A 144,179-nucleotide genomic window follows, 5' to 3' on the forward strand; every position below is an offset into this window, starting at 1 on the left:
ACACTTCACTCTTCACTTCACGTCACTCTTCACTTCACTGTCACTCTGTCACTTCACTGCACCCTTCACTTCACTTCACTCGTCACTTCACTGCACTCTTCACTTCACTTCACTTCACTCTTCACCACACTTCACTCTTCACTGTCACTGCACGTCGTCACTTCACTTCACTCTTCACTTCACTTCACTCTTCACTTCACTTCACTCTTCACTTCACTTCACTCTTCATTTCACTTCACTCTTCACCACACTGTCACTCTTCACTTCACTTCACTCTTCACTCACTTCACTCTTCACTTCACACTTCAATTCACTGTCACTCTGTACTTCACTTCACTTTCAATTCACTTCACTCTCCACTTCACACTTCAATTCACTTCACTCTTCACTCCACTTGCACTCTGTCACTTCACTTCACTCTTCACTTCACATCACCCTTCACTTCACTTCACTCTTCACTGCACTTCACTCTTCACCTCACACGTCAAACCACTTCACTCTTCACTTCACCTCACTCTTCACTTCACTTCACTCTTCACTTCACTTAACTCTTCACTTCACTTCACTCTTCACGTCACTGTCACTCTCCCCGTCACTTCACTCTTCACTGCACGTCACTCTTCACTTCACTGTCACTCGTCACTTCACCGTCACTCTTCACTTCACTTCACTCGTCACCTCACACTTCAAACCACTCCACTCATCACGTCACCTCACTCTGTCACTTCACTTCACTCTTCACTTCACTTCACTCTTCACTTCACTTCACTCTTCACTTCACTTCACTCTTCACTTCACTTCACTCTTCACTTCACTTCACTCTTCACTTCACTTCACTCTTCACTTCACGTCACTCTTCACTTCACTTCACTCTTCACTTCACTTCACTCTTCACTTCACTTCACTCGTCACTTCACTTCACTCTTCACTTCACTTCACTCTTCACTTCACTTCACTCTTCATTGTCACTGTCACTCTTCACCACACGTCACTCTTCACTTCACTTCTCTCTTCACTTCACCTCACTCGTCACTTCACTTCACTCGTTCACTCACCTCACTCTTCACTGCACTTCACTCGTCACCTCACACTGTCAAACCACTTCACTCTACACTTGCACCTCACTCTTCACTTCACATCACTCTTCACTCCACTTCACTCTTCACTTCACTGCAATCTTCACGTCACTTCACTCTGCACTTCACTTCACTCTTCACTGCACTTCACTCGTCACTTCACTTCAGTCTCCACTTCACTTCACTCTTCACGTCACTTCACTCTTCACGTTCACTTCACTCTTCACTTCACCTCACTCGTCACTTCACGTTCACTCTTCACTTCACTTCACGCTCCACTTCACTTCACTCTTCACTTCACTTCACTCTTCACTGCACATCACTCTTCACCTCACACTTCAAACCACTTCACTCTTCACTTCACTTCACCCTTCACTTCACTTCACTCTTCACCTCACTTCACTCTTCACTTCACAGTCACTCTTCACTTCACTTCACTCTTCACGTCACTTCAAGTCTTCACTGCACGTCACTCTTCACTTCACTTCACTCTTCACTTCACTTCACTCTGTCATTTCACTGTCACTCTTCACTACACTTCACTCTTCACTTCACTGTCAGTCTTCACTTCACCTCACTCTTCACTTCACTTCACTCTCACTTCACTTCACTCTTCACGTCACTGTCACTCTTCACTTCACTTCACTCTCCACTTCACGTCACTCTTCACTGTCACTTCACTCTTCACTTCACTTCACTCTTCACTTCACTTCACTCTTCACTTCACTTCACTCTTCACTTCACTTCACTCTGTCACTTCACTTCACTCTTCAGTTCACGTCACTCGTCACTGCCCCTCACTCTTCACCTGCCCTTCACTCTTCACTGTCACTTCACTCGTCACTTCACTTCACGCTTCACTTCACTTCACTCTTCATTTCACTTCACTCTTCACCACACTTCACTCTTCACTTCACTTCACTCTTCATTTGCACTTCACTCTCCACCAGTACTTCACTCTGCACTTCACTTCACTCTTCACTTCACTTCACTCTTCACTTCACTGTCACTCTTCACTTCACCTCACTCTTCACTTCACTTCACTCTTCACCTCACACTTCAAACCACTTCACTCTTCACTTCACTTCACTCGTCACTCTGCACTTCACTCTTCACTTCACTTCACGCTTCACGGCACTTCACTCTTCACTTCACTTCACTCTTCACTTCACTTCACTCTTCACGTCACTTCACTCGTCACTTCACGTCACTCTCCACTTCACACTCAATGTCACTGCACTCTTCACTTCACGTCACTCTTCAATGTCACGGCACTTGTCACGTCACGGTCACTCTTCACTTCACTGTCACTCTCCACTTCACACTTGCAATTCACTCTCACTTTCACTTCACGTTCACTCTCCACTGCATTGTCACTCTTCACTTCACTTCACTCTTCACTTCACTTCACTCGTCACTTCACTTCACTCTTCATGTCACTTCACTCTTCACTTCACGTCACTCTTCACTTCACTTCACTCGTCACTTCACTTCACTCTCCACGTCACTTCACTCTTCCCTACACTTCACGTCTTCACTTCACTTCACTCTTCACTTCACTTCACTCTTCATTTCACTTCACTCGTCACCACACTTCACTCTTCACTTCACTTCACTCTTCACTTCACTTCACTCTTCACTTCACTTCACCCTTCACTTCACTTCACTCTTCATTGCACTTCACTCTTCACTGGCACTTCACTCTTCACCACACTGCACTCTTCACTTCACTGTCACTCTTCACTTCACTCTTCACCTCACACTTCAAACCACTTCACTCTGTCACTTCACCTCACCCTTCACTGCACTTCACGCTGTCACGTCACTTCACTCTCCACTTCACACTTCAATGTCACTTCACTCTCCACTTCACTTCACTCTGTCACTTCACTGCACTCTCCACTTCACTTCACTCTTCCCTACACTTCACTCTTCACTTCACTTCACTCTTCACTTCACTTCACTCTTCACTTCACTTCACTCTGCATTGTCACTTCACTCTTCACCACACTGCACTCTTCACAACACTTCACTCGTCACTTCACTTCACTCTTCACTTCACTTCACTCTTCACTTCACATCACTATTCACTGTCACTTCACTCTTCACTTCACTTCACTTCTCCACTTCAGTGTCACTTCACTCTCACTTCACTGTCACTCGTCACTTCACTTCACGTCTTTCACTTCACTTCACTCTTCACTTCACTTCACTCTTCACTTCACTTCACTCTTCACGTTCACTTCACTCTTCACTTCACGTGCACTCTTCACGTCACTTCACTCTTCACTTCACTTCACTCTTCACTCACTTCACTCTTCACGTCTTCACTTCACGCACTGTCACTCTTCACTTCACTTCACTCTCTTCACTTCACTCTCCCTACACTTCACTCTGCACTTCACGTTCACTCGTCACTTCACTTCACTCTTCATGTCACTTCACTCTTCACCACACTTCACTCTTCACTTCACTTCACTTCTTCACGTTCACATCACTCTTCACTTCACTTCACTCTTCACTTCACTTCACCCTTCACTTCACTTCACTCTTCAGTTCACTTCACTCTTCACTTCACTTCACTCTTCACCACACTTCACTCGTCACTTCACTTCACTCTTCACTTCACTCTTCACCTCACACTTGCAAACCACTTCACTCTTCACGTCACCTCACCCGTCACTTCACTTCACTCTTCACTTCACTGTCACTCTCCACTTCACACTTCAATTCACGTCACTCTCCACTTCACTTCACTCTTCACTTCACTTCACTCTCCACTTCACTTCACTCTGCCCTACACTTCACTCTTCACTTCACTTCACGTCTGCACTTCACGCTGCACTTCACTTGCACCCTTCACGTCACGTCACTCGTCACTTCACATCACTCTGCACGTCACTTGCACTTCACTCTTCACCACACTTCACTCTTCACGTCACTTCACTCTTCACTGCACTTCACTCTGCACTTCACTTCACTCTTCACTTCACGTCACTCTTCACTTCACTTCACTCTTCATTTCACTTCACTCGTCACCACACTTCACTCTGCACTTCACTTCACTCTTCACTTCACTTCACTCTTCACTGCACACTTCAAGGCACGTCACTCTTCACTTCACTTCACTTTCAAGTGCACTTCACTCGCCACTTCACACTTCAATTCACTTCACTCGTCACTCCACTTCACTCTTCACTTCACTTCACGCTTCAAGTCACATCACCCTTCACTTCACTTCACTCTTCACTTCACTTCACTCTTCATGTCACTGCACTCTTCACCACACTTCACTCTTCACGTCACTTCACTCGTCACTTCACTTCACTCTTCACTTCACTTCACTCTTCACTTCACTTCACTCTTCACGTCACCTCACTCTTCACGTCACTTCACTCTTCACCGCACACTTCAAACCACTTCACTCTGCACTTCACCTCACGCTCGTCACTGCACTCTTCACTTCTGTCACTTCACTTCACGTCTCTTCACGCTCACTTCACTTCACTCGTCCCCTGTCACGTCACTCTTCACTTCACTGTCACTCTTCACTGCACTTCACTCTTCACTTCACCTCACTCTTCACTGCACTTCACTCGTTCACCTCACACTGTCAAACCACTCCACTCATCACGTTCACCCTCACTCTTCACTTCACTTCACTCTTCACTTCACTTCACTCTTCACTGCACTTGCACGCTTCACTGTCACGTCACTCTTCACGTCACTGCACTCTTCACTGCACTTCACTCTTCACTTCACTTCACTCGTCACTGCACTTCACTCTGTCACGTCACTGTCACTCTTCACTTCACTGCACTGCTTCACTTCACTTCTCTTCACTCTCACTCACTTCACTCTCACTCACTTCACTCTTCACTTCACTTCACTCTTCATTTCACTTCACTCTTCACCACACTGTCACTCTGTCACTTCACTTCATTCTTCACTTCACCTCACTCTTCACTTCACTTCACTCTTGCACATCACCTCACTCTGTCACTGCACTTCACTCTTCACCGCACACTTCAAACCACTGCACTCTACACTGTCACCTCACTCTTCACTTCACATCACTCGTCACTCCACTTCACTCTTCACTTCACTGTCAATCTTCACTTCACTTGCACTCGTCACTGCACTTCACTCTGTCACGTCACTTCACTCTTCACTTCACTTCATCTCCACTTCACTTCACTCTTCACTGTCACTTCACTCTGTCACGTCACTTCACTCGTCACTGCACCTCACTCTTCACTTCACTTCACTCTTCACCTCACACTGTCAAACCACTTCACTCTTCACTGTCACCTCACTCTTCACTGCACGTCACTCGTGCACTGCACTTCACGCGTCACTTCACTTCACTCGTCACTGCACTGTCACTCTTGCACTTCACTTCACTCTGTCACTTCACTTCACTCTTCACTTCACGTCACTCTTCTTCACGTCACTGCTTCACTGCACTGCACTCTGTCACTTCACTGTCACTCTGCACTTCACGTCACTCTCACTGCACTTCACTCTTCACGTCACTTCACTCTTCACTGCACTGTCACGTCTGCATTTCACTTCACTCTTCACCACACGTCACTCTTCACTTCACTTCATTCTGTCACTGTCACCTCACTCTGTCACTTCACGTTCACTCGTGCACATCACCTGCACTCTGTCACTGTCACTTCACGCTGCACCTCACACGTCAAACCACTTCACTCTACACGTCACCTCACGCTGTCACTGTCACAGTCACTCTGTCTCGCCACTTCACTCTTCACTGTCACGTCAAGTCTGTCACTTCACGTCACTCTGCACTGCACTGTCACCCTTCACTTCACCTCACTCTACACTTCACTTCACTCTGTCACCTGCACGTCACCCTTGCACTTCACTGCACTCTGCACGTCACTGCACTCTTCACTTCACTTGCACGCTTCACGTCACTTCACTCCTCACGTCATGTTCACTCTTCACAACACACCACTCCTCACTTCACTTCACTCGTCACTTGCAATCTGTCACTACACTCGTCACACTACTTCACTCTGTCACGTCACGTTAACTTCGTCACTGTCACCTCACTCTGTCAGTTCACTGCACTCTTCACCTCACGTTCACTCTGTCACCTCACTTCACTCTTCACTGTCACTGTTACTCTTCACTGTCAACTCACTCTTCCATTGCACTTCACTCTTCACTGTCACCTTACTCTTCAGTGTCACCTCACTCATCACCTCACGTCACTCTTCACTTCACCCTTCACTTCACTCCTCAATTCACGTCACTCTGCACAACACGTCACTGCACACACACCCCCCCCCCCCCCGTCTGTCGTGCGTCCCCTGCGCTCTCACTACCACACCACACCTCACCACACCCCACAACACACCACACCTAACACCACACCACACACCTCACGTCACCACACTACACCCATCCACTCCCGTACACCACACCACACACCACACCCAACCACACACTCCACTCACACCACACCCCACTCCACTCCACACACCACTCTGTCACCTCACTCACCACACGTACACTCACTCACCTCTCCACTCCACTCTCGTACTCCACTCCACTCCCTCTCCACACCACTATCCTCCGCACTCCACTACCACTCTCACACCACCTCCTCCTCACTCCTAACCACACTCTCATCACTCAACTCCTCACTCCCCACCTCACTCACACCATCCTCACCTCACACCACTCCTCTCCTCAATCCTATCCATCCTCTATCCACTCCTAACCTATCCATCGTACTCCTCTATCCTATCCATCTCTATCGTACCTAACCTCTATCCTAATCCTATCCTCTATCCTATCCTATCCTCAATCCTATCCTATCCTCTATCCTATTCTATCCACTATCATATCCTATCCTCTATCGTATCCTATACTCTATCCTATAAATCCGATATCGTATCCTCTATCCTATCCTATCCTCTATCGTATCATATCCTCTATCCTATCCTATCCTCTATCGTATCCTATCCTCCATCCTATCCTATCCTCTATCCTATATTATCCTCTATCCTATCCCATCCTCTATCCTATCCTATCCTCTATCCTATCCTATCCTCTATCCTATCCTATCCTCTATCCTATCCTATCCTCTATCCTATCCTATCCTCTATCCTATCCTATCCTCTATCCTATCCTATCCTCTATCCTATCCTATCCTCTATCCTATCCTATCCTCTATCCTATCCTATCCTCTATCCTATCCTATCCTCTATCCTATCCTATCCTCTATCCTATCCTATCCTCTATCCTATCCTATCCTCTATCGTATCCTATCCTCTATCCTATTAAATCCTATATCGTATCCTCTATCCTATCCTATCCTCTATCGTATCCTATCCTCTATCCTATCCTATCCTCTATCCTATCCTATCCTCTATCCTATCCTATTCTCCATCCTATCCTATCCTCTATCCTATCCTATCCTCTATCCTATCCTATCCTCTATCCTATCCTATCCTCAATCCTATCCTATCCTCTATCCTATTCTATCCTCTATCATATCCTATGCCTCTATCGTATCCTATACTCTATCCTATTAAATCCGATATCGTATCCTCTATCCTATCCTATCCTCTATCGTATCATATCCTCTATCCTATCCTATCCTCTATCGTATCCTATCCTCCATCCTATCCTATCCTCTATCCTATATTATCCTCTATCCTATCCCATCCTCTATCCTATCCTATCCTCTATCCTATCCTATCCTCTATCCTATCCTATCCTCTATCCTATCCTATCCTCTATCCTATCCTATCCTCTATCCTATCCTATCCTCTATCCTATCCTATCCTCTATCCTATCCTATCCTCTATCCTATCCTATCCTCTATCCTATCCTATCCTCTATCCTATCCTATCCTCTATCCTATCCTATCCTCTATCCTATCCTATCCTCTATCCTATCCTATCCTCTATCGTATCCTATCATCTATTCTATTAAATCCTATATCGTATCCTCTATCCTATCCTATCCTCTATCGTATCCTATCCTCTATCCTATCCTATCCTCTATCCTATCCTATCCTCTATCCTATCCTTTTCTCTATCCTATCCTATCCTCTATCCTATCCTATCCTCTAACCTATCCTATCCTCTATCCTATCCTATCCTCTATCGTATCCTATCCTCTATCCTATTAAATCCTATATCGTATCCTCTATCCTATCCTATCCTCTATCGTATCCTATCCTCTATCCTATCCTATCCTCTATCCTATCCTATCCTCTATCCTATCCTATCCTCTATCCTATCCTATCCTCTATCCTATATTATCCTCTATCCTATCCCATCCTCTATCCTATCCTATCCTCTATCCTATCCTATCCTGTATCATATCCAATCCTCTATCCTATCCTATCCTCTATCCTATTCTATCCTCTATCCTATCCAATCCTATATCCTATTCTCTATCCTATCCAATCCCCTATCCTATCCTATCCGCTATCCTATCCAATCCTATATCCTATCCTCTATCCTATCCTATCCTCTATCCTATCCTATCCTCTATCCTATATTATCCTCTATCCTATCCCATCCTCTATCCTATCCTATCCTCTATCCTATCCTATCCTCTATCCTATCCTATCCTCTATCCTATCCTATCCTCTATCCTATCCTATCCTCTATCCTATATTATCCTCTATCCTATCCTATCCTATCCTCTATCATATCCTATCCTCTATCCTATCCTATCCTGTATCCTATCCTATCCTCTATCCTATCCTATCCTCTATCCTATCCTATCCTCTATCCTATACTTTCCTCTATCCTATCCTATTCTCTATCCTATCCTATCCTCTATCCTATCCTATTCTCTATCCTATCCAATCCTATATCCTATTCTCTATCCTATCCTATCCTCTATCCTATCCTATCCTTTATCGTATCCTATCCTCTATCCTATTAAATCCTATATCGGATCCTCTATCCTATCCTCTATCCTATCCTATCCTCTATCCTATATTATCCTCTATCCTATCCTATCCTCTATCCTATCCCATCCTCTATCCTATCCTATCCTTTATCCTATCCTATCCTCTATCCTATCCTATCCTCTATCATATCCTATCCTCTATCCTATCCTATCCTCTATCCTATATTATCCTCTATCCTATCCCATCCTCTATCCTATCCTATCCTCTATCCTATCCTATCCTCTATCCTATACTTTCCTCTATCCTATCCTATTCTCTATCCTATCCTATCCTCTATCCTATCCTATCCTCTATCCTATCCTATCCTCTATCCTATTCTATCCTCTATCCTATCCTATCCTCTATCCTATCCTATCCTCTATATCCTCATCTCCTATCCTATCCTCTATCCTATCCCATTCATCTATCCTATCCTATCCTCTATCCAATCCAATCCCTATCCTCTCCTAACCTCTATTCTCCAATCCTCTTCTCATCCTATCCAATCCTCTATCCTATCCTATCCCCAACTCTCACTCTATCCTCACTCTCTCCTAACCAATCCTCTATCCTATCCTCATCCTCTATCCTATCCACTCCCTCTATCCTACTCTCATACTCTCTATCCTATCTATACTCTATCCTATCCAAATCCTCTATCCTATCCTACTCATCCTATACTTTCCTCTATCCTATCCTATTCTCTATCCTTCCTATCCTCTATCCTATCCAATACACTATCCTATCCACCCTATATCCTATTCACTATCCTATCCTATCCTCTATCCTATCCTATCCTTTATCGTATCCTATCCTCTATCCTATTAAATCCTATATCGGATCCTCTATCCTATCCTCTATCCTATCCTATCCTCTATCCTATATTATCCCTCTATCCTATCCTATCCTCTATCCTATCCCATCCTCTATCCTATCCTATCCTTTATCCTATCCTATCCTCTATCCTATCCTATCCTCTATCCTATCCTATCCTCTATCCTATATTATCCTCTATCCTATCCCATCCTCTATCCTATCCTATCCTCTATCCTATCCTATCCTCTATCCTATACTTTCCTCTATCCTATCCTATTCTCTATCCTATCCTATCCTCTATCCTATCCTATCCTCTATCCTATCCTATCCTCTATCCTATCCATCCTCTATCCTATCCTATCCTCTATCCTATCCTATCTCTATCCTATCCTATCCTCTATCCCATCCTATTCTCTATCCTATCCTATCCTCTATCCTATCCTATCCAATCCTATATCCTATTCTCTATCCTATCCTATCCTCTATCCTATCCTATCCCCTATCCTATCCAATCCTCTATCCTATCCTATCCGCTATCCTATCCAATCCTATATCCTATTCTCTATCCTATCCTATCCTCTATCCTATCCTATCCTCTATCCTATCCTATCCTCTATCCTATCCTATCCTCTATCCTATCCTATCCTCTATCCTATCCTATCCTCTATCCTATCCTCTATCCTCTATCCTATCCTATCCTCTATCCTATTAAATCCTATATCGTATCCTCTATCCTATCCTATCCTCTATCGTATCCTATCCTCTATCCTATCCTATCCTCTATCCTATCCTATCCTCTATCCTATCCTATCCTCTATCCTACATTATGCTCTATCCTATCCCATCCTCTATCCTATCCTATCCTCTATCCTATATTATCCTCTATCCTATCCCATCCTCTATCCTATCCTATCCTCTATCCTATCCTATCCTCTATCCTATCCTATCCTCTATCCTGTCCTTATCCTCTATCGTGTCCTATCCTCTATCCTATCCCATCCTCTATCCTATCCTATCCTCTATCCTATCCTATCCTCTATCCTATCCTATCCTCTATCCTATCCTATCCTCTATCCTATCCTATCCTCTATCCTATCCTATCCTCTATCCTATCCTATTCTCTATCCTATCCTATCCTCTATCCTATCCTATCCTCTATCCTATCCTATCCTCTATCCTATCCTATCCTCTATCGTATCCTATCCTCCATCCTATCCTATCCTCTATCCTATACTATCCTCTATCCTATCCCATCCTCTATCCTATCCTATCCTCTATCCTATCCTATCCTCTATCCTATCCTATCCTCAATCCTATCCTATCCTCTATCCTATCCTATCCTCTATCATATCCTATCCTCTATCCTATCGTATCCTCTATCCTATCCTATCCTTTATCCTATCCTATCCTCTATCCTATTAAATCCTATATCGTATCCTCTATCATATCCTATCCTCTATCCTATCCTATCCTCTATCCTATCCTATTCTCTATCCTATCCTATCCTCTATCCTATCCTATCCTCTATCGTATCCTATCCTCTATCCTATCCTATCCTCTATCCTATCCTATCCTCTATCCTATCCTATTCTCCATCCTATCCTATCCTCTATCCTATCCTATCCTCTATCCTATCCTATCCTCTATCCTATCCTATCCTCAATCCTATCCTATCCTCTATCCTATTCTATCCTCTATCATATCCTATCCTCTATCGTATCCTATACTCTATCCTATTAAATCCGATATCGTATCCTCTATCCTATCCTATCCTCTATCGTATCATATCCTCTATCCTATCCTATCCTCTATCGTATCCTATCATCTATCCTATCCTATCCTCTATCCTATATTATCCTCTATCCTATCCCATCCTCTATCCTATCCTATCCTCTATCCTATCCTATCCTCTATCCTATCCTATCCTCTATCCTATCCTATCCTCTATCCTATCCTATCCTCTATCCTATCCTATCCTCTATCCTATCCTATCCTCTATCCTATCCTATCCTCTATCCTATCCTATCCTCTATCCTATCCTATCCTCTATCCTATCCTATCCTCTATCCTATCCTATCCTCTATCCTATCCTATCCTCTATCCTATCCTATCCTCTATCGTATCCTATCATCTATTCTATTAAATCCTATATCGTATCCTCTATCCTATCCTATCCTCTATCGTATCCTATCCTCTATCCTATCCTATCCTCTATCCTATCCTATCCTCTATCCTATCCTTTTCTCTATCCTATCCTATCCTCTATCCTATCCTATCCTCTAACCTATCCTATCCTCTATCCTATCCTATCCTCTATCGTATCCTATCCTCTATCCTATTAAATCCTATATCGTATCCTCTATCCTATCCTATCCTCTATCCTATCCTATCCTGTATCATATCCTATCCTCTATCCTATCCTATCCTCTATCCTATTCTATCCTCTATCCTATCCAATCCTATATCCTATTCTCTATCCTATCCAATCCCCTATCCTATCCTACCCGCTATCCTATCCAATCCTATATCCTATCCTCTATCCTATCCTATCCTCTATCCTATCCTATCCTCTATCCTATATTATCCTCTATCCTATCCCATCCTCTATCCTATCCTATCCTCTATCCTATCCTATCCTCTATCCTATCCTATCCTCTATCCTATCCTATCCTCTATCCTATCCTATCCTCTATCCTATATTATCCTCTATCCTATCCTATCCTATCCTCTATCATATCCTATCCTCTATCCTATCCTATCCTGTATCCTATCCTATCCTCTATCCTATCCTATCCTCTATCCTATCCTATCCTCTATCCTATACTTTCCTCTATCCTATCCTATTCTCTATCCTATCCTATCCTCTATCCTATCCTATTCTCTATCCTATCCAATCCTATATCCTATTCTCTATCCTATCCTATCCTCTATCCTATCCTATCCTTTATCGTATCCTATCCTCTATCCTATTAAATCCTATATCGGATCCTCTATCCTATCCTCTATCCTATCCTATCCTCTATCCTATATTATCCTCTATCCTATCCTATCCTCTATCCTATCCCATCCTCTATCCTATCCTATCCTTTATCCTATCCTATCCTCTATCCTATCCTATCCTCTATCATATCCTATCCTCTATCCTATCCTATCCTCTATCCTATATTATCCTCTATCCTATCCCATCCTCTATCCTATCCTATCCTCTATCCTATCCTATCCTCTATCCTATACTTTCCTCTATCCTATCCTATTCTCTATCCTATCCTATCCTCTATCCTATCCTATCCTCTATCCTATCCTATCCTCTATCCTATTCTATCCTCTATCCTATCCTATCCTCTATCCTATCCTATCCTCTATCCTATCCTATCCTCTATCCTATCCCATCCTCTATCCTATCCTATCCTCTATCCTATCCTATCCTCTATCCTATCCTATCCTCTATCCCATCCTATTCTCTATCCTATCCTATCCTCTATCCTATCCTATCCACTATCATATCCTATCCTCTATCCTATCCTATCCTCTATCCTATCCTATCCTCTATCCTATAATATCCTCTATCCTATATTATCCTCTATCCTATCCCATCCTCTATCCTATCCTATCCTCTATCCTATCCTATCCTCTATCCTATCCTATCCTCTATCCTATACTTTCCTCTATCCTATCCTATTCTCTATCCTATCCTATCCTCTATCCTATCCTATTCTCTATCCTATCCAATCCTATATCCTATTCTCTATCCTATCCTATCCTCTATCCTATCCTATCCTTTATCGTATCCTATCCTCTATCCTATTAAATCCTATATCGGATCCTCTATCCTATCCTCTATCCTATCCTATCCTCTATCCTATATTATCCTCTATCCTATCCTATCCTCTATCCTATCCCATCCTCTATCCTATCCTATCCTTTATCCTATCCTATCCTCTATCCTATCCTATCCTCTATCCTATCCTATCCTCTATCCTATATTATCCTCTATCCTATCCCATCCTCTATCCTATCCTATCCTCTATCCTATCCTATCCTCTATCCTATACTTTCCTCTATCCTATCCTATTCTCTATCCTATCCTATCCTCTATCCTATCCTATCCTCTATCCTATCCTATCCTCTATCCTATCCCATCCTCTATCCTATCCTATCCTCTATCCTATCCTATCCTCTATCCTATCCTATCCTCTATCCCATCCTATTCTCTATCCTATCCTATCCTCTATCCTATCCTATCCAATCCTATATCCTATTCTCTATCCTATCCTATCCTCTATCCTATCCTATCCCCTATCCTATCCAATCCTCTATCCTATCCTATCCGCTATCCTATCCAATCCTATATCCTATTCTCTATCCTATCCTATCCTCTATCCTATCCTATCCTCTATCCTATCCTATCCTCTATCCTATCCTATCCTCTATCCTATCCTATCCTCTATCCTATCCTCTATCCTCTATCCTATCCTATCCTCTATCGTATCCTATCCTCTATCCTATTAAATCCTATATCGTATCCTCTATCCTATCCTATCCTCTATCGTATCCTATCCTCTATCCTATCCTATCCTCTATCCTATCCTATCCTCTATCCTATCCTATCCTCTATCCTACATTATGCTCTATCCTATCCCATCCTCTATCCTATCCTATCCTCTATCCTATATTATCCTCTATCCTATCCCATCCTCTATCCTATCCTATCCTCTATCCTATCCTATCCTCTATCCTATCCTATCCTCTATCCTATCCTATCCTCTATCCTATCCTATCCTCTATCCTATCCTATCCTCTATCCTATCCTATCCTCTATCCTATCCCATCCTCTATCCTATCCTATCCTCTATCCTATCCTATCCTCTATCCTATCCTATCCTCTATCCCATCCTATCCTCTATCCTATCCTTATCCTCTATCGTATCCTATCCTCTATCGTATCCTATCCTCTATCCTATCCTATCCTCTATCCTATCATATCCTCTATCCTATCCTATCCTCTATCCTATCCTATCCTCTATCCTATCCTATCCTCTATCCTATCCTATCCTCTATCCTATCCTCTATCCTCTATCCTATCCTATCCTCTATCGTATCCTATCCTCTATCCTATTAAATCCTATATCGTATCCTCTATCCTATCCTATCCTCTATCGTATCCTATCCTCTATCCTATCCTATCCTCTATCGTATCCTATCCTCTATCCTATCCTATCCTCTATCCTATCCTATCCTATATCCTATCCTATCCTCTATCCTATATTATCCTCTATCCTATCCCATCCTCTATCCTATCCTATCCTCTATCCTATATTATCCTCTATCCTATCCCATCCTCTATCCTATCCTATCCTCTATCCTATCCTATCCTCTATCCTATCCTTTCCTCTATCCTATCCTATTCTCTATCCTATCCTATCCTCTATCCTATCGTATCCTCTATCGTATCCTATCCTCTATCCTATTAAATCCTATATCGTATCCTCTATTATATCCTATCCTCTATCCTATCCTATCCTCTATCCTATTAAATCCTATATCGTATCCTCTATCCTATCCTATCCTCTATCCTATCCTATCCTCTATCCTATCCTATCCACTATCCTATCCTATCCTCTATCCTATCATATCCTCTATCCTATCCTATCCTCTATCCTATCCTATCCTCTATCCTATCCCATCCTCTATCCTATCCTATCCTCTATCCTATCCTATCCTCTATCCTATCCTATCCTCTATCCCATCCTATTCTCTATCCTATCCTATGCTCTATCCTATCCTATCCTCTATCATATCCTATCCTCTATCCTATCCTATCCTGTATCCTATCCTATCCTCTATCCTATCCTATCCTCTATCCTATCCTATCCTGTATCATATCCTATCCTCTATCCTATCCTATCCTCTATCCTATTCTATCCTCTATCCTATCCAATCCTATATCCTATTCTCTATCCTATCCTATCCTCTATCGTATCCTATCCCCTATCCTATCCAATCCTCTATCCTATCCTATCCGCTATCCTATCCAATCCTATATCCTATTCTCTATCCTATCCTATCCTCTATCCTATCCTATCCTCTATCCTATCCTATCCTCTATCCTATCCTATCCTCTATCCTATATTATCCTCTATCCTATCCTATCCTCTATCCTATCCTATCCTCTATCCTATCCTATCCTCTATCCTATCCTATCCTTTATCCTATCCTATCCTCTATCCTATTAAATCCTATATCGTATCCTCTATCATATCCTATCCTCTATCCTATCCTATCCTCTATCCTATCCTATTCTCTATCCTATCCTATCCTCTATCCTATCCTATCCTCTATCGTATCCTATCCTCTATCCTATCCTATCCTCTATCCTATCCTATCCTCTATCCTATCCTATTCTCCATCCTATCCTATCCTCTATCCTATCCTATCCTCTATCCTATCCTATCCTCTATCCTATCCTATCCTCAATCCTATCCTATCCTCTATCCTATTCTATCCTCTATCATATCCTATCCTCTATCGTATCCTATACTCTATCCTATTAAATCCGATATCGTATCCTCTATCCTATCCTATCCTCTATCGTATCATATCCTCTATCCTATCCTATCCTCTATCGTATCCTATCATCCATCCTATCCTATCCTCTATCCTATATTATCCTCTATCCTATCCCATCCTCTATCCTATCCTATCCTCTATCCTATCCTATCCTCTATCCTATCCTATCCTCTATCCTATCCTATCCTCTATCCTATCCTATCCTCTATCCTATCCTATCCTCTATCCTATCCTATCCTCTATCCTATCCTATCCTCTATCCTATCCTATCCTCTATCCTATCCTATCCTCTATCCTATCCTATCCTCTATCCTATCCTATCCTCTATCCTATCCTATCCTCTATCCTATCCTATCCTCTATCCTATCCTATCCTCTATCGTATCCTATCATCTATTCTATTAAATCCTATATCGTATCCTCTATCCTATCCTATCCTCTATCGTATCCTATCCTCTATCCTATCCTATCCTCTATCCTATCCTATCCTCTATCCTATCCTTTTCTCTATCCTATCCTATCCTCTATCCTATCCTATCCTCTAACCTATCCTATCCTCTATCCTATCCTATCCTCTATCGTATCCTATCCTCTATCCTATTAAATCCTATATCGTATCCTCTATCCTATCCTATCCTCTATCCTATCCTATCCTGTATCATATCCTATCCTCTATCCTATCCTATCCTCTATCCTATTCTATCCTCTATCCTATCCAATCCTATATCCTATTCTCTATCCTATCCAATCCCCTATCCTATCCTACCCGCTATCCTATCCAATCCTATATCCTATCCTCTATCCTATCCTATCCTCTATCCTATCCTATCCTCTATCCTATATTATCCTCTATCCTATCCCATCCTCTATCCTATCCTATCCTCTATCCTATCCTATCCTCTATCCTATCCTATCCTCTATCCTATCCTATCCTCTATCCTATCCTATCCTCTATCCTATATTATCCTCTATCCTATCCTATCCTATCCTCTATCATATCCTATCCTCTATCCTATTCTATCCTCTATCCTATCCTATCCTCTATCCTATCCTATCCTCTATCCTATCCTATCCTCTATCCTATCCCATCCTCTATCCTATCCTATCCTCTATCCTATCCTATCCTCTATCCTATCCTATCCTCTATCCCATCCTATTCTCTATCCTATCCTATCCTCTATCCTATCCTATCCACTATCATATCCTATCCTCTATCCTATCCTATCCTCTATCCTATCCTATCCTCTATCCTATAATATCCTCTATCCTATATTATCCTCTATCCTATCCCATCCTCTATCCTATCCTATCCTCTATCCTATCCTATCCTCTATCCTATCCTATCCTCTATCCTATACTTTCCTCTATCCTATCCTATTCTCTATCCTATCCTATCCTCTATCCTATCCTATTCTCTATCCTATCCAATCCTATATCCTATTCTCTATCCTATCCTATCCTCTATCCTATCCTATCCTTTATCGTATCCTATCCTCTATCCTATTAAATCCTATATCGGATCCTCTATCCTATCCTCTATCCTATCCTATCCTCTATCCTATATTATCCTCTATCCTATCCTATCCTCTATCCTATCCCATCCTCTATCCTATCCTATCCTTTATCCTATCCTATCCTCTATCCTATCCTATCCTCTATCCTATCCTATCCTCTATCCTATATTATCCTCTATCCTATCCCATCCTCTATCCTATCCTATCCTCTATCCTATCCTATCCTCTATCCTATACTTTCCTCTATCCTATCCTATTCTCTATCCTATCCTATCCTCTATCCTATCCTATCCTCTATCCTATCCTATCCTCTATCCTATCCCATCCTCTATCCTATCCTATCCTCTATCCTATCCTATCCTCTATCCTATCCTATCCTCTATCCCATCCTATTCTCTATCCTATCCTATCCTCTATCCTATCCTATCCAATCCTATATCCTATTCTCTATCCTATCCTATCCTCTATCCTATCCTATCCCCTATCCTATCCAATCCTCTATCCTATCCTATCCGCTATCCTATCCAATCCTATATCCTATTCTCTATCCTATCCTATCCTCTATCCTATCCTATCCTCTATCCTATCCTATCCTCTATCCTATCCTATCCTCTATCCTATCCTATCCTCTATCCTATCCTCTATCCTCTATCCTATCCTATCCTCTATCGTATCCTATCCTCTATCCTATTAAATCCTATATCGTATCCTCTATCCTATCCTATCCTCTATCGTATCCTATCCTCTATCCTATCCTATCCTCTATCCTATCCTATCCTCTATCCTATCCTATCCTCTATCCTATCCTATCCTCTATCCTACATTATGCTCTATCCTATCCCATCCTCTATCCTATCCTATCCTCTATCCTATATTATCCTCTATCCTATCCCATCCTCTATCCTATCCTATCCTCTATCCTATCCTATCCTCTATCCTATCCTATCCTCTATCCTATCCTATCCTCTATCCTATCATATCCTCTATCCTATCCTATCCTCTATCCTATCCTATCCTCTATCCTATCCCATCCTCTATCCTATCCTATCCTCTATCCTATCCTATCCTCTATCCTATCCTATCCTCTATCCCATCCTATCCTCTATCCTATCCTTATCCTCTATCGTATCCTATCCTCTATCGTATCCTATCCTCTATCCTATCCTATCCTCTATCCTATCATATCCTCTATCCTATCCTATCCTCTATCCTATCCTATCCTCTATCCTATCCTATCCTCTATCCTATCCTATCCTCTATCCTATCCTCTATCCTCTATCCTATCCTATCCTCTATCGTATCCTATCCTCTATCCTATTAAATCCTATATCGTATCCTCTATCCTATCCTATCCTCTATCGTATCCTATCCTCTATCCTATCCTATCCTCTATCGTATCCTATCCTCTATCCTATCCTATCCTCTATCCTATCCTATCCTATATCCTATCCTATCCTCTATCCTATATTATCCTCTATCCTATCCCATCCTCTATCCTATCCTATCCTCTATCCTATATTATCCTCTATCCTATCCCATCCTCTATCCTATCCTATCCTCTATCCTATCCTATCCTCTATCCTATCCTTTCCTCTATCCTATCCTATTCTCTATCCTATCCTATCCTCTATCCTATCGTATCCTCTATCGTATCCTATCCTCTATCCTATTAAATCCTATATCGTATCCTCTATCCTATCCTATCCTCTATCCTATCCTATCCTCTATCCTATTAAATCCTATATCGTATCCTCTATCCTATCCTATCCTCTATCCTATCCTATCCTCTATCCTATCCTATCCACTATCCTATCCTATCCTCTATCCTATCATATCCTCTATCCTATCCTATCCTCTATCCTATCCTATCCTCTATCCTATCCCATCCTCTATCCTATCCTATCCTCTATCCTATCCTATCCTCTATCCTATCCTATCCTCTATCCCATCCTATTCTCTATCCTATCCTATGCTCTATCCTATCCTATCCTCTATCATATCCTATCCTCTATCCTATCCTATCCTGTATTCTACCCAAGCCGCTATCCTATTCTCTATCCTATCCTATCCTCAATCCTATCCTATCCTCTACCCTATCCTATACTCTATCCTATCGTATCCTCTATCCTATCGTATCCTCTATCCTATCCCATCCTCTATCCTATCCTATCCTCTAGCCTGTCCTATCCTCTATCCTACGATATCCTCTATCCTATCCTCTATCCTATCCTCTATCCTATCCTATCTTCTATTATATAATATCCTCTATCCCATCCTATCCTCTATCCTATCCTATCCTCTATCCTATCCTATCCTCTATCCTATCCTATCCTCTGTCCTATCCTACCCTCTGTCCTATCCTATCCTATATCCTATCCTATCCTCTATCCTATAGTATCCTCTATCCCATTGTATCCTCTATCCTATACCATCCTCTATCCTATCCTATCGTCTATCCTATAAGATCCTCTATCCTATCCAATCTTCTATCCTATCCTTTATCCTATCCTCTATCCTATCGTATCATCTATCGTATCCCATCCTCTACCGTATCCTATCCTCTATCCTATCCCATTCCTCTATCTAATCCTATCCTCTACCCTATCCTATCCTCTATCCTATCGTATCCTCTATCCTATCGTATCCTCTATCCTATCCCATCCTCTATCGTATCCTATCCTCTAGCCTATCCTATCCTCTATCCTACGATATCCTCTATACTATCCTCAATCCTATCCTATCTTCTATTATATAATATCCTCTATCCCATCCTATCTTCTATCCTATCCTATCCTCTATCCTATCCTATCCTCTATCCTATCCTATCCTGTATCCTATCGTATCCTCTATCCTATCACATCCTCTATCCTATCCTATCGTCTATCCTATCCTATCCTCTATCCTATCCTATCGTCTATCCTATAGTAACCTCTATCAAATCCCATCCTCTATCCTATCCTATCGTCTATCCTATAATATCCTCTATCCTATCCTATCCTATATCCTATAAAATCCTCTATCCTATCCTGTAGTCTATCCTATCCTATCCTCTGTCCTATCCTATCCTCTACCCTATCCTATCCACTATCCCCTCCTATCCTCTATCCTATCCTATCCTCTATCCTATCCTATCCTCTATCCAATAATATACTCTATCCTATCCTATTCCTCTATCCTATCCTATACTCTATCGTATCCTATCCTTTATCCTATCCTATCCTCTATCCTATTCTATCCTCTATCGTATCCTATCCTCTATCGTATCCTACCATCTATCCTATCCTATCCTCTATCCCATTCTATCCTCTATCCTATCCTATCCTCTATCCTATCCTATCCTCTATCCTATCCTATCTTCTATCCAATACTATACTCTATCCTATCCTATTCCTCTATCCTATGCTATCCTCTATCCTATCCTATCCTCTATCTTATCCTATCCTCTATCCCATCCTATCCTCCATCCTATCCTTTCCTCTATCGTATCCTCCATCTTATCATATCCTATCCTCTATCCCATCCTATCCTCTATCCTATATTATCCTCTATCCTATCCTATCCTCTACCGTATCCTACCATCTATCCTATCCTATCTTCTATCATATCCTATCCTCTCTCCTATCCTATCCTGTATCATATCCTATCCTCTATCCTATCCTATCCTCTATCTTATCATATCCTCTATCCCATCCTATCCTCCATCCTACCCTATCCTCTATCCTATACTATCCTCTATCCGATCCTGTCCTCTACCGTATCCTACCATCTATCCTATACTATCCTCTATCATATCGTATCATCTACCGTATGCTACCATCTCTCCTATGCTATCTAATATCATATCCTATCCTCTGTCCTATCGTATCCTCTATCTTATCCTATCGTCTATCCGATCCTATCCTCCACCCTATCCTATTCCTCTATCCTATGCTATCCTCTATCTATCCTATCCTCTATCCTATCCTATCCTCTTTCCTATCCTATCTTCTATCTTATCATATCCTCCATCCCATCCTATCCTCCATTCTATCCTATCCTCTATCCTATACTATCCTCTATCCTATCCTATCCTCTACCGTATCCTACCATCTATCCTATCCTATCTTCTATCATATCCTATCCTCTGTCCTATCCTATCCTCTATCTTATCATATCCTCTATCCGATCCTATCCTCCATCCTATCCTATCCTCTATCCTAAACTATCCTCTATCCTATCCTATTCAATATCCTATCCTATTATCTATCCTATCCTATCCTGTATCCTATCCAATAATCTATCCTATCCTATCCTCTATCCTATTCTAGTCTCTATCCTATCGTATCGTCTATCCTTTCCTATCCTCTATACTCTCCTCTATCGTACCCTATCCTCTATCGTATCCTACCATCTATCCTATCCTATCCTCTATCCTATCCTATCCTCTATCTCATCCTATCCTCTATTCCATCCTATCCTCTATTCCATCCTATCCTCCATCCTATCCTATCCTCTATCCTATACCACCCTCTATCCAATCCTATCCTCTATCCTATCCTATCCTCTATCCTATCCTATCCACTATCCCATCCTATCCTCTATCCTATTCTATCCTCTATCCAAACCTATCCTCTATCCTATCCTATCGTCTATCCAATCCTATCCTCTATCGTATCCTATCCTCTATCCTATTCTATCCTCAATCGTACCCTATCCTCTATCGTATCCTACCATCTATCCTATCCTATCCTCTATCCCATCCTATCCTCTATCCTATCCTATACTCTGTCCTATCCCATCCTCTATCGTAACCTATCCTCTATTATATCCTATTCCTCTATCCTATGCTATCCTCTATCCTTTCCAATCCTCTGTCTCATGCTATCCTCTATGCAATCCTATCCTGTATCCTATACTACCCTCTATCCAATCCTATCCCCTATCCTTTCCTATCCTCTATCATATCCTATCCTCTATCCTATCCTATCCTCTATCTTATCCTATCCTCTATCCCATCCTATCGACCATCCTATCTTATCCTCTATCCTATCCTATCTTCTATCTTATCATATCCTCTATCCCATCCTATCCTCCAACCTATCCTATCCTCTATCCTATCCTATCCTATATCCAATTCTATCCTCTATCCTATCCTGACCTCTATCCTATCCTATACTATATCCTATACTATCCTCTATCCTATCCTCTATCCTATCCTATCCTCTATCCTATATTATCCTCTATCCTATCCTATCCTCTATCCTATCCTATCCTCTATCCTATCCTATCCTCTATCCTATCCTATCCTCTATCCTATCCTATCCTCTATCCTATCCTATCCTCTATCCTATATTATCCTCTATCCTATCCCATCCTCTATCCTATCCTATCCTCTATCCTATCCTATCCTCTATCCTATACTTTCCTCTATCCTATCCTATTCTCTATCCTATCCTATCCTCTATCCTATCCTATCCTCTATCCTATCCTATCCTCTATCCTATCCTATCCTCTATCCTATCCTATCCTCTATCCTATCCTATCCTCTATCCTATCCTATCCTCTATCCTATCCCATCCTCTATCCTAACCTATCCAGTATCCTATCCTATCCTCTATCCTATCCTATCCTCTATCCCATCCTATTCTCTATCCTATCCTATCCTCTATCCTATCCTATCCACTATCATATCCTATCCTCTATCCTATCCTATCCTGTATCCTATCCTATCCTCTATCCTATCCTATCCTCTATCCTATCCTATCCTGTATCATATCCTATCCTCTATCCTATCCTATCCTCTATCCTATTCTATCCTCTATCCTATCCAATCCTATATCCTATTCTCTATCCTATCCAATCCCCTATCCTATCCTATCCGCTATCCTATCCAATCCTATATCCTATCCTCTATCCTATCCTATCCTATATCGTATCCTCTATCCTATCCTATCCTCTATCGTATCATATCCTCTATCCTATCCTATCCTCTATCCTATCCTATCCTCTATCCTATCCTATGCTCTATCCTATCCTATCCTCTATCCTATCCTATCCTCTATCCTATCCTATCCTCTATCCTATATTATCCTCTATCCTATCCCATCCTCTATCCTATTCTATCCTCTATCCTATCCTATCCTCTATCCTATCCTTTCCTCTATCCTATCCTATTCTCTATCCTATCCTATCCTCTATCCTATCGTATCCTCTATCGTATCCTATCCTCTATCCTATTAAATCCTATATCGTATCCTCTATCCTATCCTATCCTCTATCCTATCCTATCCTCTATCCTATCCTATCCTCTATCCTATCCTATCCTCTATCCTATCCTATCCTCTATCCTATCCTATCCTCTATCCTATCCTATCCTCTATCCTATCCTCTATCCTATCCTCTATCCTATCCTATCCTCTATCCTATCCTATCCTCTATCCTATCCCATCCTCTATCCTATCCTATCCTCTATCCTATCCTATCCTCTATCCTATCCTTTCCTCTATCCTATCCTATTCTCTATCCTATCCTATCCTCTATCCTATCGTATCCTCTATCGTTTCCTATCCTCTATCCTATTAAATCCTATATCGTATCCTCTATCCTATCCTATCCTCTATCCTATCCTATCCTCTATCCTATCCTATCCTCTATCCTATCCTATCCTCTATCATATCCTATCCTCTATCCTATCCTATCCTGTATCCTATCCTATCCTCTATCCTATCCTATCCTCTATCCTATCCTATCCTGTATCATATCCTATCCTCTATCCTATCCTATCCTCTATCCTATTCTATCCTCTATCCTATCCAATCCTATATCCTATTCTCTATCCTATCCTATCCTCTATCGTATCCTATCCCCTATCCTATCCAATCCTCTATCCTATCCTATCCGCTATCCTATCCAATCCTATATCCTATTCTCTTTTCTATCCTATCCTCTATCCTATCCTATCCTTTATCGTATCCTATCCTCTATCCTATTAAATCCTATATCGGATCCTCTATCCTATCCTATCCTCTATCGTATCCTATCCTCTATCCTATCCTATCCTCTATCCTATCCTATCCTCTATCCTATCCTATCCTCTATCCTATATTATCCTCTATCCTATCCTATCCTCTATCCTATCCTATCCTCTATCCTATCCTATCCTCTATCCTATCCTATCCTCTATCCTATCCTGTCCTCTACCCTATCCTATCCTCTGTCCTATCCTATCCTCTATCCTACCCTATCCTCTACCCTATACTATCCTCTATCCTATCCTATCCTCTATCCTATCGTATCCTCTATCCTTTCCCATCCTCTATCCTATCCTATCGTCTATCCTATAATATCCTCTATCCTATACTATCCTCTATCCTATCCTATCATCTATTATATAATATCCTCTATCCAATGCAATCCCCTATCCTATCCTCTATCCTATCCTATCCTGTATCCTATCCAATCCCCTATCCTATACTCTATCCTATCCTATCCTCTATCCTATCGTATACTCTATTCTATCGTATCCTGTATCCTATCCCATCCTCTATCCTATCCTCTATCCTACGATATCCTCTATCCTATCCTATCCTCTATCCTATCCAATCCTCTATCCTATCCTATATCCTATTCTCTATCCAATCCCCTCCTCTATCCTATCCTATCCCCTGTCCTATCCTACCCTCTGTCCTATCCTATCCTCTATCTTATCATATCCTCTATCCCATCCTATCCTCCATCCTATCCTATCCTCTATCGTATCCTACCATCTATCATATCCTCTATCATATCCTATCCTCTATCCTATCCCATCCTCTTTCCTATCCTATCCTCAATCCTATCCCATACTGTATCCTATCCTATCCTCAATCCTATCCCATACTCTATCCTATCCTACCCTCTGTCCTATCCTATCCTCTATCCTATCCTATCCTCTATTCTATCCTGTCCTCTACCGTATCCTGTACTCTATCCTATACTATCCGGTATCCTATCCTATCCTCTATTATATAATATCCTCTATCCTATCCAATCCTCTATCCTATCCTCTATCCTATCCTATCAACAATCCTATCCTATTCCCTATCCTATCCTATCCTCTATCCTATCCTATCCTGTATCCTATCCAATAATCTACTATATCCTATCCTCTATCCTATCCTATCCTCTACCCTATCCTATCCTATCCTCTATCCTATCGTATCCTCTATCCTATCCCATCCTCTATCCTATCCTATCGTCTATCCTATAATATCCTCTATCCTATTCTATCCTCTATCCTATCCTATCCTCTAGCCTATCCTATCATTTATCCTATCCTATCCTCTATCTCATCCTATCCTCTATTCCATCCTATCCTCTATTCCATCCTATCCTCCATCCTATCCTATCCTCTATCCTATACCACCCTCTATCCAATCCTACCCTCTATATAATCCTATCCTCTATCCTATCCGGACCTCTATCCTATCCTATACTATATCCTATACTATCCTCTCTCCTATCCTTTATCCTATCCAATCCCCTATCCTATCCTCTATCCTATCCGGACCTCTATCCTATCCTATACTATATCCTATACTATCATCTCTCCTATCCTTTATCCTATCCAATCCCCTATTCTATCCTCTATCCTATCCTATCCTGTATTCTACCCAAGCCGCTATCCTATTCTCTATCCTATCCTATCCTCAATCCTATCCTATCCTCTACCCTATCCTATACTCTATCCTATCGTATCCTCTATCCTATCGTATCCTCTATCCTATCCCATCCTCTATCCTATCCTATCCTCTAGCCTGTCCTATCCTCTATCCTACGATATCCTCTATCCTATCCTCTATCCTATCCTCTATCCTATCCTATCTTCTATTATATAATATCCTCTATCCCATCCTATCCTCTATCCTATCCTATCCTCTATCCTATCCTATCCTCTATCCTATCCTATCCTCTGTCCTATCCTACCCTCTGTCCTATCCTATCCTATATCCTATCCTATCCTCTATCCTATCCCATCCTCTATCGTATCCTATCCTCTATCCTATCCTATTCCTCTATCCTATTCTTTCCTCTATCCTATCCAATCCTCTGTCTCATGCTATCCTCTATGCAATCCGATCCTGTATCCTATACTACCCTCTATCCAATCCTATCCTCTATCCTTTCCTATCCTCTATCATATCCTATCATCTATCGTATCCTATCATCTATCTTATCCTATCCTCTATCCCACCCTATCCTCCATCCTATCCTATCCTCTACCCTATCCTATCCTCTATCCTATCCTATCCTCTATCCTATAGTATCCTCTATCCCATTGTATCCTCTATCCTATACCATCCTCTATCCTATCCTATCGTCTATCCTATAATATCCTCTATCCTATCCAATCTTCTATCCTATCCTTTATCCTATCCTCTATCCTATCGTATCATCTATCGTATCCCATCCTCTACCGTATCCTATCCTCTATCCTATCCCATTCCTCTATCTAATCCTATCCTCTACCCTATCCTATCCTCTATCCTATCGTATCCTCTATCCTATCGTATCCTCTATCCTATCCCATCCTCTATCGTATCCTATCCTCTAGCCTATCCTATCCTCTATCCTACGATATCCTCTATACTATCCTCAATCCTATCCTATCTTCTATTATATAATATCCTCTATCCCATCCTATCTTCTATCCTATCCTATCCTCTATCCTATCCTATCCTCTATCCTATCCTATCCTGTATCCTATCGTATCCTCTATCCTATCACATCCTCTATCCTATCCTATCGTCTATCCTATCCTATCCTCTATCCTATCCTATCGTCTATCCTATAGTAACCTCTATCAAATCCCATCCTCTATCCTATCCTATCGTCTATCCTATAATATCCTCTATCCTATCCTATCCTATATCCTATAAAATCCTCTATCCTATCCTGTAGTCTATCCTATCCTATCCTCTGTCCTATCCTATCCTCTACCCTATCCTATCCACTATCCCCTCCTATCCTCTATCCTATCCTATCCTCTATCCTATCCTATCCTCTATCCAATAATATACTCTATCCTATCCTATTCCTCTATCCTATCCTATACTCTATCGTATCCTATCCTTTATCCTATCCTATCCTCTATCCTATTCTATCCTCTATCGTATCCTATCCTCTATCGTATCCTACCATCTATCCTATCCTATCCTCTATCCCATTCTATCCTCTATCCTATCCTATCCTCTATCCTATCCTATCCTCTATCCTATCCTATCTTCTATCCAATACTATACTCTATCCTATCCTATTCCTCTATCCTATGCTATCCTCTATCCTATCCTATCCTCTATCTTATCCTATCCTCTATCCCATCCTATCCTCCATCCTATCCTTTCCTCTATCGTATCCTCCATCTTATCATATCCTATCCTCTATCCCATCCTATCCTCTATCCTATATTATCCTCTATCCTATCCTATCCTCTACCGTATCCTACCATCTATCCTATCCTATCTTCTATCATATCCTATCCTCTCTCCTATCCTATCCTGTATCATATCCTATCCTCTATCCTATCCTATCCTCTATCTTATCATATCCTCTATCCCATCCTATCCTCCATCCTACCCTATCCTCTATCCTATACTATCCTCTATCCGATCCTGTCCTCTACCGTATCCTACCATCTATCCTATACTATCCTCTATCATATCGTATCATCTACCGTATGCTACCATCTCTCCTATGCTATCTAATATCATATCCTATCCTCTGTCCTATCGTATCCTCTATCTTATCCTATCGTCTATCCGATCCTATCCTCCACCCTATCCTATTCCTCTATCCTATGCTATCCTCTATCTATCCTATCCTCTATCCTATCCTATCCTCTTTCCTATCCTATCTTCTATCTTATCATATCCTCCATCCCATCCTATCCTCCATTCTATCCTATCCTCTATCCTATACTATCCTCTATCCTATCCTATCCTCTACCGTATCCTACCATCTATCCTATCCTATCTTCTATCATATCCTATCCTCTGTCCTATCCTATCCTCTATCTTATCATATCCTCTATCCGATCCTATCCTCCATCCTATCCTATCCTCTATCCTAAACTATCCTCTATCCTATCCTATTCAATATCCTATCCTATTATCTATCCTATCCTATCCTGTATCCTATCCAATAATCTATCCTATCCTATCCTCTATCCTATTCTAGTCTCTATCCTATCGTATCGTCTATCCTTTCCTATCCTCTATACTCTCCTCTATCGTATCCTATCCTCTATCGTATCCTACCATCTATCCTATCCTATCCTCTATCCTATCCTATCCTCTATCTCATCCTATCCTCTATTCCATCCTATCCTCTATTCCATCCTATCCTCCATCCTATCCTATCCTCTATCCTATACCACCCTCTATCCAATCCTATCCTCTATCCTATCCTATCCTCTATCCTATCCTATCCACTATCCCATCCTATCCTCTATCCTATTCTATCCTCTATCCAAACCTATCCTCTATCCTATCCTATCGTCTATCCAATCCTATCCTCTATCGTATCCTATCCTCTATCCTAGTCTATCCTCAATCGTACCCTATCCTCTATCGTATCCTACCATCTATCCTATCCTATCCTCTATCCCATCCTATCCTCTATCCTATCCTATACTCTGTCCTATCCCATCCTCTATCGTAACCTATCCTCTATTATATCCTATTCCTCTATCCTATGCTATCCTCTATCCTTTCCAATCCTCTGTCTCATGCTATCCTCTATGCAATCCTATCCTGTATCCTATACTACCCTCTATCCAATCCTATCCCCTATCCTTTCCTATCCTCTATCATATCCTATCCTCTATCCTATCCTATCCTCTATCTTATCCTATCCTCTATCCCATCCTATCGACCATCCTATCTTATCCTCTATCCTATCCTATCTTCTATCTTATCATATCCTCTATCCCATCCTATCCTCCAACCTATCCTATCCTCTATCCTATCCTATCCTATATCCAATTCTATCCTCTATCCTATCCTGACCTCTATCCTATCCTATACTATATCCTATACTATCCTCTATCCTATCCTCTATCCTATCCTATCCTCTATCCTATATTATCCTCTATCCTATCCTATCCTCTATCCTATCCTATCCTCTATCCTATATTATCCTCTATCCTATCCTATCCTCTATCCTATCCTATCCTCTATCCTATATTATCCTCTATCCTATCCCATCCTCTATCCTATCCTATTCTCTATCCTATCCTATCCTCTATCCTATCCTATCCTCTATCCTATCCTATTCTCTATCCTATCCTATCCTCTATCCTATCCTATCCTCTATCCTATCCTATCCTCTATCCTATCCTATCCTCTATCCTATCCCATCCTCTATCCTAACCTATCCAGTATCCTATCCTATCCTCTATCCTATCCTATCCTCTATCCCATCCTATCCTCTATCCTATCCTATCCTCTATCCTATCCTATCCTCTATCCTATCCCATCCTCTATCCTAACCTATCCAGTATCCTATCCTATCCTCTATCCTATCCTATCCTCTATCCCATCCTATTCTCTATCCTATCCTATCCTCTATCCTATCCTATCCACTATCATATCCTATCCTCTATCCTATCCTATCCTGTATCCTATCCTATCCTCTATCCTATCCTATCCTCTATCCTATCCTATCCTGTATCATATCCTATCCTCTATCCTATCCTATCCTCTATCCTATTCTATCCTCTATCCTATCCAATCCTATATCCTATTCTCTATCCTATCCAATCCCCTATCCTATCCTATCCGCTATCCTATCCAATCCTATATCCTATCCTCTATCCTATCCTATCCTATATCGTATCCTCTATCCTATCCTATCCTCTATCGTATCATATCCTCTATCCTATCCTATCCTCTATCGTATCCTATCCTCCATCCTATCCTATCCTCTATCCTATATTATCCTCTATCCTATCCCATCCTCTATCCTATCCTATCCTCTATCCTATCCTATCCTCTATCCTATCCTATCCTCTATCCTATCCTATCCTCTATCGTATCCTATCCTCTATCCTATCCTATCCTCTATCCTATCCTATCCTCTATCCTATCCTATCCTCTATCCTATATTATCCTCTATCCTATCCTATCCTCTATCCTATCCTATCCTCTATCCTATCCTATCCTCTATCCTATCCTATCCTCTATCCTATCCTATCCTCTATCCTATCCTATTCTCTATCCTATCCTATCCTCTATCGTATCCTATCCTCTATCCTATTAAATCCTATATCGTATCCTCTATCCTATCCTATCCTCTATCGTATCATATCCTCTATCCTATCCTATCCTCTATCCTATCCTATCCTCTATCCTATCCTATCCTCTATCCTATCATATCCTCTATCCTATCCTATCCTCTATCCTATCCTATCCTCTATCCTATCCTATCCTCTATCCTATCCTATCCTCTATCCTATCCTATCCTCTATCCTATCCTATCCTGTATCCTATCCTATCCTCTATCCTATCCTATCCTCTATCCTATCCTATTCTCTATCCTATCCTATCCTCTATCGTATCCTGTCCTCTATCCTATTAAATCCTATATCGTATCCTCTATCCTATCCTATCCTCTGTCGTATCATATCCTCTATCCTATCCTATCCTCTATCCTATCCTATCCTCTATCCTATCCTATCCTCTATCCTATCCTATCCTCTATCCTATCCTATCCTCTATCCTATCCTATCCTCTATCCTATCCTATCCTCTATCCTATCCTATGCTCTATCCTATCCTATCCTCTATCCTATATTATCATCTATCCTATCCCATCCTCTATCCTATCCTATCCTTTATCCTATCCTATCCTCTATCCTATCCTATCCTCTATCATATCCTATCCTCTATCCTATCCTATCCTGTATCCTATCCTATCCTCTATCCTATCCTCTATCCTATCCTATCCTGTATCATATCCTATCCTCTATCCTATCCTATCCTCTATCCTATCCTATCCTCTATCCTATCCTATCCTCTATCCTATAATATCCTCTATCCTATCCTATCCTCTATCCTATAATATCCTCTATCCTATATTATCCTCTATCCTATCCCATCCTCTATCCTATCCTATCCTCTATCCTATCCTATCCTCTATCCTATACTTTCCTCTATCCTATCCTATTCTCTATCCTATCCTATCCTCTATCCTATCCTATTCTCTATCCTATCCAATCCTATATCCTATTCTCTATCCTATCCTATCCTCTATCCTATCCTATCCTTTATCGTATCCTATCCTCTATCCTATTAAATCCTATATCGGATCCTCTATCCTATCCTCTATCCTATCCTATCCTCTATCCTATATTATCCTCTATCCTATCCTATCCTCTATCCTATCCTATCCTCTATCCTATCCTATCCTCTATCCTATCCTATCCTCTATCTTATCCTATCCTCTATCCTATATTATCCTCTATCCTATCCCATCCTCTATCCTATCCTATCCTCTATCCTATCCTATCCTCTATCCTATACTTTCCTCTATCCTATCCTATTCTCTACCCTATCCTATCCTCTATCCTATCCTATCCTCTATCCTATCCTATCCTCTATCCTATCCTATCCTCTATCCTATCCTATCCTCTATCCTATCCTATCCTCTATCCTATCCTATCCTCTATCCTATCCCATCCTCTATCCTATCCTATCCTCTATCCTATCCTATCCTCTATCCTATATTATCCTCTATTCTATCCCATCCTCTATCCTATCCTATCCTCTATCGTATCCTATCCTCTATCCTATCCTATCCTCTATCCTATCCTATCCGCTATCCTATCCTTATCCTCTATCGTATCCTATCCTCTATCGTATCCTATCCTCTATCCTATCCTATCCTCTATCCTATCCTATCCTCTATCCTATCCTATCCTCTATCCTATCCTATCCTCTATCCTATCCTATCCTCTATCCTATCCTATCCTCTATCCTATCCTATCCTCTATCCTATCCTATCCTCTATCCTATCCTCTATCCTCTATCCTATCCTATCCTCTATCGTATCCTATCCTCTATCCTATTAAATCCTATATCGTATCCTCTATCCTATCCTATCCTCTATCGTATCCTATTCTCTATCCTATCCTATCCTCTATCCTATCCTATCCTCTATCCTATCCTATCCTCTATCCTATATTATCCTCTATCCTATCCCATCCTCTATCCTATCCTATCCTCTATCCTATATTATCCTCTATCCTATCCCATCCTCTATCCTATCCTATCCTCTATCCTATCCTATCCTCTATCCTATCCTATCCTCTATCCTATCCTATCCTCTATCCTATCCTATCCTCTATCCTATCCTATCCTCTATCCTATCCTATCCTCTATCCTATCCCATCCTCTATCCTATCCTATCCTCTATCCTATCCTATCCTCTATCCTATCCTATCCTCTATCCCATCCTATCCTCTATCCTATCCTTATCCTCTATCGTATCCTATCCTCTATCGTATCCTATCCTCTATCCTATTAAATCCTATATCGTATCCTCTATCCTCTATCCTATCCTATCCTCTATCCTATCCTATCCTCTATCCTATCCTATTCTCCATCCTATCCTATCCTCTATCCTATCCTATCCTCTATCCTTTCCTATCCTCTATCCTATCCTATCCTATCCTCTATCCTATTCTATCCTCTATCATATCCTATCCTCTATCGTATCCTATACTCTATCCTATTAAATCCGATATCGTATCCTCTATCCTATCCTATCCTCTATCGTATCATATCCTCTATCCTATCCTATCCTCTATCGTATCCTATCCTCCATCCTATCCTATCCTCTATCCTATATTATCCTCTATCCTATCCCATCCTCTATCCTATCCTATCCTCTATCCTATCCTATCCTCTATCCTATCCTATCCTCTATCCTATCCTGTATCCTATCCTATCCTCTATCCTATCCTATCCTCTATCCTATCCTATCCTGTATCATATCCTATCCTCTATCCTATCCTATCCTCTATCCTATTCTATCCTCTATCCTATCCAATCCTATATCCTATTCTCTATCCTATCCAATCCCCTATCCTATCCTATCCAATCCTATATCCTATCCTCTATCCTAACCTATCCTATATCGTATCCTCTATCCTATCCTATCCTCTATCGTATCATATCCTCTATCCTGTCCTATCCTCTATCGTATCCTATCCTCCATCCTATCCTATCCTCTATCCTATATTATCCTCTATCCTATCCCATCCTCTATCCTATCCTATCCTCTATCCTATCCTATCCTCTATCCTATCCTATCCTCTATCGTATCCTATCCTCTATCCTATCCTATCCTCTATCCTATCCTATCCTCTATCATATCCTATCCTCTATCCTATCCTATCCTGTATCCTATCCTATCCTCTATCCTATCCTCTATCCTATCCTATCCTGTATCATATCCTATCCTCTATCCTATCCTATCCTCTATCCTATCCTATCCTCTATCCTATCCTATCCTCTATCCTATAATATCCTCTATCCTATCCTATCCTCTATCCTATAATATCCTCTATCCTATATTATCCTCTATCCTATCCCATCCTCTATCCTATCCTATCCTCTATCCTATCCTATCCTCTATCCTATACTTTCCTCTATCCTATCCTATTCTCTATCCTATCCTATCCTCTATCCTATCCTATTCTCTATCCTATCCAATCCTATATCCTATTCTCTATCCTATCCTATCCTCTATCCTATCCTATCCTTTATCGTATCCTATCCTCTATCCTATTAAATCCTATATCGGATCCTCTATCCTATCCTCTATCCTATCCTATCCTCTATCCTATATTATCCTCTATCCTATCCTATCCGCTATCCTATCCTTATCCTCTATCGTATCCTATCCTCTATCCTATCCTATCCTCTATCCTATCCTATCCGCTATCCTATCCTTATCCTCTATCGTATCCTATCCTCTATCGTATCCTATCCTCTATCCTATCCTATCCTCTATCCTATCCTATCCTCTATCCTATCCTATCCTCTATCCTATCCTATCCTCTATCCTATCCTATCCTCTATCCTATCCTATCCTCTATCCTATCCTATCCTCTATCCTATCCTATCCTCTATCCTATCCTCTATCCTCTATCCTATCCTATCCTCTATCGTATCCTATCCTCTATCCTATTAAATCCTATATCGTATCCTCTATCCTATCCTATCCTCTATCGTATCCTATTCTCTATCCTATCCTATCCTCTATCCTATCCTATCCTCTATCCTATCCTATCCTCTATCCTATATTATCCTCTATCCTATCCCATCCTCTATCCTATCCTATCCTCTATCCTATATTATCCTCTATCCTATCCCATCCTCTATCCTATCCTATCCTCTATCCTATCCTATCCTCTATCCTATCCTATCCTCTATCCTATCCTATCCTCTATCCTATCCTATCCTCTATCCTATCCTATCCTCTATCCTATCCTATCCTCTATCCTATCCCATCCTCTATCCTATCCTATCCTCTATCCTATCCTATCCTCTATCCTATCCTATCCTCTATCCCATCCTATCCTCTATCCTATCCTTATCCTCTATCGTATCCTATCCTCTATCGTATCCTATCCTCTATCCTATTAAATCCTATATCGTATCCTCTATCCTCTATCCTATCCTATCCTCTATCCTATCCTATCCTCTATCCTATCCTATTCTCCATCCTATCCTATCCTCTATCCTATCCTATCCTCTATCCTTTCCTATCCTCTATCCTATCCTATCCTATCCTCTATCCTATTCTATCCTCTATCATATCCTATCCTCTATCGTATCCTATACTCTATCCTATTAAATCCGATATCGTATCCTCTATCCTATCCTATCCTCTATCGTATCATATCCTCTATCCTATCCTATCCTCTATCGTATCCTATCCTCCATCCTATCCTATCCTCTATCCTATATTATCCTCTATCCTATCCCATCCTCTATCCTATCCTATCCTCTATCCTATCCTATCCTCTATCCTATCCTATCCTCTATCCTATCCTGTATCCTATCCTATCCTCTATCCTATCCTATCCTCTATCCTATCCTATCCTGTATCATATCCTATCCTCTATCCTATCCTATCCTCTATCCTATTCTATCCTCTATCCTATCCAATCCTATATCCTATTCTCTATCCTATCCAATCCCCTATCCTATCCTATCCAATCCTATATCCTATCCTCTATCCTAACCTATCCTATATCGTATCCTCTATCCTATCCTATCCTCTATCGTATCATATCCTCTATCCTGTCCTATCCTCTATCGTATCCTATCCTCCATCCTATCCTATCCTCTATCCTATATTATCCTCTATCCTATCCCATCCTCTATCCTATCCTATCCTCTATCCTATCCTATCCTCTATCCTATCCTATCCTCTATCGTATCCTATCCTCTATCCTATCCTATCCTCTATCCTATCCTATCCTCTATCCTATATTATCCTCTATCCTATCATATCCTCTATCCTATCCTATCCTCTATCCTATCCTATCCTCTATCCTATCCTATCCTCTATCCTATCCTATTCTCTATCCTATCCTATCCTCTATCGTATCCTATCCTCTATCCTATTAAATCCTATATCGTATCCTCTATCCTATCCTATCCTCTATCGTATCATATCCTCTATCCTATCCTATCCTCTATCCTATCCTATCCTCTATCCTATCCTATCCTCTATCCTATCCTATCCTCTATCCTATCCTATCCTCTATCCTATCCTATCCTCTATCCTATCCTATCCTCTATCCTATCCTATCCTGTATCCTATCCTATCCTCTATCCTATCCTATCCTCTATCCTATCCTATTCTCTATCCTATCCTATCCTCTATCGTATCCTGTCCTCTATCCTATTAAATCCTATATCGTATCCTCTATCCTATCCTATCCTCTATCGTATCATATCCTCTATCCTATCCTATCCTCTATCCTATCCTATCCTCTATCCTATCCTATCCTCTAACCTATCCTATCCTCTATCCTATCCTATCCTCTATCCTATCCTATCCTCTATCCTATCCTATCCTCTATCCTATCCTATGCTCTATCCTATCCTATCCTCTATCCTATATTATCCTCTATCCTATCCCATCCTCTATCCTATCCTATCCTTTATCCTATCCTATCCTCTATCCTATCCTATCCTCTATCATATCCTATCCTCTATCCTATCCTATCCTGTATCCTATCCTATCCTCTATCCTATCCTATCCTCTATCCTATCCTATCCTGTATCCTATCCTATCCTCTATCCTATCCTATCCTCTATCCTATCCTATCCTCTATCCTATCCTATCCTCTATCCTATAATATCCTCTATCCTATCCTATCCTCTATCCTATAATATCCTCTATCCTATATTATCCTCTATCCTATCCCATCCTCTATCCTATCCTATCCTCTATCCTATCCTATCCTCTATCCTATACTTTCCTCTATCCTATCCTATTCTCTATCCTATCCTATCCTCTATCCTATCCTATTCTCTATCCTATCCAATCCTATATCCTATTCTCTATCCTATCCTATCCTCTATCCTATCCTATCCTTTATCGTATCCTATCCTCTATCCTATTAAATCCTATATCGGATCCTCTATCCTATCCTCTATCCTATCCTATCCTCTATCCTATATTATCCTCTATCCTATCCTATCCTCTATCCTATCCTATCCTCTATCCTATCCTATCCTCTATCCTATCCTATCCTCTATCCTATCCTATCCTCTATCCTATATTATCCTCTATCCTATCCCATCCTCTATCCTATCCTATCCTCTATCCTATCCTATCCTCTATCCTATACTTTCCTCTATCCTATCCTATTCTCTACCCTATCCTATCCTCTATCCTATCCTATCCTCTATCCTATCCTATCCTCTATCCTATCCTATCCTCTATCCTATCCTATCCTCTATCCTATCCCATCCTCTATCCTATCCTATCCTGTATCCTATCCTATCCTCTATCCTATCCTATCCTCTATCCCATCCTATTCTCTATCCTATCCTATCCTCTATCCTATCCTATCCACTATCATATCCTATCCTCTATCCTATCCTATCCTGTATCCTATCCTATCCTCTATCCTATCCTATCCTCTATCCTATCCTATCCTGTATCATATCCTATCCTCTATCCTATCCTATCCTCTATCCTATTCTATCCTCTATCCTATCCAATCCTATATCCTATTCTCTATCCTATCCTATCCTCTATCCTATCCTATCCCCTATCCTATCCAATCCTCTATCCTATCCTATCCGCTATCCTATCCAATCCTATATCCTATTCTCTATCCTATCCTATCCTCTATCCTATTCTATCCTCTATCCTATCCAATCCTATATCCTATTCTCTATCGTATCCAATCCCCTATCCTATCCTATCCGCTATCCTATCCAATCCTATATCCTATCCTCTATCCTATCCTATCCTTTATCGTATCCTATCCTCTATCCTATTAAATCCTATATCGTATCCTCTATCCTATCCTATCCTCTATCGTATCCTATCCTCTATCCTATCCTATCCTCTATCCTATCATATCCTCTATCCTATCCTATCCTCTATCCTATATTATCCTCTATCCTATCCCATCCTCTATCCTATCCTATCCTATCCTCTATCCTATATTATCCTCTATTCTATCCCATCCTCTATCCTATCCTATCCTCTATCGTATCCTATCCTCTATCCTATCCTATCCTCTATCCTATCCTATCCTATCCTCTATCCTATCCTATCCTCTATCCTATCCAATCCTCTATCCTATCCTATCCTCTATCCTTTCCTATCCTCTATCCTATCCTATCCTCTATCCTATCCTATCCTCAATCCTATCCTATCCTCTATCCTATTCTATCCTCTATCATATCCTATCCTCTATCGTATCCTATACTCTATCCTATTAAATCCGATATCGTATCCTCTATCCTATCCTATCCTCTATCGTATCATATCCTCTATCCTATCCTATCCTCTATCGTATCCTATCCTCCATCCTATCCTATCCTCTATCCTATATTATCCTCTATCCTATCCCATCCTCTATCCTATCCTATCCTCTATCCTATCCTATCCTCTATCCTATCCTATCCTCTATCCTATCCTATCCTCTATCCTATCCTATCCTCTATCATATCCTATCCTCTATCCTATCCTATCCTCTATCCTATCCTATCCTCTATCCTATCCTATCCTCTATCCTATCCTATCCTCTATCCTATCCTATCCTCTATCCTATCCTATCCTCTATCCTATCCTATAATCTATCCTATCCTATCCTCTATCCTATCCTATCCTCTATCCTATCCTATCCTCTATCCTATCCTATCCTCTATCCTATCCTATCCTCTATCCTATCCTATCCTCTATCCTATCCTATCCTCTATCCTATCCTATCCTCTATCGTATCCTATCATCTATTCTATTAAATCCTATATCGTATCCTCTATCCTAACCTATCCTCTATCCTATCCTATCCTCTATCCTATCCTATCCTCTATCCTATCCTATCTTCTATCCTATCCTATCCTCTATCCTATCCTATCCTCTATCCTATCCTATCCTCTATCCTATCCTATCCTCTATCCTATCCTATCCTCTATCCTATCCTATCCTCTATCCTATCCTATCCTCTATCCTATCCTATCCTCTATCCTATCCTATCCTCTATCCTATCCTATCCTCTATCCTATCCTATCCTCTATCCTATCCTATCCTCTATCCTATCCTATCCTCTATCCTATCCTATCCTCTATCGTATCCTATCATCTATTCTATTAAATCCTATATCGTATCCTCTATCCTATCCTATCCTCTATCGTATCCTATCCTCTATCCTATCCTATCCTCTATCCTATCCTATCCTCTATCCTATCCTATCCTCTATCCTATCCTTTTCTCTATCCTATCCTATCCTCTATCCTATCCTATCCTCTATCCTATCCTATCCTCTATCGTATCCTATCCTCTATCCTATTAAATCCTATATCGTATCCTCTATCCTATCCTATCCTCTATCGTATCCTATCCTCTATCCTATCCTATCCTCTATCCTATCCTATCCTCTATCCTATCCTATCCTCTATCCTATCCTATCCTCTATCCTATATTATCCTCTATCATATCCCATCCTCTATCCTATCCTATCCTCTATCCTATCCCATCCTCTATCCTATCCTATCCTCTATCCTATCCTATCCTCTATCCTATCCTATCCTCTATCCTATCCTATCCTCTATCCTATCCTATCCCCTATCCTATCCTATCCGCTATCCTATCCAATCCTATATCCTATCCTCTATCCTATCCTATCCTCTATCCTATCATATCCTCTATCCTATATTATCCTCTATCCTATCCCATCCTCTATCCTATCCTATCCTCTATCCTATCCTATCCTCTATCCTATCCTATCCTCTATCCTATCCTATCCTCTATCCTATCCTATCCTCTATCCTATCCTATCCTCTATCCTATATTATCCTCTATCCTATCCTATCCTCTATCATATCCTATCCTCTATCCTATCCTATCCTGTATCCTATCCTATCCTCTATCCTATCCTATCCTCTATCCTATCCTATCCTGTATCATATCCTATCCTCTATCCTATCCTATCCTCTATCCTATTCTATCCTCTATCCTATCCAATCCTATATCCTATTCTCTATCCTATCCAATCCCCTATCCTATCCTATCCGCTATCCTATCCAATCCTATATCCTATCCTCTATCCTATCCTATCCTATATCGTATCCTCTATCCTATCCTATCCTCTATCGTATCATATCCTCTATCCTATCCTATCCTCTATCGTATCCTATCCTCCATCCTATCCTATCCTCTATCCTATATTATCCTCTATCCTATCCCATCCTCTATCCTATCCTATCCTCTATCCTATCCTATCCTCTATCCTATCCTATCCTCTATCCTATCCTATCCTCTATCGTATCCTATCCTCTATCCTATCCTATCCTCTATCCTATCCTATTCTCTATCCTATCCTATCCTCTATCGTATCCTGTCCTCTATCCTATTAAATCCTATATCGTATCCTCTATCCTATCCTATCCTCTATCGTAGCATATCCTCTATCCTATCCTATCCTCTATCCTATCCTATCCTCTATCCTATACTATCCTCTAACCTATCCTATCCTCTATCCTATCCTATCCTCTATCCTATCCTATCCTCTATCCTATCCTATCCTCTATCCTATCCTATGCTCTATCCTATCCTATCCTCTATCCTATATTATCCTCTATCCTATCCCATCCTCTATCCTATCCTATCCTTTATCCTATCCTATCCTCTATCCTATCCTATCCTCTATCATATCCTATCCTCTATCCTATCCTATCCTGTATCCTATCCTATCCTCTATCCTATCCTATCCTCTATCCTATCCTATCCTGTATCATATCCTATCCTCTATCCTATCCTATCCTCTATCCTATCCTATCCTCTATCCTATCCTATCCTCTATCCTATAATATCCTCTATCCTATCCTATCCTCTATCCTATAATATCCTCTATCCTATATTATCCTCTATCCTATCCCATCCTCTATCCTATCCTATCCTCTATCCTATCCTATCCTCTATCCTATACTTTCCTCTATCCTATCCTATTCTCTATCCTATCCTATCCTCTATCCTATCCTATTCTCTATCCTATCCAATCCTATATCCTATTCTCTATCCTATCCTATCCTCTATCCTATCCTATCCTTTATCGTATCCTATCCTCTATCCTATTAAATCCTATATCGGATCCTCTATCCTATCCTCTATCCTATCCTATCCTCTATCCTATATTATCCTCTATCCTATCCTATCCTCTATCCTATCCTATCCTCTATCCTATCCTATCCTCTATCCTATCCTATCCTCTATCCTATCCTATCCTCTATCCTATATTATCCTCTATCCTATCCCATCCTCTATCCTATCCTATCCTCTATCCTATCCTATCCTCTATCAAATACTTTCCTCTATCCTATCCTATTCTCTATCCTATCCTATCCTCTATCCTATCCTATCCTCTATCCTATCCTATCCTCTATCCTATCCTATCCTGTATCCTATCCTATCCTCTATCCTATCCTATCCTCTATCCTATCCTATCCTGTATCATATCCTATCCTCTATCCTATCCTATCCTCTATCCTATTCTATCCTCTATCCTATCCAATCCTATATCCTATTCTCTATCCTATCCTATCCTCTATCCTATCCTATCCCCTATCCTATCCAATCCTCTATCCTATCCTATCCGCTATCCTATCCAATCCTATATCCTATTCTCTATCCTATCCTATCCTCTATCCTATTCTATCCTCTATCCTATCCAATCCTATATCCTATTCTCTATCGTATCCAATCCCCTATCCTATCCTATCCGCTATCCTATCCAATCCTATATCCTATCCTCTATCCTATCCTATCCTTTATCGTATCCTATCCTCTATCCTATTAAATCCTATATCGTATCCTCTATCCTATCCTATCCTCTATCGTATCCTATCCTCTATCCTATCCTATCCTCTATCCTATCATATCCTCTATCCTATCCTATCCTCTATCCTATATTATCCTCTATCCTATCCCATCCTCTATCCTATCCTATCCTATCCTCTATCCTATATTATCCTCTATTCTATCCCATCCTCTATCCTATCCTATCCTCTATCGTATCCTATCCTCTATCCTATCCTATCCTCTATCCTATCCTATCCGCTATCCTATCCTATCCTCTATCCTATCCTTATCCTCTATCGTATCCTATCCTCTATCGTATCCTATCCTCTATCCTATCCTATCCTCTATCCTATCCTATCCTCTATCCTATCCTATCCTCTATCCTATCCTAACCTCTATCCTATCCTATCCTCTATCCTATCCTATCCTCTATCCTATCCTCTATCCTCTATCCTATCCTATCCTCTATCGTATCCTATCCTCTATCCTATTAAATCCTATATCGTATCCTATCCTCTATCCTATTAAATCCTATATCGTATCCTCTATCCTATCCTATCCTCTATCGTATCCTATTCTCTATCCTATCCTATCCTCTATCCTATCCTATCCTCTATCCTATCCTATCCTCTATCCTATATTATCCTCTATCCTATCCCATCCTCTATCCTATCCTATCCTCTATCCTATATTATCCTCTATCCTATCCCATCCTCTATCCTATCCTATCCTCTATCCTATCCTATCCTCTATCCTATCCTATCCTCTATCCTATCCTATCCTCTATCCTATCCTATCCTCTATCCTATCCTATCCTCTATCCTATCCTATCCTCTATCCTATCCCATCCTCTATCCTATCCTATCCTCTATCCTATCCTATCCTCTATCCTATCCTATCCTCTATCCCATCCTATCCTCTATCCTATCCTTATCCTCTATCGTATCCTATCCTCTATCCTATTAAATCCTATATCGTATCCTCTATCCTATCCTATCCTCTATCGTATCCTATCCTCTATCCTATCCTATCCTCTATCCTATCCTATCATCTATCCTATCCTATCCTCAATCCTATCCTATCCTCTATCCTATTCTATCCTCTATCATATCCTATCCTCTATCGTATCCTATACTCTATCCTATTAAATCCGATATCGTATCCTCTATCCTATCCTATCCTCTATCGTATCATATCCTCTATCCTATCCTATCCTCTATCGTATCCTATCCTCCATCCTATCCTATCCTCTATCCTATATTATCCTCTATCCTATCCCATCCTCTATCCTATCCTATCTTCTATCCTATCCTATCCTCTATCCTATCCTATCCTCTATCCTATCCTATCCTCTATCCTATCCTATCCTCTATCCTATCCTATCCTCTATCCTATCCTATCCTCTATCCTATCCTATCCTCTATCCTATCCTATCCTCTATCCTATCCTATCCTCTATCGTATCCTATCATCTATTCTATTAAATCCTATATCGTATCCTCTATCCTATCCTATCCTCTATCGTATCCTATCCTCTATCCTATCCTATCCTCTATCCTATCCTATCCTCTTTCCTATCCTTTTCTCTATCCTATCCTATCCTCTATCCTATCCTATCCTCTATCCTATCCTATCCTCTATCCTATCCTATCCTCTATCGTATCCTATCCTCTATCCTATTAAATCCTATATCGTATCCTCTATCCTATCCTATCCTCTATCCTATCCTATCCTCTTTCCTATCCTTTTCTCTATCCTATCCTATCCTCTATCCTATCCTATCCTCTATCCCATCCTATCCTCTATCCTATCCTTATCCTCTATCGTATCCTATCCTCTATCGTATCCTATCCTCTATCCTATTAAATCCTATATCGTATCCTCTATCCTATCCTATCCTCTATCGTATCCTATCCTCTATCCTATCCTATCCTCTATCCTATCCTATCATCTATCCTATCCTATCCTCAATCCTATCCTATCCTCTATCCTATTCTATCCTCTATCATATCCTATCCTCTATCGTATCCTATACTCTATCCTATTAAATCCGATATCGTATCCTCTATCCTATCCTATCCTCTATCGTATCATATCCTCTATCCTATCCTATCCTCTATCGTATCCTATCCTCCATCCTATCCTATCCTCTATCCTATATTATCCTCTATCCTATCCCATCCTCTATCCAATCCTATCCTCTATCCTATCCTATCCTCTATCCTATCCTATCCTCTATCCTATCCTATCCTCTATCCTATCCTATCCTCTATCCTATCCTATCCTCTATCCTATCCTATCCTCTATCCTATCCTATCCTCTATCCTATCCTATCCTCTATCCTATCCTATCCTCTATCCTATCCTATCCTCTATCGTATCCTATCATCTATTCTATTAAATCCTATATCGTATCCTCTATCCTATCCTATCCTCTATCGTATCCTATCCTCTATCCTATCCTATCCTCTATCCTATCCTATCCTCTTTCCTATCCTTTTCTCTATCCTATCCTATCCTCTATCCTATCCTATCCTCTATCCTATCCTATCCTCTATCCTATCCTATCCTCTATCGTATCCTATCCTCTATCCTATTAAATCCTATATCGTATCCTCTATCCTATCCTATCCTCTATCGTATCCTATCCTCTATCCTATCCTATCCTCTATCCTATCCTATCCTCTCTCCTATCCTATCCTCTATCCTATCCTATCCTCTATCCTATATTGTCCTCTATCCTATCCCATCCTCTATCCTATCCTATCCTCTATCCTATCCTATCCTGTATCATATCCTATCCTCTATTCTATCCTATCCTCTATCCTATTCTATCCTCTATCCTATCCAATCCTATATCCTATTCTCTATCCTATCCAATCCCCTATCCTATCCTATCCGCTATCCTATCCAATGCTATATCCTATCCTCTATCCTATCCTATCCTCTATCCTATCCTATCCTCTATCCTATATTATCCTCTATCCTATCCCATCCTCTATCCTATCCTATCCTCTATCCTATCCTATCCTCTATCCTATCCTATCCTCTATCCTATCCTATCCTCTATCCTATATTATCCTCTATCCTATCCTATCCTCTATCATATCCTATCCTCTATCCTATCCTATCCTGTATCCTATCCTAACCTCTATCCTATCCTATCCTCTATCCTATCCTATCCTGTATCATATCCTATCCTCTATCCTATCCTATCCTCTATCCTATTCTATCCTCTATCCTATCCAATCCTATATCCTATTCTCTATCCTATCCAATCCCCTATCCTATCCTATCCGCTATCCTATCCAATCCTATATCCTATCCTCTATCCTATCCTATCCTATATCGTATCCTCTATCCTATCCTATCCTCTATCGTATCATATCCTCTATCCTATCCTATCCTCTATCGTATCCTATCCTCCATCCTATCCTATCCTCTATCCTATATTATCCTCTATCCTATCCCATCCTCTATCCTATCCTATCCTCTATCCTATCCTATCCTCTATCCTATCCTATCCTCTATCCTATCCTATCCTCTATCGTATCCTATCCTCTATCCTATCCTATCCTCTATCCTATCCTATCCTCTATCCTATCCTATCCTCTATCCTATATTATCCTCTATCCTATCCTATCCTCTATCCTATCCTATCCTCTATCCTATCCTATCCTCTATCCTATCCTATCCTCTATCCTATCCTATCCTCTATCCTATCCTATTCTCTATCCTATCCTATCCTCTATCGTATCCTATCCTCTATCCTATTAAATCCTATATCGTATCCTCTATCCTATCCTATCCTCTATCGTATCATATCCTCTATCCTATCCTATCCTCTATCCTATCCTATCCTCTATCCTATCCTATCCTCTATCGTATCATATCCTCTATCCTATCCTCTCCTCTATCCTATCCTATCCTCTATCCTATCCTATGCTCTATCCTATCCTATCCTCTATCCTATATTATCCTCTATCCTATCCCATCCTCTATCCTATCCTATCCTTTATCCTATCCTATCCTCTATCCTATCCTATCCTCTATCATATCCTATCCTCTATCCTATCCTATCCTGTATCCTATCCTATCCTCTATCCTATCCTATCCTCTATCCTATCCTATCCTCTATCCTATCCTATCCTCTATCCTATAATATCCTCTATCCTATCCTATCCTCTATCCTATAATATCCTCTATCCCATATTATCCTCTATCCTATCCCATCCTCTATCCTATCCTATCCTCTATCCTATCCTATCCTCTATCCTATACTTTCCTCTATCCTATCCTATTCTCTATCCTATCCTATCCTCTATCCTATCCTATTCTCTATCCTATCCAATCCTATATCCTATTCTCTATCCTATCCTATCCTCTATCCTATCCTATCCTTTATCGTATCCTATCCTCTATCCTATTAAATCCTATATCGGATCCTCTATCCTATCCTATCCTTTATCGTATCCTATCCTCTATCCTATTAAATCCTATATCGTATCCTCTATCCTATCCTATCCTCTATCGTATCCTATCCTCTATCCTATCCTATCCTCTATCCTATCATATCCTCTATCCTATCCTATCCTCTATCCTATATTATCCTCTATCCTATCCCATCCTCTATCCTATCCTATCCTATCCTCTATCCTATATTATCCTCTATTCTATCCCATCCTCTATCCTATCCTATCCTCTATCGTATCCTATCCTCTATCCTATCCTATCCTCTATCCTATCCTATCCGCTATCCTATCCTATCCTCTATCCTATCCTTATCCTCTATCGTATCCTATCCTCTATCGTATCCTATCCTCTATCCTATCCTATCCTCTAACCTATCCTATCCTCTATCCTATCCTATCCTCTATCCTATCCTATCCTCTATCCTATCCTATCCTCTATCCTATCCTCTATCCTCTATCCTATCCTATCCTCTATCGTATCCTATCCTCTATCCTATTAAATCCTATATCGTATCCTCTATCCTATCCTATCCTCTATCGTATCCTATCCTCTATCCTATCCTATCCTCTATCCTATCCTATCCTCTATCCTATATTATCCTCTATCCTATCCCATCCTCTATCCTATCCTATCCTCTATCCTATATTATCCTCTATCCTATCCCATCCTCTATCCTATCCTATCCTCTATCCTATCCTATCCTCTATCCTATCCTATCCTCTATCCTATCCTATCCTCTATCCTATCCTATCCTCTATCCTATCCTATCCTCTATCCTATCCTATCCTCTATCCTATCCCATCCTCTATCCTATCCTATCCTCTATCCTATCCTATCCTCTATCCTATCCTATCCTCTATCCCATCCTATCCTCTATCCTATCCTTATCCTCTATCGTATCCTATCCTCTATCGTATCCTATCCTCTATCCTATCCTATCCTCTATCCTATCCTATCCTCTATCCTATCCTATCCTCTATCCTATCCTATCCTCTATCCTATCCTATCCTCTATCCTATCCTATCCTCTATCCTATCCTATCCTCTATCCTATCCTCTATCCTATCCTCTATCCTCTATCCTATCCTATCCTCTATCGTATCCTATCCTCTATCCTATTAAATCCTATATCGTATCCTCTATCCTATCCTATCCTCTATCGTATCCTATCCTCTATCCTATCCTATCCTCTATCGTATCCTATCCTCTATCCTATCCTATCCTCTATCCTATCCTATCCTATATACTATCCTATCCTCTATCCTATATTATCCTCTATCCTATCCCATCCTCTATCCTATCCTATCCTCTATCCTATATTATCCTCTATCCTATCCCATCCTCTATCCTATCCTATCCTCTATCCTATCCTATCCTCTATCCTATCCTTTCCTCTATCCTATCCTATTCTCTATCCTATCCTATCCTCTATCCTATCGTATCCTCTATCGTATCCTATCCTCTATCCTATTAAATCCTATATCGTATCCTCTATCCTATCCTATCCTCTATCCTATCCTATCCTCTATCCTATTAAATCCTATATCGTATCCTCTATCCTATCCTATCCTCTATCCTATCCTATCCTCTATCCTATCCTATCCTCTATCCTATCCTATCCTCTATCCTATCCTATCCTCTATCCTATCCTATCCTCTATCCTATCCCATCCTCTATCCTATCCTATCCTCTATCCTATCCTATCCTCTATCCTATCCTATCCTCTATCCCATCCTATTCTCTATCCTATCCTATCCTCTATCCTATCCTATCCTCTATCATATCCTATCCTCTATCCTATCCTATCCTGTATCCTATCCTACCCTCTATCCTATCCTATCCTCTATCCTATCCTATCCTGTATCATATCCTATCCTCTATCCTATCCTATCCTCTATCCTATTCTATCCTCTATCCTATCCAATCCTATATCCTATTCTCTATCCTATCCTATCCTCTATCGTATCCTATCCCCTATCCTATCCAATCCTCTATCCTATCCTATCCGCTATCCTATCCAATCCTATATCCTATTCTCTATCCTATCCTATCCTCTATCCTATCCTATCCTCTATCCTATCCTATCCTCTATCCTATCCTATCCTCTATCCTATATTATCCTCTATCCTATCCTATCCTATCCTCTATCCTATCCTATCCTCTACCCTATCCTATCCTCTATCCTATCCTATCCTCTATCCTATCCTATCCTCTATCCTATATTATCCCCTATCCTATCCTATCCTCTATCCTATCCTATCCTCTATCCTATCCTATCCTCTATCCTATCCTATCCTCTATCCTATCCTATCCTGTATCATATCCTATCCTCTATCCTATCCTATCCTCTATCCTATTCTATCCTCTATCCTATCCAATCCTATATCCTATTCTCTATCCTATCCTATCCTCTATCCTATCCTATCCCCTATCCTATCCAATCCTCTATCCTATCCTATCCGCTATCCTATCCAATCCTATATCCTATTCTCTATCCTATCCTATCCTCTATCCTATTCTATCCTCTATCCTATCCAATCCTATATCCTATTCTCTATCGTATCCAATCCCCTATCCTATCCTATCCGCTATCCTATCCAATCCTATATCCTATCCTCTATCCTATCCTATCCTTTATCGTATCCTATCCTCTATCCTATTAAATCCTATATCGTATCCTCTATCCTATCCTATCCTCTATCGTATCCTATCCTCTATCCTATCCTATCCTCTATCCTATCATATCCTCTATCCTATCCTATCCTCTATCCTATATTATCCTCTATCCTATCCCATCCTCTATCCTATCCTATCCTATCCTCTATCCTATATTATCCTCTATTCTATCCCATCCTCTATCCTATCCTATCCTCTATCCTATCCTATCCTCTATCCTATCCTATCCTCTATCCTATCCTATCCTCTATCCTATCCTATCCTCTATCCTATCCTATCCTCTATCCTATCCTATCCTCTATCCTATCCTATCCTCTATCCTATCCTATCCTCTATCCTATCCTATCCTCTATCCTATCCTATCCTCTATCCTATCCTATCCTCTATCCTATCCTATCCTCTATCCTATCCTATCCTCTATCCTATCCTATCCTCTATCCTATCCTATCCTCTATCCTATCCTATCCTCTATCCTATCCTATCCTCTATCGTATCCTATCATCTATTCTATTAAATCCTATATCGTATCCTCTATCCTATCCTATCCTCTATCGTATCCTATCCTCTATCCTATCCTATCCTCTATCCTATCCTATCCTCTATCCTATCCTTTTCTCTATCCTATCCTATCCTCTATCCTATCCTATCCTCTATCCTATCCTATCCTCTATCCTATCCTATCCTCTATCCTATCCTATCCTCTATCCTATCCTATCCTCTATCCTATCCTATCCTGTATCATATCCTATCCTCTATCCTATCCTATCCTCTATCCTATTCTATCCTCTATCCTATCCAATCCTATATCCTATTCTCTATCCTATCCAATCCCCTATCCTATCCTATCCGCTATCCTATCCAATCCTATATCCTATCCTCTATCCTATCCTATCCTCTATCCTATCCTATCCTCTATCCTATATTATCCTCTATCCTATCCCATCCTCTATCCTATCCTATCCTCTATCCTATCCTATCCTCTATCCTATCCTATCCTCTATCCTATCCTATCCTCTATCCTATCCTATCCTCTATCCTATATTATCCTCTATCCTATCCTATCCTCTATCATATCCTATCCTCTATCCTATCCTATCCTGTATCCTATCCTAACCTCTATCCTATCCTATCCTCTATCCTATCCTATCCTGTATCATATCCTATCCTCTATCCTATCCTATCCTCTATCCTATTCTATCCTCTATCCTATCCAATCCTATATCCTATTCTCTATCCTATCCAATCCCCTATCCTATCCTATCCGCTATCCTATCCAATCCTATATCCTATCCTCTATCCTATCCTATCCTATATCGTATCCTCTATCCTATCCTATCCTCTATCCTATCATATCCTCTATCCTATCCTATCCTCTATCGTATCCTATCCTCCATCCTATCCTATCCTCTATCCTATATTATCCTCTATCCTATCCCATCCTCTATCCTATCCTATCCTCTATCCTATCCTATCCTCTATCCTATCCTATCCTCTATCCTATCCTATCCTCTATCGTATCCTATCCTCTATCCTATCCTATCCCCTATCCTATCCTATCCTCTATCCTATCCTATCCTCTATCCTATATTATCCTCTATCCTATCCTATCCTCTATCCTATCCTATCCTCTATCCTATCCTATCCTCTATCCTATCCTATTCTCTATCCTATCCTATCCTCTATCGTATCCTATCCTCTATCCTATTAAATCCTATATCGTATCCTCTATCCTATCCTATCCTCTATCGTATCATATCCTCTATCCTATCCTATCCTCTATCCTATCCTATCCTCTATCCTATCCTATCCTCTATCCTATCCTATCCTCTATCCTATCCTATCCTCTATCCTATCCTATCCTCTATCCTATCCTATCCTCTATCCTATCCTATCCTCTATCCTATCCTATCCTCTATCCTATCCTATCCTCTATCCTATCCTATCCTCTATCCTATCCTATCCTCTATCCTATCCTATCCTCTATCCTATCCTATCCTCTATCCTATCCTATCCTCTATCCTATCCTATTCTCTATCCTATCCTATCCTCTATCGTATCCTGTCCTCTATCCTATTAAATCCTATATCGTATCCTCTATCCTATCCTATCCTCTATCGTATCATATCCTCTATCCTATCCTATCCTCTATCCTATCCTATCCTCTATCCTATCCTATCCTCTATCCTATCCTATCCTCTATCGTATCATATCCTCTATCCTATCCTATCCTCTATCCTATCCTATCCTCTATCCTATCCTATCCTCTATCCTATCCTATCCTCTAACCTATCCTATCCTCTATCCTATCCTATCCTCTATCCTATCCTATCCTCTATCCTATCCTATCCTCTATCCTATCCTATCCTCTATCCTATCCTATCCTCTAACCTATCCTATCCTCTATCCTATCCTATCCTCTATCCTATCCTATCCTCTATCCTATCCTATCCTCTATCCTATCCTATCCTCTATCCTATCCTATCCTCTATCCTATCCTATCCTCTATCGTATCCTATCATCTATTCTATTAAATCCTATATCGTATCCTCTATCCTATCCTATCCTCTATCGTATCCTATCCTCTATCCTATCCTATCCTCTATCCTATCCTATCCTCTATCCTATCCTATCCTCTATCCTATCCTATCCTCTATCCTATCCTATCCTCTATCCTATCCTATCCTCTATCCTATCCTATCCTCTATCCTATCCTCTATCCTATCCTCTATCCTCTATCCTATCCTATCCTCTATCGTATCCTATCCTCTATCCTATTAAATCCTATATCGTATCCTCTATCCTATCCTATCCTCTATCGTATCCTATCCTCTATCCTATCCTATCCTCTATCGTATCCTATCCTCTATCCTATCCTATCCTCTATCCTATCCTATCCTATATCCTATCCTATCCTCTATCCTATATTATCCTCTATCCTATCCCATCCTCTATCCTATCCTATCCTCTATCCTATATTATCCTCTATCCTATCCCATCCTCTATCCTATCCTATCCTCTATCCTATCCTATCCTCTATCCTATCCTTTCCTCTATCCTATCCTATTCTCTATCCTATCCTATCCTCTATCCTATCCTATCCTCTATCCTATCCTATCCTCTATCCTATCCTATCCTCTATCCTATCCTATCCTCTATCCTATCCTATCCTCTATCCTATCCTATCCTCTATCCTATCCTATCCTCTATCCTATCCTATCCTCTATCCTATCCTATCCTCTATCCTATCCTATCCTCTATCCTATCCTATCCTCTATCCTATCCTATCCTCTATCCTATCCTATCCTCTATCCTATCCTATCCTCTATCCTATCCTATCCTCTATCCTATCCTATCCTCTATCCTATCCTATCCTCTATCCTATCCTATCCTCTATCCTATCCTATCCTCTATCCTATCCTATCCTCTATCCTATCCTATCCTCTATCCTATCCTATCCTCTATCCTATCCTATCCTCTATCCTATCCTATCCTCTATCCTATCCTATCCTCTATCGTATCCTATCATCTATTCTATTAAATCCTATATCGTATCCTCTATCCTATCCTATCCTCTATCGTATCCTATCCTCTATCCTATCCTATCCTCTATCCTATCCTATCCTCTATCCTATCCTTTTCTCTATCCTATCCTATCCTCTATCCTATCCAATCCTATATCCTATTCTCTATCCTATCCTATCCTCTATCGTATCCTATCCCCTATCCTATCCAATCCTCTATCCTATCCTATCCGCTATCCTATCCAATCCTATATCCTATTCTCTATCCTATCCTATCCTCTATCCTATCCTATCCTCTATCCTATCCTATCCTCTATCCTATCCTATCCTCTATCCTATATTATCCTCTATCCTATCCTATCCTATCCTCTATCCTATCCTATCCTCTACCCTATCCTATCCTCTATCCTATCCTATCCTCTATCCTATCCTATCCTCTATCCTATATTATCCCCTATCCTATCCTATCCTCTATCCTATCCTATCCTCTATCCTATCCTATCCTCTATCCTATCCTATCCTCTATCCTATCATATCCTGTATCATATCCTATCCTCTATCCTATCCTATCCTCTATCCTATTCTATCCTCTATCCTATCCAATCTTATATCCTATTCTCTATCGTATCCTATCCTCTATCGAGATCCTATCCTATCCTCTATCCTATCCTATCCTCTATCCTATCCTATCCTCTATCCTATCCTATCCTCTATCCTATCCCATCCTCTATCCTATCCTATCCTCTATCCTATCCTATCCTCTATCCTATCCTATCCTCTATCCCATCCTATCCTCTATCCTATCCTTATCCTCTATCGTATCCTATCCTCTATCGTATCCTATCCTCTATCCTATTAAATCCTATATCGTATCCTCTATCCTATCCTATCCTCTATCGTATCCTATCCTCTATCCTATCCTATCCTCTATCCTATCCTATCCTCTATCCTATCCTATCCTCAATCCTATCCTATCCTCTATCCTATTCTATCCTCTATCATATCCTATCCTCTATCGTATCCTATACTCTATCCTATTAAATCCGATATCGTATCCTCTATCCTATCCTATCCTCTATCGTATCATATCCTCTATCCTATCCTATCCTCTATCGTATCCTATCCTCCATCCTATCCTATCCTCTATCCTATATTATCCTCTATCCTATCCCATCCTCTATCCTATCCTATCCTCTATCCTATCCTATCCTCTATCCTATCCTATCCTCTATCCTATCCTATCCTCTATCCTATCCTATCCTCTATCCTATCCTATCCTCTATCCTATCCTATCCTCTATCCTATCCTATCCTCTATCCTATCCTATCCTCTATCCTATCCTATCCTCTATCCTATCCTATCCTCTATCCTATCCTATCCTCTATCCTATCCTATCCTCTATCCTATCCTATCCTCTATCCTATCCCATCCTCTATCCTATCCTATCCTCTATCCTATCCTATCCTCTATCCTATCCTATCCTCTATCCCATCCTATCCTCTATCCTACCCTTATCCTCTATCGTATCCTATCCTCTATCGTATGCTATCCTCTATCCTATTAAATCCTATATCGTATCCTCTATCCTATCCTATCCTCTATCGTATCCTATCCTCTATCCTATCCTATCCTCTATCCTATCCTATCCTCTATCCTATCCTATTCTCCATCCTATCCTATCCTCTATCCTATCCTATCCTCTATCCTTTCCTATCCTCTATCCTATCCTATCCTCTATCCTATCCTATCCTCAATCCTATCCTATCCTCTATCCTATTCTATCCTCTATCATATCCTATCCTCTATCGTATCCTATACTCTATCCTATTAAATCCGATATCGTATCCTCTATCCTATCCTATCCTCTATCGTATCATATCCTCTATCCTATCCTATCCTCTATCGTATCCTATCCTCCATCCTATCCTATCCTCTATCCTATATTATCCTCTATCCTATCCCATCCTCTATCCTATCCTATCCTCTATCCTATCCTATCCTCTATCCTATCCTATCCTCTATCCTATCCTATCCTCTATCGTATCCTATCCTCTATCCTATCCTATCCTCTATCCTATCCTATCCTCTATCCTATCCTATTCTCCATCCTATCCTATCCTCTATCCTATCCTATCCTCTATCCTTTCCTATCCTCTATCCTATCCTATCCTCTATCCTATCCTATCCTCAATCCTATCCTATCCTCTATCCTATATTATCCTCTATCCTATCCCATCCTCTATCCTATCCTATCCTCTATCCTATCCTATCCTCTATCCTATCCTATCCTCTATCCTATCCTATCCTCTATCCTATCCTATCCTCTATCATATCCTATCCTCTATCCTATCCTATCCTCTATCCTATCCTATCCTCTATCCTATCCTATCCTCTATCCTATCCTATCTTCTATCCTATCCTATCCTCTATCCTATCCTATCCTCTATCCTATCCTATCCTCTATCCTATCCTATCCTCTATCCTATCCTATCCTCTATCCTATCCTATCCTCTATCCTATCCTATCCTCTATCCTATCCTATCCTCTATCCTATCCTATCCTCTATCCTATCCTATCCTCTATCCTATCCTATCCTCTATCCTATCCTATCCTCTATCCTATCCTATCCTCTATCCTATCCTATCCTCTATCGTATCCTATCATCTATTCTATTAAATCCTATATCGTATCCTCTATCCTATCCTATCCTCTATCGTATCCTATCCTCTATCCTATCCTATCCTCTATCCTATCCTATCCTCTATCCTATCCTATCCTCTATCCTATCCTTTTCTCTATCCTATCCTATCCTCTATCCTATCCTATCCTCTATCCTATCCTATCCTCTATCGTATCCTATCCTCTATCCTATTAAATCCTATATCGTATCCTCTATCCTATCCTATCCTCTATCGTATCCTATCCTCTATCCTATCCTATCCTCTATCCTATCCTATCCTCTATCCTATCCTATCCTCTATCCTATCCTATCCTCTATCCTATATTATCCTCTATCATATCCCATCCTCTATCCTATCCTATCCTCTATCCTATCCCATCCTCTATCCTATCCTATCCTCTATCCTATCCTATCCTCTATCCTATCCTATCCTCTATCCTATCCTATCCTCTATCCTATCCTATCCCCTATCCTATCCTATCCGCTATCCTATCCAATCCTATATCCTATCCTCTATCCTATCCTATCCTCTATCCTATCATATCCTCTATCCTATATTATCCTCTATCCTATCCCATCCTCTATCCTATCCTATCCTCTATCCTATCCTATCCTCTATCCTATCCTATCCTCTATCCTATCCTATCCTCTATCCTATCCTATCCTCTATCCTATCCTATTCTCTATCCTATATTATCCTCTATCCTATCCTATCCTCTATCATATCCTATCCTCTATCCTATCCTATCCTGTATCCTATCCTATCCTCTATCCTATCCTATCCTCTATCCTATCCTATCCTGTATCATATCCTATCCTCTATCCTATCCTATCCTCTATCCTATTCTATCCTCTATCCTATCCAATCCTATATCCTATTCTCTATCCTATCCAATCCCCTATCCTATCCTATCCGCTATCCTATCCAATCCTATATCCTATCCTCTATCCTATCCTATCCTATATCGTATCCTCTATCCTATCCTATCCTCTATCGTATCATATCCTCTATCCTATCCTATCCTCTATCGTATCCTATCCTCCATCCTATCCTATCCTCTATCCTATATTATCCTCTATCCTATCCCATCCTCTATCCTATCCTATCCTCTATCCTATCCTATCCTCTATCCTATCCTATCCTCTATCCTATCCTATCCTCTATCCTATCCTATCCTCTATCGTATCCTATCCTCTATCCTATCCTATCCTCTATCCTATCCTATCCTCTATCCTATCCTATTCTCTATCCTATCCTATCCTCTATCGTATCCTGTCCTCTATCCTATTAAATCCTATATCGTATCCTCTATCCTATCCTATCCTCTATCGTAGCATATCCTCTATCCTATCCTATCCTCTATCCTATCCTATCCTCTATCCTATCCTATCCTCTAACCTATCCTATCCTCTATCCTATCCTATCCTCTATCCTATCCTATCCTCTATCCTATCCTATCCTCTATCCTATCCTATGCTCTATCCTATCCTATCCTCTATCCTATATTATCCTCTATCCTATCCCATCCTCTATCCTATCCTATCCTTTATCCTATCCTATCCTCTATCCTATCCTATCCTCTATCATATCCTATCCTCTATCCTATCCTATCCTGTATCCTATCCTATCCTCTATCCTATCCTATCCTCTATCCTATCCTATCCTGTATCATATCCTATCCTCTATCCTATCCTATCCTCTATCCTATCCTATCCTCTATCCTATCCTATCCTCTATCCTATAATATCCTCTATCCTATCCTATCCTCTATCCTATAATATCCTCTATCCTATATTATCCTCTATCCTATCCCATCCTCTATCCTATCCTATCCTCTATCCTATCCTATCCTCTATCCTATACTTTCCTCTATCCTATCCTATTCTCTATCCTATCCTATCCTCTATCCTATCCTATTCTCTATCCTATCCAATCCTATATCCTATTCTCTATCCTATCCTATCCTCTATCCTATCCTATCCTTTATCGTATCCTATCCTCTATCCTATTAAATCCTATATCGGATCCTCTATCCTATCCTCTATCCTATCCTATCCTCTATCCTATATTATCCTCTATCCTATCCTATCCTCTATCCTATCCTATCCTCTATCCTATCCTATCCTCTATCCTATCCTATCCTCTATCCTATCCTATCCTCTATCCTATCCTATCCTCTATCCTATATTATCCTCTATCCTATCCCATCCTCTATCCTATCCTATCCTCTATCCTATCCTATCCTCTATCAAATACTTTCCTCTATCCTATCCTATTCTCTATCCTATCCTATCCTCTATCCTATCCTATCCTCTATCCTATCCTATCCTCTATCCTATCCTATCCTCTATCCTATCCTATCCTCTATCCTATCCTATCCTCTATCCTATCCTATCCTCTATCCTATCCCATCCTCTATCCTATCCTATCCTGTATCCTATCCTATCCTCTATCCTATCCTATCCTCTATCCCATCCTATTCTCTATCCTATCCTATCCTCTATCCTATCCTATCCACTATCATATCCTATCCTCTATCCTATCCTATCCTCTATCCTATATTATCCTCTATCCTATCCCATCCTCTATCCTATTCTATCCTCTATCATATCCTATCCTCTATCGTATCCTATACTCTATCCTATTAAATCCGATATCGTATCCTCTATCCTATCCTATCCTCTATCGTATCATATCCTCTATCCTATCCTATCCTCTATCGTATCCTATCCTCCATCCTATCCTATCCTCTATCCTATATTATCCTCTATCCTATCCCATCCTCTATCCTATCCTATCCTCTATCCTATCCTATCCTCTATCCTATCCTATCCTCTATCCTATCCTATCCTCTATCCTATCCTATCCTCTATCCTATCCTATCCTCTATCCTATCCTATCCTCTATCCTATCCTATCCTCTATCCTATCCTATCCTCTATCGTATCCTATCATCTATTCTATTAAATCCTATATCGTATCCTCTATCCTATCCTATCCTCTATCGTATCCTATCCTCTATCCTATCCTATCCTCTATCCTATCCTATCCTCTTTCCTATCCTTTTCTCTATCCTATCCTATCCTCTATCCTATCCTATCCTCTATCCTATCCTATCCTCTATCCTATCCTATCCTCTATCGTATCCTATCCTCTATCCTATTAAATCCTATATCGTATCCTCTATCCTATCCTATCCTCTATCGTATCCTATCCTCTATCCTATCCTATCCTCTATCCTATCCTATCATCTATCCTATCCTATCCTCAATCCTATCCTATCCTCTATCCTATTCTATCCTCTATCATATCCTATCCTCTATCGTATCCTATACTCTATCCTATTAAATCCGATATCGTATCCTCTATCCTATCCTATCCTCTATCGTATCATATCCTCTATCCTATCCTATCCTCTATCGTATCCTATCCTCCATCCTATCCTATCCTCTATCCTATATTATCCTCTATCCTATCCCATCCTCTATCCTATCCTATCCTCTATCCTATCCTATCCTCTATCCTATCCTATCCTCTATCCTATCCTATCCTCTATCCTATCCTATCCTCTATCCTATCCTATCCTCTATCCTATCCTATCCTCTATCCTATCCTATCCTCTATCCTATCCTATCCTCTATCCTATCCTATCCTCTATCCTATCCTATCCTCTATCGTATCCTATCATCTATTCTATTAAATCCTATATCGTATCCTCTATCCTATCCTATCCTCTATCGTATCCTATCCTCTATCCTATCCTATCCTCTATCCTATCCTATCCTCTTTCCTATCCTTTTCTCTATCCTATCCTATCCTCTATCCTATCCTATCCTCTATCCTATCCTATCCTCTATCCTATCCTATCCTCTATCGTATCCTATCCTCTATCCTATTAAATCCTATATCGTATCCTCTATCCTATCCTATCCTCTATCGTATCCTATCCTCTATCCTATCCTATCCTCTATCCTATCCTATCCTCTCTCCTATCCTATCCTCTATCCTATCCTATCCTCTATCCTATATTGTCCTCTATCCTATCCCATCCTCTATCCTATCCTATCCTCTATCCTATCCTATCCTGTATCATATCCTATCCTCTATCCTATCCTATCCTCTATCCTATTCTATCCTCTATCCTATCCAATCCTATATCCTATTCTCTATCCTATCCAATCCCCTATCCTATCCTATCCGCTATCCTATCCAATCCTATATCCTATCCTCTATCCTATCCTATCCTCTATCCTATCCTATCCTCTATCCTATATTATCCTCTATCCTATCCCATCCTCTATCCTATCCTATCCTCTATCCTATCCTATCCTCTATCCTATCCTATCCTCTATCCTATCCTATCCTCTATCCTATATTATCCTCTATCCTATCCTATCCTCTATCATATCCTATCCTCTATCCTATCCTATCCTGTATCCTATCCTAACCTCTATCCTATCCTATCCTCTATCCTATCCTATCCTGTATCATATCCTATCCTCTATCCTATCCTATCCTCTATCCTATTCTATCCTCTATCCTATCCAATCCTATATCCTATTCTCTATCCTATCCAATCCCCTATCCTATCCTATCCGCTATCCTATCCAATCCTATATCCTATCCTCTATCCTATCCTATCCTATATCGTATCCTCTATCCTATCCTATCCTCTATCGTATCATATCCTCTATCCTATCCTATCCTCTATCGTATCCTATCCTCTATCCTATCCTATCCTCTATCCTACCCTATCCTCTATCCTATCCTATCCTCTATCCTATATTATCCTCTATCCTATCCTATCCTCTATCCTATCCTATCCTCTATCCTATCCTATTCTCTATCCTATCCTATCCTCTATCGTATCCTATCCTCTATCCTATTAAATCCTATATCGTATCCTCTATCCTATCCTATCCTCTATCGTATCATATCCTCTATCCTATCCTATCCTCTATCCTATCCCATCCTCTATCCTATCCTATCCTCTATCCTATCCTATCCTCTATCCTATCCTATCCTCTATCCTATCCTATCCTCTATCGTATCCTATCCTCTATCCTATCCTATCCGCTATCCTATCCTATCCTCTATCCTATCCTATCCTCTATCCTATATTATCCTCTATCCTATCCTATCCTCTATCCTATCCTATCCTCTATCCTATCCTATCCTCTATCCTATCCTATCCTCTATCCTATCCTATTCTCTATCCTATCCTATCCTCTATCGTATCCTATCCTCTATCCTATTAAATCCTATATCGTATCCTCTATCCTATCCTATCCTCTATCGTATCATATCCTCTATCCTATCCTATCCACTATCATATCCTATCCTCTATCCTATCCTATCCTGTATCCTATCCTATCCTCTATCCTATCCTATCCTCTATCCTATCCTATCCTGTATCATATCCTATCCTCTATCCTATCCTATCCTCTATCCTATTCTATCCTCTATCCTATCCAATCCTATATCCTATTCTCTATCCTATCCTATCCTCTATCCTATCCTATCCCCTATCCTATCCAATCCTCTATCCTATCCTATCCGCTATCCTATCCAATCCTATATCCTATTCTCTATCCTATCCTATCCTCTATCCTATTCTATCCTCTATCCTATCCAATCCTATATCCTATTCTCTATCGTATCCAATCCCCTATCCTATCCTATCCGCTATCCTATCCAATCCTATATCCTATCCTCTATCCTATCCTATCCTTTATCGTATCCTATCCTCTATCCTATTAAATCCTATATCGTATCCTCTATCCTATCCTATCCTCTATCGTATCCTATCCTCTATCCTATCCTATCCTCTATCCTATCATATCCTCTATCCTATCCTATCCTCTATCCTATATTATCCTCTATCCTATCCCATCCTCTATCCTATCCTATCCTATCCTCTATCCTATATTATCCTCTATTCTATCCCATCCTCTATCCTATCCTATCCTCTATCGTATCCTATCCTCTATCCTATCCTATCCTCTATCCTATATTATCCTCTATCCTATCCCATCCTCTATCCTATCCTATCCTCTATCCTATCCTATCCTCTATCCTATCCTATCCTCTATCCTATCCTATCCTCTATCCTATCCTATCCTCTATCCTATCCTATCCTCTATCCTATCCTATCCTCTATCCTATCCCATCCTCTATCCTATCCTATCCTCTATCCTATCCTATCCTCTATCCTATCCTATCCTCTATCCCATCCTATCCTCTATCCTATCCTTATCCTCTATCGTATCCTATCCTCTATCCTATTAAATCCTATATCGTATCCTCTATCCTATCCTATCCTCTATCGTATCCTATCCTCTATCCTATCCTATCCTCTATCCTATCCTATCATCTATCCTATCCTATCCTCAATCCTATCCTATCCTCTATCCTATTCTATCCTCTATCATATCCTATCCTCTATCGTATCCTATACTCTATCCTATTAAATCCGATATCGTATCCTCTATCCTATCCTATCCTCTATCGTATCATATCCTCTATCCTATCCTATCCTCTATCCTATCCTATCCTCTTTCCTATCCTTTTCTCTATCCTATCCTATCCTCTATCCTATCCTATCCTCTATCCTATCCTATCCTCTATCCTATCCTATCCTCTATCGTATCCTATCCTCTATCCTATTAAATCCTATATCGTATCCTCTATCCTATCCTATCCTCTATCCTATCCTGTCCTCTTTCCTATCCTTTTCTCTATCCTATCCTATCCTCTATCCTATCCTATCCTCTATCCCATCCTATCCTCTATCCTATCCTTATCCTCTATCGTATGCTATCCTCTATCGTATCCTATCCTCTATCCTATTAAATCCTATATCGTATCCTCTATCCTATCCTATCCTCTATCGTATCCTATCCTCTATCCTATCCTATCCTCTATCCTATCCTATCATCTATCCTATCCTATCCTCAATCCTATCCTATCCTCTATCCTATTCTATCCTCTATCATATCCTATCCTCTATCGTATCCTATACTCTATCCTATTAAATCCGATATCGTATCCTCTATCCTATCCTATCCTCTATCGTATCATATCCTCTATCCTATCCTATCCTCTATCGTATCCTATCCTCCATCCTATCCTATCCTCTATCCTATATTATCCTCTATCCTATCCCATCCTCTATCCTATCCTATCCTCTATCCTATCCTATCCTCTATCCTATCCTATCCTCTATCCTATCCTATCCTCTATCCTATCCTATCCTCTATCCTATCCTATCCTCTATCCTATCCTATCCTCTATCCTATCCTATCCTCTATCGTATCCTATCATCTATTCTATTAAATCCTATATCGTATCCTCTATCCTATCCTATCCTCTATCGTATCCTATCCTCTATCCTATCCTATCCTCTATCCTATCCTATCCTCTTTCCTATCCTTTTCTCTATCCTATCCTATCCTCTATCCTATCCTATCCTCTATCCTATCCTATCCTCTATCCTATCCTATCCTCTATCGTATCCTATCCTCTATCCTATTAAATCCTATATCGTATCCTCTATCCTATCCTATCCTCTATCGTATCCTATCCTCTATCCTATCCTATCCTCTATCCTATCCTATCATCTATCCTATCCTATCCTCAATCCTATCCTATCCTCTATCCTATTCTATCCTCTATCATATCCTATCCTCTATCGTATCCTATACTCTATCCTATTAAATCCGATATCGTATCCTCTATCCTATCCTATCCTCTATCGTATCATATCCTCTATCCTATCCTATCCTCTATCGTATCCTATCCTCCATCCTATCCTATCCTCTATCCTATATTATCCTCTATCCTATCCCATCCTCTATCCTATCCTATCCTCTATCCTATCCTATCCTCTATCCTATCCTATCCTCTATCCTATCCTATCCTCTATCCTATCCTATCCTCTATCCTATCCTATCCTCTATCCTATCCTATCCTCTATCCTATTCTATCCTCTATCCTATCCAATCCTATATCCTATTCTCTATCCTATCCAATCCCCTATCCTATCCTATCCGCTATCCTATCCAATCCTATATCCTATCCTCTATCCTATCCTATCCTATATCGTATCCTCTATCCTATCCTATCCTCTATCGTATCATATCCTCTATCCTATCCTATCCTCTATCGTATCCTATCCTCCATCCTATCCTATCCTCTATCCTATATTATCCTCTATCCTATCCCATCCTCTATCCTATCCTATCCTCTATCCTATCCTATCCTCTATCCTATCCTATCCTCTATCCTATCCTATCCTCTATCGTATCCTATCCTCTATCCTATCCTATCCTCTATCCTATCCTATCCTCTATCCTATCCTATCCTCTATCCTATATTATCCTCTATCCTATCCTATCCTCTATCCTATCCTATCCTCTATCCTATCCTATCCTCTATCCTATCCTATCCTCTATCCTATCCTATTCTCTATCCTATCCTATCCTCTATCGTATCCTATCCTCTATCCTATTAAATCCTATATCGTATCCTCTATCCTATCCTATCCTCTATCGTATCATATCCTCTATCCTATCCTATCCTCTATCCTATCCCATCCTCTATCCTATCCTATCCTCTATCCTATCCTATCCTCTATCCTATCCTATCCTCTATCCTATCCTATCCTCTATCGTATCCTATCCTCTATCCTATCCTATCCTCTATCCTATCCTATCCTCTATCCTATCATATCCTCTATCCTATATTATCCTCTATCCTATCCTATCCTCTATCCTATCCTATCCTCTATCCTATCCTATCCTCTATCCTATCCTATCCTCTATCCTATCCTATTCTCCATCCTATCCTATCCTCTATCGTATCCTATCCTCTATCCTATTAAATCCTATATCGTATCCTCTATCCTATCCTATCCTCTATCGTATCATATTCTCTATCCTATCCTATCCACTATCATATCCTATCCTCTATCCTATCCTATCCTGTATCCTATCCTATCCTCTATCCTATCCTATCCTCTATCCTATCCTATCCTGTATCATATCCTATCCTCTATCCTATCCTATCCTCTATCCTATTCTATCCTCTATCCTATCCAATCCTATATCCTATTCTCTATCCTATCCTATCCTCTATCCTATCCTATCCCCTATCCTATCCAATCCTCTATCCTATCCTATCCGCTATCCTATCCAATCCTATATCCTATTCTCTATCCTATCCTATCCTCTATCCTATTCTATCCTCTATCCTATCCAATCCTATATCCTATTCTCTATCGTATCCAATCCCCTATCCTATCCTATCCGCTATCCTATCCAATCCTATATCCTATCCTCTATCCTATCCTATCCTTTATCGTATCCTATCCTCTATCCTATTAAATCCTATATCGTATCCTCTATCCTATCCTATCCTCTATCGTATCCTATCCTCTATCCTATCCTATCCTCTATCCTATCATATCCTCTATCCTATCCTATCCTCTATCCTATATTATCCTCTATCCTATCCCATCCTCTATCCTATCCTATCCTATCCTCTATCCTATATTATCCTCTATTCTATCCCATCCTCTATCCTATCCTATCCTCTATCGTATCCTATCCTCTATCCTATCCTATCCTCTATCCTATCCTATCCGCTATCCTATCCTATCCTCTATCCTATCCTTATCCTCTATCGTATCCTATCCTCTATCGTATCCTATCCTCTATCCTATCCTATCCTCTATCCTATCCTATCCTCTATCCTATCCTATCCTCTATCCTATCCTAACCTCTATCCTATCCTATCCTCTATCCTATCCTATCCTCTATCCTATCCTCTATCCTCTATCCTATCCTATCCTCTATCGTATCCTATCCTCTATCCTATTAAATCCTATATCGTATCCTATCCTCTATCCTATTAAATCCTATATCGTATCCTCTATCCTATCCTATCCTCTATCGTATCCTATTCTCTATCCTATCCTATCCTCTATCCTATCCTATCCTCTATCCTATCCTATCCTCTATCCTATATTATCCTCTATCCTATCCCATCCTCTATCCTATCCTATCCTCTATCCTATATTATCCTCTATCCTATCCCATCCTCTATCCTATCCTATCCTCTATCCTATCCTATCCTCTATCCTATCCTATCCTCTATCCTATCCTATCCTCTATCCTATCCTATCCTCTATCCTATCCTATCCTCTATCCTATCCCATCCTCTATCCTATCCTATCCTCTATCCTATCCTATCCTCTATCCTATCCTATCCTCTATCCCATCCTATCCTCTATCCTATCCTTATCCTCTATCGTATCCTATCCTCTATCGTATCCTATCCTCTATCCTATTAAATCCTATATCGTATCCTCTATCCTATCCTATCCTCTATCGTATCCTATCCTCTATCCTATCCTATCCTCTATCCTATCCTATCATCTATCCTATCCTATCCTCAATCCTATCCTATCCTCTATCCTATTCTATCCTCTATCATATCCTATCCTCTATCGTATCCTATACTCTATCCTATTAAATCCGATATCGTATCCTCTATCCTATCCTATCCTCTATCGTATCATATCCTCTATGCTATCCTATCCTCTATCGTATCCTATCCTCCATCCTATCCTATCCTCTATCCTATATTATCCTCTATCCTATCCCATCCTCTATCCTATCCTATCCTCTATCCTATCCTATCCTCTATCCTATCCTATCCTCTATCCTATCCTATCCTCTATCCTATCCTATCCTCTATCCTATCCTATCCTCTATCCTATCCTATCCTCTATCCTATCCTATCCTCTATCCTATCCTATCCTCTATCCTATCCTATCCTCTATCCTATCCTATCCTCTATCGTATCCTATCATCTATTCTATTAAATCCTATATCGTATCCTCTATCCTATCCTATCCTCTATCGTATCCTATCCTCTATCCTATCCTATCCTCTATCCTATCCTATCCTCTTTCCTATCCTTTTCTCTATCCTATCCTATCCTCTATCCTATCCTATCCTCTATCCTATCCTATCCTCTATCCTATCCTATCCTCTATCGTATCCTATCCTCTATCCTATTAAATCCTATATCGTATCCTCTATCCTATCCTATCCTCTATCGTATCCTATCCTCTATCCTATCCTATCCTCTATCCTATCCTATCCTCTCTCCTATCCTATCCTCTATCCTATCCTATCCTCTATCCTATATTGTCCTCTATCCTATCCCATCCTCTAACCTATCCTATCCTCTATCCTATCCTATCCTGTATCATATCCTATCCTCTATTCTATCCTATCCTCTATCCTATTCTATCCTCTATCCTATCCAATCCTATATCCTATTCTCTATCCTATCCAATCCCCTATCCTATCCTATCCGCTATCCTATCCAATCCTATATCCTATCCTCTATCCTATCCTATCCTCTATCCTATCCTATCCTCTATCCTATATTATCCTCTATCCTATCCCATCCTCTATCCTATCCTATCCTCTATCCTATCCTATCCTCTATCCTATCCTATCCTCTATCCTATCCTATCCTCTATCCTATATTATCCTCTATCCTATCCTATCCTCTATCATATCCTATCCTCTATCCTATCCTATCCTGTATCCTATCCTAACCTCTATCCTATCCTATCCTCTATCCTATCCTATCCTGTATCATATCCTATCCTCTATCCTATCCTATCCTCTATCCTATTCTATCCTCTATCCTATCCAATCCTATATCCTATTCTCTATCCTATCCAATCCCCTATCCTATCCTATCCGCTATCCTATCCAATCCTATATCCTATCCTCTATCCTATCCTATCCTATATCGTATCCTCTATCCTATCCTATCCTCTATCGTATCATATCCTCTATCCTATCCTATCCTCTATCGTATCCTATCCTCCATCCTATCCTATCCTCTATCCTATATTATCCTCTATCCTATCCCATCCTCTATCCTATCCTATCCTCTATCCTATCCTATCCTCTATCCTATCCTATCCTCTATCCTATCCTATCCTCTATCGTATCCTATCCTCTATCCTATCCTATCCTCTATCCTATCCTATCCTCTATCCTATCCTATCCTCTATCCTATATTATCCTCTATCCTATCCTATCCTCTATCCTATCCTATCCTCTATCCTATCCTATCCTCTATCCTATCCTATCCTCTATCCTATCCTATTCTCTATCCTATCCTATCCTCTATCGTATCCTATCCTCTATCCTATTAAATCCTATATCGTATCCTCTATCCTATCCTATCCTCTATCGTATCATATCCTCTATCCTATCCTATCCTCTATCCTATCCTATCCTCTATCCTATCCTATCCTCTATCGTATCATATCCTCTATCCTATCCTATCCTCTATCCTATCCTATCCTCTATCCTATCCTATGCTCTATCCTATCCTATCCTCTATCCTATATTATCCTCTATCCTATCCCATCCTCTATCCTATCCTATCCTTTATCCTATCCTATCCTCTATCCTATCCTATCCTCTATCATATCCTATCCTCTATCCTATCCTATCCTGTATCCTATCCTATCCTCTATCCTATCCTATCCTCTATCCTATCCTATCCTCTATCCTATCCTATCCTCTATCCTATAATATCCTCTATCCTATCCTATCCTCTATCCTATAATATCCTCTATCCCATATTATCCTCTATCCTATCCCATCCTCTATCCTATCCTATCCTCTATCCTATCCTATCCTCTATCCTATACTTTCCTCTATCCTATCCTATTCTCTATCCTATCCTATCCTCTATCCTATCCTATTCTCTATCCTATCCAATCCTATATCCTATTCTCTATCCTATCCTATCCTCTATCCTATCCTATCCTTTATCGTATCCTATCCTCTATCCTATTAAATCCTATATCGGATCCTCTATCCTATCCTCTATCCTATCCTATCCTTTATCGTATCCTATCCTCTATCCTATTAAATCCTATATCGTATCCTCTATCCTATCCTATCCTCTATCGTATCCTATCCTCTATCCTATCCTATCCTCTATCCTATCATATCCTCTATCCTATCCTATCCTCTATCCTATATTATCCTCTATCCTATCCCATCCTCTATCCTATCCTATCCTATCCTCTATCCTATATTATCCTCTATTCTATCCCATCCTCTATCCTATCCTATCCTCTATCGTATCCTATCCTCTATCCTATCCTATCCTCTATCCTATCCTATCCGCTATCCTATCCTATCCTCTATCCTATCCTTATCCTCTATCGTATCCTATCCTCTATCGTATCCTATCCTCTATCCTTCCTATCCTCCTATCCTATCCTATCCTCTATCCTATCCTATCCTCTATCCTATCCTATCCTCTATCCTATCCTATCCTCTATCCTATCCTCTATCCTCTATCCTATCCTATCCTCTATCGTATCCTATCCTCTACCCTATTAAATCCTATATCGTATCCTCTATCCTATCCTATCCTCTATCGTATCCTATCCTCTATCCTATCCTATCCTCTATCCTATCCTATCCTCTATCCTATATTATCCTCTATCCTATCCCATCCTCTATCCTATCCTATCCTCTATCCTATATTATCCTCTATCCTATCCCATCCTCTATCCTATCCTATCCTCTATCCTATCCTATCCTCTATCCTATCCTATCCTCTATCCTATCCTATCCTCTATCCTATCCTATCCTCTATCCTATCCTATCCTCTATCCTATCCTATCCTCTATCCTATCCATCCTCTATCCTATCCTATCCTCTATCCTATCCTATCCTCTATCCTATCCTATCCTCTATCCCATCCTATCCTCTATCCTATCCTTATCCTCTATCGTATCCTATCCTCTATCGTATCCTATCCTCTATCCTATCCTATCCTCTATCCTATCCTATCCTCTATCCTATCCTATCCTCTATCCTATCCTATCCTCTATCCTATCCTATCCTCTATCCTATCCTATCCTCTATCCTATCCTATCCTCTATCCTATCCTATCCTCTATCCTATCCTCTATCCTATCCTCTATCCTCTATCCTATCCTATCCTCTATCGTATCCTATCCTCTATCCTATTAAATCCTATATCGTATCCTCTATCCTATCCTATCCTCTATCGTATCCTATCCTCTATCCTATCCTATCCTCTATCGTATCCTATCCTCTATCCTATCCTATCCTCTATCCTATCCTATCCTATATCCTATCCTATCCTCTATCCTATATTATCCTCTATCCTATCCCATCCTCTATCCTATCCTATCCTCTATCCTATATTATCCTCTATCCTATCCCATCCTCTATCCTATCCTATCCTCTATCCTATCCTATCCTCTATCCTATCCTTTCCTCTATCCTATCCTATTCTCTATCCTATCCTATCCTCTATCCTATCGTATCCTCTATCGTATCCTATCCTCTATCCTATTAAATCCTATATCGTATCCTCTATCCTATCCTATCCTCTATCCTATCCTATCCTCTATCCTATTAAATCCTATATCGTATCCTCTATCCTATCCTATCCTCTATCCTATCCTATCCTCTATCCTATCCTATCCTCTATCCTATCCTATCCTCTATCCTATCCTATCCTCTATCCTATCCTATCCTCTATCCTATCCCATCCTCTATCCTATCCTATCCTCTATCCTATCCTATCCTCTATCCTATCCTATCCTCTATCCCATCCTATTCTCTATCCTATCCTATCCTCTATCCTATCCTATCCTCTATCATATCCTATCCTCTATCCTATCCTATCCTGTATCCTATCCTACCCTCTATCCTATCCTATCCTCTATCCTATCCTATCCTGTATCATATCCTATCCTCTATCCTATCCTATCCTCTATCCTATTCTATCCTCTATCCTATCCAATCCTATATCCTATTCTCTATCCTATCCTATCCTCTATCGTATCCTATCCCCTATCCTATCCAATCCTCTATCCTATCCTATCCGCTATCCTATCCAATCCTATATCCTATTCTCTATCCTATCCTATCCTCTATCCTATCCTATCCTCTATCCTATCCTATCCTCTATCCTATCCTATCCTCTATCCTATATTATCCTCTATCCTATCCTATCCTATCCTCTATCCTATCCTATCCTCTACCCTATCCTATCCTCTATCCTATCCTATCCTCTATCCTATCCTATCCTCTATCCTATATTATCCCCTATCCTATCCTATCCTCTATCCTATCCTATCCTCTATCCTATCCTATCCTCTATCCTATCCTATCCTCTATCCTATCCTATCCTGTATCATATCCTATCCTCTATCCTATCCTATCCTCTATCCTATTCTATCCTCTATCCTATCCAATCCTATATCCTATTCTCTATCCTATCCTATCCTCTATCCTATCCTATCCCCTATCCTATCCAATCCTCTATCCTATCCTATCCGCTATCCTATCCAATCCTATATCCTATTCTCTATCCTATCCTATCCTATCCTATCTATCCTCTATCCTATCCAATCCTATATCCTATTCTCTATCGTATCCAATCCCCTATCCTATCCTATCCGCTATCCTATCCAATCCTATATCCTATCCTCTATCCTATCCTATCCTTTATCGTATCCTATCCTCTATCCTATTAAATCCTATATCGTATCCTCTATCCTATCCTATCCTCTATCGTATCCTATCCTCTATCCTATCCTATCCTCTATCCTATCATATCCTCTATCCTATCCTATCCTCTATCCTATATTATCCTCTATCCTATCCCATCCTCTATCCTATCCTAATCCTATCCTCTATCCTATATTATCCTCTATTCTATCCCATCCTCTATCCTATCCTATCCTCTATCCTATCCTATCCTCTATCCTATCCTATCCTCTATCCTATCCTATCCTCTATCCTATCCTATCCTCTATCCTATCCTATCCTCTATCCTATCCTATCCTCTATCCTATCCTATCCTCTATCCTATCCTATCCTCTATCCTATCCTATCCTCTATCCTATCCTATCCTCTATCCTATCCTATCCTCTATCCTATCCTATCCTCTATCCTATCCTATCCTCTATCCTATCCTATCCTCTATCCTATCCTATCCTCTATCGTATCCTATCATCTATTCTATTAAATCCTATATCGTATCCTCTATCCTATCCTATCCTCTATCGTATCCTATCCTCTATCCTATCCTATCCTCTATACTATCCTATCCTCTATCCTATCCTTTTCTCTATCCTATCCTATCCTCTATCCTATCCTATCCTCTATCGTATCCTATCCTCTATCCTATCCTATCCTCTATCCTATCCTATCCTCTTTCCTATCCTTTTCTCTATCCTATCCTATCCTCTACCCTATCCTATCCTCTATCCTATCCTATCCTCTATCCTATCCTATCCTCTATCGTATCCTATCCTCTATCCTATTAAATCCTATATCGTATCCTCTATCCTATCCTATCCTCTATCGTATCCTATCCTCTATCCTATCCTATCCTCTATCCTATCCTATCCTCTCTCCTATCCTATCCTCTATCCTATCCTATCCTCTATCCTATATTGTCCTCTATCCTATCCCATCCTCTATCCTATCCTATCCTCTATCCTATCCTATCCTGTATCATATCCTATCCTCTATTCTATCCTATCCTCTATCCTATTCTATCCTCTATCCTATCCAATCCTATATCCTATTCTCTATCCTATCCAATCCCCTATCCTATCCTATCCGCTATCCTATCCAATCCTATATCCTATCCTCTCTATCCTATCCTATCCTCTATCCTATCCTATCCTCTATCCTATATTATCCTCTATCCTATCCCATCCTCTATCCTATCCAATCCTCTATCCTATCCTATCCTCTATCCTATCCTATCCTCTATCCTATCCTATCCTCTATCCTATATTATCCTCTATCCTATCCTATCCTCTATCATATCCTATCCTCTATCCTATCCTATCCTGTATCCTATCCTAACCTCTATCCTATCCTATCCTCTATCCTATCCTATCCTGTATCATATCCTATCCTCTATCCTATCCTATCCTCTATCCTATTCTATCCTCTATCCTATCCAATCCTATATCCTATTCTCTATCGTATCCAATCCCCTATCCTATCCTATCCGCTATCCTATCCAATCCTATATCCTATCCTCTATCCTATCCTATCCTTTATCGTATCCTATCCTCTATCCTATTAAATCCTATATCGTATCCTCTATCCTATCCTATCCTCTATCGTATCCTATCCTCTATCCTATCCTATCCTCTATCCTATCATATCCTCTATCCTATCCTATCCTCTATCCTATATTATCCTCTATCCTATCCCATCCTCTATCCTATCCTATCCTATCCTCTATCCTATATTATCCTCTATTCTATCCCATCCTCTATCCTATCCTATCCTCTATCCTATCCTATCCTCTATCCTATCCTATCCTCTATCCTATCCTATCCTCTATCCTATCCTATCCTCTATCCTATCCTATCCTCTATCCTATCCTATCCTCTATCCTATCCTATCCTCTATCCTATCCTATCCTCTATCCTATCCTATCCTCTATCCTATCCTATCCTCTATCCTATCCTATCCTCTATCCTATCCTATCCTCTATCCTATCCTATCCTCTATCCTATCCTATCCTCTATCCTATCCTATCCTCTATCCTATCCTATCCTCTATCGTATCCTATCATCTATTCTATTAAATCCTATATCGTATCCTCTATCCTATCCTATCCTCTATCGTATCCTATCCTCTATCCTATCCTATCCTCTATCCTATCCTATCCTCTATCCTATCCTTTTCTCTATCCTATCCTATCCTCTATCCTATCCTATCCTCTATCGTATCCTATCCTCTATCCTATCCTATCCTCTATCCTATCCTATCCTCTTTCCTATCCTTTTCTCTATCCTATCCTATCCTCTACCCTATCCTATCCTCTATCCTATCCTATCCTCTATCCTATCCTATCCTCTATCGTATCCTATCCTCTATCCTATTAAATCCTATATCGTATCCTCTATCCTATCCTATCCTCTATCGTATCCTATCCTCTATCCTATCCTATCCTCTATCCTATCCTATCCTCTCTCCTATCCTATCCTCTATCCTATCCTATCCTCTATCCTATATTGTCCTCTATCCTATCCCATCCTCTATCCTATCCTATCCTCTATCCTATCCTATCCTGTATCATATCCTATCCTCTATTCTATCCTATCCTCTATCCTATTCTATCCTCTATCCTATCCAATCCTATATCCTATTCTCTATCCTATCCAATCCCCTATCCTATCCTATCCGCTATCCTATCCAATCCTATATCCTATCCTCTATCCTATCCTATCCTCTATCCTATCCTATCCTCTATCCTATATTATCCTCTATCCTATCCCATCCTCTATCCTATCCTATCCTCTATCCTATCCCTATCCTCTATCCTATCCTATCCTCTATCCTATCCTATCCTCTATCCTATATTATCCTCTATCCTATCCTATCCTCTATCATATCCTATCCTCTATCCTATCCTATCCTGTATCCTATCCTAACCTCTATCCTATCCTATCCTCTATCCTATCCTATCCTGTATCATATCCTATCCTCTATCCTATCCTATCCTCTATCCTATTCTATCCTCTATCCTATCCAATCCTATATCCTATTCTCTATCCTATCCCATCCCCTATCCTATCCTATCCGCTATCCTATCCAATCCTATATCCTATCCTCTATCCTATCCTATCCTATATCGTATCCTCTATCCTATCCTATCCTCTATCGTATCATATCCTCTATCCTATCCTATCCTCTATCGTATCCTATCCTCCATCCTATCCTATCCTCTATCCTATATTATCCTCTATCCTATCCCATCCTCTATCCTATCCTATCCTCTATCCTATCCTATCCTCTATCCTATCCTATCCTCTATCCTATCCTATCCTCTATCGTATCCTATCCTCTATCCTATCCTATCCTCTATCCTATCCTATCCTCTATCCTATCCTATCCTCTATCCTATATTATCCTGTATCCTATCCTATCCTCTATCCTATCCTATCCTCTATCCTATCCTATCCTCTATCCTATCCTATCCTCTATCCTATCCTATTCTCTATCCTATCCTATCCTCTATCGTATCCTATCCTCTATCCTATTAAATCCTATATCGTATCCTCTATCCTATCCTATCCTCTATCGTATCATATCCTCTATCCTATCCTATCCTCTATCCTATCCTATCCTCTATCCTATCCTATCCTCTATCGTATCATATCCTCTATCCTATCCTATCCTCTATCCTATCCTATCCTCTATCCTATCCTATGCTCTATCCTATCCTATCCTCTATCCTATATTATCCTCTATCCTATCCCATCCTCTATCCTATCCTATCCTTTATCCTATCCTATCCTCTATCCTATCCTATCCTCTATCATATCCTATCCTCTATCCTATCCTATCCTGTATCCTATCCTATCCTCTATCCTATCCTATCCTCTATCCTATCCTATCCTCTATCCTATCCTATCCTCTATCCTATAATATCCTCTATCCTATCCTATCCTCTATCCTATAATATCCTCTATCCCATATTATCCTCTATCCTATCCCATCCTCTATCCTATCCTATCCTCTATCCTATCCTATCCTCTATCCTATACTTTCCTCTATCCTATCCTATTCTCTATCCTATCCTATCCTTTATCCTATCCTATTCTCTATCCTATCCAATCCTATATCCTATTCTCTATCCTATCCTATCCTCTATCCTATCCTATCCTTTATCGTATCCTATCCTCTATCCTATTAAATCCTATATCGGATCCTCTATCCTATCCTCTATCCTATCCTATCCTTTATCGTATCCTATCCTCTATCCTATTAAATCCTATATCGTATCCTCTATCCTATCCTATCCTCTATCGTATCCTATCCTCTATCCTATCCTATCCTCTATCCTATCATATCCTCTATCCTATCCTATCCTCTATCCTATATTATCCTCTATCCTATCCCATCCTCTATCCTATCCTATCCTATCCTCTATCCTATATTATCCTCTATTCTATCCCATCCTCTATCCTATCCTATCCTCTATCGTATCCTATCCTCTATCCTATCCTATCCTCTATCCTATCCTATCCGCTATCCTATCCTATCCTCTATCCTATCCTTATCCTCTATCGTATCCTATCCTCTATCGTATCCTATCCTCTATCCTATCCTATCCTCTAACCTATCCTATCCTCTATCCTATCCTATCCTCTATCCTATCCTATCCTCTATCCTATCCTATCCTCTATCCTATCCTCTATCCTCTATCCTATCCTATCCTCTATCGTATCCTATCCTCTATCCTATTAAATCCTATATCGTATCCTATCCTCTATCCTATTAAATCCTATATCGTATCCTCTATCCTATCCTATCCTCTATCGTATCCTATCCTCTATCCTATCCTATCCTCTATCCTATCCTATCCTCTATCCTATATTATCCTCTATCCTATCCCATCCTCTATCCTATCCTATCCTCTATCCTATATTATCCTCTATCCTATCCCATCCTCTATCCTATCCTATCCTCTATCCTATCCTATCCTCTATCCTATCCTATCCTCTATCCTATCCTATCCTCTATCCTATCCTATCCTCTATCCTATCCTATCCTCTATCCTATCCTATCCTCTATCCTATCCCATCCTCTATCCTATCCTATCCTCTATCCTATCCTATCCTCTATCCTATCCTATCCTCTATCCCATCCTATCCTCTATCCTATCCTTATCCTCTATCGTATCCTATCCTCTATCGTATCCTATCCTCTATCCTATCCTATCCTCTATCCTATCCTATCCTCTATCCTATCCTATCCTCTATCCTATCCTATCCTCTATCCTATCCTATCCTCTATCCTATCCTATCCTCTATCCTATCCTATCCTCTATCCTATCCTCTATCCTATCCTCTATCCTATCCTCTATCCTCTATCCTATCCTATCCTCTATCGTATCCTATCCTCTATCCTATTAAATCCTATATCGTATCCTCTATCCTATCCTATCCTCTATCGTATCCTATCCTCTATCCTATCCTATCCTCTATCGTATCCTATCCTCTATCCTATCCTATCCTCTATCCTATCCTATCCTATATCCTATCCTATCCTCTATCCTATATTATCCTCTATCCTATCCCATCCTCTATCCTATCCTATCCTCTATCCTATATTATCCTCTATCCTATCCCATCCTCTATCCTATCCTATCCTCTATCCTATCCTATCCTCTATCCTATCCTTTCCTCTATCCTATCCTATTCTCTATCCTATCCTATCCTCTATCCTATCGTATCCTCTATCGTATCCTATCCTCTATCCTATTAAATCCTATATCGTATCCTCTATCCTATCCTATCCTCTATCCTATCCTATCCTCTATCCTATTAAATCCTATATCGTATCCTCTATCCTATCCTATCCTCTATCCTATCCTATCCTCTATCCTATCCTATCCTCTATCCTATCCTATCCTCTATCCTATCCTATCCTCTATCCTATCCTATCCTCTATCCTATCCCATCCTCTATCCTATCCTATCCTCTATCCTATCCTATCCTCTATCCTATCCTATCCTCTATCCCATCCTATTCTCTATCCTATCCTATCCTCTATCCTATCCTATCCTCTATCATATCCTATCCTCTATCCTATCCTATCCTGTATCCTATCCTACCCTCTATCCTATCCTATCCTCTATCCTATCCTATCCTGTATCATATCCTATCCTCTATCCTATCCTATCCTCTATCCTATTCTATCCTCTATCCTATCCAATCCTATATCCTATTCTCTATCCTATCCTATCCTCTATCGTATCCTATCCCCTATCCTATCCAATCCTCTATCCTATCCTATCCGCTATCCTATCCAATCCTATATCCTATTCTCTATCCTATCCTATCCTCTATCCTATCCTATCCTCTATCCTATCCTATCCTCTATCCTATCCTATCCTCTATCCTATATTATCCCCTATCCTATCCTATCCTCTATCCTATCCTATCCTCTATCCTATCCTATCCTCTATCCTATCCTATCCTCTATCCTATCCTATCCTGTATCATATCCTATCCTCTATCCTATCCTATCCTCTATCCTATTCTATCCTCTATCCTATCCAATCCTATATCCTATTCTCTATCCTATCCTATCCTCTATCCTATCCTATCCCCTATCCTATCCAATCCTCTATCCTATCCTATCCGCTATCCTATCCAATCCTATATCCTATTCTCTATCCTATCCTATCCTCTATCCTATTCTATCCTCTATCCTATCCAATCCTATATCCTATTCTCTATCGTATCCAATCCCCTATCCTATCCTATCCGCTATCCTATCCAATCCTATATCCTATCCTCTATCCTATCCTATCCTTTATCGTATCCTATCCTCTATCCTATTAAATCCTATATCGTATCCTCTATCCTATCCTATCCTCTATCGTATCCTATCCTCTATCCTATCCTATCCTCTATCCTATATATCCTCTATCCTATCCTATCCTCTATCCTATATTATCCTCTATCCTATCCCATCCTCTATCCTATCCTATCCTATCCTCTATCCTATATTATCCTCTATTCTATCCCATCCTCTATCCTATCCTATCCTCTATCCTATCCTATCCTCTATCCTATCCTATCCTCTATCCTATCCTATCCTCTATCCTATCCTATCCTCTATCCTATCCTATCCTCTATCCTATCCTATCCTCTATCCTATCCTATCCTCTATCCTATCCTATCCTCTATCCTATCCTATCCTCTATCCTATCCTATCCTCTATCCTATCCTATCCTCTATCCTATCCTATCCTCTATCCTATCCTATCCTCTATCCTATCCTATCCTCTATCCTATCCTATCCTCTATCCTATCCTATCCTCTATCGTATCCTATCATCTATTCTATTAAATCCTATATCGTATCCTCTATCCTATCCTATCCTCTATCGTATCCTATCCTCTATCCTATCCTATCCTCTATCCTATCCTATCCTCTATCCTATCCTTTTCTCTATCCTATCCTATCCTCTATCCTATCCTATCCTCTATCCTATCCTATCCTCTATCCTATCCTATCCTCTATCCTATCCTATCCTCTATCCTATCCTATCCTGTATCATATCCTATCCTCTATCCTATCCTATCCTCTATCCTATTCTATCCTCTATCCTATCCAATCCTATATCCTATTCTCTATCCTATCCAATCCCCTATCCTATCCTATCCGCTATCCTATCCAATCCTATATCCTATCCTCTATCCTATCCTATCCTCTATCCTATCCTATCCTCTATCCTATATTATCCTCTATCCTATCCCATCCTCTATCCTATCCTATCCTCTATCCTATCCTATCCTCTATCCTATCCTATCCTCTATCCTATCCTATCCTCTATCCTATCCTATCCTCTATCCTATATTATCCTCTATCCTATCCTATCCTCTATCATATCCTATCCTCTATCCTATCCTATCCTGTATCCTATCCTAACCTCTATCCTATCCTATCCTCTATCCTATCCTATCCTGTATCATATCCTATCCTCTATCCTATCCTATCCTCTATCCTATTCTATCCTCTATCCTATCCAATCCTATATCCTATTCTCTATCCTATCCAATCCCCTATCCTATCCTATCCGCTATCCTATCCAATCCTATATCCTATCCTCTATCCTATCCTATCCTATATCGTATCCTCTATCCTATCCTATCCTCTATCCTATCATATCCTCTATCCTATCCTATCCTCTATCGTATCCTATCCTCCATCCTATCCTATCCTCTATCCTATATTATCCTCTATCCTATCCCATCCTCTATCCTATCCTATCCTCTATCCTATCCTATCCTCTATCCTATCCTATCCTCTATCCTATCCTATCCTCTATCCTATCCTATCCTCTATCCTATCCTATCCTCTATCCTATCCTATCCTCTATCCTATCCTATCCTCTATCCTATCCTATCCTCTATCCTATCCTATCCTCTATCCTATCCTATCCTCTATCCTATCCTATCCTCTATCCTATCCTATCCTCTATCCTATCCTATCCTCTATCCTATCCTATCCTCTATCCTATCCTATCCTCTATCCTATCCTATCCTCTATCGTATCCTATCATCTATTCTATTAAATCCTATATCGTATCCTCTATCCTATCCTATCCTCTATCGTATCCTATCCTCTATCCTATCCTATCCTCTATCCTATCCTATCCTCTATCCTATCCTTTTCTCTATCCTATCCTATCCTCTATCCTATCCTATCCTCTATCCTATCCTATCCTCTATCCTATCCTATCCTCTATCCTATCCTATCCTCTATCCTATCCTATCCTGTATCATATCCTATCCTCTATCCTATCCTATCCTCTATCCTATTCTATCCTCTATCCTATCCAATCCTATATCCTATTCTCTATCCTATCCAATCCCCTATCCTATCCTATCCGCTATCCTATCCAATCCTATATCCTATCCTCTATCCTATCCTATCCTCTATCCTATCCTATCCTCTATCCTATATTATCCTCTATCCTATCCCATCCTCTATCCTATCCTATCCTCTATCCTATCCTATCCTCTATCCTATCCTATCCTCTATCCTATCCTATCCTCTATCCTATCCTATCCTCTATCCTATATTATCCTCTATCCTATCCTATCCTCTATCATATCCTATCCTCTATCCTATCCTATCCTGTATCCTATCCTAACCTCTATCCTATCCTATCCTCTATCCTATCCTATCCTGTATCATATCCTATCCTCTATCCTATCCTATCCTCTATCCTATTCTATCCTCTATCCTATCCAATCCTATATCCTATTCTCTATCCTATCCAATCCCCTATCCTATCCTATCCGCTATCCTATCCAATCCTATATCCTATCCTCTATCCTATCCTATCCTATATCGTATCCTCTATCCTATCCTATCCTCTATCCTATCATATCCTCTATCCTATCCTATCCTCTATCGTATCCTATCCTCCATCCTATCCTATCCTCTATCCTATATTATCCTCTATCCTATCCCATCCTCTATCCTATCCTATCCTCTATCCTATCCTATCCTCTATCCTATCCTATCCTCTATCCTATCCTATCCTCTATCGTATCCTATCCTCTATCCTATCCTATCCCCTATCCTATCCTATCCTCTATCCTATCCTATCCTCTATCCTATATTATCCTCTATCCTATCCTATCCTCTATCCTATCCTATCCTCTATCCTATCCTATCCTCTATCCTATCCTATCCTCTATCCTATCCTATTCTCTATCCTATCCTATCCTCTATCGTATCCTATCCTCTATCCTATTAAATCCTATATCGTATCCTCTATCCTATCCTATCCTCTATCGTATCATATCCTCTATCCTATCCTATCCTCTATCCTATCCTATCCTCTATCCTATCCTATCCTCTATCCTATCCTATCCTCTATCCTATCCTATCCTCTATCCTATCCTATCCTCTATCCTATCCTATCCTCTATCCTATCCTATCCTCTATCCTATCCTATCCTCTATCCTATCCTATCCTCTATCCTATCCTATCCTGTATCCTATCCTATCCTCTATCCTATCCTATCCTCTATCCTATCCTATTCTCTATCCTATCCTATCCTCTATCGTATCCTGTCCTCTATCCTATCCTATCCTCTAACCTATCCTATCCTCTATCCTATCCTATCCTCTATCCTATCCTATCCTCTATCCTATCCTATCCTCTATCCTATCCTATCCTCTAACCTATCCTATCCTCTATCCTATCCTATCCTCTATCCTATCCTATCCTCTATCCTATCCTATCCTCTATCCTATCCTATCCTCTATCCTATCCTATCCTCTATCCTATCCTATCCTCTATCGTATCCGATCATCTATTCTATTAAATCCTATATCGTATCCTCTATCCTATCCTATCCTCTATCGTATCCTATCCTCTATCCTATCCTATCCTCTATCGTATCCTATCCTCTATCCTATCCTATCCTCTATCCTATCCTATCCTCTATCCTATCCTATCCTCTATCCTATCCTATCCTCTATCCTATCCTATCCTCTATCCTATCCTCTATCCTATCCTCTATCCTCTATCCTATCCTATCCTCTATCGTATCCTATCCTCTATCCTATTAAATCCTATATCGTATCCTCTATCCTATCCTATCCTCTATCGTATCCTATCCTCTATCCTATCCTATCCTCTATCGTATCCTATCCTCTATCCTATCCTATCCTCTATCCTATCCTATCCTATATCCTATCCTATCCTCTATCCTATATTATCCTCTATCCTATCCCATCCTCTATCCTATCCTATCCTCTATCCTATATTATCCTCTATCCTATCCCATCCTCTATCCTATCCTATCCTCTATCCTATCCTATCCTCTATCCTATCCTTTCCTCTATCCTATCCTATTCTCTATCCTATCCTATCCTCTATCCTATCCTATCCTCTATCCTATCCTATCCTCTATCCTATCCTATCCTCTATCCTATCCTATCCTCTATCCTATCCTATCCTCTATCCTATCCTATCCTCTATCCTATCCTATCCTCTATCCTATCCTATCCTCTATCCTATCCTATCCTCTATCCTATCCTATCCTCTATCCTATCCTATCCTCTATCCTATCCTATCCTCTATCCTATCCTATCCTCTATCCTATCCTATCCTCTATCCTATCCTATCCTCTATCCTATCCTATCCTCTATCCTATCCTATCCTCTATCCTATCCTATCCTCTATCCTATCCTATCCTCTATCCTATCCTATCCTCTATCCTATCCTATCCTCTATCCTATCCTATCCTCTATCCTATCCTATCCTCTATCCTATCCTATCCTCTATCGTATCCTATCATCTATTCTATTAAATCCTATATCGTATCCTCTATCCTATCCTATCCTCTATCGTATCCTATCCTCTATCCGATCCTATCCTCTATCCTATCCTATCCTCTATCCTATCCTTTTCTCTATCCTATCCTATCCTCTATCCTATCCAATCCTATATCCTATTCTCTATCCTATCCTATCCTCTATCGTATCCTATCCCCTATCCTATCCAATCCTCTATCCTATCCTATCCGCTATCCTATCCAATCCTATATCCTATTCTCTATCCTATCCTATCCTCTATCCTATCCTATCCTCTATCCTATCCTATCCTCTATCCTATCCTATCCTCTATCCTATATTATCCTCTATCCTATCCTATCCTATCCTCTATCCTATCCTATCCTCTACCCTATCCTATCCTCTATCCTATCCTATCCTCTATCCTATCCTATCCTCTATCCTATATTATCCCCTATCCTATCCTATCCTCTATCCTATCCTATCCTCTATCCTATCCTATCCTCTATCCTATCCTATCCTCTATCCTATCATATCCTGTATCATATCCTATCCTCTATCCTATCCTATCATCTATTCTATTAAATCCTATATCGTATCCTCTATCCTATCCTATCCTCTATCGTATCCTATCCTCTATCCTATCCTATCCTCTATCCTATCCTATCCTCTATCCTATCCTTTTCTCTATCCTATCCTATCCTCTATCCTATCCAATCCTATATCCTATTCTCTATCCTATCCTATCCTCTATCGTATCCTATCCCCTATCCTATCCAAAACTCTATCCTATCCTATCCGCTATCCTATCCTCTATCCTAGCCTATCCTCTATCCTATCCTATCCTCTATCCTATATTATCCTCTATCCTATCCCATCCTCTATCCTATCCTATCCTCTATCCTATATTATCCTCTATCCTATCCCATCCTCTATCCTATCCTATCCTCTATCCTATCCTATCCTCTATCCTATCCTATCCTCTATCCTATATTATCCTCTATCCTATCCCATCCTCTATCCTATCCTATCCTCTATCCTATACTATCCTCTATCCTATCCTATCCTCTATCCTATCCTATCCTCTATCCTATCCTATCCTCTATCCTATATTATCCTCTATCCTATCCTATCCTCTATCATATCCTATCCTCTATCCTATCCTATCCTGTATCCTATCCTAACCTCTATCCTATCCTATCCTCTATCCTATCCTATCCTGTATCATATCCTATCCTCTATCCTATCCTATCCTCTATCCTATTCTATCCTCTATCCTATCCAATCCTATATCCTATTCTCTATCCTATCCAATCCCATATCCTATCCTATCCGCTATCCTATCCAATCCTATATCCTATCCTCTATCCTATCCTATCCTATATCGTATCCTCTATCCTATCCTATCCTCTATCCTATCATATCCTCTATCCTATCCTATCCTCTATCGTATCCTATCCTCCATCCTATCCTATCCTCTATCCTATATTATCCTCTATCCTATCCCATCCTCTATCCTATCCTATCCTCTATCCTATCCTATCCTCTATCCTATCCTATCCTCTATCCTATCCTATCCTCTATCGTATCATATCCTCTATCCTATCCTATCCTCTATCCTATCCTATCCTCTATCCTATCCTATCCTCTATCCTATCCTATCCTCTATCCTATCCTATCCTCTATCCTATCCTATCCTGTATCCTATCCTATCCTCTATCCCATCCTATCCTCTATCCTATCCTATTCTCTATCCTATCCTATCCTCTATCGTATCCTGTCCTCTATCCTATTAAATCCTATATCGTATCCTCTATCCTATCCTATCCTCTATCGTATCATATCCTCTATCCTATCCTACCCTCTATCCTATCCTATCCTCTATCCTATCCTATCCTCTAACCTATCCTATCCTCTATCCTATCCTATCCTCTATCCTATCCTATCCTCTATCCTATCCTATCCTCTATCCTATCCTATGCTCTATCCTATCCTATCCTCTATCCTATATTATCCTCTATCCTATCCCATCCTCTATCCTATCCTATCCTTTATCCTATCCTATCCTCTATCCTATCCTATCCTCTATCATATCCTATCCTCTATCCTATCCTATCCTGTATCCTATCCTATCCTCTATCCTATCCTATCCTCTATCCTATCCTATCCTCTATCCTATCCTATCCTCTATCCTATAATATCCTCTATCCTATCCTATCCTCTATCCTATAATATCCTCTATCCTATATTATCCTCTATCCTATCCCATCCTCTATCCTATCCTATCCTCTATCCTATCCTATCCTCTATCCTATACTTTCCTCTATCCTATCCTATTCTCTATCCTATCCTATCCTCTATCCTATCCTATTCTCTATCCTATCCAATCCTATATCCTATTCTCTATCCTATCCTATCCTCTATCCTATCCTATCCTTTATCGTATCCTATCCTCTATCCTATTAAATCCTATATCGGATCCTCTATCCTATCCTCTATCCTATCCTATCCTTTATCGTATCCTATCCTCTATCCTATTAAATCCTATATCGTATCCTCTATCCTATCCTATCCTCTATCGTATCCTATCCTCTATCCTATCCTATCCTCTATCCTATCATATCCTCTATCCTATCCTATCCTCTATCCTATATTATCCTCTATCCTATCCCATCCTCTATCCTATCCTATCCTATCCTCTATCCTATATTATCCTCTATTCTATCCCATCCTCTATCCTATCCTATCCTCTATCGTATCCTATCCTCTATCCTATCCTATCCTCTATCGTATCCTGTCCTCTATCCTATTAAATCCTATATCGTATCCTCTATCTTATCCTATCCTCTATCGTATCATATCCTCTATCCTATCCTATCCTCTATCCTATCCTATCCTCTATCCTATCCTATCCTCTAACCTATCCTATCCTCTATCCTATCCTATCCTCTATCCTATCCTATCCTCTATCCTATCCTATCCTCTATCCTATCCTATGCTCTATCCTATCCTATCCTCTATCCTATATTATCCTCTATCCTATCCCATCCTCTATCCTATCCTATCCTTTATCCTATCCTATCCTCTATCCTATCCTATCCTCTATCATATCCTATCCTCTATCCTATCCTATCCTGTATCCTATCCTATCCTCTATCCTATCCTATCCTCTATCCTATCCTATCCTGTATCATATCCTATCCTCTATCCTATCCTATCCTCTATCCTATCCTATCCTCTATCCTATCCTATCCTCTATCCTATCCTATCCTCTATCCTATAATATCCTCTATCCTATCCTATCCTCTATCCTATAATATCCTCTATCCTATATTATCCTCTATCCTATCCCATCCTCTATCCTATCCTATCCTCTATCCTATCCTATCCTCTATCCTATACTTTCCTCTATCCTATCCTATTCTCTATCCTATCCTATCCTCTATCCTATCCTATTCTCTATCCTATCCAATCCTATATCCTATTCTCTATCCTATCCTATCCTCTATCCTATCCTATCCTTTATCGTATCCTATCCTCTATCCTATTAAATCCTATATCGGATCCTCTATCCTATCCTCTATCCTATCCTATCCTCTATCCTATATTATCCTCTATCCTATCCTATCCTCTATCCTATCCTATCCTCTATCCTATCCTATCCTCTATCCTATCCTATCCTCTATCCTATCCTATCCTCTATCCTATCCTATCCTCTATCCTATCCTATCCTCTATCCTATCCTATCCTCTATCCTATCCTATCCTCTATCCTATCCCATCCTCTATCCTATCCTATCCTGTATCCTATCCTATCCTCTATCCTATCCTATCCTCTATCCCATCCTATTCTCTATCCTATCCTATCCTCTATCCTATCCTATCCACTATCATATCCTATCCTCTATCCTATCCTATCCTGTATCCTATCCTATCCTCTATCCTATCCTATCCTCTATCCTATCCTATCCTGTATCATATCCTATCCTCTATCCTATCCTATCCTCTATCCTATTCTATCCTCTATCCTATCCAATCCTATATCCTATTCTCTATCCTATCCTATCCTCTATCCTATCCTATCCCCTATCCTATCCAATCCTCTATCCTATCCTATCCGCTATCCTATCCAATCCTATATCCTATTCTCTATCCTATCCTATCCTCTATCCTATTCTATCCTCTATCCTATCCAATCCTATATCCTATTCTCTATCGTATCCAATCCCCTATCCTATCCTATCCGCTATCCAATCCAATCCTATATCCTATCCTCTATCCTATCCTATCCTTTATCGTATCCTATCCTCTATCCTATTAAATCCTATATCGTATCCTCTATCCTATCCTATCCTCTATCGTATCCTATCCTCTATCCTATCCTATCCTCTATCCTATCATATCCTCTATCCTATCCTATCCTCTATCCTATATTATCCTCTATCCTATCCCATCCTCTATCCTATCCCATCCTCTATCCTATCCTATCCTATCCTCTATCCTATATTATCCTCTATTCTATCCCATCCTCTATCCTATCCTATCCTCTATCGTATCCTATCCTCTATCCTATCCTATCCTCTATCCTATCCTATCCGCTATCCTATCCTATCCTCTATCCTATCCTTATCCTCTATCGTATCCTATCCTCTATCGTATCCTATCCTCTATCCTATCCTATCCTCTATCCTATCCTATCCTCTATCCTATCCTATCCTCTATCCTATCCTATCCTCTATCCTATCCTATCCTCTATCCTATCCTATCCTCTATCCTATCCTATCCTCTATCCTATCCTATCCTCTATCCTATCCTCTATCCTCTATCCTATCCTATCCTCTATCCTATTAAATCCTATATCGTATCCTCTATCCTATCCTATCCTCTATCGTATCCTATTCTCTATCCTATCCTATCCTCTATCCTATCCTATCCTCTATCCTATCCTATCCTCTATCCTATATTATCCTCTATCCTATCCCATCCTCTATCCTATCCTATCCTCTATCCTATATTATCCTCTATCCTATCCCATCCTCTATCCTATCCTATGCTCTATCCTATCCTATCCTCTATCCTATCCTATCCTCTATCCTATCCTATCCTCTATCCTATCCTATCCTCTATCCTATCCTATCCTCTATCCTATCCTATCCTCTATCCTATCCCATCCTCTATCCTATCCTATCCTCTATCCTATCCTATCCTCTATCCTATCCTATCCTCTATCCCATCCTATCCTCTATCCTATCCTTATCCTCTATCGTATCCTATCCTCTATCGTATCCTATCCTCTATCCTATTAAATCCTATATCGTATCCTCTATCCTATCCTATCCTCTATCGTATCCTATCCTCTATCCAATCCTATCCTCTATCCTATCCTATCCTCTATCCTATCCTATCCTCAATCCTATCCTATCCTCTATCCTATTCTATCCTCTATCATATCCTATCCTCTATCGTATCCTATACTCTATCCTATTAAATCCGATATCGTATCCTCTATCCTATCCTATCCTCTATCGTATCATATCCTCTATCCTATCCTATCCTCTATCGTATCCTATCCTCCATCCTATCCTATCCTCTATCCTATATTATCCTCTATCCTATCCCATCCTCTATCCTACCCTATCCTCTATCCTATCCTATCCTCTATCCTATCCTATCCTCTATCCTATCCTATCCTCTATCCTATCCTATCCTCTATCCTATCCTATCCTCTATCCTATCCTATCCTCTATCCTATCCTATCCTCTATCGTATCCTATCATCTATTCTATTAATTACTATATCGTATCCTCTATCCTATCCTATCCTCTATCGTATCCTATCCTCTATCCTATCCTATCCTCTATCCTATCCTATCCTCTATCCTATCCTTTTCTCTATCCTATCCTATCCTCTATCCTATCCTATCCTCTATCCTATCCTATCCTCTATCCTATCCTATCCTCTATCGTATCCTATCCTCTATCCTATTAAATCCTATATCGTATCCTCTATCCTATCCTATCCTCTATCGTATCCTATCCTCTATCCTATCCTATCCTCTATCCTATCCTATCCTCTCTCCTATCCTATCCTCTATCCTATCCTATCCTCTATCCTATATTGTCCTCTATCCTATCCCATCCTCTATCCTATCCTATCCTCTATCCTATCCTATCCTGTATCATATCCTATCCTCTATCCTATCCTATCCTCTATCCTATTCTATCCTCTATCCTATCCAATCCTATATCCTATTCTCTATCCTATCCAATCCCCTATCCTATCCTATCCGCTATCCTATCCAATCCTATATCCTATCCTCTATCCTATCCTATCCTCTATCCTATCCTATCCTCTATCCTATATTATCCTCTATCCTATCCCATCCTCTATCCTATCCTATCCTCTATCCTATCCTATCCTCTATCCTATCCTATCCTCTATCCTATCCTATCCTCTATCCTATATTATCCTCTATCCTATCCTATCCTCTATCATAACCTATCCTCTATCCTATCCTATCCTGTATCCTATCCTAACCTCTATCCTATCCTATCCTCTATCCTATCCTATCCTGTATCATATCCTATCCTCTATCCTATCCTATCCTCTATCCTATTCTATCCTCTATCCTATCCAATCCTATATCCTATTCTCTATCCTATCCAATCTCCTATCCTATCCTATCCGCTATCCTATCCAATCCTATATCCTATCCTCTATCCTATCCTATCCTATATCGTATCCTCTATCCTATCCTATCCTCTATCGTATCATATCCTCTATCCTATCCTATCCTCTATCGTATCCTATCCTCCATCCTATCCTATCCTCTATCCTATATTATCCTCTATCCTATCCCATCCTCTATCCTATCCTATCCTCTATCCTATCCTATCCTCTATCCTATCCTATCCTCTATCCTATCCTATCCTCTATCGTATCCTATCCTCTATCCTATCCTATCCTCTATCCTATCCTATCCTCTATCCTATCCTATCCTCTATCCTATATTATCCTCTATCCTATCCTATCCTCTATCCTATCCTATCCTCTATCCTATCCTATCCTCTATCCTATCCTATCCTCTATCCTATCCTATTCTCTATCCTATCCTATCCTCTATCGTATCCTATCCTCTATCCTATTAAATCCTATATCGTATCCTCTATCCTATCCTATCCTCTATCGTATCATATCCTCTATCCTATCCTATCCTCTATCCTATCCTATCCTCTATCCTATCCTATCCTCTATCGTATCATATCCTCTATCCTATCCTATCCTCTATCCTATCCTATCCTCTATCCTATCCTATCCTCTAACCTATCCTATCCTCTATCCTATCCTATCCTCTATCCTATCCTATCCTCTATTCTATCCTATCCTCTATCCTATCCTATGCTCTATCCTATCCTATCCTCTATCCTATATTATCCTCTATCCTATCCCATCCTCTATCCTATCCTATCCTTTATCCTATCCTATCCTCTATCCTATCCTATCCTCTATCATATCCTATCCTCTATCCTATCCTATCCTGTATCCTATCCTATCCTCTATCCTATCCTATCCTCTATCCTATCCTATCCTCTATCCTATCCTATCCTCTATCCTATAATATCCTCTATCCTATCCTATCCTCTATCCTATAATATCCTCTATCCTATATTATCCTCTATCCTATCCCATCCTCTATCCTATCCTATCCTCTATCCTATCCTATCCTCTATCCTATACTTTCCTCTATCCTATCCTATTCTCTATCCTATCCTATCCTCTATCCTATCCTATTCTCTATCCTATCCAATCCTATATCCTATTCTCTATCCTATCCTATCCTCTATCCTATCCTATCCTTTATCGTATCCTATCCTCTATCCTATTAAATCCTATATCGGATCCTCTATCCTATCCTCTATCCTATCCTATCCTTTATCGTATCCTATCCTCTATCCTATTAAATCCTATATCGTATCCTCTATCCTATCCTATCCTCTATCGTATCCTATCCTCTATCCTATCCTATCCTCTATCCTATCATATCCTCTATCCTATCCTATCCTCTATCCTATATTATCCTCTATCCTATCCCATCCTCTATCCTATCCTATCCTATCCTCTATCCTATATTATCCTCTATTCTATCCCATCCTCTATCCTATCCTATCTTCTATCGTATCCTATCCTCTATCCTATCCTATCCTCTATCCTATCCTATCCGCTATCCTATCCTATCCTCTATCCTATCCTTATCCTCTATCGTATCCTATCCTCTATCGTATCCTATCCTCTATCCTATCCTATCCTCTAACCTATCCTATCCTCTATCCTATCCTATCCTCTATCCTATCCTATCCTCTATCCTATCCTATCCTCTATCCTATCCTCTATCCTCTATCCTATCCTATCCTCTATCGTATCCTATCCTCTATCCTATTAAATCCTATATCGTATCCTCTATCCTATCCTATCCTCTATCGTATCCTATCCTCTATCCTATCCCATCCTCTATCCTATCCTATCCTCTATCCTATATTATCCTCTATCCTATCCCATCCTCTATCCTATCCTATCCTCTATCCTATATTATCCTCTATCCTATCCCATCCTCTATCCTATCCTATCCTCTATCCTATCCTATCCTCTATCCTATCCTATCCTCTATCCTATCCTATCCTCTATCCTATCCTATCCTCTATCCTATCCTATCCTCTATTCTATCCTCTATCCTCTATCCTATCCTATCCTCTATCGTATCCTATCCTCTATCCTATTAAATCCTATATCGTATCCTCTATCCTATCCTATCCTCTATCGTATCCTATCCTCTATCCTATCCTATCCTCTATCCTATCCTATCCTCTATCCTATATTATCCTCTATCCTATCCCATCCTCTATCCTATCCTATCCTCTATCCTATATTATCCTCTATCCTATCCCATCCTCTATCCTATCCTATCCTCTATCCTATCCTATCCTCTATCCTATCCTATCCTCTATCCTATCCTATCCTCTATCCTATCCTATCCTCTATCCTATCCTATCCTCTATCCTATCCCATCCTCTATCCTATCCTATCCTCTATCCTATCCTATCCTCTATCCTATCCTATCCTCTATCCCATCCTATCCTCTATCCTATCCTTATCCTCTATCGTATCCTATCCTCTATCGTATCCTATCCTCTATCCTATCCTATCCTCTATCCTATCCTATCCTCTATCCTATCCTATCCTCTATCCTATCCTCTATCCTATCCTATCCTCTATCCTATCCTCTATCCTATCCTCTATCCTCTATCCTATCCTATCCTCTATCGTATCCTATCCTCTATCCTATTAAATCCTATATCGTATCCTCTATCCTATCCTATCCTCTATCGTATCCTATCCTCTATCCTATTAAATCCTATATCGTATCCTCTATCCTATCCTATCCTCTATCCTATCCTATCCTCTATCCTATTAAATCCTATATCGTATCCTCTATCCTATCCTATCCTCTATCCTATCCTATCCTCTATCCTATCCTATCCTCTATCCTATCCTATCCTCTATCCTATCCTATCCTCTATCCCATCCTATTCTCTATCCTATCCTATCCTCTATCCTATCCTATCCTCTATCTTATCCTATCCTCTATCCTATCCTATCCTGTATCCTATCCTATCCTCTATCCTATCCTATCCTCTATCCTATCCTATCCTGTATCATATCCTATCCTCTATCCTATCCTATCCTCTATCCTATTCTATCCTCTATCCTATCCAATCCTATATCCTATTCTCTATCCTATCCTATCCTCTATCGTATCCTATCCCCTATCCTATCCAATCCTCTATCCTATCCTATCCGCTATCCTATCCAATCCTATATCCTATTCTCTATCCTATCCTATCCTCTATCCTATCCTATCCTCTATCCTATCCTATCCTCTATCCTATCCTATCCTCTATCCTATCCTATCCTATCCTCTATCCTATCCTATCCTCTATCCTATCCTATCCTCTATCCTATCCTATCCTCTATCCTATATTATCCCCTATCCTATCCTATCCTCTATCCTATCCTATCCTCTATCCTATCCTATCCTCTATCCTATCCTATCCTGTATCATATCCTATCCTCTATCCTATCCTATCCTCTATCCTATTCTATCCTCTATCCTATCCAATCCTATATCCTATTCTCTATCCTATCCTATCCTCTATCCTATCCTATCCCCTATCCTATCCAATCCTCTATCCTATCCTATCCGCTATCCTATCCAATCCTATATCCTATTCTCTATCCTATCCTATCCTCTATCCTATTCTATCCTCTATCCTATCCAATCCTATATCCTATTCTCTATCGTATCCAATCCCCTATCCTATCCTATCCGCTATCCTATCCAATCCTATATCCTATCCTCTATCCTATCCTATCCTTTATCGTATCCTATCCTCTATCCTATTAAATCCTATATCGTATCCTCTATCCTATCCTATCCTCTATCGTATCCTATCCTCTATCCTATCCTATCCTCTATCCTATCATATCCTCTATCCTATCCTATCCTCTATCCTATATTATCCTCTATCCTATCCCATCCTCTATCCTATCCTATCCTATCCTCTATCCTATATTATCCTCTATTCTATCCCATCCTCTATCCTATCCTATCCTCTATCGTATCCTATCCTCTATCCTATCCTATCCTCTATCCTATCCTATCCGCTATCCTATCCTATCCTCTATCCTATCCTTATCCTCTATCGTATCCTATCCTCTATCGTATCCTATCCTCTATCCTATCCTATCCTCTATCCTATCCTATCCTCTATCCTATCCTATCCTCTATCCTATCCTATCCTCTATCCTATCCTATCCTCTATCCTATCCTATCCTCTATCCTATCCTATCCTCTATTCTATCCTCTATCCTCTATCCTATCCTATCCTCTATCGTATCCTATCCTCTATCCTATTAAATCCTATATCGTATCCTCTATCCTATCCTATCCTCTATCGTATCCTATTCTCTATCCTATCCTATCCTCTATCCTATCCTATCCTCTATCCTATCCTATCCTCTATCCTATATTATCCTCTATCCTATCCCATCCTCTATCCTATCCTATCCTCTATCCTATATTATCCTCTATCCTATCCCATCCTCTATCCTATCCTATCCTCTATCCTATCCTATCCTCTATCCTATCCTATCCTCTATCCTATCCTATCCTCTATCCTATCCTATCCTCTATCCTATCCTATCCTCTATCCTATCCTATCCTCTATCCTATCCCATCCTCTATCCTATCCTATCCTCTATCCTATCCTATCCTCTATCCTATCCTACCCTCTATCCCATCCTATCCTCTATCCTATCCTTATCCTCTATCGTATCCTATCCTCTATCGTATCCTATCCTCTATCCTATTAAATCCTATATCGTATCCTCTATCCTATCCTATCCTCTATCGTATCCTATCCTCTATCCTATCCTATCCTCTATCCTATCCTATCCTCTATCCTATCCTATCCTCAATCCTATCCTATCCTCTATCCTATTCTATCCTCTATCATATCCTATCCTCTATCGTATCCTATACTCTATCCTATTAAATCCGATATCGTATCCTCTATCCTATCCTATCCTCTATCGTATCATATCCTCTATCCTATCCTATCCTCTATCGTATCCTATCCTCCATCCTATCCTATCCTCTATCCTATATTATCCTCTATCCTATCCCATCCTCTATCCTATCCTATCCTCTATCCTATCCTATCCTCTATCCTATCCTATCCTCTATCCTATCCTATCCTCTATCCTATCCTATCCTCTATCCTATCCTATCCTCTATCCTATCCTATCCTCTATCCTATCCTATCCTCTATCCTATCCTATCCTCTATCCTATCCTATCCTCTATCCTATCCTATCCTCTATCCTATCCTATCCTCTATCCTATCCTATCCTCTATCGTATCCTATCCTCTATCCTATTAAATCCTATATCGTATCCTCTATCCTATCCTATCCTCTATCGTATCCTATCCTCTATCCTATCCTATCCTCTATCCTATCCTATCCTCTATCCTATATTATCCTCTATCCTATCCCATCCTCTATCCTATCCTATCCTCTATCCTATATTATCCTCTATCCTATCCCATCCTCTATCCTATCCTATCCTCTATCCTATCCTATCCTCTATCCTATCCTATCCTCTATCCTATCCTATCCTCTATCCTATCCTATCCTCTATCCTATCCTATCCTCTATTCTATCCTCTATCCTCTATCCTATCCTATCCTCTATCGTATCCTATCCTCTATCCTATTAAATCCTATATCGTATCCTCTATCCTATCCTATCCTCTATCGTATCCTATCCTCTATCCTATCCTATCCTCTATCCTATCCTATCCTCTATCCTATATTATCCTCTATCCTATCCCATCCTCTATCCTATCCTATCCTCTATCCTATATTATCCTCTATCCTATCCCATCCTCTATCCTATCCTATCCTCTATCCTATCCTATCCTCTATCCTATCCTATCCTCTATCCTATCCTATCCTCTATCCTATCCTATCCTCTATCCTATCCTATCCTCTATCCTATCCCATCCTCTATCCTATCCTATCCTCTATCCTATCCTATCCTCTATCCTATCCTATCCTCTATCCCATCCTATCCTCTATCCTATCCTTATCCTCTATCGTATCCTATCCTCTATCGTATCCTATCCTCTATCCTATCCTATCCTCTATCCTATCCTATCCTCTATCCTATCCTATCCTCTATCCTATCCTCTATCCTATCCTATCCTCTATCCTATCCTCTATCCTATCCTCTATCCTCTATCCTATCCTATCCTCTATCGTATCCTATCCTCTATCCTATTAAATCCTATATCGTATCCTCTATCCTATCCTATCCTCTATCGTATCCTATCCTCTATCCTATTAAATCCTATATCGTATCCTCTATCCTATCCTATCCTCTATCCTATCCTATCCTCTATCCTATTAAATCCTATATCGTATCCTCTATCCTATCCTATCCTATCCTCTATCCTATCCTATCCTCTATCCTATCCTATCCTCTATCCTATCCTATCCTCTATCCTATCCTATCCTCTATCCCATCCTATTCTCTATCCTATCCTATCCTCTATCCTATCCTATCCTCTATCTTATCCTATCCTCTATCCTATCCTATCCTGTATCCTATCCTATCCTCTATCCTATCCTATCCTCTATCCTATCCTATCCTGTATCATATCCTATCCTCTATCCTATCCTATCCTCTATCCTATTCTATCCTCTATCCTATCCAATCCTATATCCTATTCTCTATCCTATCCTATCCTCTATCGTATCCTATCCCCTATCCTATCCAATCCTCTATCCTATCCTATCCGCTATCCTATCCAATCCTATATCCTATTCTCTATCCTATCCTATCCTCTATCCTATCCTATCCTCTATCCTATCCTATCCTCTATCCTATCCTATCCTCTATCCTATCCTATCCTCTATCCTATCCTATCCTATCCTCTATCCTATCCTATCCTCTATCCTATCCTATCCTCTATCCTATCCTATCCTCTATCCTATATTATCCCCTATCCTATCCTATCCTCTATCCTATCCTATCCTCTATCCTATCCTATCCTCTATCCTATCCTATCCTGTATCATATCCTATCCTCTATCCTATCCTATCCTCTATCCTATTCTATCCTCTATCCTATCCAATCCTATATCCTATTCTCTATCCTATCCTATCCTCTATCCTATCCTATCCCCTATCCTATCCAATCCTCTATCCTATCCTATCCGCTATCCTATCCAATCCTATATCCTATTCTCTATCCTATCCTATCCTCTATCCTATTCTATCCTCTATCCTATCCAATCCTATATCCTATTCTCTATCGTATCCAATCCCCTATCCTATCCTATCCGCTATCCTATCCAATCCTATATCCTATCCTCTATCCTATCCTATCCTTTATCGTATCCTATCCTCTATCCTATTAAATCCTATATCGTATCCTCTATCCTATCCTATCCTCTATCGTATCCTATCCTCTATCCTATCCTATCCTCTATCCTATCATATCCTCTATCCTATCCTATCCTCTATCCTATATTATCCTCTATCCTATCCCATCCTCTATCCTATCCTATCCTATCCTCTATCCTATATTATCCTCTATTCTATCCCATCCTCTATCCTATCCTATCCTCTATCGTATCCTATCCTCTATCCTATCCTATCCTCTATCCTATCCTATCCGCTATCCTATCCTATCCTCTATCCTATCCTTATCCTCTATCGTATCCTATCCTCTATCGTATCCTATCCTCTATCCTATCCTATCCTCTATCCTATCCTATCCTCTATCCTATCCTATCCTCTATCCTATCCTATCCTCTATCCTATCCTATCCTCTATCCTATCCTATCCTCTATCCTATCCTATCCTCTATTCTATCCTCTATCCTCTATCCTATCCTATCCTCTATCGTATCCTATCCTCTATCCTATTAAATCCTATATCGTATCCTCTATCCTATCCTATCCTCTATCGTATCCTATTCTCTATCCTATCCTATCCTCTATCCTATCCTATCCTCTATCCTATCCTATCCTCTATCCTATATTATCCTCTATCCTATCCCATCCTCTATCCTATCCTATCCTCTATCCTATATTATCCTCTATCCTATCCCATCCTCTATCCTATCCTATCCTCTATCCTATCCTATCCTCTATCCTATCCTATCCTCTATCCTATCCTATCCTCTATCCTATCCTATCCTATCCTCTATCCTATCCTATCCTCTATCCTATCCTATCCTCTATCCTATCCCATCCTCTATCCTATCCTATCCTCTATCCTATCCTATCCTCTATCCTATCCTACCCTCTATCCCATCCTATCCTCTATCCTATCCTTATCCTCTATCGTATCCTATCCTCTATCGTATCCTATCCTCTATCCTATTAAATCCTATATCGTATCCTCTATCCTATCCTATCCTCTATCGTATCCTATCCTCTATCCTATCCTATCCTCTATCCTATCCTATCCTCTATCCTATCCTATCCTCAATCCTATCCTATCCTCTATCCTATTCTATCCTCTATCATATCCTATCCTCTATCGTATCCTATACTCTATCCTATTAAATCCGATATCGTATCCTCTATCCTATCCTATCCTCTATCGTATCATATCCTCTATCCTATCCTATCCTCTATCGTATCCTATCCTCCATCCTATCCTATCCTCTATCCTATATTATCCTCTATCCTATCCCATCCTCTATCCTATCCTATCCTCTATCCTATCCTATCCTCTATCCTATCCTATCCTCTATCCTATCCTATCCTCTATCCTATCCTATCCTCTATCCTATCCTATCCTCTATCCTATCCTATCCTCTATCCTATCCTATCCTCTATCCTATCCTATCCTCTATCCTATCCTATCCTCTATCCTATCCTATCCTCTATCCTATCCTATCCTCTATCCTATCCTATCCTCTATCCTATCCTATCCTCTATCCTATCCTATCCTCTATCCTATCCTATCCTCTATCCTATCCTATCCTCTATCCTATCCTATCCTCTATCCTATCCTATCCTCTATCCTATCCTATCCTCTATCCTATCCTATCCTCTATCCTATCCTTTTCTCTATCCTATCCTATCCTCTATCCTATCCTATCCTCTATCCTATCCTATCCTCTATCCTATCCTATCCTCTATCCTATCCTATCCTCTATCCTATCCTATCCTGTATCATGTCCTATCCTCTATCCTATCCTATCCTCTATCCTATTCTATCCTCTATCCTATCCAATCCTATATCCTATTCTCTATCCTATCCAATCCCCTATCCTATCCTATCCGCTATCCTATCCAATCCTATATCCTATCCTCTATCCTATCCTATCCTCTATCCTATCCTATCCTCTATCCTATATTATCCTCTATCCTATCCCATCCTCTATCCTATCCTATCCTCTATCCTATCCTATCCTATCCTATCCTCTATCCTATCCTATCCTCTATCCTATATTATCCTCTATCCTATCCTATCCTCTATCATATCCTATCCTCTATCCTATCCTATCCTGTATCCTATCCTAACCTCTATCCTATCCTATCCTCTATCCTATCCTATCCTGTATCATATCCTATCCTCTATCCTATCCTATCCTCTATCCTATTCTATCCTCTATCCTATCCAATCCTATATCCTATTCTCTATCCTATCCAATCCCCTATCCTATCCTATCCGCTATCCTATCCAATCCTATATCCTATCCTCTATCCTATCCTATCCTATATCGTATCCTCTATCCTATCCTATCCTCTATCCTATCATATCCTCTATCCTATCCTATCCTCTATCGTATCCTATCCTCCATCCTATCCTATCCTCTATCCTATATTATCCTCTATCCTATCCCATCCTCTATCCTATCCTATCCTCTATCCTATCCTATCCTCTATCCTATCCTATCCTCTATCGTATCCTATCCTCTATCCTATCCTATCCTCTATCCTATCCTATCCTCTATCCTATCCTATCCTCTATCCTATCCTATCCTCTATCCTATATTATCCTCTATCCTATCCTATCCTCTATCCTATCCTATCCTCTATCCTATCCTATCCTCTATCCTATCCTATCCTCTATCCTATCCTATTCTCTATCCTATCCTATCCTCTATCGTATCCTATCCTCTATCCTATTAAATCCTATATCGTATCCTCTATCCTATCCTATCCTCTATCGTATCATATCCTCTATCCTATCCTATCCTCTATCCTATCCTATCCTCTATCCTATCCTGTCCTCTATCCTATCCTATCCTCTATCCTATCCTATCCTCTATCCTATCCTATCCTCTATCCTATCCTATCCTCTATCCTATCCTATCCTCTATCCTATCCTATCCTCTATCCTATCCTATCCTCTATCCTATCCTATCCTCTATCCTATCCTATCCTCTATCCTATCCTATCCTGTATCCTATCCTATCCTCTATCCTATCCTATCCTCTATCCTATCCTATTCTCTATCCTATCCTATCCTCTATCGTATCCTGTCCTCTATCCTATTAAATCCTATATCGTATCCTCTATCCTATCCTATCCTCTATCGTATCATATCCTCTATCCTATCCTATCCTCTATCCTATCCTATCCTCTATCCTATCCTATCCTCTAACCTATCCTATCCTCCATCCTATCCTATCCTCTATCCTATCCTATCCTCTATCCTATCCTATCCTCTATCCTATCCTATGCTCTATCCTATCCTATCCTCTATCCTATATTATCCTCTATCCTATCCCATCCTCTATCCTATCCTATCCTTTATCCTATCCTATCCTCTATCCTATCCTATCCTCTATCATATCCTATCCTCTATCCTATCCTATCCTGTATCCTATCCCATCCTCTATCCTATCCTATCCTCTATCCTATATTATCCTCTATCCTATCCCATCCTCTATCCTATCCTATCCTCTATCCTATCCTATCCTCTATCCTATCCTTTCCTCTATCCTATCCTATTCTCTATCCTATCCTATCCTCTATCCTATCGTATCCTCTATCGTATCCTATCCTCTATCCTATTAAATCCTATATCGTATCCTCTATCCTATCCTATCCTCTATCCTATCCTATCCTCTATCCTATTAAATCCTATATCGTATCCTCTATCCTATCCTATCCTCTATCCTATCCTATCCTCTATCCTATCCTATCCTCTATCCTATCCTATCCTCTATCCTATCCTATCCTCTATCCTATCCTATCCTCTATCCTATCCTATCCTCTATCCTATCCCATCCTATATCCTATCCTATCCTCTATCCTATCCTATCCTCTATCCTATCCTATCCTCTATCCCATCCTATTCTCTATCCTATCCTATCCTCTATCCTATCCTATCCTCTATCTTATCCTATCCTCTATCCTATCCTATCCTGTATCCTATCCTATCCTCTATCCTATCCTATCCTCTATCCTATCCTATCCTGTATCATATCCTATCCTCTATCCTATCCTATCCTCTATCCTATTCTATCCTCTATCCTATCCAATCCTATATCCTATTCTCTATCCTATCCTATCCTCTATCGTATCCTATCCCCTATCCTATCCAATCCTCTATCCTATCCTATCCGCTATCCTATCCAATCCTATATCCTATTCTCTATCCTATCCTATCCTCTATCCTATCCTATCCTCTATCCTATCCTATCCTCTATCCTATCCTATCCTCTATCCTATCCTATCCTCTATCCTATCCTATCCTCTATCCTATCCTATCCTCTATCCTATCCTATCCTCTATCCTATCCTATTCTCTATCCTATCCTATCCTCTATCGTATCCTATCCTCTATCCTATTAAATCCTATATCGTATCCTCTATCCTATCCTATCCTCTATCGTATCATATCCTCTATCCTATCCTATCCTCTATCCTATCCTATCCTCTATCCTATCCTGTCCTCTATCCTATCCTATCCTCTATCCTATCCTATCCTCTATCCTATCCTATCCTCTATCCTATCCTATCCTCTATCCTATCCTATCCTCTATCCTATCCTATCCTCTATCCTATCCTATCCTCTATCCTATCCTATCCTCTATCCTATCCTATCCTCTATCCTATCCTATCCTGTATCCTATCCTATCCTCTATCCTATCCTATCCTCTATCCTATCCTATTCTCTATCCTATCCTATCCTCTATCGTATCCTGTCCTCTATCCTATTAAATCCTATATCGTATCCTCTATCCTATCCTATCCTCTATCGTATCATATCCTCTATCCTATCCTATCCTCTATCCTATCCTATCCTCTATCCTATCCTATCCTCTAACCTATCCTATCCTCCATCCTATCCTATCCTCTATCCTATCCTATCCTCTATCCTATCCTATCCTCTATCCTATCCTATGCTCTATCCTATCCTATCCTCTATCCTATATTATCCTCTATCCTATCCCATCCTCTATCCTATCCTATCCTTTATCCTATCCTATCCTCTATCCTATCCTATCCTCTATCATATCCTATCCTCTATCCTATCCTATCCTGTATCCTATCCCATCCTCTATCCTATCCTATCCTCTATCCTATATTATCCTCTATCCTATCCCATCCTCTATCCTATCCTATCCTCTATCCTATCCTATCCTCTATCCTATCCTTTCCTCTATCCTATCCTATTCTCTATCCTATCCTATCCTCTATCCTATCGTATCCTCTATCGTATCCTATCCTCTATCCTATTAAATCCTATATCGTATCCTCTATCCTATCCTATCCTCTATCCTATCCTATCCTCTATCCTATTAAATCCTATATCGTAATCCTCTATCCTATCCTATCCTCTATCCTATCCTATCCTCTATCCTATCCTATCCTCTATCCTATCCTATCCTCTATCCTATCCTATCCTCTATCCTATCCTATCCTCTATCCTATCCTATCCTCTATCCTATCCTATCCTCTATCCTATCCCATCCTATATCCTATCCTATCCTCTATCCTATCCTATCCTCTATCCTATCCTATCCTCTATCCCATCCTATTCTCTATCCTATCCTATCCTCTATCCTATCCTATCCTCTATCTTATCCTATCCTCTATCCTATCCTATCCTGTATCCTATCCTATCCTCTATCCTATCCTATCCTCTATCCTATCCTATCCTGTATCATATCCTATCCTCTATCCTATCCTATCCTCTATCCTATTCTATCCTCTATCCTATCCAATCCTAATCCTATTCTCTATCCTATCCTATCCTCTATCGTATCCTATCCCCTATCCTATCCAATCCTCTATCCTATCCTATCCGCTATCCTATCCAATCCTATATCCTATTCTCTATCCTATCCTATCCTCTATCCTATCCTATCCTCTATCCTATCCTATCCTCTATCCTATCCTATCCTCTATCCTATATTATCCTCTATCCTATCCTATCCTATCCTCTATCCTATCCTATCCTCTATCCTATCCTATCCTCTATCCTATCCTATCCTCTATCCTATATTATCCCCTATCCTATCCTATCCTCTATCCTATCCTATCCTCTATCCTATCCTATCCTCTATCCTATCCTATCCTGTATCATATCCTATCCTCTATCCTATCCTATCCTCTATCCTATTCTATCCTCTATCCTATCCAATCCTATATCCTATTCTCTATCCTATCCTATCCTCTATCCTATCCTATCCCCTATCCTATCCAATCCTCTATCCTATCCTATCCGCTATCCTATCCAATCCTATATCCTATTCTCTATCCTATCCTATCCTCTATCCTATTCTATCCTCTATCCTATCCAATCCTATATCCTATTCTCTATCGTATCCAATCCCCTATCCTATCCTATCCGCTATCCTATCCAATCCTATATCCTATCCTCTATCCTATCCTATCCTTTATCGTATCCTATCCTCTATCCTATTAAATCCTATATCGTATCCTCTATCCTATCCTATCCTCTATCGTATCCTATCCTCTATCCTATCCTATCCTCTATCCTATCATATCCTCTATCCTATCCTATCCTCTATCCTATATTATCCTCTATCCTATCCCATCCTCTATCCTATCCTATCCTATCCTCTATCCTATATTATCCTCTATTCTATCCCATCCTCTATCCTATCCTATCCTCTATCGTATCCTATCCTCTATCCTATCCTATCCTCTATCCTATCCTATCCGCTATCCTATCCTATCCTCTATCCTATCCTTATCCTCTATCGTATCCTATCCTCTATCGTATCCTATCCTCTATCCTATCCTATCCTCTATCCTATCCTATCCTCTATCCTATCCTATCCTCTATCCTATCCTATCCTCTATCCTATCCTATCCTCTATCCTATCCTATCCTCTATCCTATCCTATCCTCTATCCTATCCTATCCTCTATCCTATCCTCTATCCTCTATCCTATCCTATCCTCTATCGTATCCTATCCTCTATCCTATTAAATCCTATATCGTATCCTCTATCCTATCCTATCCTCTATCGTATCCTATTCTCTATCCTATCCTATCCTCTATCCTATCCTATCCTCTATCCTATCCTATCCTCTATCCTATATTATCCTCTATCCTATCCCATCCTCTATCCTATCCTATCCTCTATCCTATATTATCCTCTATCCTATCCCATCCTCTATCCCATCCTATCCTCTATCCTATCCTATCCTCTATCCTATCCAATCCTATATCCTATTCTCTATCGTATCCAATCCCCTATCCTATCCTATCCGCTATCCTATCCAATCCTATATCCTATCCTCTATCCTATCCTATCCTTTATCGTATCCTATCCTCTATCCTATTAAATCCTATATCGTATCCTCTATCCTATCCTATCCTCTATCGTATCCTATCCTCTATCCTATCCTATCCTCTATCCTATCATATCCTCTATCCTATCCTATCCTCTATCCTATATTATCCTCTATCCTATCCCATCCTCTATCCTATCCTATCCTATCCTCTATCCTATATTATCCTCTATTCTATCCCATCCTCTATCCTATCCTATCCTCTATCGTATCCTATCCTCTATCCTATCCTATCCTCTATCCTATCCTATCCGCTATCCTATCCTATCCTCTATCCTATCCTTATCCTCTATCGTATCCTATCCTCTATCGTATCCTATCCTCTATCCTATCCTATCCTCTATCCTATCCTATCCTCTATCCTATCCTATCCTCTATCCTATCCTATCCTCTATCCTATCCTATCCTCTATCCTATCCTATCCTCTATCCTATCCTATCCTCTATCCTATCCTCTATCCTCTATCCTATCCTATCCTCTATCGTATCCTATCCTCTATCCTATTAAATCCTATATCGTATCCTCTATCCTATCCTATCCTCTATCGTATCCTATTCTCTATCCTATCCTATCCTCTATCCTATCCTATCCTCTATCCTATCCTATCCTCTATCCTATATTATCCTCTATCCTATCCCATCCTCTATCCTATCCTATCCTCTATCCTATATTATCCTCTATCCTATCCCATCCTCTATCCCATCCTATCCTCTATCCTATCCTATCCTCTATCCTATCCTATCCTCTATCCTATCCTATCCTCTATCCTATCCTATCCTCTATCCTATCCTATCCTCTATCCTATCCTATCCTCTATCCTATCCCATCCTCTATCCTATCCTATCCTCTATCCTATCCTATCCTCTATCCTATCCTATCCTCTATCCCATCCTATCCTCTATCCTATCCTTATCCTCTATCGTATCCTATCCTCTATCGTATCCTATCCTCTATCCTATTAAATCCTATATCGTATCCTCTATCCTATCCTATCCTCTATCGTATCCTATCCTCTATCCTATCCTATCCTCTATCCTATCCTATCCTCTATCCTATCCTATCCTCAATCCTATCCTATCCTCTATCCTATTCTATCCTCTATCATATCCTATCGTCTATCGTATCCTATACTCTATCCTATTAAATCCGATATCGTATCCTCTATCCTATCCTATCCTCTATCGTATCATATCCTCTATCCTATCCTATCCTCTATCGTATCCTATCCTCCATCCTATCCTATCCTCTATCCTATATTATCCTCTATCCTATCCCATCCTCTATCCTATCCTATCCTCTATCCTATCCTATCCTCTATCCTATCCTATCCTCTATCCTATCCTATCCTCTATCCTATCCTATCCTCTATCCTATCCTATCCTCTATCCTATCCTATCCTCTATCCTATCCTATCCTCTATCCTATCCTATCCTCTATCCTATCCTATCCTCTATCCTATCCTATCCTCTATCCTATCCTATCCTCTATCCTATCCTATCCTCTATCCTATCCCTATCCTTTATCCTATCCTATCCTCTATCCTATCCTATCCTCTATCCTATCCTATCCTCTATCCTATCCTATCCTCTATCCTATCCTATCCTCTATCCTATCCTATCCTCTATCCTATCCTATCCTCTATCCTATCCTATCCTCTATCCTATCCTATCCTCTATCCTATCCTATCCTCTATCCTATCCTATCCTCTATCCTATCCTATCCTCTATCCTATCCTATCCTCTATCCTATCCTATCCTCTATCGTATCCTATCAATCTATTCTATTAAATCCTATATCGTATCCTCTATCCTATCCTTTTCTCTATCCTATCCTATCCTCTATCCTATCCTATCCTCTATCCTATCCTATCCTCTATCCTATCCTATCCTCTATCCTATCCTATCCTCTATCCTATCCTATCCTGTATCATGTCCTATCCTCTATCCTATCCTATCCTCTATCCTATTCTATCCTCTATCCTATCCAATCCTATATCCTATTCTCTATCCTATCCAATCCCCTATCCTATCCTATCCGCTATCCTATCCAATCCTATATCCTATCCTCTATCCTATCCTATCCTCTATCCTATCCTATCCTCTATCCTATATTATCCTCTATCCTATCCCATCCTCTATCCTATCCTATCCTCTATCCTATCCTATCCTCTATCCTCTCCTATCCTCTATCCTATCCTATCCTCTATCCTATATTATCCTCTATCCTATCCTATCCTCTATCATATCCTATCCTCTATCCTATCCTATCCTGTATCCTATCCTAACCTCTATCCTATCCTATCCTCTATCCTATCCTATCCTGTATCATATCCTATCCTCTATCCTATCCTATCCTCTATCCTATTCTATCCTCTATCCTATCCAATCCTATATCCTATTCTCTATCCTATCCAATCCCCTATCCTATCCTATCCGCTATCCTATCCAATCCTATATCCTATCCTCTATCCTATCCTATCCTATATCGTATCCTCTATCCTATCCTATCCTCTATCCTATCATATCCTCTATCCTATCCTATCCTCTATCGTATCCTATCCTCCATCCTATCCTATCCTCTATCCTATATTATCCTCTATCCTATCCCATCCTCTATCCTATCCTATCCTCTATCCTATCCTATCCTCTATCCTATCCTATCCTCTATCGTATCCTATCCTCTATCCTATCCTATCCTCTATCCTATCCTATCCTCTATCCTATCCTATCCTCTATCCTATCCTATCCTCTATCCTATATTATCCTCTATCCTATCCTATCCTCTATCCTATCCTATCCTCTATCCTATCCTATCCTCTATCCTATCCTATCCTCTATCCTATCCTATTCTCTATCCTATCCTATCCTCTATCGTATCCTATCCTCTATCCTATTAAATCCTATATCGTATCCTCTATCCTATCCTATCCTCTATCGTATCATATCCTCTATCCTATCCTATCCTCTATCCTATCCTATCCTCTATCCTATCCTATCCTCTATCCTATCCTATCCTCTATCCTATCCTATCCTCTATCCTATCCTATCCTCTATCCTATCCTATCCTCTATCTTATCCTATCCTCTATCCTATCCTATCCTCTATCCTATCCTATCCTCTATCCTATCCTATCCTCTATCCTATCCTATCCTCTATCCTATCCTATCCTGTATCCTATCCTATCCTCTATCCTATCCTATCCTCTATCCTATCCTATTCTCTATCCTATCCTATCCTCTATCCTATCCTATCCTCTATCCTATCCTATCCTCTATCCTATCCTATCCTCAATCCTATCCTATCCTCTATCCTATTCTATCCTCTATCATATCCTATCCTCTATCGTATCCTATACTCTATCCTATTAAATCCGATATCGTATCCTCTATCCTATCCTATCCTCTATCGTATCATATCCTCTATCCTATCCTATCCTCTATCGTATCCTATCCTCCATCCTATCCTATCCTCTATCCTATATTATCCTCTATCCTATCCCATCCTCTATCCTATCCTATTCTCTATCCTATCCTATCCTCTATCCTATCCTATCCTCTATCCTATCCTATCCTCTATCCTATCCTATCCTCTATCCTATCCTATCCTCTATCCTATCCTATCCTCTATCCTATCCTATCCTCTATCCTATCCTATCCTCTATCCTATCCTATCCTCTATCCTATCCTATCCTCTATCCTATCCTATCCTCTATCCTATCCTATCCTCTATCCTATCCTATCCTCTATCCTATCCTATCCTCTATCCTATCCTATCCTCTATCCTATCCTATCCTCTATCCTATCCTATCCTCTATCCTATCCTATCCTCTATCCTATCCTATCCTCTATCCTATCCTATCCTCTATCCTATCCTATCCTCTATCGTATCCTATCATCTATTCTATTAAATCCTATATCGTATCCTCTATCCTATCCTATCCTCTATCGTATCCTATCCTCTATCCTATCCTATCCTCTATCCTATCCTATCCTCTATCCTATCCTTTTCTCTATCCTATCCTATCCTCTATCCTATCCTATCCTCTATCCTATCCTATCCTCTATCCTATCCTATCCTCTATCCTATCCTATCCTCTATCCTATCCTATCCTGTATCATGTCCTATCCTCTATCCTATCCTATCCTCTATCCTATTCTATCCTCTATCCTATCCAATCCTATATCCTATTCTCTATCCTATCCAATCCCCTATCCTATCCTATCCGCTATCCTATCCAATCCTATATCCTATCCTCTATCCTATCCTATCCTCTATCCTATCCTATCCTCTATCCTATATTATCCTCTATCCTATCCCATCCTCTATCCTATCCTATCCTCTATCCTATCCTATCCTCTATCCTATCCTATCCTCTATCCTATCCTATCCTCTATCCTATATTATCCTCTATCCTATCCTATCCTCTATCATATCCTATCCTCTATCCTATCCTATCCTGTATCCTATCCTAACCTCTATCCTATCCTATCCTCTATCCTATCCTATCCTGTATCATATCCTATCCTCTATCCTATCCTATCCTCTATCCTATTCTATCCTCTATCCTATCCAATCCTATATCCTATTCTCTATCCTATCCAATCCCCTATCCTATCCTATCCGCTATCCTATCCAATCCTATATCCTATCCTCTATCCTATCCTATCCTATATCGTATCCTCTATCCTATCCTATCCTCTATCCTATCATATCCTCTATCCTATCCTATCCTCTATCGTATCCTATCCTCCATCCTATCCTATCCTCTATCCTATATTATCCTCTATCCTATCCCATCCTCTATCCTATCCTATCCTCTATCCTATCCTATCCTCTATCCTATCCTATCCTCTATCGTATCCTATCCTCTATCCTATCCTATCCTCTATCCTATCCTATCCTCTATCCTATCCTATCCTCTATCCTATCCTATCCTCTATCCTATATTATCCTCTATCCTATCCTATCCTCTATCCTATCCTATCCTCTATCCTATCCTATCCTCTATCCTATCCTATCCTCTATCCTATCCTATTCTCTATCCTATCCTATCCTCTATCGTATCCTATCCTCTATCCTATTAAATCCTATATCGTATCCTCTATCCTATCCTATCCTCTATCGTATCATATCCTCTATCCTATCCTATCCTCTATCCTATCCTATCCTCTATCCTATCCTATCCTCTATCCTATCCTATCCTCTATCCTATCCTATCCTCTATCCTATCCTATCCTATCCTCTATCCTATCCTATCCTCTATCTTATCCTATCCTCTATCCTATCCTATCCTCTATCCTATCCTATCCTCTATCCTATCCTATCCTCTATCCTATCCTATCCTCTATCCTATCCTATCCTCTATCCTATCCTATCCTGTATCCTATCCTATCCTCTATCCTATCCTATCCTCTATCCTATCCTATTCTCTATCCTATCCTATCCTCTATCGTATCCTGTCCTCTATCCTATTAAATCCTATATCGTATCCTCTATCCTATCCTATCCTCTATCGTATCATATCCTCTATCCTATCCTATCCTCTATCCTATCCTATCCTCTATCCTATCCTATCCTCTAACCTATCCTATCCTCTATCCTATCCTATCCTCTATCCTATCCTATCCTCTATCCTATCCTATCCTCTATCCTATCCTATGCTCTATCCTATCCTATCCTCTATCCTATATTATCCTCTATCCTATCCCATCCTCTATCCTATCCTATCCTTTATCCTATCCTATCCTCTATCCTATCCTATCCTCTATCATATCCTATCCTCTATCCTATCCTATCCTGTATCCTATCCTATCCTCTATCCTATCCTATCCTCTATCCTATCCTATCCTCTATCCTATCCTATCCTCTATCCTATAATATCCTCTATCCTATCCTATCCTCTATCCTATAATATCCTCTATCCTATATTATCCTCTATCCTATCCCATCCTCTATCCTATCCTATCCTCTATCCTATCCTATCCTCTATCCTATACTTTCCTCTATCCTATCCTATTCTCTATCCTATCCTATCCTCTATCCTATCCTATTCTCTATCCTATCCAATCCTATATCCTATTCTCTATCCTATCCTATCCTCTATCCTATCCTATCCTTTATCGTATCCTATCCTCTATCCTATTAAATCCTATATCGGATCCTCTATCCTATCCTCTATCCTATCCTATCCTTTATCGTATCCTATCCTCTATCCTATTAAATCCTATATCGTATCCTCTATCCTATCCTATCCTCTATCGTATCCTATCCTCTATCCTATCCTATCCTCTATCCTATCATATCCTCTATCCTATCCTATCCTCTATCCTATATTATCCTCTATCCTATCCCATCCTCTATCCTATCCTATCCTATCCTCTATCCTATATTATCCTCTATTCTATCCCATCCTCTATCCTATCCTATCCTCTATCGTATCCTATCCTCTATCCTATCTTATCCTCTATCCTATCCTATCCGCTATCCTATCCTATCCTCTATCCTATCCTTATCCTCTATCGTATCCTATCCTCTATCGTATCCTATCCTCTATCCTATCCTATCCTCTAACCTATCCTACCCTCTATCCTATCCTATCCTCTATCCTATCCTATCCTCTATCCTATCCTATCCTCTATCCTATCCTCTATCCTCTATCCTATCCTATCCTCTATCGTATCCTATCCTCTATCCTATTAAATCCTATATCGTATCCTCTATCCTATCCTATCCTCTATCCTATCCTATCCTCTATCCTATCCTATCCTCTATCCAATCCTATCCTCTATCCTATCCTATCCTCTATCCTATCCTATCCTCTATCCTATCCCATCCTCTATCCTATCCTATCCTCTATCCTATCCTATCCTCTATCCTATCCTATCCTCTATCCCATCCTATCCTCTATCCTATCCTTATCCTCTATCGTATCCTATCCTCTATCGTATCCTATCCTCTATCCTATCCTATCCTCTATCCTATCCTCTATCCTATCCTATCCTCTATCCCATCCTATCCTCTATCCTATCCTTATCCTCTATCGTATCCTATCCTCTATCGTATCCTATCCTCTATCCTATCCTATCCTCTATCCTATCCTCTATCTTATCCTATCCTCTATCCTATCCTCTATCCTATCCTCTATCCTCTATCCTATCCTATCCTCTATCCTATCCTCTATCCTCTATCCTATCCTATCCTCTATCGTATCCTATCCTCTATCCTATTAAATCCTATATCGTATCCTCTATCCTATCCTATCCTCTATCCTATCCTATCCTCTATCCTATCCTATCCTCTATCCAATCCTATCCTCTATCCTATCCTATCCTCTATCCTATCCTATCCTCTATCCTATCCCATCCTCTATCCTATCCTATCCTCTATCCTATCCTATCCTCTATCCTATCCTATCCTCTATCCCATCCTATCCTCTATCCTATCCTTATCCTCTATCGTATCCTATCCTCTATCGTATCCTATCCTCTATCCTATCCTATCCTCTATCCTATCCTATCCTCTATCCTATCCTATCCTCTATCTTATCCTATCCTCTATCCTATCCTCTATCCTATCCTCTATCCTCTATCCTATCCTATCCTCTATCGTATCCTATCCTCTATCCTATTAAATCCTATATCGTATCCTCTATCCTATCCTATCCTCTATCGTATCCTATCCTCTATCCTATCCTATCCTCTATCGTATCCTATCCTCTATCCTATCCTATCCTCTATCCTATCCTATCCTCTATCCTATATTATCCTCTATCCTATCCCATCCTCTATCCTATCCTATCCTCTATCCTATATTATCCTCTATCCTATCCCATCCTCTATCCTATCCTATCCTCTATCCTATCCTATCCTCTATCCTATCATATCCTCTATCCTATGCTATCCTCTATCCTATATTATCCTCTATCCTATCCCATCCTCTATCCTATCCTATCCTATCCTCTATCCTATATTATCCTCTATCCTATCCCATCCTCTATCCTATCCTATCCTTTATCCTATCCTATCCTCTATCCTATCCTATCCTCTATCATATCCTATCCTCTATCCTATCCTATCCTGTATCCTATCCTATCCTCTATCCTATCCTATCCTCTATCCTATCCTATCCTCTATCCTATCCTATCCTCTATCCTATAATATCCTCTATCCTATCCTATCCTCTATCCTATAATATCCTCTATCCTATATTATCCTCTATCCTATCCCATCCTCTATCCTATCCTATCCTCTATCCTATCCTATCCTCTATCCTATACTTTCCTCTATCCTATCCTATTCTCTATCCTATCCTATCCTCTATCCTATCCTATTCTCTATCCTATCCAATCCTATATCCTATTCTCTATCCTATCCTATCCTCTATCCTATCCTATCCTTTATCGTATCCTATCCTCTATCCTATTAAATCCTATATCGGATCCTCTATCCTATCCTCTATCCTATCCTATCCTTTATCGTATCCTATCCTCTATCCTATTAAATCCTATATCGTATCCTCTATCCTATCCTATCCTCTATCGTATCCTATCCTCTATCCTATCCTATCCTCTATCCTATCATATCCTCTATCCTATCCTATCCTCTATCCTATATTATCCTCTATCCTATCCCATCCTCTATCCTATCCTATCCTATCCTCTATCCTATATTATCCTCTATTCTATCCCATCCTCTATCCTATCCTATCCTCTATCGTATCCTATCCTCTATCCTATCTTATCCTCTATCCTATCCTATCCGCTATCCTATCCTATCCTCTATCCTATCCTTATCCTCTATCGTATCCTATCCTCTATCGTATCCTATCCTCTATCCTATCCTATCCTCTAACCTATCCTATCCTCTATCCTATCCTATCCTCTATCCTATCCTATCCTCTATCCTATCCTATCCTCTATCCTATCCTCTATCCTCTATCCTATCCTATCCTCTATCGTATCCTATCCTCTATCCTATTAAATCCTATATCGTATCCTCTATCCTATCCTATCCTCTATCGTATCCTATCCTCTATCCTATCCTATCCTCTATCTTATCCTATCCTCTATCCTATCCTCTATCCTATCCTCTATCCTCTATCCTATCCTATCCTCTATCGTATCCTATCCTCTATCCTATTAAATCCTATATCGTATCCTCTATCCTATCCTATCCTCTATCGTATCCTATCCTCTATCCTATCCTATCCTCTATCGTATCCTATCCTCTATCCTATCCTATCCTCTATCCTATCCTATCCTATATCCTATCCTATCCTCTATCCTATATTATCCTCTATCCTATCCCATCCTCTATCCTATCCTATCCTCTATCCTATATTATCCTCTATCCTATCCCATCCTCTATCCTATCCTATCCTCTATCCTATCCTATCCTCTATCCTATCCTTTCCTCTATCCTATCCTATTCTCTATCCTATCCTATCCTCTATCTTATTAAATCCTATATCGGATCCTCTATCCTATCCTCTATCCTATCCTATCCTTTATCGTATCCTATCCTCTATCCTATTAAATCCTATATCGTATCCTCTATCCTATCCTATCCTCTATCCTATCCTATCCTCTATCCTATCCTATCCTCTATCCTATCCTATCCTCCATCCTATCCTATCCTCTATCCTATCCTATCCTCTATCCTATCCTATCCTCTATCCTATCCCATCCTCTATCCTATCCTATCCTCTATCCTATCCTATCCTCTATCCTATCCTATCCTCTATCCCATCCTATTCTCTATCCTATCCTATCCTCTATCCTATCCTATCCTCTATCATATCCTATCCTCTATCCTATCCTATCCTGTATCCTATCCTATCCTCTATCCTATCCTATCCTCTATCCTATCCTATCCTGTATCATATCCTATCCTCTATCCTATCCTATCCTCTATCCTATTCTATCCTCTATCCTATCCAATCCAATATCCTATTCTCTATCCTATCCTATCCTCTATCGTATCCTATCCCCTATCCTATCCAATCCTCTATCCTATCCTATCCGCTATCCTATCCAATCCTATATCCTATTCTCTATCCTATCCTATCCTCTATCCTATCCTATCCTGTATCCTATCCTATCCTCTATCCTATCCTATCCTCTATCCTATATTATCCCCTATCCTATCCTATCCTCTATCCTATCCTATCCTCTATCCTATCCTATCCTCTATCCTATCCTATCCTCTATCCTATCCTATCCTCTATCGTATCCTATCCTCCATCCTATCCTATCCTCTATCCTATACTATCCTCTATCATATCCTATCCTCTATCGTATCCTATTCTCTATCCTATCCTATCCTGTATCCTATCCTATCCTCTATCCTATCCTATCCTCTATCCTATCCTATCCTCTATCCTATCCTATACTCTATCCTATCCTATCCTCTATCCTATCCTATTCTCTATCCTATCCTATCCTCTATCCTATCCTATCCTCTATCCTATCCTATCCTCTATCCTATCCTATCCTCTATCCTATCCTATCCTCAATCCTATCCTATCCTCTATCCTATCCTATCCTCTATCATATCCTATCCTCTATCGTATCCTATACTCTATCCTATTAAATCCTATATCGTATCCTCTATCCTATCCTATCCTCAATCCTATCCTATCCTCTATCCTATCCTATCCTCTATCGTATCCTATCCTCCATCCTATCCCATCCTCTATCCTATATTATCCTCTATCCTATCCCATCCTCTATCCTATCCTATCCTCTATCCTATCCTATCCTCTATCCTATCCTATCCGCTATCCTATCCAATCCTATATCCTATTCTCTATCCTATCCTATCCTCTATCCTATCCTATCCTCTATCCTATCCTATCCTCTATCCTATCCTATCCTCTATCCTATATTATCCCCTATCCTATCCTATCCTCTATCCTATCCTATCCTCTATCCTATCCTATCCTCTATCCTATCCTATCCTCTATCCTATCCTATCCTCTATCGTATCCTATCCTCCATCCTATCCTATCCTCTATCCTATACTATCCTCTATCATATCCTATCCTCTATCGTATCCTATTCTCTATCCTATCCTATCCTGTATCCTATCCTATCCTCTATCCTATCCTATCCTCTATCCTATCCTATCCTCTATCCTATCCTATACTCTATCCTATCCTATCCTCTATCCTATCCTATTCTCTATCCTATCCTATCCTCTATCCTATCCTATCCTCTATCCTATCCTATCCTCTATCCTATCCTATCCTCTATCCTATCCTATCCTCAATCCTATCCTATCCTCTATCCTATCCTATCCTCTATCATATCCTATCCTCTATCGTATCCTATACTCTATCCTATTAAATCCTATATCGTATCCTCTATCCTATCCTATCCTCAATCCTATCCTATCCTCTATCCTATCCTATCCTCTATCGTATCCTATCCTCCATCCTATCCCATCCTCTATCCTATATTATCCTCTATCCTATCCCATCCTCTATCCTATCCTATCCTCTATCCTATCCTATCCTCTATCCTATCCTATCCTCTATCCTATCCTATCCTCTATCCTATTAAATCCTATATCGTATCCTCTATCATATCCTATCCTCTATCCTATCCTATCCTCTATCCTATCCTTATCCTCTATCGTATCCTATCCTCTATCCTATCCCATCCTCTATCCTATCCTATCCTCAATCCTATCCTATTGAAGGAACAGGGTTATATAAGGCGGGTGCCTTAGAACGAGTGTTCAAAATCAGGTGTACGTGACTGAGTCGTTTATTTACAATAAAGAGTGATGTCGCGAGAGCGTCCGGGGTGGTTCAACTAAAACCGGCGATTCGCTTAGACTCGCGGTTGAACTGTATTGCAACTTAGCAACGACCGGACTAGACTCTAAGTCACTCGGCGGATACGCGGCTGTGTCTCGACTTCGTGACTTCCGCTTCGCGTCGGTAGTCTCTGCCTTATATCTTCAAAAATGCTTGTCGGCTGATTGGTGGAAGTCCTTGCGGGGAACTTCCACCAATCCGTGCATTTTGCATAACACGCCCACGTTCCACGCCTCTCGTGCGTGAGAAGGGTGAGCGTGTCGTTCTGTTAAAAATCTAATTTTGGTGATGCAGCGGGGTGTCTTCCGGGCCCCGTGCTAAGTGCGGTACGTGACTGCTGGCTTACGTCAACGGGCCCAGCTTTCCCGGGTGATAGAAACCAGGCACGCGTCGCTGGGACACTCTAGGCTGGAGACCCTTAGACTACCCAAAATTTATGGCGTCCACTTGCGCTATTGAGTTCGTCGCTAGGAACTACAAGGACACATCTGTCCGCTAAGTGGCCAAAAACGTTAAAGACGTTTTCTCACAAATAGCGTCTTATGCTGTGCAAACCATAAATCTTTCTTGGTGCTGGTGCGCTGAAGATTTCTCTTCCGGCGCCCCGCTAGCCGCTATATCACCCCCTTACCAGTGCTAACGCTATCCTAACTTAATCCTAATTACCGGGTAATCTATACCTATTCTTATTGTAGCTGGCTATTTACAAAATGTACAATATATATACGACGTGGCAAGGTTGTCTCACGTTCCGACCTGCAGGTAGTCAGGAAATCTAACGCGTCTACCTGAGCGCGTGTGGACAGGTACCTGCGCGGGGGTCGGCTCGGTCGTCGGTTGCGAGTCTTTGTATCGTACGGTCTCGTCACCGTTTACCGTGTACGCGGGTTTAAGGCGGTCAATGGTTACCGTTGTGTCTTTTCCGCGCACTCGAATCTTGAAATTCTTCCCGTTACGCGAAATAACTGGGAAAGGTCCTTCGTACGCGTTTTGCAATGGGGTCCGCGTTGCGTCGGTACGAAGGTACACGTGGGAGGCGGTCGCTAGGTCTTTGTAGACAAACACTTTGTTGCCACCATGACGCGATCCCGGCACCGGGCGAACGTCGCGGAAGTGTTCGCGTAACTGCCTCACCATGCTCGCGGGGTCTTCGTTGCTCGCCGTGTTGGTAAAAAATTCGGCAGGTAGCCGAACGCTCTCGCCATAGACGAGCTCTGCCGTTGATGCCAGCAGGTCGTCCCGATACGCTGCCCTAATACCTAAAAGTACTACGGGCAACGCATCGGTCCAACGTTGCGTGCCGTGGCACTTTATGGCAGCTTTGAGCTGTCTATGGAAGCGCTCGACCATGCCGTTTGCCGCCGGATGATAGGCTGCAGTTCGAATATGCTTCGCGCCTAATAAATTGCTCAGGTGTTTGAACAACTGCGATTCGAACTGCCTACCCTGGTCCGTTGTGATCCGGATGGGGGTACCGAATCTAGCCACCCATCCGGCGACAAACTCTTTCGCTACCGTTTCTGCCTCGATATTGGCGATCGGAAAGGCTTCGGGCCAACGCGTGAAGCGATCGACGCATGTGAGGCAGTATCTTTTGCCGTCTGATATCGGTAGCGGGCCCACCAAATCGAGATGGATGTGCTCGAATCTGGCGGACGGCGCTTTGAATTCCGATATCGGGCTGAAGACATGTCTACTCGTTTTAGCGCGCTGACATTCGGTACAACTGCGAGCCCAGGCGCGACAGTCGCGTTCTATCGACGGCCAAACAAATCTCTGTTTGCAGAGTTTCGCGGTGGCCTTGATACCTGGATGGGCGCAGTTATGGACAGCTGAGAACGCGTGTCGGCGAAACGGTGCTGTTACGAATGGGCGCGCGACATTCGTTGACACGTCGCAATAGACTTCGACGTCGCTGTCGATTAATTTGACGCGCTTGAGCGTTAATGAGGTGTCGGACGCGGTTAAGAACTTGTCGACTTCTTTGTCGTTTTCTTGCGAACGAGCTAATTCCGCGTAGTCTATGGTCGACGCGATGGATTCGATTCGCGATAGTGCGTCCGCCACCTCATTATCTTTGCCGCTGATGTGCCGAATGTCAGTGGTGAACTGGCCTACGTAATCCAGATACCGAAACTGTCGAGGGGAACATTTGTCGGATCTCTGGTTGAACGCGAAAGTCAGAGGTTTATGATCGGTGTATATCGTGAACGAACGACCTTCGACCATATGTCGGAATTTCTTAACCGCTGTATATATCGCTAGAAGTTCGCGATCGTATGCGCTGTAGTTACGCTGTGCGGGCGACATGGATTTCGTGTGGAAGGCTAGTGGCCTCCACGAATTTCCTTGTCGCTGTTGCAGCGTTGCTCCGATCGCGAAATCCGACGCATCCACCATAATCGCGAGTTGCGAACGACTCGATGGATGCGTTAGTAGCGTAGCGTTGGCAAGTGCATCTTTGGATGCTTGAAACGCTGTTTCCGCTTCACCTGACCATTGGATCGGGGCGTTGCCTTTCGCCGTCCGACCGCTGAGCAGGTGGTGAAGCGGTGTTTGTACAGCCGCGGCGTTAGGTATGAACCGTCTATAAAAGTTTAACATACCGAGGAACCTACGGAGCTGTTTCGCGGTCTCTGGTTTCGGAAATTCGTTTATGGCCTTTACTTTTTCAGGTAGAGGTCTCGTGCCGTTGCCGTTCACAATATACCCGAGAAACTTGACTTCGGTAGCGGCGAATACGCATTTGCTCGGGTTGACGATGACACCGTACTCGTTAAGCCGCTCGAGGAGTTGACGCAGATGTTCCATATGCTCGTCTTCATCGACTGACGCTACTAGAATATCGTCTAGATACGCATAGCAAAAATCGAAACCGCGTAAGACGGTGTCGATGAAGCGTTGAAACGTCTGCGCCGCGTTGCGCAAACCGAACGGCATGACGGTGTACTCGTACAACCCGAACGGCGTCGTTACCGCGGTCTTCGGAATATCGCGAGGGTTTACCGGTATCTGGTGGTACGCGCGGACCAGGTCTAACGTAGTAAACACTGTCTTCCCTGCTAATGTTCGCGCGAAGTCCTCGATATGTGGTATGGGATACCGGTCGGGGATCGTGCGAGCGTTTAAGGTCCTGTAATCGCCGCAGGGCCGCCATCCGTTGTCCTTCTTCTGCACCATGTGTAGGGCAGAAGCCCACTGGCTTTTAGAAGGACGGATGTGACCCCGAGATAACAGTTCCTCGAACTCTGCGCGAGCGACCTTGTACATATCGGTGGACAATCGGCGGGTCTTACAATACGCGGGGGTGCCGGGAGTCGTTACAATATGATGTACAACATCGTGTTTGACTTGCCTAGGAGTCGCTGTGGGTCGGGTCACGTCGGGAAACTGGGCTAGCAGCTGGTGGTAGCGTGAGTTTCCCGCGATGGTCCGGATGGAGTCCGTGAAACCCACGACGGTGCGTCCCGTTGTCGTCCGTGATGTCGTCTGGTCGATCAGGCGTCGTCGCCTGAGGTCCACCAGTAGTCCGTAGCGCGTGAGGAAGTCGGCGCCAATGATGGGTTTTCCCACGTCGGCGATGATGAACCTCCACTGGAAGGCCCTCCGTAGTCCCAGGTTGAGGTCCATCACGCGGATGCCGTAGGTGCCGATCGTCGATCCGTTTGCCGCAACCATCTCGTATGACGTCTTGCTGACTCGGCCTTTGACGAGTGTGCGTGGATACACGCAAAGGTCCGAGCCAGTGTCGACGAGGTATTCGGTCTTCGTCACTTTGTCCGTGACGAAGAGGCGGCAGGTGGATGTTCCGTCACTGGCTGCCGCGGTCAGTGTCGGAGGGACTCGTTTCCCGCATACGAACACGGCTGGCGGCATTTGGTGGACTCCTTCCCAAACCTCTGGTGGTACCAGCAGACGTTCTCCGTCTTACCCGATGACCTGGACGAAGACCGACTCCGTCTGGGCGTCCTGCTTCCCTTGTGACTGCAAGGTCGGGATGTTTCGGCGACTCGAAGCTCCAGTCTCTCCAATCGGTCGATCAGGAGTTCTGCCAGGCGGTCGGACTGCGTTGGGGCCGACGTGCTGGCTACCTGGGTTGGCTGCACCTCCGCGTGGATGTGGTCGGCTATCTCGGCCAGCTTGTTTAATGGCAGGTCTGACTGAGCCGAGACGATCGCTCTGGTCACGTTGGGTAGTCTACCTGACCACAGGGTCCGCAGGAACTCGTCGCTGACTGTGGTACCTGCGAGGTTCCGCATATGGCGTAAGAATTGCGACGGGGTTCGGTCGCCTATTTCCTCCTGCTCCAGCAGCTGTCGAATCCTTTTCCCTTGGGTCGCCGACAGCCTCTTTAGTAGTTCGGACCTTAGTGTCCCGTATTTGTTGGCCTCCGGTGGGTTTATAAATATATCCTGCACCTCCAACGCGTATTTGGGTTCGAGCTGCGACAGTATATAATAAAATTTTGTCGTGTCAGCTGTAATCCCGTTTAGGGCGAACTGTGCTTCGATTTGGCGGAACCACAGCTCGGGTTGCTCAGGCCAGAAGGGTGGGATCTTGATGGCGACCTTGCTGACTTCTGGTGTCGTTGTCGCCATTTCAATAACACTGCACTACACGCACTTCGAGAGAGAAAAAATATGCGCGTGATTCGACTCAGTCACCCTGATCACGTCGGGGTCACCAATGAAGGAACAGGGTTATATAAGGCGGGTGCCTTAGAACGAGTGTTCAAAATCAGGTGTACGTGACTGAGTCGTTTATTTACAATAAAGAGTGATGTCGCGAGAGCGTCCGGGGTGGTTCAACTAAAACCGGCGATTCGCTTAGACTCGCGGTTGAACTGTATTGCAACTTAGCAACGACCGGACTAGACTCTAAGTCACTCGGCGGATACGCGGCTGTGTCTCGACTTCGTGACTTCCGCTTCGCGTCGGTAGTCTCTGCCTTATATCTTCAAAAATGCTTGTCGGCTGATTGGTGGAAGTCCTTGCGGGGAACTTCCACCAATCCGTGCATTTTGCATAACACGCCCACGTTCCACGCCTCTCGTGCGTGAGAAGGGTGAGCGTGTCGTTCTGTTAAAAATCTAATTTTGGTGATGCAGCGGGGTGTCTTCCGGGCCCCGTGCTAAGTGCGGTACGTGACTGCTGGCTTACGTCAACGGGCCCAGCTTTCCCGGGTGATAGAAACCAGGCACGCGTCGCTGGGACACTCTAGGCTGGAGACCCTTAGACTACCCAAAATTTATGGCGTCCACTTGCGCTATTGAGTTCGTCGCTAGGAACTACAAGGACACATCTGTCCGCTAAGTGGCCAAAAACGTTAAAGACGTTTTCTCACAAATAGCGTCTTATGCTGTGCAAACCATAAATCTTTCTTGGTGCTGGTGCGCTGAAGATTTCTCTTCCGGCGCCCCGCTAGCCGCTACACTATCCTCTATCCTATCCTATCCTCTATCCTATCCTATTCTCTATCCTATCCTATCCTCTATCCTATCCTATCCTGTATCATGTCCTATCCTCTATCCTATCCTATCCTCTATCCTATTCTATCCTCTATCCTATCCAATCCTATATCCTATTCTCTATCCTATCCAATCCCCTATCCTATCCTATCCTCTATCCTATCCTATCCGCTATCCTATCCAATCCTATATCCTATCCTCTATCCTATCCTATCCTTTATCGTATCCTATCCTCTATCCTATTAAATCCTATATCGTATCCTCTATCCTATCCTATCCTCTATCCTACATTATCCTCTATCCTATCCTATCCTCTATCCTATCCTATCCTCTATCGTATCCTATTCTCTATCCTATCCTATCCTGTATCCTATCCTATCATCTATCCTATCCTATCCTCTATCCTATCCTATCCTCTATCCTATCCTATCCTCAATCCTATCCTATCCTCTATCCTATCCTATCCTCTATCCTATCCTATCCTATATCCTATCCTATCCTCTATCCTATATTATCCTCTATCCTATCCCATCCTCTATCCTATCCTATCCTCTATCCTATATTATCCTCTATCCTATCCCATCCTCTATCCTATCCTATCCTCTATCCTATCCTATCCTCTATCCTATCCTTTCCTCTATCCTATTATATCCTCAATCCTATCCTATCCTCTATCCTATTCTATCCTCTATCATATCCTATCCTCTATCGTATCCTATACTCTATCCTATTAAATCCGATATCGTATCCTCTATCCTATCCTATCCTCTATCGTATCATATCCTCTATCCTATCCTATCCTCTATCGTATCCTATCCTCCATCCTATCCTATCCTCTATCCTATATTATCCTCTATCCTATCCCATCCTCTATCCTATCCTATCCTCTATCCTATCCTATCCTCTATCCTATCCTATCCTCTATCCTATCCTATCCTCTATCCTATCCTATCCTCTATCCTATCCTATCCTCTATCCTATCCAATCCTCTATCCTATCCTATCCTCTATCCTATCCTATCCTCTATCCTATCCTATCCTCTATCCTATCCTATCCTCTATCCTATCCTATCCTCTATCCTATCCTATCCTCTATCCTATCCTATCCTCTATCCTATCCTATCCTCTATCCTATCCTATCCTCTATCCTATCCTATCCTCTATCCTATCCTATCCTCTATCCTATCCTATCCTCTATCCTATCCTATCCTCTATCCTATCCTATCCTCTATCCTATCCTATCCTCTATCCTATCCTATCCTCTATCCTATCCTATCCTCTATCCTATCCTATCCTCTATCCTATCCTATCCTCTATCCTATCCTATCCTCTATCCTATCCTATCCTCTATCCTATCCTATCCTCTATCCTATCCTATCCTCTATCCTATCCTATCCTCTATCGTATCCTATCATCTATTCTATTAAATCCTATATCGTATCCTCTATCCTATCCTATCCTCTATCGTATCCTATCCTCTATCCTATCCTATCCTCTATCCTATCCTATCCTCTATCCTATCCTTTTCTCTATCCTATCCTATCCTCTATCCTATCCTATCCTCTATCATATCCTATCCTCTATCCTATCCTATCCTCTATCCTATCCTATCCTCTATCCTATCCTATCCTCTATCCTATCCTATCCTCTATCCTATCCTATCCTGTATCATGTCCTATCCTCTATCCTATCCTATCCTCTATCCTATTCTATCCTCTATCCTATCCAATCCTATATCCTATTCTCTATCCTATCCAATCCCCTATCCTATCCTATCCGCTATCCTATCCAATCCTATATCCTATCCTCTATCCTATCCTATCCTCTATCCTATCCTATCCTCTATCCTATATTATCCTCTATCCTATCCCATCCTCTATCCTATCCTATCCTCTATCCTATCCTATCCTCTATCCTATCCTATCCTCTATCCTATCCTATCCTCTATCCTATATTATCCTCTATCCTATCCTATCCTCTATCATATCCTATCCTCTATCCTATCCTATCCTGTATCCTATCCTAACCTCTATCCTATCCTATCCTCTATCCTATCCTATCCTGTATCATATCCTATCCTCTATCCTATCCTATCCTCTATCCTATTCTATCCTCTATCCTATCCAATCCTATATCCTATTCTCTATCCTATCCAATCCCCTATCCTATCCTATCCGCTATCCTATCCAATCCTATATCCTATCCTCTATCCTATCCTATCCTATATCGTATCCTCTATCCTATCCTATCCTCTATCCTATCATATCCTCTATCCTATCCTATCCTCTATCGTATCCTATCCTCCATCCTATCCTATCCTCTATCCTATATTATCCTCTATCCTATCCCATCCTCTATCCTATCCTATCCTCTATCCTATCCTATCCTCTATCCTATCCTATCCTCTATCGTATCCTATCCTCTATCCTATCCTATCCTCTATCCTATCCTATCCTCTATCCTATCCTATCCTCTATCCTATCCTATCCTCTATCCTATATTATCCTCTATCCTATCCTATCCTCTATCCTATCCTATCCTCTATCCTATCCTATCCTCTATCCTATCCTATCCTCTATCCTATCCTATTCTCTATCCTATCCTATCCTCTATCGTATACTATCCTCTATCCTATTAAATCCTATATCGTATCCTCTATCCTATCCTATCCTCTATCGTATCATATCCTCTATCCTATCCTATCCTCTATCCTATCCTATCCTCTATCCTATCCTATCCTCTATCCTATCCTATCCTCTATCCTATCCTATCCTCTATCCTATCCTATCCTCTATCCTATCCTATCCTCTATCCTATCCTATCCTCTATCCTATCCTATCCTCTATCCTATCCTATCCTCTATCCTATCCTATCCTCTATCCTATCCTATCCTGTATCCTATCCTATCCTCTATCCTATCCTATCCTCTATCCTATCCTATTCTCTATCCTATCCTATCCTCTATCGTATCCTGTCCTCTATCCTATTAAATCCTATATCGTATCCTCTATCCTATCCTATCCTCTATCGTATCATATCCTCTATCCTATCCTATCCTCTATCCTATCCTATCCTCTATCCTATCCTATCCTCTAACCTATCCTATCCTCTATCCTATCCTATCCTCTATCCTATCCTATCCTCTATCCTATCCTATCCTCTATCCTATCCTATGCTCTATCCTATCCTATCCTCTATCCTATATTATCCTCTATCCTATCCCATCCTCTATCCTATCCTATCCTTTATCCTATCCTATCCTCTATCCTATCCTATCCTCTATCATATCCTATCCTCTATCCTATCCTATCCTGTATCCTATCCTATCCTCTATCCTATCCTATCCTCTATCCTATCCTATCCTCTATCCTATCCTATCCTCTATCCTATCCTATCCTCTATCCTATCCTATCCTCTATCCTATAATATCCTCTATCCTATCCTATCCTCTATCCTATAATATCCTCTATCCTATATTATCCTCTATCCTATCCCATCCTCTATCCTATCCTATCCTCTATCCTATCCTATCCTCTATCCTATACTTTCCTCTATCCTATCCTATTCTCTATCCTATCCTATCCTCTATCCTATCCTATTCTCTATCCTATCCAATCCTATATCCTATTCTCTATCCTATCCTATCCTCTATCCTATCCTATCCTTTATCGTATCCTATCCTCTATCCTATTAAATCCTATATCGGATCCTCTATCCTATCCTCTATCCTATCCTATCCTTTATCGTATCCTATCCTCTATCCTATTAAATCCTATATCGTATCCTCTATCCTATCCTATCCTCTATCGTATCCTATCCTCTATCCTATCCTATCCTCTATCCTATCATATCCTCTATCCTATCCTATCCTCTATCCTATATTATCCTCTATCCTATCCCATCCTCTATCCTATCCTATCCTATCCTCTATCCTATATTATCCTCTATTCTATCCCATCCTCTATCCTATCCTATCCTCTATCGTATCCTATCCTCTATCCTATCTTATCCTCTATCCTATCCTATCCGCTATCCTATCCTATCCTCTATCCTATCCTTATCCTCTATCGTATCCTATCCTCTATCGTATCCTATCCTCTATCCTATCCTATCCTCTAACCTATCCTATCCTCTATCCTATCCTATCCTCTATCCTATCCTATCCTCTATCCTATCCTATCCTCTATCCTATCCTCTATCCTCTATCCTATCCTATCCTCTATCGTATCCTATCCTCTATCCTATTAAATCCTATATCGTATCCTCTATCCTATCCTATCCTCTATCCTATCCTATCCTCTATCCTATCCTATCCTCTATCCAATCCTATCCTCTATCCTATCCTATCCTCTATCCTATCCTATCCTCTATCCTATCCCATCCTCTATCCTATCCTATCCTCTATCCTATCCTATCCTCTATCCTATCCTATCCTCTATCTCATCCTATCCTCTATCCTATCCTTATCCTCTATCGTATCCTATCCTCTATCGTATCCTATCCTCTATCCTATCCTATCCTCTATCCTATCCTATCCTCTATCCTATCCTATCCTCTATCTTATCCTATCCTCTATCCTATCCTCTATCCTATCCTCTATCCTCTATCCTATCCTATCCTCTATCCTATCCTATCCTCTATCCTATCCTATCCTCTATCCTATCCTATGCTCTATCCTATCCTATCCTCTATCCTATATTATCCTCTATCCTATCCCATCCTCTATCCTATCCTATCCTTTATCCTATCCTATCCTCTATCCTATCCTATCCTCTATCATATCCTATCCTCTATCCTATCCTATCCTGTATCCTATCCTATCCTCTATCCTATCCTATCCTCTATCCTATCCTATCCTCTATCCTATCCTATCCTCTATCCTATAATATCCTCTATCCTATCCTATCCTCTATCCTATAATATCCTCTATCCTATATTATCCTCTATCCTATCCCATCCTCTATCCTATCCTATCCTCTATCCTATCCTATCCTCTATCCTATACTTTCCTCTATCCTATCCTATTCTCTATCCTATCCTATCCTCTATCCTATCCTATTCTCTATCCTATCCAATCCTATATCCTATTCTCTATCCTATCCTATCCTCTATCCTATCCTATCCTTTATCGTATCCTATCCTCTATCCTATTAAATCCTATATCGGATCCTCTATCCTATCCTCTATCCTATCCTATCCTCTATCGTATCCTATCCTCTATCCTATCCTATCCTCTATCCTATCATATCCTCTATCCTATCCTATCCTCTATCCTATATTATCCTCTATCCTATCCCATCCTCTATCCTATCCTATCCTATCCTCTATCCTATATTATCCTCTATTCTATCCCATCCTCTATCCTATCCTATCCTCTATCGTATCCTATCCTCTATCCTATCTTATCCTCTATCCTATCCTATCCGCTATCCTATCCTATCCTCTATCCTATCCTTATCCTCTATCGTATCCTATCCTCTATCGTATCCTATCCTCTATCCTATCCTATCCTCTAACCTATCCTATCCTCTATCCTATCCTATCCTCTATCCTATCCTATCCTCTATCCTATCCTATCCTCTATCCTATCCTCTATCCTCTATCCTATCCTATCCTCTATCGTATCCTATCCTCTATCCTATTAAATCCTATATCGTATCCTCTATCCTATCCTATCCTCTATCCTATCCTATCCTCTATCCTATCCTATCCTCTATCCAATCCTATCCTCTATCCTATCCTATCCTCTATCCTATCCTATCCTCTATCCTATCCCATCCTCTATCCTATCCTATCCTCTATCCTATCCTATCCTCTATCCTATCCTATCCTCTATCTCATCCTATCCTCTATCCTATCCTTATCCTCTATCGTATCCTATCCTCTATCGTATCCTATCCTCTATCCTATCCTATCCTCTATCCTATCCTATCCTCTATCCTATCCTATCCTCTATCTTATCCTATCCTCTATCCTATCCTCTATCCTAACCTCTATCCTCTATCCTATCCTATCCTCTATCCTATCCTCTATCCTCTATCCTATCCTATCCTCTATCGTATCCTATCCTCTATCCTATTAAATCCTATATCGTATCCTCTATCCTATCCTATCCTCTATCCTATCCTATCCTCTATCCTATCCTATCCTCTATCCAATCCTATCCTCTATCCTATCCTATCCTCTATCCTATCCTATCCTCTATCCTATCCCATCCTCAATCCTATCCTATCCTCTATCCTATCCTATCCTCTATCCTATCCTATCCTCTATCCCATCCTATCCTCTATCCTATCCTTATCCTCTATCGTATCCTATCCTCTATCGTATCCTATCCTCTATCCTATCCTATCCTCTATCCTATCCTATCCTCTATCCTATCCTATCCTCTATCTTATCCTATCCTCTATCCTATCCTCTATCCTATCCTCTATCCTCTATCCTATCCTATCCTCTATCGTATCCTATCCTCTATCCTATTAAATCCTATATCGTATCCTCTATCCTATCCTATCCTCTATCGTATCCTATCCTCTATCCTATCCTATCCTCTATCGTATCCTATCCTCTATCCTATCCTATCCTCTATCCTATCCTATCCTCTATCCTATATTATCCTCTATCCTATCCCATCCTCTATCCTATCCTATCCTCTATCCTATATTATCCTCTATCCTATCCCATCCTCTATCCTATCCTATCCTCTATCCTATCCTATCCTCTATCCTATCCTATCCTCTATCCTATCCTATCCTCTATCCAATCCTATCCTCTATCCTATCCTATCCTCTATCCTATCCTATCCTCTATCCTATCCCATCCTCTATCCTATCCTATCCTCTATCCTATCCTATCCTCTATCCTATCCTATCCTCTATCCCATCCTATCCTCTATCCTATCCTTATCCTCTATCGTATCCTATCCTCTATCGTATCCTATCCTCTATCCTATCCTATCCTCTATCCTATCCTATCCTCTATCCTATCCTATCCTCTATCTTATCCTATCCTCTATCCTATCCTCTATCCTATCCTCTATCCTCTATCCTATCCTATCCTCTATCGTATCCTATCCTCTATCATATTAAATCCTATATCGTATCCTCTATCCTATCCTATCCTCTATCGTATCCTATCCTCTATCCTATCCTATCCTCTATCCTATCATATCCTCTATCCTATCCTATCCTCTATCCTATATTATCCTCTATCCTATCCCATCCTCTATCCTATCCTATCCTATCCTCTATCCTATATTATCCTCTATCCTATCCCATCCTCTATCCTATCCTATCCTTTATCCTATCCTATCCTCTATCCTATCCTATCCTCTATCATATCCTATCCTCTATCCTATCCTATCCTGTATCCTATCCTATCCTCTATCCTATCCTATCCTCTATCCTATCCTATCCTCTATCCTATCCTATCCTCTATCCTATAATATCCTCTATCCTATCCTATCCTCTATCCTATAATATCCTCTATCCTATATTATCCTCTATCCTATCCCATCCTCTATCCTATCCTATCCTCTATCCTATCCTATCCTCTATCCTATACTTTCCTCTATCCTATCCTATTCTCTATCCTATCCTATCCTCTATCCTATCCTATTCTCTATCCTATCCAATCCTATATCCTATTCTCTATCCTATCCTATCCTCTATCCTATCCTATCCTTTATCGTATCCTATCCTCTATCCTATTAAATCCTATATCGGATCCTCTATCCTATCCTCTATCCTATCCTATCCTTTATCGTATCCTATCCTCTATCCTATTAAATCCTATATCGTATCCTCTATCCTATCCTATCCTCTATCGTATCCTATCCTCTATCCTATCCTATCCTCTATCCTATCATATCCTCTATCCTATCCTATCCTCTATCCTATATTATCCTCTATCCTATCCCATCCTCTATCCTATCCTATCCTATCCTCTATCCTATATTATCCTCTATTCTATCCCATCCTCTATCCTATCCTATCCTCTATCGTATCCTATCCTCTATCCTATCTTATCCTCTATCCTATCCTATCCGCTATCCTATCCTATCCTCTATCCTATCCTTATCCTCTATCGTATCCTATCCTCTATCGTATCCTATCCTCTATCCTATCCTATCCTCTAACCTATCCTATCCTCTATCCTATCCTATCCTCTATCCTATTAAATCCTATATCGTATCCTCTATCCTATCCTATCCTCTATCGTATCCTATCCTCTATCCTATCCTATCCTCTATCCTATCATATCCTCTATCCTATCCTATCCTCTATCCTATATTATCCTCTATCCTATCCCATCCTCTATCCTATCCTATCCTATCCTCTATCCTATATTATCCTCTATTCTATCCCATCCTCTATCCTATCCTATCCTCTATCGTATCCTATCCTCTATCCTATCTTATCCTCTATCCTATCCTATCCGCTATCCTATCCTATCCTCTATCCTATCCTTATCCTCTATCGTATCCTATCCTCTATCGTATCCTATCCTCTATCCTATCCTATCCTCTAACCTATCCTATCCTCTATCCTATCCTATCCTCTATCCTATCCTATCCTCTATCCTATCCTATCCTCTATCCTATCCTCTATCCTCTATCCTATCCTATCCTCTATCGTATCCTATCCTCTATCCTATTAAATCCTATATCGTATCCTCTATCCTATCCTATCCTCTATCCTATCCTATCCTCTATCCTATCCTATCCTCTATCCAATCCTATCCTCTATCCTATCCTATCCTCTATCCTATCCTATCCTCTATCCTATCCCATCCTCTATCCTATCCTATCCTCTATCCTATCCTATCCTCTATCCTATCCTATCCTCTATCTCATCCTATCCTCTATCCTATCCTTATCCTCTATCGTATCCTATCCTCTATCGTATCCTATCCTCTATCCTATCCTATCCTCTATCCTATCCTATCCTCTATCCTATCCTATCCTCTATCTTATCCTATCCTCTATCCTATCCTCTATCCTATCCTCTATCCTCTATCCTATCCTATCCTCTATCCTATCCTATCCTCTATCCTATCCTATCCTCTATCCTATCCTATGCTCTATCCTATCCTATCCTCTATCCTATATTATCCTCTATCCTATCCCATCCTCTATCCTATCCTATCCTTTATCCTATCCTATCCTCTATCCTATCCTATCCTCTATCATATCCTATCCTCTATCCTATCCTATCCTGTATCCTATCCTATCCTCTATCCTATCCTATCCTCTATCCTATCCTATCCTCTATCCTATCCTATCCTCTATCCTATAATATCCTCTATCCTATCCTATCCTCTATCCTATAATATCCTCTATCCTATATTATCCTCTATCCTATCCCATCCTCTATCCTATCCTATCCTCTATCCTATCCTATCCTCTATCCTATACTTTCCTCTATCCTATCCTATTCTCTATCCTATCCTATCCTCTATCCTATCCTATTCTCTATCCTATCCAATCCTATATCCTATTCTCTATCCTATCCTATCCTCTATCCTATCCTATCCTTTATCGTATCCTATCCTCTATCCTATTAAATCCTATATCGGATCCTCTATCCTATCCTCTATCCTATCCTATCCTTTATCGTATCCTATCCTCTATCCTATTAAATCCTATATCGTATCCTCTATCCTATCCTATCCTCTATCGTATCCTATCCTCTATCCTATCCTATCCTCTATCCTATCATATCCTCTATCCTATCCTATCCTCTATCCTATATTATCCTCTATCCTATCCCATCCTCTATCCTATCCTATCCTATCCTCTATCCTATATTATCCTCTATTCTATCCCATCCTCTATCCTATCCTATCCTCTATCGTATCCTATCCTCTATCCTATCTTATCCTCTATCCTATCCTATCCGCTATCCTATCCTATCCTCTATCCTATCCTTATCCTCTATCGTATCCTATCCTCTATCGTATCCTATCCTCTATCCTATCCTATCCTCTAACCTATCCTATCCTCTATCCTATCCTATCCTCTATCCTATCCTATCCTCTATCCTATCCTATCCTCTATCCTATCCTCTATCCTCTATCCTATCCTATCCTCTATCGTATCCTATCCTCTATCCTATTAAATCCTATATCGTATCCTCTATCCTATCCTATCCTCTATCCTATCCTATCCTCTATCCTATCCTATCCTCTATCCAATCCTATCCTCTATCCTATCCTATCCTCTATCCTATCCTATCCTCTATCCTATCCCATCCTCTATCCTATCCTATCCTCTATCCTATCCTATCCTCTATCCTATCCTATCCTCTATCTCATCCTATCCTCTATCCTATCCTTATCCTCTATCGTATCCTATCCTCTATCGTATCCTATCCTCTATCCTATCCTATCCTCTATCCTATCCTATCCTCTATCCTATCCTATCCTCTATCTTATCCTATCCTCTATCCTATCCTCTATCCTAACCTCTATCCTCTATCCTATCCTATCCTCTATCCTATCCTCTATCCTCTATCCTATCCTATCCTCTATCGTATCCTATCCTCTATCCTATTAAATCCTATATCGTATCCTCTATCCTATCCTATCCTCTATCCTATCCTATCCTCTATCCTATCCTATCCTCTATCCAATCCTATCCTCTATCCTATCCTATCCTCTATCCTATCCTATCCTCTATCCTATCCCATCCTCAATCCTATCCTATCCTCTATCCTATCCTATCCTCTATCCTATCCTATCCTCTATCCCATCCTATCCTCTATCCTATCCTTATCCTCTATCGTATCCTATCCTCTATCGTATCCTATCCTCTATCCTATCCTATCCTCTATCCTATCCTATCCTCTATCCTATCCTATCCTCTATCTTATCCTATCCTCTATCCTATCCTCTATCCTATCCTCTATCCTCTATCCTATCCTATCCTCTATCGTATCCTATCCTCTATCCTATTAAATCCTATATCGTATCCTCTATCCTATCCTATCCTCTATCGTATCCTATCCTCTATCCTATCCTATCCTCTATCGTATCCTATCCTCTATCCTATCCTATCCTCTATCCTATCCTATCCTCTATCCTATATTATCCTCTATCCTATCCCATCCTCTATCCTATCCTATCCTCTATCCTATATTATCCTCTATCCTATCCCATCCTCTATCCTATCCTATCCTCTATCCTATCCTATCCTCTATCCTATCCTATCCTCTATCCTATCCTATCCTCTATCCAATCCTATCCTCTATCCTATCCTATCCTCTATCCTATCCTATCCTCTATCCTATCCCATCCTCTATCCTATCCTATCCTCTATCCTATCCTATCCTCTATCCTATCCTATCCTCTATCCCATCCTATCCTCTATCCTATCCTTATCCTCTATCGTATCCTATCCTCTATCGTATCCTATCCTCTATCCTATCCTATCCTCTATCCTATCCTATCCTCTATCCTATCCTATCCTCTATCTTATCCTATCCTCTATCCTATCCTCTATCCTATCCTCTATCCTCTATCCTATCCTATCCTCTATCGTATCCTATCCTCTATCATATTAAATCCTATATCGTATCCTCTATCCTATCCTATCCTCTATCGTATCCTATCCTCTATCCTATCCTATCCTCTATCCTATCATATCCTCTATCCTATCCTATCCTCTATCCTATATTATCCTCTATCCTATCCCATCCTCTATCCTATCCTATCCTATCCTCTATCCTATATTATCCTCTATCCTATCCCATCCTCTATCCTATCCTATCCTTTATCCTATCCTATCCTCTATCCTATCCTATCCTCTATCATATCCTATCCTCTATCCTATCCTATCCTGTATCCTATCCTATCCTCTATCCTATCCTATCCTCTATCCTATCCTATCCTCTATCCTATCCTATCCTCTATCCTATAATATCCTCTATCCTATCCTATCCTCTATCCTATAATATCCTCTATCCTATATTATCCTCTATCCTATCCCATCCTCTATCCTATCCTATCCTCTATCCTATCCTATCCTCTATCCTATACTTTCCTCTATCCTATCCTATTCTCTATCCTATCCTATCCTCTATCCTATCCTATTCTCTATCCTATCCAATCCTATATCCTATTCTCTATCCTATCCTATCCTCTATCCTATCCTATCCTTTATCGTATCCTATCCTCTATCCTATTAAATCCTATATCGGATCCTCTATCCTATCCTCTATCCTATCCTATCCTTTATCGTATCCTATCCTCTATCCTATTAAATCCTATATCGTATCCTCTATCCTATCCTATCCTCTATCGTATCCTATCCTCTATCCTATCCTATCCTCTATCCTATCATATCCTCTATCCTATCCTATCCTCTATCCTATATTATCCTCTATCCTATCCCATCCTCTATCCTATCCTATCCTATCCTCTATCCTATATTATCCTCTATTCTATCCCATCCTCTATCCTATCCTATCCTCTATCGTATCCTATCCTCTATCCTATCTTATCCTCTATCCTATCCTATCCGCTATCCTATCCTATCCTCTATCCTATCCTTATCCTCTATCGTATCCTATCCTCTATCGTATCCTATCCTCTATCCTATCCTATCCTCTAACCTATCCTATCCTCTATCCTATCCTATCCTCTATCCTATATTATCCTCTATCCTATCCCATCCTCTATCCTATCCTATCCTCTATCCTATCCTATCCTCTATCCTATCCTTTCCTCTATCCTATCCTATTCTCTATCCTATCCTATCCTCTATCCTATTAAATCCTATATCGGATCCTCTATCCTATCCTCTATCCTATCCTATCCTTTATCGTATCCTATCCTCTATCCTATTAAATCCTATATCGTATCCTCTATCCTATCCTATCCTCTATCCTATCCTATCCTCTATCCTATCCTATCCTCCATCCTATCCTATCCTCTATCCTATCCTATCCTCTATCCTATCCTATCCTCTATCCTATCCCATCCTCTATCCTATCCTATCCTCTATCCTATCCTATCCTCTATCCTATCCTATCCTCTATCCCATCCTATTCTCTATCCTATCCTATCCTCTATCCTATCCTATCCTCTATCATATCCTATCCTCTATCCTATCCTATCCTGTATCCTATCCTATCCTCTATCCTATCCTATCCTCTATCCTAGCCTATCCTGCATCATATCCTATCCTCTATCCTATCCTATCCTCTATCCTATTCTATCCTCTATCCTATCCAATCCTATATCCTATTCTCTATCCTATCCTATCCTCTATCGTATAATATCCCCTATCCTATCCAATCCTCTATCCTATCCTATCCGCTATCCTATCCAATCCTATATCCTATTCTCTATCCTATCCTATCCTCTATCCTATCCTATCCTCTATCCTATCCTATCCTCTATCCTATCCTATCCTCTATCCTATATTATCCCCTATCCTATCCTATCCTCTATCCTATCCTATCCTCTATCCTATCCTATCCTCTATCCTATCCTATCCTCTATCCTATCCTATCCTCTATCGTATCCTATCCTCCATCCTATCCTATCCTCTATCCTATACTATCCTCTATCATATCCTATCCTCTATCGTATCCTATTCTCTATCCTATCCTATCCTGTATCCTATCCTATCCTCTATCCTATCCTATCCTCTATCCTATCCTATCCTCTATCCTATCCTATACTCTATCCTATCCTATCCTCTATCCTATCCTATTCTCTATCCTATCCTATCCTCTATCCTATCCTATCCTCTATCCTATCCTATCCTCTATCCTATCCTATCCTCTATCCTATCCTATCCTCAATCCTATCCTATCCTCTATCCTATCCTATCCTCTATCATATCCTATCCTCTATCGTATCCTATACTCTATCCTATTAAATCCTATATCGTATCCTCTATCCTATCCTATCCTCAATCCTATCCTATCCTCTATCCTATCCTATCCTCTATCGTATCCTATCCTCCATCCTATCCCATCCTCTATCCTATATTATCCTCTATCCTATCCCATCCTCTATCCTATCCTATCCTCTATCCTATCCTATCCTCTATCCTATCCTATCCTCTATCCTATCCTATCCTCTATCCTATCCTATCCTCTATCCTATTAAATCCTATATCGTATCCTCTATCATATCCTATCCTCTATCCTATCCTATCCTCTATCCTATCCTTATCCTCTATCGTATCCTATCCTCTATCCTATCCCATCCTCTATCCTATCCTATCCTCAATCCTATCCTATCCTCTATCCTATCCTATCCTCTATCCTATCCTATTCTCTATCCTATCCTATCCTCTATCCTATCCTATCCTGTATCATGTCCTATCCTCTATCCTATCCTATCCTCTATCCTATTCTATCCTCTATCCTATCCAATCCTATATCCTATTCTCTATCCTATCCAATCCCCTATCCTATCCTATCCTCTATCCTATCCTATCCGCTATCCTATCCAATCCTATATCCTATCCTCTATCCTATCCTAACCTTTATCGTATCCTATCCTCTATCCTATTAAATCCTATATCGTATCCTCTATCCTATCCTATCCTCTATCCTACATTATCCTCTATCCTATCCTATCCTCTATCCTATCCTATCCTCTATCGTATCCTATTCTCTATCCTATCCTATCCTGTATCCTATCCTATCATCTATCCTATCCTATCCTCTATCCTATCCTATCCTCTATCCTATCCTATCCTCAATCCTATCCTATCCTCTATCCTATCCTATCCTCTATCCTATCCTATCCTATATCCTATCCTATCCTCTATCCTATATTATCCTCTATCCTATCCCATCCTCTATCCTATCCTATCCTCTATCCTATATTATCCTCTATCCTATCCCATCCTCTATCCTATCCTATCCTCTATCCTATCCTATCCTCTATCCTATCCTTTCCTCTATCCTATCCTATTCTCTATCCTATCCTATCCTCTATCCTATCGTATCCTCTATCGTATCCTATCCTCTATCCTATTAAATCCTATATCGTATCCTCTATCCTATCCTATCCTCTATCCTATCCTATCCTCTATCCTATTAAATCCTATATCGTATCCTCTATCCTATCCTATCCTCTATCCTATCCTATCCTCTATCCTATCCTATCCTCTATCCTATCCTATCCTCTATCCTATCCTATCCTCTATCCTATCCTATCCTCTATCCTATCCTATCCTCTATCCTATCCCATCCTCTATCCTATCCTATCCTCTATCATATCCTATCCTCTATCCTATCCTATCCTGTATCCTATCCTATCCTCTATCCTATCCTATCCTCTATCCTATCCTCTATCCTATCCTATCCTGTATCATATCCTATCCTCTATCCTATCCTATCCTCTAGCCTATTCTATCCTCTATCCTATCCAATCCTATATCCTATTCTCTATCCTATCCTATCCTCTATCGTATCCTATCCCCTATCCTATCCAATCCTCTATCCTATCCTATCCGCTATCCTATCCAATCCTATATCCTATTCTCTATCCTATCCTATCCTCTATCCTATCCTATCCTCTATCCTATCCTATCCTCTATCCTATCCTATCCTCTATCCTATCCTATCCTCTATCCTATCCTATCCTCTATCCTATATTATCCTCTATCCTACCCTATCCTCTATCCTATCATATCCTCTATCCTATCCTATCCTCTATCCTATCCTATCCTCTATCCTATCCTATCCTCTAACCTATCCTATCCTCTATCCTATCCTATCCTCTATCCTATCCTATCCTCTATCCTATCCTATCCTCTATCCTATCCTATCCTCTATCCTATCCTATCCTCTATCGTATCCTATCCTCCATCCTATCCTATCCTCTATCCTATACTATCCTCTATCCTATCCCATCCTCTATCCTATCCTATCCTCTATCCTATCCTATTCTCTATCCTATCCTATCCTCTATCCTATTAAATCCTATATCGTATCCTCTATCATATCCTATCCTCTATCCTATCCTATCCTCTATCCTGTCCTTATCCTCTATCGTGTCCTATCCTCTATCCTATCCCATCCTCTATCCTATCCTATCCTCTATCCTATCCTATCCTCTATCATATCCTATCCTCTATCGTATCCTATTCTCTATCCTATCCTATCCTGTATCCTATCCTATCCTCTATCCTATCCTATCCTCTATCCTATCCTATCCTCTATCGTATCCTATACTCTATCCTATCCTATCCTCTATCCTATCCTATTCTCTATCCTATCCTATCCTCTATCCTATCCTATCCTCTATCCTATCCTATCCTCTATCCTATCCTATCCTCTATCCTATCCTATCCTCAATCCTATCCTATCCTCTATCCTATCCTATCCTCTATCATATCCTATCCTCTATCGTATCCTTTACTCTATCCTATTAAATCCTATATCGGATCCTCTATCCTATCCTATCCTCAATCCTATCCTATCCTCTATCCTATCCTATAATCTATCGTATCCTATCCTCCATCCTATCCCATCCTCTATCCTATATTATCCTCTATCGTATCCCATCCTCTATCCTATCCTATCCTCTATCCTATCCTATCCTCTATCCTATCCTATCCTCTATCCTATCCTATCCTCTATCCTATTAAATCCTATATCGTATCCTCTATCATATCCTATCCTCTATCCTATCCTATCCTCTATCCTATCCTTATCCTCTATCGTATCCTATCCTCTATCCTATCCCATCCTCTATCCTATCCTATCCTCAATCCTATCCTATCCTCTATCCTATCCTATCCTCTATCCTATCCTATGCTCTATCCTATCCTATCCTCTATCCTATCCTATCCTCTATCATATCCTATCCTCTATCGTATCCTATTCTCTATCCTATCCTATCCTGTATCCTATCCTATCCTCTATCCTATCCTATCCTGTATCATATTCTATCCTCTATCCTATCCTATCCTCTATCCTATTCTATCCTCTATCCTATCCAATCCTATATCCTATTCTCTATCCTATCCAATCCCCTATCCTATCCTATCCGCTATCCTATCCAATCCTATATCCTATCCTCTATCCTATCCTATCCTTTATCGTATCCTATCCTCTATCCTATTAAATCCTATATCGTATCCTCTATCCTATCCTATCCTCTATCCTACATTATCCTCTATCCTATCCTATCCTCTATCCTATCCTATCCTCTATCGTATCCTATTCTCTATCCTATCCTATCCTGTATCCTATCCTATCATCTATCCTATCCTATCCTCTATCCTATCCTATCCTCTATCCTATCCTATCCTCAATCCTATCCTATCCTCTATCCTATCCTATCCTCTATCATATCCTATCCTCTATCGTATCCTATCCTCTATCCTATCCTATCCTCTATCCTATTAAATCCTATATCGTATCCTCTATCATATCCTATCCTCTATCCTATCCTATCCTCTATCCTATCCTATTCTCTATCATATCCTATCCTCTATCCTATCGTATCCTCTATCGTATCCTATCCTCTATCCTATTAAATCCTATATCGTATCCTCTATCCTATCCTATCCTCTATCCTATCCTATCCTCTATCCTATCCTATCCTCTATCCTATCCTATCCTCTATCCTATCCTATCCTCTATCCTATCCCATCCTCCATCCTATCCTATCCTCTATCCTATCCTATCCTCTATCCTATCCTATCCTCTATCCCATCCTATTCTCTATCCTATCCTATCCTCTATCCTATCCTATCCTCCATCATATCCTATCCTCTATCCTATCCTATCCTGTATCCTATCCTATCCTCTATCCCATCCTATACTCTATCCTATCCTATCCTCTATCGTATCCTATCCCCTATCCTATCCAATCCTCTATCCTATCCTATCCGCTATCCTATCCAATCCTATATCCTATTCTCTATCCTATCCTATCCTCTATCCTATCCTATCCTTTATCGTATCCTATCCTCTATCCTATTAAATCCTATATCGGATCCTCTATCCTATCCTATCCTCTATCGTATCCTATCCTCTATCCTATCCTATCCTCTATCCTATCCTATTCTCTATCCTATCCTATCCTCTATCCTATCCTATCCTCTATCCTATCCTATCCTCTATCCTCTATCCTCTATCCTATCCTATCCTCTATCCTATCCTATCCTCTATCCTATCCTATCCTCTATCCTATCCTATCCTCTATCCTATCCTATTCTCTATCCTATCCTATCCTCTATCCTATCCTATCCTCTATCCTATCCTATCCTCTATCCTATCCTATCCTCTATCCTATCCTATCCTCAATCCTATCCTATCCTCTATCCTATCCTATCCTCTATCATATCCTATCCTCTATCGTATCCTATACTCTATCCTATTAAATCCTATATCGTATCCTCTATCCTATCCTATCCTCAATCCTATCCTATCCTCTATCCTATCCTATCCTCTATCGTATCCTATCCTCCATCCTATCCCATCCTCTATCCTATATTATCCTCTATCCTATCCCATCCTCTATCCTATCCTATCCTCTATCCTATCCTATCCTCTATCCTATCCTATCATCTATCCTATCCTATCCTCTATCCTATTAAATCCTATATCGTATCCTCTATCATATCCTATCCTCTATCCTATCCTATCCTCTATCCTATCCTTATCCTCTATCGTATCCTATCCTCTATCCTATCCCATCCTCTATCCTATCCTATCCTCTATCCTATCCTATCCTCTATCCTATCCTATCCTCTATCCTATCCTATTCTCTATCCTATCCTATCCTCTATCCTATCCTATCCTCTATCATATCCTATCCTCTATCCTATCCTATTCTGTATCCTATCCTATCCTCTATCCTATCCTATCCTCTATCCTATCCTATCCTGTGTCATATCCTATCCTCTATCCTATCCTATCCTCTATCCTATTCTATCCTCTATCCTATCCAATCCTATATCCTATTCTCTATCCTATCCAATCCCCTATCCTATCCTATCCGCTATCCTATCCAATCCTATATCCTATCCTCTATCCTATCCTATCCTTTATCGTATCCTATCCTCTATCCTATTAAATCCTATATCGTATCCTCTATCCTATCCTATCCTCTATCCTATATTATCCTCTATCCTATCCTATCCTCTATCCTATATTATCCTCTATCCTATCCTATCCTCTATCCTATCCTATCCTCTATCGTATCCTATTCTCTATCCTATCCTATCCTCTATCCTATCCTATCCTCTATCGTATCCTATCCTCTATCGTATCCTCTATCATATCCTATCCTCTATCCTATCCTATCCTCTATCGTATCATTATCCTCTATCGTATCCTATCCTCTATCCTATCCTATCCTCTATCCTATATTATCCCCTATCCTATCCTATCCTCTATCCTATCCTATCCTCTATCCTATCCTATCCTCTATCCTATCCTATCCTCTATCCTATATTATCCCCTATCCTATCCTATCCTCTATCCTATCCTATCCTCTATCCTATCCTATCCTCTATCCTATCCTATCCTCTATCCTATCCTATCCTCTATCGTATCCTATCCTCCATCCTATCCTATCCTCTATCCTATACTATCCTCTATACTATCCCATCCTCTATCCTATCCTATCCTCTATCCTATCCTATCCTCTATCCTATCCTATCCTCTATCCTATTAAATCCTATATCGTATCCTCTATCATATCCTATCCTCTATCCTATCCTATCCTCTATCCTGTCCTTATCCTCTATCGTGTCCTATCCTCTATCCTATCCCATCCTCTATCCTATCCTATCCTCTATCCTATCCTATCCTCTATCATATCCTATCCTCTATCGTATCCTATTCTCTATCCTATCCTATCCTGTATCCTATCCTATCCTCTATCCTATCCTATCCTCTATCCTATCCTATCCTCTATCCTATCCTATACTCTATCCTATCCTATCCTCTATCCTATCCTATTCTCTATCCTATCCTATCCTCTATCCTATCCTATCCTCTATCCTATCCTATCCTCTATCCTATCCTATCCTCTATCCTATCCTATCCTCAATCCTATCCTATCCTCTATCCTATCCTATCCTCTATCATATCCTATCCTCTATCGTATCCTATACTCTATCCTATTAAATCCTATATCGTATCCTCTATCCTATCCTATCCTCAATCCTATCCTATCCTCTATCCTATCCTATCCTCTATCGTATCCTATCCTCCATCCTATCCCATCCTCTATCCTATATTATCCTCTATCCTATCCCATCCTCTATCCTATCCTATCCTCTATCCTATCCTATCCTCTATCCTATCCTATCCTCTATCCTATCCTATCCTCTATCCTATCCTATCCTCTATCCTATCCTATCCTCTATCCTATTAAATCCTATATCGTATCCTCTATCATATCCTATCCTCTATCCTATCCTATCCTCTATCCTATCCTTATCCTCTATCGTATCCTATCCTCTATCCTATCCCATCCTCTATCCTATCCTATCCTCAATCCTATCCTATCCTCTATCCTATCATATCCTCCATCCTATCCTATTCTCTATCCTATCCTATCCTCTATCCTATCCTATCCTCTATCATATCCTATCCTCTATCGTATCCTATTCTCTATCCTATCCTATCCTGTATCCTATCCTATCCTCTATCCTATCCTATCCTGTATCATATTCTATCCTCTATCCTATCCTATCCTCTATCCTATTCTATCCTCTATCCTATCCAATCCTATATCCTATTCTCTATCCTATCCAATCCCCTATCCTATCCTATCCGCTATCCTATCCAATCCTATATCCTATCCTCTATCCTATCCTATCCTTTATCGTATCCTATCCTCTATCCTATTAAATCCTATATCGTATCCTCTATCCTATCCTATCCTCTATCGTACATTATCCTCTATCCTATCCTATCCTCTATCCTATCCTATCCTCTATCGTATCCTATTCTCTATCCTATCCTATCCTGTATCCTATCCTATCATCTATCCTATCCTATCCTCTATCCTATCCTATCCTCTATCCTATCCTATCCTCTATCCTATCCTATCCTCTATCCTATCCTATCCTCTATCCTATCCTATCCTCTATCCTATCCTATCCTCTATCCTATACTATCCTCTATCCCATCCTATCCTCTATCCTATCCCATCCTCCATCCTATCCTATCCTCTATCCTATCCTATCCTCTATCCTATCCTATCCTCTATCCCATCCTATTCTCTATCCTATCCTATCCTCTATCCTATCCTATCCTCCATCATATCCTATCCTCTATCCTATCCTATCCTGTATCCTATCCTATCCTCTATCCCATCCTATACTCTATCCTATCCTATCCTGTATCATATCCTATCCTCTATCCTATCCTATCCTCTATCCTATTCTATCCTCTATCCTATCCAATCCTATATCCTATTCTCTATCCTATCCTATCCTCTATCGTATCCTATCCCCTATCCTATCCAATCCTCTATCCTATCCTATCCGCTATCCTATCCAATCCTATATCCTATTCTCTATCCTATCCTATCCTCTATCCTATCCTATCCTTTATCGTATCCTATCCTCTATCCTATTAAATCCTATATCGGATCCTCTATCCTATCCTATCCTCTATCGTATCCTATCCTCTATCCTATCCTATCCTCTATCCTATCCTATTCTCTATCCTATCCTATCCTCTATCCTATCCTATCCTCTATCCTATCCTATCCTCTATCCTCTATCCTATCCTATCCTCTATCCTATCCTATCCTCTATCCTATCCTATCCTCTATCCTATCCTATCCTCTATCCTATCCTATCCTCTATCCTATCCTATCCTCTATCCTATCCTATCCTCTATCCTATCCTATCCTCAATCCTATCCTATCCTCTATCCTATCCTATCCTCTATCATATCCTATCCTCTATCGTATCCTATACTCTATCCTATTAAAGCCTATATCGTATCCTCTATCCTATCCTATCCTCAATCCTATCCTATCCTCTATCCTATCCTATCCTCTATCGTATCCTATCCTCCATCCTATACCATCCTCTATCCTATATTATCCTCTATCCTATCCCATCCTCTATCCTATCCTATCCTCTATCCTATCCTATCCTCTATCCTATCCTATCCTCTATCCTCTATCCTATCCTATCCTCTATCCTATCCTATCCTCTATCCTATCCTATCCTCTATCCTATCCTATCCTCTATCCTATCCTATTCTCTATCCTATCCTATCCTCTATCCTATCCTATCCTCTATCCTATCCTATCCTCTATCCTATCCTATCCTCTATCCTATCCTATCCTCAATCCTATCCTATCCTCTATCCTATCCTATCCTCTATCATATCCTATCCTCTATCGTATCCTATACTCTATCCTATTAAATCCTATATCGTATCCTCTATCCTATCCTATCCTCAATCCTATCCTATCCTCTATCCTATCCTATCCTCTATCGTATCCTATCCTCCATCCTATACCATCCTCTATCCTATATTATCCTCTATCCTATCCCATCCTCTATCCTATCCTATCCTCTATCCTATCCTATCCTCTATCCTATCCTATCCTCTATCCTATCCTATCCTCTATCCTATTAAATCCTATATCGTATCCTCTATCATATCCTATCCTCTATCCTATCCTCTATCCTATCCTTATCCTCTATCGTATCCTATCCTCTATCCTATCCCA

General features: G+C 40.5%; 1 protein-coding gene across 1 annotated transcript; it reads right to left on the minus strand.

Annotated features, from left to right (window-relative positions):
* Positions 1-6,630: 6,630 nt before the first annotated feature.
* LOC143363740 (uncharacterized) lies at positions 6,631-120,625 on the minus strand (the record flags this gene model as incomplete). Its single annotated transcript, XM_076804280.1, has 2 exons — positions 119,983-120,625; positions 6,631-6,721 (listed from the first exon to the last, which is right to left on the minus strand). Coding segments are annotated over exons 1-2 (734 nt in total), but the record flags the coding sequence as incomplete, so codon positions are not given.
* Between the last annotated feature and the right edge of the window lie 23,554 nt (positions 120,626-144,179).

This window comes from Halictus rubicundus, unplaced genomic scaffold (assembly GCF_050948215.1).
Source record: "Halictus rubicundus isolate RS-2024b unplaced genomic scaffold, iyHalRubi1_principal scaffold0109, whole genome shotgun sequence".
Lineage (NCBI taxonomy): Eukaryota > Metazoa > Arthropoda > Insecta > Hymenoptera > Halictidae > Halictus > Halictus rubicundus.